Here is a 119879-nt window from a genome sequence, read left to right as displayed (position 1 = left end):
GAATCTTTATGTTAGCTGTGAAGAGTTCTGTTAATAAAAATCGCGTTAGTTGTAAAACTTATGAGATACAATTTTATATACACGGATTATTTTAATTTGAAATAAGTCTTAATCCTTAATTTTAAATGCGCGTGCGCAGTGCTCATCGCTCATGTAAACAGTTTGAATATTAAGTAGAACAATCTAAAGGACGTTTTATCTTTATAAATATCAAAAATCCAGACTTGATTTTAAGAATAAATCCTCTCTAATAGAAAACACTAAGATATGTAACCGTTCTAAAACGCAGTCAGAAAATATGATAGAGTGAAAGATCAATATTCTTATTCAAAATAAAAACGGTGAAAAGGCTCTAGTTAGGCCATCTCTGTTATACAAAGGCGATTTGTTCAGATTGGAAAGAGACAAATAGAGCTAATTTATTCCAAAGCTTATCGCGTAAAAAGCACAACGGGTAACTTTGAACAATTTCATGTTCGCGTACAACACGAACCATCTAAGTTGGACAGCCTGAAGGACGTGGTGACGTACTCCGTATTGAAACACTAAAAAGCAAAGATCATCAACTATGAATTTCACTATTTTGTTCTTTCCTATAAACTTGACCTGACTAATGTCTGACCGGCCAACTTAGATCGTGCGTAGTATAAAGTACAGCACAGCTGTGTTTCATAATCATTCGAACCCCAATCTTTAACTACATGAAGTTACTTCAAATCTTAAGTTCATAGGAAATTTAGTAAACTCAATTATATAATTACCAGCATATAATGAATGTACAAAATTTAAGCTCATTCGGTTGAACGAAAGTGAACTTACAATTAAACTAATTTGCAAGATAAGTTATTAGACGATACTGCTTATTACTCATGAGCTGGCTGAGGCTGAGGCTGTTGAAGAGTTCCACTGTACCCCTACTGACTCTAATACATTCGTATGTAAAGTTTTGCTTTACATTGGAAGAAGGTTAAAACCAACTTTATACTCTATTCCAACCATAAGAGGAGAAAAGCCAAATAAACAAGATTTTACAGCATATTGTACGAGAGCTCGATTAATCTATGATATTCACTATGGATTTGTGAAAAAATGACGTTTTGAACGTCGACGAATCTGTTATCGGAATTTCGGAAGTAAAATTTAAGTGGATATATATAGTTAAGTGTAATAGTATTGTATTAGAAATAAGTATATATTAATCAGTAACTCTTAGTAGTGCACAATATAGGTCAGTTATTAGCAAATCGCATGGAATACGTAAATCTAAGGTTTGTTTATCTTTATTCCTACTTCGATTGGAATGGGCTATAGATTTTGTTTGGCTTGAAGTGAAGTCAATAGAAGACTTGTCAAAATAATCCTATAACTCAACGAAACAGACAAAGACAGCAACACTTTTACCCTTGTCAAATTAATTTAAAGATTATTCCTAATTCTCAGTCACCACCGTTATGTCTGAGTTATATATTGTATATTTGGTAAGGCAATATATTTAAAAAGAAAAAGTTGAACATCTAAGCCAATACACGTAAAACTTATACGAGAAAATGCAGTGCGTTTCAGAGAAGGTTTTAGTAAGTCATACTTTTACATGCTAAAGCGTGGATTTCATATTCTTGTAATGTTACAGGAAAATGAGAAATTACGAATCCATTTAGGTAGAAAGGAGTTTACGTAACTCCGCAGCCTTGTAGCAACCCTTCTAATCTAATATCAAAGCTCTGGGTAATTATCGGTAACTTTTTTTGTAACTACAATTTGCATCTACCAACGCGGCAATATTATTAATAACTTTGATATCTACGTGGGTAGGATTTCTCCCGAAACGTTTAGGAAATTCATATTTCCATTGAATTCATATGCCTATAAATATGTAAGAATATATACTGCTGCTTCGGTTTTTGGTTTAAATTTCACATATAATGATAAACATCAACGAGAAATCCTATTAAGAATATTTTTTAAGAATATTGTTCAATGTTATTATAGATTTTGTGCCGATTCCGGAGAAAAGTAAATCAATCAATTTGGACAAAGATTAGCAACTATTTAGAAATTTCTATTTACATTTATAAAATTTCGATTTAATACACAGCCAATTTAAATATTTCAAAAAGGATACATACATATTTAAGTTCATAATGATCACATTTAAATATAGCCTTCGCATATGTACCGATCGCACCGCAGCTATCGGCCGATTCACTCATACGACGACCCGCAGGCCGCCGCGGAGAGCGGAGGCTCGCTATAAGGAGTCTCACTCCGCAGTAAATAAAGTGACAGAGCATTCGGCATGTTCATCTCGAGCGCCGCAGAGGAGAGCAGCCGGCGTCGGCTCAGAAGTGCGTGGTGAGCGGCGGGGGGGGCGGGGCGCGCTCGTAGAACAGCAGGTAGGCGGCGCAGCGGAGCACCTCCTGCAGCGACACCTCGTGCACCAGCGTGTCCGACGTGTACCACCAGCGCTTGCTCTCGAAGCCGTTCCCGCGCCGGTACGTGGCGAAGTGCCCCGAGCGCGGCCCGCCCACGTGCACCACCACCGCCACCAGCCGGTAGGCGGCGCGCTCGTCGCCCGGGGGGGCCGCCGCCGGCACGCCGAACGCGGCCAGGCCCGCCGCGGGGGCCTCGCGCGGGCGCGACGCGTAGGGCGCCATGCACAGCGTCTCGGGGAAGGCCACGTGCTCGGCGCGCTTGCTGGGCCCCCCGCCGCGCCACTCCACGCGCGCCACCTGCAGCACCAGGCACGCCGGCAGCTGCGGGCCGGCGGACGGTACCCCCGTGAGGATTTATGGACTGAGACGAGGTATTATTGATAAAACCAATGTCAGTTGTTACCTTCCCAAAAGTGACGGTTCGGATGTGTTTGGTTTGCGCGTGCTGCGGCACCGCCGAGCTCTCCTCGGGACAGCACTTGGAGCAGCGCAGACCCTTCACCAGCTCGGGGGCGGTGAAAGCGCGCAGCAGACCTGATACATGACAAAATCAAACTAGAATTTGTATCAAACATATTTGGGTGTAAGTTTTTGATAAAAACACAGTTTTCCTATGATGGAAGTAAAGATAAAAAAAAAATCTGAGCTGATTTAGTTCTTATATCTGCTTGAATTTTAATATTACTTTATAGATAAATAACAAATTAGGACTCAACCAATGAAATCATATCAATTGAAGCAAAAAAAAATTCTCCGGCTACTTTATAATATTTTTAGATATTATATTACTTACTAACTTTTAAAGTGAACTAATCTATTAAAATATAAAGCTAATGAAGGAAGCCTGATATCTTACCAGACAGACTGTACGTGCCGGAGAGGCCGGTGCTAGCGTTCGCCATCGACAACGTAATGCTGTCGAACTTGTCGTATCGCACGGGACTCTGGAATATTGACGCACAGTCAGTAGTGACAGGCCGCAAATACTACTCCCGAGTTACTATTGGGCAAAATCTTTCTCAAGCTATGGAGGGGGCTACGAAGTTTAATGTACGAGGCCTGAGGACCGACCGACCTTGGTGGAGCACACGGTGCAGTGCGTGCGCTGCGCCAGCGTGCCGCGCGTGGGCGGCGCGGGCGCGGGGCGCGCGGGGGCGGCGGCCCAGCGGCGCCCCACCGAGCTGAGGTGGCAGAACGAGCGCGACACGCCCTTCGACAGCCGCAGCGGGGACGGCGCCTCGTCTGCACACGCACACAGTCTGTACACGTACTGGCTAGCGAAGATGTTTAGTTCCCATGTGTGAAAATCTTTTCTTTTAAAAACCACATAGCCAGAAGCAGCAAGGTATCGGTGTGATGGTATGTTTGTTGCTCGGGTCCAAGTATGTACACTCATAATTATACATTATACAAACTTACATATCAATATGATTGCCTTAAACAATGTGATGGACATATTATTTCATACACACATATACTCTGTATAATATGCTATTGTACACCAATATTATACAACTATTGTATTAGACCACTATAGAAAAATACTTTTGAATCATAAGCACCTGGATCGACTAACTCCGGTTCTCCCGGCGGCGCGGCTGATGCGGGTCGAGCTGGTCGCGACATTCCATCGTCTCGCATCGACAGAGGAGCTGCGGGCGGGGAAGCGGGAGACGCCAACGCAGACCAGGCACGGCCACCGCCGAGGCCCAGAGCATCTGATAGACAGCCAGGCTGAAAAAATGAATTCCTATTCTTTAGCTTTGAAGCATAGTAAGTTACATTTCAAATGTCTCAATTAAATTTCACTGAAATATTTTCCTATTAAAATACAGTTGAAGTACAACTGAAAGACAACTTGAGTACTTTGTTCCTTGATTCTCTGCAAGGCAATAGAAATATGGTGAAAAAACTGAAGAAAAAGTACCATAAAAGAGTAGAGTAGTGTTCATTTATATTTTTATCACTGCCATATTATCTTTCTACCTATCTGCTATATAAATAGATAGATATTGTAGTATCAGTAGAGGTAATCAGTTTGGTTGAGGCAATTGTAGATTGATGACAAAAATACAAAATCTAAATCTTGTCAGATATGAATCACATCTTAGACTAAATGGAACCACCCCTGGTTGCATTATATTCCATCCTATCCAAATAATTTTGAAATCATTTTAAGTTAATAATATTTTTTTATAATAACTTTATCAATATCAAAAAGTGTAATGCCTCCATATAGAAACAAAATTTTGAATCAACATAAATATAATAAACACAATCAATAATTCTGGCTTGGAGTAGAACAATCAAAAGATGGAAGAATGTTCCTACTACTTACATAATATAAGTTAAATTTACCTTTTTAGACATAACTGTAGTTTCTTCCTCGATACAAGACAATAACACATGTAGTAATTCATGTGCATCCTGCTGATCAGCAGGCACAACCCAACCAGCTGCTCGCAGAGCTTGGAGAACACCCAGTGGACACACAGGTGTACCTCGAGCAGACTCATGTGTCCCATTTACAACTATGAATTAAATATAACCAGTTGTAGAATAAACTTTTCTAAATCCAGTCAATTAATCTGATTAGTTTTAAAATATATAATTATAAAACATAAATGGCAATATACATAATAGTTTATTTTAGTTGCAGCAGTTAAACAAAGTTTTAATGTAATTAAATTTACTAAAAGTAATGTAATTAAGGTTAGTTCAGGTACAAACCTTCGATGACGGTGTACAGAGTTGTGATCATACTATTATGTCCATTGGCCTTCGCGTACTTTTTAAGCCATTCAATAAAAGTGGGACAAGCCGCGAGAGCCTGAAGTAACGTATTGAGAAAGCATGTCCTTCCTAAATTCTGAAGCCCTGCTATCTGACCTCGACGCTTCCGAACTCGTGGAGCTCCTCCTGGACCCCATAATACGAAGGCTCCCACAACAACAGCCGCGGTAAGACCAGCGGCGACAAGAATTCTGTCACCACCATCCATTGTCACTAACTTAGTCCCTTACGAAAGTTTTTTAAACATTTTAAAAACTAGATAATTCTAGTTATTTATCTTCAAGGTTCTGTGTAAATTATACATTTTTTCCAAAACCGAAAATTGATAATTCCACTCGTGACATCTCATTTGACAATTAAGTTTGACAGCTGACAATATTGTTTATAAATTTTATACCACTTATCAACCGCAATCAATTTAGGAACATAACTAATAAATATTTTTCAATAGTTTCATACAAATTTCGTCTTTATTAAAAATAATTATATCATTTTTTTATAGCCTAGTTGTTATAGTACCGACCATATTTTTAGATACTGGACCGTTGTCTGCACTCTGTAATCGGCATAGAATGACAAAAGTCAAATCATAACAATAACATAAATCCTACTTTATGTGACATCACAATACAAACATGCTAATTTCGTGTATGATATGTATTATAAATAAATAATGGTCTAAATAGGACATCAAAGTGATTAGAATATTATCAGCACAGAGTGCGGACGCTGGTCGAAAACTTAACGTGAATGTGTACTTTAGAGTAACGTAAAACTTCTTGCAAAATAAAACAATGTTAATGTACTTACTTATTAAAAACAATTCAAAATGATACCGTCAAATACTATTTGTGTTTCACAAGAAGGACCAGCGAACGCTCTAGCTTTAAACAAAGACTGTAGTCAAGTTGTTATAGCCGGGAGAAATGGTAACCAAAAAAGCTATATTTTTATATAAGGTTTAGATAAGTTTTGTCAATAACAGCTCTAATTTATATTTATTTTGTTCGGCAGTATTCAAAGTGTTCTCCATCGGAGAAAATGAATTTTCGGAAGTATGCAACTTGAGAGTGGGAAAAAATTTAAATCTAAACTTTTCATCAATTGATGTTGCCTGGAGCACTATTGAAGGTAAGTATTTTTATATTCAGACATTTTAAAATATCTATTAATAAATTAAGTTGCACAGTAACTACATAAAAAAAAAAAGAATAATATTAAGAATTAATTCTTTGTTACTTGAATTAGCTCTAAAATAGTTGATGTACTTAATTTAACAATGAGGTGTTTGTATATTTATTTTACAGAAAATACTTTGGCCACAGCAGCTACAAATGGAGCCGTTGTTGTATGGAATCTTGGACGATCAGGACGCTCAAAACAAGAGCATGTGTTTTCTGACCATAAAAGAACAGTCAATAAGGTAATCTTTACAGATTTTAAAGTTAAAAATAGTTATTTGCAGACCAGTATAAATAACAGAATAATGTTCTGAAATTCTGTAAATAAACATGTGTAGCTGTAACTGTGTAATTGAGTCATTAAGATTGGAGATATTTCAAGAATCATAAAGACTTAAAGAAAAGAACTTAAGTGGAGAAAGACCTTTTATTAAAGAAATTACATTCAAGTATTTAATATAAATTATATTACATTTTTCCAAAATCAGCATAAGGTTATGGTTTTATAACACTTTGAATTTGATTTTCATGCTGAATCTATTATCCCAATATGACCTACATTGGATAATCCTAAACCAACCATTTTCAAGAGATAACTATCATTCTTAATGTTTCATCTAAACAGCCTATTATATGTTATGTATGTCTGTATGCATGGAGTAGACAAACAGATAATGTATCAAACGAATGCTTCTCTTTGGTGCATCAATTAGAATCCATGGTTAAAAATGCAATAGTAAATCTGGTTGCCTGTTACGGATATATGGTTAAAGCACTGATCCAGGTTCAATTAATTTTGCTATGCAGCTTGAATCCAAACGAAGGGTAGGCTTCTAGAAAAACTAGTGTTTGAATATACTAGTTGGGTTATGTAAAATATTTGATGTTTGGTTTTATGTCCCATGTCTTTATCAGGTAAGTTTTCATCTGACCGAGCCATCTCTCCTGATATCGGGATCTCAAGATGGGATGATGAAGTGCTTCGATCTTCGAATGAAGGAGGTCGCTAGGACATTCATAAGGTATTTTCTTCAAAATGTATTTATATTTATTTATATTACAATAAAATTGAAAGTACTTTTTTTATTATTAAAAATACATAGGCAGATTTGCAATTTACCACCTGATGGTTAACGGTCACCACTGCCCATAAACATTGGTACTGCAAGAGATATTAATCATTCCTGATACCATCAACGCACCACCAACATCGGGAACTGAGATGTCAGGTCCCTCGTGCCTGCAGTTCCACCGCCTCGCACACACCGATATGTAATGAGTGTCGGTGTGTGTGACGGCGAGTGACGCGAGCGCGTGGCCGACAGCAACACGGAGTCGATCCGCGACGTGCAGTTCAGCCCGCACGTGGCGCACGCGTTCGCGGCCGTGTCGGAGAACGGCACGGTGCAGCTGTGGGACGCGCGGCGCCACGAGCGCGCGCTGCACCAGTTCACGGCGCACTCGGGGCCCGTGTTCGCGTGCGACTGGCACCCCGACGTGCCCTGGCTGGCCACCGCCTCGCGCGACAAGACCATCAAGGTGCGCCGCCCGCCGCGGGTTTCATTCGGACATTTCATTGATCATGTAAAATACACACCATCGAGTGCTCTCGAAAGACCTCTTAGCCCATTCGTGACATTACCCCACGTACATTGCTTTTTTAAGTGATTTGGCAGTTGGGGCCTCCATCGTACTTAACGGGGCCCTAATGCACAGCTCCGCCGATAACATTACCAAAAAAAATTTACAGCGTAAACCTTTCGGGAGCCCCTTGAGAAAGGGGGCCCCGGGCACCTACCCTGTGTGCTCCCATGGTAAAGACGGTAAAGAGTAATAGCCCGTTTAACGTTTCTTACTTTAAAAAATTAAACTCCAGTATCTTACGTAAATAACTTGTTTATTTTTAAGAATATATCGAAATCGTAATTAGTTGCTTATTTCACCGCGCTGCTCCAAAGAGGGTTTCCTCGAGGAGAATGCAGGTTTCCTCATGATACTTCATAATAAACACAAATATTTGCGTTATTTTTAGTCTAAGAACTATTTCCATAACAGTACACCTCTAGACCGTTAAAGACATCCAGAGCGAGGCACACGTGTCGCCCATTGTAACGCAGTGGGCATCGTATCTATTGTGAGCCGCGCTGCAAGCGGGGCGGCCGATAGCGGCACGTGCGGCCGACGTGACTGTGACGCGATGTTTATCTCTTTAACAATACATTTTAATGCCAAATCAACTCGTCGAATTAATTAACTATATTAATAGATATTTTGAACACTTGTCGATTACAAATAGTTTTGTATGATTATTATTTACATTAAATGATATATTGAGTTATGGCAAACCGTCTCGTTGATCAATAGGCTACCTTGTACGACTGTAGATAACGCTGTCCAGGATTCTAATCACGGGTCTAGCCTAAAAAGCTATCTGGTTTGCCTTTCGAGAAATTCAAAGTAAAAAAAATATATCATTTGATCACATGGACTACAAGATTGGATGCATGGAGATTGACCTGTCTGGAGAAATGAAATAGTTCAAATTATTTATTAGGAGACTCCACTTCTGTTGCCCCAGTTCTTCTAGCCCTCTAAATCTGGCCCCGAGTGTACTTGTGCCTGCGCACAATCGCCTAGACTGTCGTGCTGTTTTTTTACCTGACAAGTTTATTTCAGATAATCAAAAGCGACCGAAATTTGGTCATTAGGACAATATTTATTATTTATCGAACACATTATAAACATCGATAACTTATCACTTGAATAGTTTTATATAAATTAAAATGAAATTTCAAGTATTCCATCTGCCGCTGTAGATTCCATCTAACGCGCAGAGTTACAATAAATATTCATATATTTATTTTCTAATGTGTCTAATCCCAAAAATATATAACTATATATATTTATTTGTGTTTTATTATTGATTGTCAAATAGGACTGTAGACTTGCCAGTCGTCTACCTTTATTAAAAAAGGATCAGAAATAAATGTGCCCCATGATGGTAAGCAGTCACCACCGCCCTTAAACATTGGCAGTATTAGAAATATTCACCATTGCCGCCAATGCGTATGCGTAGTTTGGTGGAAGAATATCTTATGAGTGGGTGCTACCTACCCAGAGGGGCTTGAACAAAGCCCAAGCACTAAGTAACACGCCTTTCACGAAAATCGCATCTTCTTATACAATATTAAACATACAACAATCACACAACCACCTTAACCTGTGTGGTGTATCTTCAGGTATACGTTGTATGTATATTAGTTTGGTAGTTTATTCAGTTAGCATTGCGAGGTTATTCAAATTGGCATAATTATTAAAAGATATTCAGATGTCAGACGCGAGCTAACAGTGTTGCCTTCACTCAGGTGTGGGATATTCACGCGCGACCCAACTTGGAGCACACGATATACACGATAGCGTCCGTGGGTCACGTCAAATGGAGACCGCAGAAGAAGTGAGTACGAACAGAAAAACTCATAACACATTAACAAATAATGAACGTTGACGAGTTAACTCTTTTACAAACATGATATTGCAATGATATATTTATTAAACAAACATATGTATTTCAATTTATATATCCTGCATGAAAATACAAAACAGTTCGCTGTCTTTTTCTCCTCTGTGTCTTCTCTTTTTTTTGTCAGCGGAACATGAGTTCTGGTTGTATTCATAAAAAAAACTTAGAAATAACAGAAGAAAAAAAATCGTTCATCTTATTAAATTCAGATACAAAACACGCTACCATTTGTACGTCGAGTTCCAATTTTCATGACGAGTCGTGCTCACTCGCGCCGCGCCCAGGTTCCAGGTGGCGTCGTGCGCGCTCGTGCTGGACTGCGCCGTGCACGTGTGGGACGTGCGCCGCCCGCACGTGCCGCTCGCCACCTTCGCCGAACACCGGGACGTCACCACCGCCATCGCGTGGCAGGCCTCGCCGCACGCCTTCCTCTCCACGAGCCGGGTGAGTGCCCGCCCGCGGCGCCGACGACTCCGGGAGCCTCCAGTGACGCGACCGTCTCGCCGCAGGACTGCAGCCTGTACCGGCACAAGTTCAGCGAGGCGGCGCACCCCGTGCTGTGGGCCAACCCGCAGGGCGTCTGCGTGTCGGCGCGCGGGGAGCTGGCGCACGCGCTGCCCGAGAGCCCGCTGCCCGCGCACACCAGCCTGCACCAGCCCGAGCGATACGTGCCCGGCCTCGGGTGAGCGCGAGCGAGCTATGTCGCCTTACATCGTTTTAATATCTCGCTCTGAGAAGTCTGAGATCTCGGAGAGGTCATTTCGCTCCTTTCGCCAAATTTAACGAGGACGAGCGGAAGCAAAACGATAAAACGCAAGGATCGCTCCGGGCGCAGGCGCAAGCAGCCGACGGCGGGATCGTTGACTCCGGCGGCGCAGGCGGCGCTCGAGCGGGCCTTCCCCGGGGGGGCGTCCTCGTCCCTCGCGCGCCACTTCCCGGTCTCCCCCGACGGCGCCGTCCTCGCCTGCGCCAAGCGGTACCGCATCAGGGGGGACCCGCCCCACGTGCTCGCCGAGCACAACGCCAAGGTCGCCCGCGAGCACCGCCGCTACATGGTACGTATGCGCGCCGGAGACGGGCCGCGCGCGCGGCCGCAGCGGCGCGACTGACGCAGTGGTGCGCAGGTGGCGCACGTGTGGGACGTGGTGCGCGCCGTGTACAGCGCCCGCGCGCCGCGCGCCGCGCCCGCGCCGCCGCCGCCGCGCGCGCCGCCCCCGCGCGCCGACCCGCCGCCGCCGCCCTACAGGTACCGCGCCCTCCGCGCCCGCCGCGCCCGCCGCGCTCGGACGCCGCCGGCGGGACGTCACGCTCCCGTGCTGTTTCAGTGCGGTGGAGGAGGAGCCGCTGGAGGAGGTCGAGGAGTGGGAGAACCGCTTCCACAAGAACAGCGGCGTGCTGGGCCTGCCCACGCACAGCATCTACATCCCGCCCGCCAAGTTCGCCAAGAGAGATGGCTCCGACGGTTAGCATGACCGATGCGGGCGCCCGCGCACGTGTAGCATATCCTATGCGCTCGAATGTACCGTTCGAGGTAGTCGTGCCCGGCTGCATTGTAACCGTGTAACTCGGTGCTGGCAGACAAGGGCGGCTGGGTGTCGGCCGCGTCTGCGCACTACGTGGACGTGGAGGCGGCCGACTGGACGCTGCCCGACGAGGCCTTCCCGCTGCGAGCGCCGCCCGCCACGCACGCGCCCCTGCCGGCGCACACGCACGCACACCTGCCGCACCACGAACACGACGGTGCCCACCTTTGTCCAATCGTCATACGAGTGATATCGATGACGCTCACTCGTTTAATATTTTAAACAAAAATTTTAGATGCTGCGACACTCAATTTATCAAATCAAGCCGGAGCGTCGTCGCCGGGTGGCTCGTCTGGCTCCGGTTCGGGATCCGGTTCCGGTTCGAGTTCCGCCCCGCCCCCCGCATCACCGACCTTGCAGCGATCGGACAGCCAAAATTACAGCAGTTCCGTTAGTATCGCTTGGATAAACTGGAGTAGTAAAATCGCTAGATCGTCGTCAACTTCCCAAACAAGCCAGATTCAATAGCAGCACAGGAAACAGTTGCAGCGTCAGAGTGAGAAATATTTTTATTGACACTAGTTGAAGCAGTCAGCGTTTTTATTCAAATCATTGCATGTGTGTTCCATATTAAAGTAAACATAGTTGAAATCTAGTTACATACTGCGCAATATTTATGTTGTTTTGTTAAGCAATAAAGCTACCCACTTTGCACGACGCAGGCGGAGGGTGAAGGCGGGGAGGAGGCGGGAGAGGGATCGCTGTGCGTGCGTGACGTCACCACGCGCGGAGCCCTACCCGCCGCACCGCTGCTGGCCGCCGCGCTCAAACTGCACGCCGACCTCGGTGACGTGCAGACGGCCGCCGTCGTGTGCCTCGCACTGCACGACCACAGGCACGTGCCCACTGCGGCGACAGCGACACGCTCACCTCGAATACCCGAGTGAAAGAAGTGCAAAATATTTTATTCGTTACAGAAATGATCTGTTCCCGTACATCGACGAGAGTCTGCAGGAGCAGTGGCTGCTCGGGTACATCGAGCTGCTGCAGCGGAACAAGCTGTGGAACGTGGCCACCGAGGTGATCCGCTGCGCGTGGCTGAGCAGCGTGTGGAGCATCTCGCAGCAGTCCACCACGGTGACGGCGTGCTGCGGGCGCTGTGGGCGTCGCACGCGCGCGCGGGCCCCCTGCGACGCGTGCGCGCGGGCCCCCCCCGACCTGTGCGCCGTGTGCCACCAGGCCGTGCGCGGCCTGTACGCGTGGTGCCAGGGCTGCGCGCACGGCGGACACCTGCGCCACATGCGCGCCTGGACCCAGCAGCACCATCTGTGCCCCGCGGGCTGCGGACACGCCTGCCAGTTCGGCTGAGCCGCCGCGCCCGTCTCGGGGCCGGTACACGATACGTAAAGATACGTTCTAAGCTAATATATGATTTGTTATGTCTTGTATTTTTATAAAAGAAATAAATGAAACGACCTGTTTACATTATGTACATATTTATTCAAATCTTATAAATAAGTCTAGTCACATAATACTGATATCGTTAACTTCGATAGTTCACGCAGAGATGTTCCATAAGAATCGCACTCGAAGCTCGTCTCGATTGCAAAATGTTCAAAACCGACTTATTTTGGAGACCAATTCTGACGCATCACTTTTTGACATTTCACGATCGAGCTCCACGTCGCGTTTGTTCTTACAATAGATAATTACCAACAAAATACTGACAATTGAAAATAAATCATGATATTATATATAAAGATTAATATATATTTTCTAAATTAACAACAACAAATTTCATAGTATTGTACTTTGAAAATTTACAAAAAATTACTTTTACATATATACTTTATAACGAAAAGTTAACAAATAAAAACTTGTATGATCTTCCAGAGACATAATTTACAAGGAATTGAACATCTACCAATATTTTTATTTTGGAATGAGTTTCGTCAGGCATATATATATATATATATATATACATTGAATTACATTAAATATTTGAAGCGATTACTATAGCACCTGAAAACTAATTAGTTCTATTCGGAAAAGTTAAGGCTCCATTTTTAATGGCAGTGACTATACACATTACTACATCAGTCTGAGATTTTAAGTAAGCTTGTTACAAATAAAATATATTTAAAGCAGCTTATAGACTTCAGCCTGCGGTGACGTCAGTTAAACAAAAGAAAATATACTATTTCATAATTTAATGTTAACTGAACTCATAAAGTAACTTCATAAATGGCTCAATGCATTAATTGAAAAATATAGCATAGACTTTATTTTCTAATTAGACTTTACACTTGTAAAACAAACAAACTAGACAAACAGTCACCACAGCCAGCGTAGCACCGACCATATCGTCTCAGTGAACGGATGTGTAGGGCCAGCATTAATTCTAATATAATGAGTAATGTGTCTGACAATACAGTCTGTTACTTGTTGAACAATATATGTTATAAGTGTATATATAATATTCAGTTATCGCCAATAAACTATTAAATTATTACTTTTAAATGTTTGAGCTATAAAGACGATACAATATTTCTTATGTATAAAAAAAATTGTTCCAAAAATAATAAGTGTACAACATTTCCAAAAAGTATTGTTACTAACACATATATGATTGAAATTTACTCAAAACATCAATTTTAATTTATAATAATTAAATCGTAACTTAAACAATAACATTTTATAATAACTCAGATGACTGAGGCACTGGAGTAAAAACTATTAAATAACAAAATCGCATCGTTTGCGTAGCAATAGCGTAAAAGGTAGGAATATATATTAAGACATTATAACCGTACAAATGTACAAAAATCTGATCGTGCGGAAGTAACGTTTAAAAAGAAAGCGTCGTATCGTGCGAGGGGCGGCGCTACACGAGCGCGCAGCAGGGCGCGGCGCAGCGGCGGCGCGGCGGCGCGTCGGGCGACGGCGCGGCGCCGCGCTTCTGCGCCGACATGGCGCGGATCAGCGACAGAAACGCCTGCGGACAAGGGCGGGGCGGCGTCAGAGCCTCCGTCGTGTCTGTCTGCCGGCAGCTTGCTTTTATTCATATTAGGCTTTCCTTACGCTCCGAGAGCGTAAACCCCGACTTAACTGTTATGGCTTGTTAGTTTCCGGTGACGGGAGCGGTGGAAACAGATAATTGACACACCTTGAATTGACGTGCAAGTATCAAATATAAAAGAAGTTGAGTGTAACAGTGTTTCATAAATAAACATATAATAATCGAGAACTGTTTGTAGTGTACAATATAGCAAATCGCGTGGGGTATGTTAATCTGTTTTAATCTGCCTTCGAAATAGGCTATAAGTACACGAAAAAAACTTTTACCGTTTTTAATAAATAGTACATTATTATCTGCGAATATATATCGGGCGAGTACATCAAAAATACAGAGTAGGCAAATGTTATTTCCGCCAAGGCTTATATCGGGCTTGCTTTTTTCTAAAAAAACTAGAATAATATAGAATATGAAAATAAATTTAATTTACATTTGAAAAATAAATCGAAAATGTTGTTGTTTTTTTTTATTTACACACTGCTGCTTTTTTATCTTTCTTAAATATTGTTCTAGTTCTAGGCTCGATTTGCCTTTGCCTGAACAAAGATGAATCAAAGTAATTACATTGGCGGGAAAATGATTGTCAGAACAAGAGCAAAATAATATATTAATTTAGTTAAATATTTTTACGAAGAGTTTTATGAATTTCCATTCAAGTATGTTTAATTTTTTAAATTGAGTAAATAATCAAAATTGTAATGAATCTTATTGGAAATAAAGAACAAAATGTAGAAACAGGGAAATAATACACAGACTCTTGCAAATCAGTATAATTTTTGCTTGTCTTTTCATTATAAATTATCTGTGGGAGTCTGATATACATCGCATACATACATTTTGGTATACCATACATCTAAGTAACCTATAGGACATCTAGCGACGAATTCTTTAAGTATCTTTAGGAATCTATTTAACACCGTCGAGTCTTTATTTTGAGAAATAGCTTCGTTTACACTCGTTGATTAGAACAAATACCAAATAAATCATATACTGTTTATCGTTATTTGAACTTTATTATAACAACTTAAGGTTCATATTACTGTACATAGAACCGATGAAATATTGCAATTCTAGATCAACTATAGCTAAGCCTGAACTGTATCGGTTTTAGTTTAGAAATAACCATATAGGATCTCTATAATTTAAAAGCCTTGGTTAAAATATACAAGTCTATCAAAGAATAGGACCACAAGTGTAAACTCAGCCATGTACTATACAATATACAAAACCATCAAACGCACGCCTAACAATTGTCTTTACATCTGTCTAAGTGAGGAATACATATTATGTGATTCATGAATAAATGTTCGATACGCGTTCGGTTGAAGGAGAATAAACTTTATTCAATTACATTAGAGTATGTTTTGGCAGTTTCAGCCTTCACAGACTGGACCTTCGGATGAATATTTTATTTATACACAATTATTATATGAGGGGTATGTTTTATATGAATATATATACATATATATTATAGACAGACAAGATTAAACAATTAATTTGTGTAATTTTAATTAAGCCAAATATCAGACAAAATGCGTACAATTCACGTACAAAATTTCTAATAGAAAATAAAATTAATTTTGTGTCCCGTCATTTTATAAATACAATAAATAATAATCTTGTTTTAATCTTAAAAATAACTACGAGTACTTCATCCTAATGTAAATCCAGCGAAAGTTTTTATTTCATTCACATTTACATTTAATTACTAACGATAAAATGATATCGCTAAAGTATTTCAGTTCATAATTTGGAACACAAAATTTTTAAAATTAAATTTAAACTAAATATTTATTATATAAAGAGTCGTAATACAAAACTATCACTCAACCGCACTGACGATTGTGCGAGCGATCGCAGCTCGAAATATTCAAAATGGCCGGCACGTCGGGCGCACGCACACACATACAACATTTACATCTATTATATAAGTAAGCGACGATTAAAGGATACCACAAATGCAAGAACATAATCAAAGGAAATAATAATATCATGGCTCCACTACACAATAAAACAATATTTTTAACGGATACCAATGCTAGAAGCAATGCTAGAAGCTATGTTGGCACTGTCGCCCGCACGAGCCCGCACTCTGCGTACGAACACGCGGTGTTCGTGTAATGAAGCCAAAATTCTAAATATATGAAGCAATAAATTATAATAAACCATCAATCCGTGAGCAGTGCATAAGCTATTTAGTGTTTAAAGAAATAATATGATTTATTGGTGATTTCGTTGGGTTCGTATATTCATTGAGAAAAGGTTTAAAACTTTTTGGCATATTTTTCTGGTACGAAAACTATATAGGTAAATTAAGTTAGTTTTTTTTTTCTACAAATCCTTTTAGATAAATATATTATAACTCTTTCGTTTCTTTAAACACTAAACTTCAATACGTGACAGCTTTACAAAACAAGTATAGCACTTAAACGTTAAGTATAATTGAATCGAAACATCTTCTGTGGGCTTAAAACGAACGAGTACCGTCCCCAGGACACTCTGGCGACCACAACATAACACTACTTTCATACAAAGTAGAAAATTACATGTAAATTGAGATTAATAATTCGAATCATTTTAAGGCCATTACATTGCGGCGAGATCTTTCAGAACTGTGAATATATCTATTGTTAAAATACAAAATGGACTCTTTATAGTCTGGTGTACCGTGTGAATAAAAAATCGAAGTCTATTCCGATATAGAACGACATCACCGTAAAGTAACATGCAAGCGCGATGTTATAACAAATATTGTATCGGATTCCGTTCATAACGGTCCCGGCACGGCTCCGAGAGGCATCATGAACCTCACCCGACGCGACCCTCCAGCACCAGGCGCGGTCGCCGCAGAGCACACCGTCAGGGCGCGCGGGGGGCGCAGCCCCGAGACTCCGCTCGGGCGCCGCCCTACAAAATGTTGCATTTGATTTTCCTGCGCTTCGTCCGCTTGACGTCACCGTTGGTCGCGCGACTGTCGTCCGACTTGCGCGAGCGGATCTCGCGCATCAGGTCAAAGAACACCTTGGGAACAAGACACGGGATCAGGCACCGACACGCACACGACACAGCCAGCGAGCCCACCGCCGCCTACCTTGTCGACGTTGTCGCGCGTCTTGGCGGAGGTCTCGACGTAGGGCACCTGCCACAGCTGCGCGCGCTCGCGGCACGCGTCCAGCGGCACGCGCCGCTTGTCGCCCAGGTCCGACTTGTTGCCCACCAGCAGGAACGGGATGTTCTCGTCGTTCTTCACCCGCAGGATCTGCTCCCTGCGAACCGTTTGCTGGCGACGTGAGCCCCGGAGGGGGGGACGAATACGGTATGCGATTCGCATGAAAAGTAGTCCCCTAACTTTTACTATACGACGATTCGACTGTGCCCATAGTTTCTAGCGAGTTAAAATTTATTTCTCAGGGGGTTAATATCCATAATAAAAATAAAGATGATCGAGTGTCATACAAATCGATCGATCTTGTACCTGAACTCCTGCGTGGCGTCGAAGCTCTCCGGTTCAGTGATCGAGAAGACACAGAGGAAACCCTCCCCGGAACGGAAATAATTGTCCCGTATGGCGGCGTAGTCCTCTTGTCCCGCTGTATCGAGGATGTCTATCTGCACCTCCTCGCCGTCTAGTACGACCTGTAATGTAATAATTTACTTGGAAATTAAACATTCATTTGCTAATTTATTTGCCTCGGTGATCTAGTAGCTTGATGGTAGGGCTTCGTGCTAGGCCTTCTAGACAGTCTGTCTCCTAGTCACCAAATATTCTACCACCAAAAGGAAAAGTGAACTAGTCTAACTATAGACAATGGGACAAGTGAACTAGTCTAACTATAGACAAAAAATATAAAATTATCCACAAAATAACTCACAAAAATCACTTATTGCCATAACTTATGGATGGACACGACTAGGAATGCACGAATGAAATCATTAGATATGTTCGTCATTAAAATTTTAAGTGTATGAATAAGTAACAAGCTTAAATACTTAAAAAAAATTACCGCAACAAATTCGCGACTATTTAAGACACTTCTCAAGGTCGAATAGACCGTTGAGATTTGTAAATATACTAAAATACTTATAGTACAAAATTACCTCCACCTAGTAAATGTTCCTTCTTAACTTACTTCGTCATAAAATTTCTGTATTTACCGTTGATATTAGACACATATTTTGTATACCTAGAATTCTTCTTGTAATCAAGCTCGTAGATCTACTTTTAATGAAGTATCACGAATAACTTACAATATGAAGCGTGAACAATGAAAAGTGTATCAAATTCCCGACGTCTCGAGGCCGAGTATGATTTACCGCTTGCAAATAATAATCTACAATATTCTCATATCGATTACAAATGTTACAATTTATATTTATACAAATACAAAGCTAATTTAAATAAGTTTCTTATGTCAATTGTTTTGTACATTGTACAAAATAAGTAGATACAAACCTTTGTACGCTCACGCACGTACGCACGATCACGCGTACAAAGGCATAATCAGCCGTATTTCTAAATTAATCATCAAACCAACAACCCCATAACCCGGACATATGTCCGAATTTTTGTTTAGAATATGTGACATATGAGCAGGAGGCTCACCTGAAGGAAAGTGACTACCACCGCCCATGTACATCTGTAACAGGTACAGGTGCATGGGCGGCCTTTAAGGATTAAATAGGGTATTTTTCTTGCAGGTTCCCATATCGTATCGGTGCGGAAAAACCGCCGGCTAATGTTGCTTCCTCTTTGTGGTTGTGCGAGGTAGGAAATGCCTTAAAAATTGCTGTTCTAGATTTTTGGGACGTCTACGTGGTGTGGATTAAACTTAAATAGATGTCCAATGTTGATTTCTCAAAAAGGGTGTGCAGTACTTATTAAAGCAACTTCAAAAAGAGAAATTACAAATGCGACGCTGACTCATACTTAGATAGATGGAACGAATGTGGTTTACTGGAGATAACACTTTAATTATAGCAGTACATAGTGAATAAAAATACCTCGTTGAAGATACATAGTATAATGCTTTAATCTCATATGTTACACACGTACTAATATATGGCACGTTACAACAGATATTGTAATATTTTGCACGTATATTCATACTTCACGCATCGTTCATCCAGTGGAGTTAAACTTTATACAGATATTATTATATGTCATTTGCGTAAACGTTTATGGCATAGCACTGTCAAGGAGGTGATAATTTCGGATATTTTTTACATCAAAAACTCTTTAAATGACCTTGGATAAAATAAGTTCTTTAAATACGTATGTTATTTGCGGTTAGCAATTATTTGTTTGTCCGTAAAATAAGTTTAATTATAAACCCTTAAAATACAGTCCACCTTTCATTTAACACCACATATCATTTGTCAAGGACTCATCCTAAAAAGGTTTAGAGCAACCACCATACTATACCACTAGATTGATTGATAGATGATAGTTGATATTTGACAGAATTTCACAAGCAGGCACTAAATTTTGTCCATCACCATCGACACGATAGACCGTAACGACAAACGAAGCACATAAAAACTGTACGCTGCTTGTCCTAGTTGGAATCAACAATCATCGCTAAAGGTCCATGTATCAACTAATGTATCAACTAGGTCATTAAGGGCGTACCTTTTTCCTGTAGCTATCAGCTTTAGTCGGCTCGTAGTCCTCTACGAACTCATCGTACATGAACTGCAGCGTAAGCGCCGACTTGCCCACGCCACCCGAGCCCACCATGATCACCTTGTGCAGCGTGGGCTGCGCCGCCGGCTTCTTCGACATCGCGGAGCCCAGCAATCGTGTGCACTGAAAAAACACAAAGATAAACATAAGAATATATAACAATAATTTATTATCGCAAACCTATTGTGTTTCTAAAAAGTTTATTGCGCGTTTTTTTGTATTGGCATTCTTACATCGGCATTTCTTTTATTTAGAGGAGTTGTCCTTGAAAAACTAGATAGTGAGACACGTAGATAGTCGTAATAAAGATACACCGCACATTCAAATCAAATATGATTACAGTTCCCAGCGGCTCTGGTACTGGTCGGCCCCGGGTACCGAAAGACAATGAAATGAACTTTCTATTAGTAATAAAGGTCAAATTTTCATTTAGTTAATTATCTCTATCTAAAAACCTCATTTTGTAATGTGACGCGGAAATTATTCGGCCACAGATCTCAATTAAAATCAATTATTGAACAATGATTGATTAACGCGGCTATTTCTTACTAATAAAAAGTACAAATCATTTTGGTATTACAAATGAATCGCTTTTAGCTTTATAATTATCTTGCCCCGTATACATTTCCGTAGTCGAAGTGAAACTTCTCAAATATAAAGCTCCTTTTTTCTCTCCGTCATCTTTCTTTTCGCTCGTGAAAAGAAATGTACCTAAACGTGACGTGTCTTTAATTTTTGTTTTCTCAATTCTCCGCCTACCTACCTACCTTCACTTCGAAATCAACGGACAATTTCCCACATACTTGATACTACTGACGTGCCAATTTAAAATAAACAACGTTAAAACATCATTAACTTAACATATTAAAACGATTCGTATTCGTAAGAACAAGTTATAACTATAAAGAGAGAATCTAACCATATTAGTAAAACGGCGTGATTAAATTAACAATACAGATGTAAGATCGTCTAATAAGGATGAGCGTGGGCGAGCCGTCGTCGGTACATTGTCATCTGTTACTAAGACAATACCTGTGCTCGCTATTATTAAAAGATCAAGCCCTTAGCCTAAGCTTATATGGCAGTATGGAATGCAGCATTCGTCATGATCGTACATTTATAGAAAAGTTTTTTTAGCTATCCTATACCTGGTGGTGAAGCTTTGCCCTGCCCTGACTAGACAAGTGTTAGCGAGTAACCCTAGTCTCCAGCGCGATGCTATGTCATAGGATGTCATCATAGATTATATCACATTATTATTACATATAATTAGTATAACCAAAACAATATATTTTACATTATTTTATATAAAATGATTAATTGTTTAATAATTTAATAAATTTTAATATTATTTGATGTGGCATAATATTTAAAACTGACACAAATAAGTTTTTTCCTTTTTTTTAAAGATTGATCTGTCATAAGAAATGAAATGATTGCGAGGGATTGAGAAATATATTTGTTGGAGAATTATTATCAAGAGTGAATTTATTTTGTCATCCTAATCTACAGAAATTACACAAGACTACGACGTACGATGTGCAAAGAGAGATTCCCTAAAAATATTTACATTTCGAATGAATCTTATCAATCAGAACTGAATCGATTACAAAGATTCCCAAAAAATACTCGACTTACAAGCAACGAAATTAAACTAAAGAAAACGTTATTTAATATAGTAGGGTTAAAATTAAATATATAGTACACAACTATACAGTATACTTATCTGATATACACATTTTCGTTAATTTATATTTTATTCTTATTACGTAGACAAATTCACTTTTTTCATGTGAACTGTTTCCAATAGTAAACGAGGATTGTGGGAAGTAATCCATGTAATAGTGAGGCTCATTATCAACCAGACGAACCCACTTCCCATGCTAATTCGCAGCACTACTGTGTCATCCGTGTACTACTTAAAGGCGCGTTGTATTTCAAACTCTATCGTGTACTGTTTAAAGTTGAAAATTACATATATAATTTTTAATTGATACAACAGTTAGCGTGTTTGTCATTCCATATGTTATCTGAATGTTCCGGGTGGCTGATTGTAATGATCGCATCGAAATCCACGTATAAATAAGTGAACAAAAGAATTAATGGATGAGGAGAGCATAGGCCTTTGTTTCATGGGAAATATATTAATTCATAGCACGTTTTTGCAAAACTACTTTTTGTTACCATTGTTTATATGTATATTTAATTTAAAACGTTTGCAACGTTTCAAAAATATATACAAATTGTCGCTTTAATAATTTCGGTTTTTAAATTCGGTATAATTAAACAAAAACAGTTACTTATTGTAAAATATGTGTTTTACAATAAATATTAGGCTTTTATCGAACTTCTGGAAAAAGGCCTGCTCTTATATCAAAGAGAAGATTTAAAACTTATATCAACACAGTCAATTAAAGTTCCCTCAGGACGGTATGCTTCACCGCCGAGCAAAAATTTAATTATGAGAAAAAAAGGCAAATGAAAACTCAGTGATTGCCCAGGTTTTAGTCTACAGCTTTGGACTTTGGAGCACCGCGGCAAATATATAAGTATCTTATGAACATTACGAAAGTCAGTAAGCTTCGGTCGTCTCTTATCGGCTTCGTTACTAATGGAACTATTACGGAAATTCTTTTACTGATAAGAAATACAAACCTAAAATATTTAAAAACAAGTATATTTTTCGATTTTAATTTTTAGCATTACGTATTCGGAGCGGTTAAATTTTAAGTATTTTTTTTTTTTTGCTTTAATTAATTGCAAAAAAAACCACATTGGAGGCTTTCCCTGTAAATAAGGTAATATGACACAGATTATAACCGTTTAATCTATGAAGGATATACTATTGATGAGGTCAACTATTTTGTTAGTGAAAAAAACTACAAAACACATATACCTAACATCAAACTAGTAAAACGAAATCTAATATACGTAGCTGCGCTTTAAATTTAGACGATTGACGTGACAAGCGTATATCATGTACTCGTAAAATATAATTAGCCAGTTCATGTTGTTCTCTTAAGCACGTTATTACAAAAAAAAAAATAAAGCATAATTATTATGTTTATAAAAACAAAGACAATCTATTTTAAAATCAGTCAAGGGTTTGACGGGCAAATTAACTTTTAATTGTAAAACAAAATATCTTCCTGTATAGTTGTTCACTATATACTGATATATTAATTATTACTACAGTGTCCTCCGGCACAGACCTCTAACAAAGCTTTCTAGATCAAAAACAATTAAACTTGACGTAGAAAATTTTACTACAAAACACGTGTACACTTAACACTTACGCGATGTACATATATAACAAATTTTATACCTGTATTATCCACGTTCTAATCGCGATTACTCATTGGAAAATCATAAAAAACCTCATGATTGCGATACCAACCTGAATACATGATGTTTTTATAATCTGTGTTCATAATAATTAATTACTAACGTCATAGAGTTAAACAGATTTGCAACCTTAGCAGTGTTCCCCGTTGATGTAATACACCGCTACAAGTAATGTTATCAAACAATGATACAACTAACGTACAAGTTACTCTTCAAGTTTTTATTTATTTGAATTTAAGAAAACATCTGGAATTACTTATTAAATAAATAGAGTACTTAGCTAATAGTACTTAATATTTAATTATAGCCATACTTATTTTGTAAAATCAGATATATAAGCTTCTTTTTGTAATATTTACATTTTGCGACAATAAATTATTATTATTATTGCGATTCAAGTTATTTTTATCAAAATAAATTTCTATACGTAATAAAATACTATATTTAAATTAATCTCAATTGAAAAACATATAGCGTCTAGTATATATTTGTAAGACAATTACAATTACAGAGATCGAAAAATACATTTTGATATAGTCGATAGTTTTATCAACTAATAGGATACTAATTTCCCTAGAAATATATGGATTCCGCAATACTATCTGCGTGTCCAAAGTCACGCAAACTCTTCGTAACTCGGTTGAGTCGATAAATACAATAACCTCAATTTGTAGTTAGCTAATAAAATTACCGCAAGAAGGACGGATGTTCGTTAGCGTAGTACTTTCGATTTTATGAATCCTGATTACGTTTGATTAATAGAATAATTAGTCACAGTTCAAAGCCTAGGTCACGTCGGTCTTCAAAAGCAGATTTGACTCATTCCCCATGACTCATACTTGTAAAAGATAATGGTTTTACATAATAATGGTGTACAATAATTATGTTCTCTGGCGATTTTTATTATTGTTATGTTGTTTTTCTTAAAGTATATTTTATAATTTAAATATTGGGCCAAAGCCGAAGAGGCAAAATAAATCGAATCATATTTTCTTACAAGTACATTTATTATCCTGATAACTGGAGTAGTGTATTAGAATAACTTCCTACCCTTTACGTTAAGGAGAGGAAGAGTCATTTGCCTAGAAATGTGACATATACTGTAACTAGCATATACCTACTAAGTTTAAAATTTTATTTAAAAAAATAGATGTATATTGTTGAATCCTCTTTTCAATTTTGATAAGACGATTTTAATCTGACATGTCGCTATTGACTGCCACTAAAACAATTACAGATACCTCATTTCATGCAGAATTTACAAGGTCAATTTAAATATGACAACTTTCAGCAAATATATTGAAGCCAATAGATTAACAGTACAAGGCTAAATTTAACATTGAATGACTCGAACGATTGAATTTTAAAACTAAATGACATTTTAAACAAACCGTAGTAGACAGTTTGATTGCAAAATGTTTATTTACTTTATTGATTTACTGATTTCAACACAAGATTATATCAATGATAAAAATCTTGGAGCTAATACTTGTTTGATTTTCAGGCAGGATATATTATACATATACAATTGTAGTTAACTAATATAACTTCGTATTTCAAATGTTGGAAAAGAGTAACTAATGAGTTTTCGCCGGTTATTTATTCTGAACCGGTGGCAGCTTTACTTTTAATACAATTGTGTAAAATAGTGATTCAAAAGTACTTGTAATAGCCTACCTAAAAAAAGGCTATGTCGATTTGATAAAAAACTGGTTTCAACCAACTTTTAAATATATATAATGAAAAAGTTGCACTAAAGAAAAATTTTATATAAAATCAGAATATTTAGGTGCCATTTATCCCTTCAACTCTATATGAAAGAAAGACAGATGTTCCAATTTAAATGTCATGGATTACTTCTCTTGCTTTCACCATGCTTATTCATAGAAAGTTAAATAACTAGTAAAATAACACATATGCAAAAATTTACATACATATTATTTAAGTTTTTAAATGTATGCAATATTATCAGTAAGAACCTCTAGCATACTAATTCTTTAAGTATTAGATTTCTAATCAATCAAATAGCATGACAGTCAATGCCTCAGCGACACGTAATAATAAAGAATTCAAGGAAAAAAAACATTAACACGGCAAATGCTTCACAGAGAATATATTTTCTAGATGGGTTGCTAAGAAATAGAAACTGAAGCCATTGCACTTCGATGTGAAGAAACTGTGTAACAATGTTATGAAAATTATTTTAATACTGTTTTACCCCAAAAATGTACTACAATTTTTTTTGTATAATATCTTAATCCCATTTTCAATAAAAAGTTGTTTAAGTTTAATTTGACATGCAGTTGTAGTTTGAGGTGATGAGAATGTTAATGATCCCTAAAAAAAATTACCAAATATTTAAAACTCAGTTAAATATATAAGAATTGTGTAAATTATTACTAGCTGAATCAACTTGATGTGGTTACTGGTGTTTTACAGAACTTAAAGGGATTGTCTAAAATGTAATAGGCTGATTAATAACCTTCAATAAAATATTTTCAATATAGTTCCTTATCAATAGTATAGTATAGAGTAAAATAAAATATTTGTACATAATCCACATAAAACAAAAATTAAAATTAATAGTTGCTTTTATGTAATGTTACAATAAATTGATGTAAATAAAAGCTAAAACAAGTAATAAACTGAGAAACACATTAAGTCATGACGAAGTGGAATACAATATTAAAGCTCTAGTTAATTTAAAATACTTGCTAGAATGTTTATTTTTATTGTAAATACAATTATTTTGTTACAATATAACACAGCTACAAAAAATAAAGATCTAGAGATACCAAAGTAATTATGATGTTCAATCAAGGCTCACTATAGCGTGACAAAACTATTATGTGAATTTACTTTCATTGAGCGTTGATATAAGAAAAAGTTTTAAGAAATGAAAAATAATTACAATTAAGCATTTTGTGATCTCACCTTATGTTCTTCCAAAAATTTTGATGATAGTTCATAAGTAATAGCAGAGAACATTACTAAGGAGTTACTGACTCCTGAGAGCAGGAGAAATATCCCTCAAGCATTTTCATTCTATGTTATCACTGAACTAATTTACCACCAGACAAAGATGAACAAGAGGCTCTTTTAGTACAGAATCTCAGCTTTTCAAATATGTCAACATACATGAACTGAGAAGTAGCAACTTTCCTCACAAACTTCGAGGGAAATTCGCGGAAAATCAATCACAGATGTGAGTCACAAGCCGCGGTGCTATCGTACTGTGACACTCATCGATCTAACTGTAACTGTGTAACCGTGGAATGTCTGCGGAACCGGGTCGTAAAGCGTGCAGTTACACGTGTGAATCGTAAGACAATGCGCGTGAAACTGTGGGAAAACGAGAGGCGTTGCCACTGTAGTAAACAATCACGTCACTGTAACTAAATATGGTTCAAATATTAAAGGTATTACGAGCATATTTTTGATACCTGCTGTGACTTACCCCTTTTGGAATAAGAATACAGGAATGTTTCTTTTTAACTTCAATAAATTTAACACGATTTAATCACACTTCGTTCGTCACAAATATTTCTTGTGAGCAGTTATGTCGTATATCTGTCAAAAATGATCAAGTCGGTGATCGGCATTTATTTGTAGCAACTAGCGACATCTTCAGGCCTACAAATGTTTGACGCACTTTGATAAGCTCATAATATAAGGCTTATTATACACGGTGGTACACATACGAATTAATGCAAAGACCACTTCATAGCGAAAGAGCACCACTTAATACATAAAATACGATAATGCTTTTACTAAAAATAGGGGAGAATTATCTTTGTCGAAAGGCAAATATACTCAAAGAGTGTCTCCACTCAATCATAAAGACGAAAACATATTCATAGATTAAAAATCCTTCCTTATAACACAATTTTAAAATATATCTATAAAGTAAATTAGCTTATCTTGTATAAACATAGATAACGTCATTTTAATTTGTATTTCAATTTTATCTTACCAATTAACAAATGACAATTATTGTCAAATGACAATGTGAAGTTGTCAAGTCTATATCATAATATTTTGTATTTTCAAAGTAATCCATCAAACTTAATTTCGTTACAAAGTAACAAATAATTTGCGATATATAAATGTAAATAATGTCTGGAAATAAGCAAGATGTCCTTTGGTCGCCTATTCACCACGATAAATTCATTGTATGGGGCCAGGATATAACCTTATACGAAGTAGCTCGGCTACAAGATATCGAAAAAAGGTCTACATGTACGTAATACTTCCCTTAACAGCGTTTGGAATTTTACCATCCCAAGCCTAAATAAATCCAATTCTATAATAATATATTTTTATTGACACAGACTACTAAATTTTAATAATATCACAAATTTTATTTGTTTAGTGGCATGATTCAAAATGTTTTCTTTTGCAACTTTTGATTATTTCAACTTCATATTTACTAAATTGATCGCAAAAGTAGGGATATGTATAATTTTCCTTTTTGAAAATAAAACATTCAAACTATTTTATACTTTATTAGATACTCAATTGTCATCCACACAAGGTGCAACGGTAGTTGCATCTCAGAGTGGTAGTGGTGTAAGATGCGTGGACATAAGTGCAATTGCAGACCATCCGGATCCATTACTAGCACTGGGTCACAACAGTGGCCGAGTCACATTAACCAGCCTCAAACAAACATATGATCCACTCGGTTTGGTAGGAAGGGAATTTGGTATGTTATAAATGAAATAATTTCTAAGATTATTTTTACACAATTAATAATTTAATGATAAATTTTTGTTTCATAATTAAAATTGGCTTATACTTTGTTTTAGTGGCAAAATATCCCAGACCGTGCATCTCTGTAGCCTGGAACTGCACCGAGAGCTCTCTGCTTGCAGTGGGCATGGAGAAGCACCGCAGTGACAACTGTATATTGTTATGGGACGTACAGTCAAGTGGCTTAGATGAGTATGATGGTATATATATATAGTATTATTAATTTTATTATGTTTCACACAAAGTATCGAAATGATATTTTTTAAAAATGAATTATTGTACTTCTTAATTGAAATGCATGTGTTTTAAGTAAGGTATTGTTCACTAAACCTAGTTAAAAAACATTGAGGTCTATAATCATAGATATATCTTTTCAGAAACTTAATAAGATAAATATTAATATTCTATCATGAAAAAGACAATTTGAAGTTTCATTTTGGATGCCTTCAGAGAGCTCGCCCACTCCTTCAGAGCCAGCGCGGCCACTATCCGGGGTCGGCAAGGGTGAGACGGCGCACAGTGTGGCATGGTGCGGATTCGCACCCAGGACCATCGTCGCCTCTATGAATCTGAAGCATATTAAAATATTCGACCTGAGAGGTTATTGTATTTCTGACTTAAACCAATTCCAAAATCGGAAGCAGTACGAAAGCCGTCACTATAAGACAGGCCGTGTGCGCAGAGAACGGCGACAAGGCGAGCGCCACCGCCAGCAGCCGGCTGAACCTGGGCGCCGTGTGCGAGGCGGGCGGCTGGCGGCTGGCCACGCGCGGGGACGCCGGCGCCTGCGTGTGGGACGCGCGCGCGCTGGCCGCGCCGCTGCTGACGCTGGCCATGCCGCGCGCGCCGCGCCGCCTGCTGTGGTGCCCCACCAGGTAGCCGACCCCCCCTGCCGCTGCCTCGCCGAACCGTGACACTACAGTGTCGTCATCTATTTCAGGCGCAACTTGCTGATATCTTTGCAACGCGACTCGAGCACTCTCCGGCTGCACGACATCCAGCAGGTGCACGACCATCAGTCGCAGGAGGCGTTCGACGGCGTCGTAAGTGTCGCGACCTCTCTTATATCGGTTCCTACCGCCCTACGCGACGACTCATCGGAACGGTCTGTCGCAGTCGGAGGAGGCGGAGACGGAGCCTTGCGGTCGCGGCGCGCTGGAGCGCGACGTGTCGGTGTGCGGAGCTCCGCTGGCCGCCTTCGCCTGCCACCCGACGCGCCGCGCTTGCCTACTGGTGCTCACCGCGGCCGGTCAGTGCGCCGCGGACCCCAGAACCTCTCTCCCTACCGAGGCCCGCGCTAACGGCGCTCTGTCCCGCAGGCGCGCTGTCGGAGTACACGGTGTCGGAGCGCGTGTCGCTGTCGTGGGGCGCCGGCGGGGCGCTGGCGTGGGCGGGCGGCGGGGCGCTGCGCCGCATGCACCCGGCCTTCTACTCGCAGGTGCGCGACGTGGCGCACGTCATGCGCGAGCGCGCCTCCACCGACTACGGACTCAAGGTCGGTAGATCGCGAATCGCATGATCTGAACACGTGATATCATGATATATTACGCAAGAAAATTTTACAGCCCGACCTGTGGCAGAACGCTGACTTGGCAGACGACGAAGCGCTCAGCGGGCTGTGGCACTTCCTGGCTCTCAGCAAGTCTCTCGTCGAGGACGGTACGCCCCCGCCGTTCGTCGTTCGACTTCCTCCTCGGTAGAGCGACCCGCCTGACGCGACGCTATCCGTTCGCAGGCTGCATCCGCAACAGCCCGTGGAAGCACCCGGGCGTGCGCGGCGTGCTGCGGTCGCCCGGCGAGGGCTACCGCTCGGAGGCCGCCGCCACGCTGCTGCCCGACCTGCCCAGCCGCAAGGTGACCACGTACCGCTCCGCCGAGCGCACGCGCGCGCTGCAGCTGTGCGGCTGGGGCTGGGGCTGGGACAGCGCGGGCGCCGGCGTGGAGCGCGCCGAGGCCGAGGGCACGCCGTGCCGCGCCGCCGCGCTGGCCGCCTTCCACCTGCGCCTGCGCGCCGCGCTCGACGTGCTGGCGCGCGCGCGGGCGCCGGCGCTGCGCGTGGCGGCGCTGGCGCTGGCGCCGTGCGCGGGCGCGGGCGCGGCCGACGAGCGCCTGTGGCGGGAGGCGCTGGCGGCGGCGGCCCCGGCGCTGCCCGACCCCTACCTGCGCGCGCTGCTGCACTTCCTGTCCGCCGCGCTGCCTCCCAGCGCGCCGCAGCCGCACCAGCCCGACTACTCTGCCGTCCTCGTGAGTATCTCTGTTACTGACTGCGCTTCCGTTACCTGCGTGTGGCAAATCGCCACTAGCGTCGCCGCCCTCGGCCGTCGTCGAGACCTCTTGTCTTCGACTCGCAAGGACCGCAACATGGCACTCGGCGTCTCAGTAGAATAAAGTGCGCGACGTGCTCGCAGAACGAGACCGAGATGCGGCTCGAGGACCGCGTGGCGTTCGCGTGCATCTACCTGCCGGACGGGCCGCTGCACGAGTACGTGTCGCGCACGTGGACGGAGCTGCGCGCGCGCGGCTCGCTGGCGGCGCTGCTGCTGTCGGGCGTGAGCGCGGACGGCATCGGCGCGCTGCAGCGCTGGCTGGAGCGCTCGGGCGACGTGCAGTCGGCGGCGCTGCTGGCGGCGCGCTGCGCGGGCGCCGAGCTGCTGCGCGACGAGCGCGTGCGCGGCTGGCTGGCGGCCTACCGCTCGCTGCTGGACGCGTGGCGCCTGTGGTGGCCGCGCTGCCTGCTGGACACGTGGGTGGCGGCGGCGGGCGGCGGCGGCGAGGGCGCGGGCGCGGGCGTGGCGTGCACGTACTGCGGCAAGCCCGTGGCCGCCGCCGCCACGGCGCGCCCGCGCCCCGCCTTCGCGCGCCTGCCGCCGCCCGCCGCCAAGATGAAGGTACGTGCGCTCGCGACTGACTGACTGACCCATATCGAGTCGTCTACCATTGACGCGCTCTTCGACTAATGTAATTGGGTATCATGAAGAGCTTTCGCGCATTAAATTCACCTTTTGCACTTAGTATTTTGTTACTGCTCAGTGAAATATTTAAGTCTCAGTCACTGCGCCCGTTTACCCGACGTCCGCTCGACGACTCTCGCTTGCTCCCTAGCAAATCTCGTCGTGCCCCAACTGCCGCAAGCCGCTGCCCCGCTGCGGGGTGTGCTCGCTGCACCTGGGCACGGGCGCGGCGGGCGGGCCGGCGCCGGCGCCCCCCGTGCCGCCCGCGCCCCCCGCCCCCGCGCCCGCCCCGGCGGCCGGCGCGGCTGCGGGCGCGCACTTCGGCGGCTGGTTCAGCTGGTGCGTGGCGTGCCGGCACGGCGGCCACGCGGCGCATTTGCTGCAGTGGTTCAGGTAACTCCAGGATCTGATATACCGAGAACCTCTTCACTCTAATGTCGTAAAAATATAAATACATATTCCCATTACAAGTAGAGTCTCAGTTAATCTTATTCGATATAAAGTTAGATCTTATTTCGCGTTTCAGCGAACATTCGGAGTGCCCGGTGAGCTCGTGCACGTGTCGCTGCAGCGCACTGGATCCCCCCGACCCTCCGGAGATGCCCTCCGCGCCCGCCGCTCCCCCCGGAAGCGTCGCAGTACCATCGGGAGGGGACTCATGACGACTATTGAATGTTCAAAGATAGGCGTTATATTTTATTTAAACGTGTGCATAAAGTGTAACAGCTATCTGCGACGACTCGGCTGCGTCGTTTCCGACAGATTCCATAGAATTTGTATAAACTTCTAAACTATTTCTTCTTGCCTCTTAAAATACATATATTTTGTTAACCATTAACAGGTTACAGTAACAGACACAAAACATTTATTCCTATTGACTAAGGACATTATCTTTGGGCTCCGATTATGAAACAAAATTAACTGCCTTAGGAATGTTCTTCGACATGTCACTTCCATTTATTAATTGTAGGTTATGTATGAAGTGCAATAACTATTGAAATGTGATGTATTTAATATCGATTGCTAATATTAATACTAAGCTCTTGAAACTTTGAACAGAGCAATGTTCTATATGTGTACAGCTGTAAGTGTAATTACAGGCACAAGATATTTTATTTATATACTAACAATATTGTACTTGTCTAAAAGATATATGTATATAAATATTATGACAAATGTGATATTAAACGAGGCACAGTCAAATAATAATATAATATTGTAATATAAATATTTTATTGGAATAAGCTTTTTGCGTTATTGATAAAATGATGTATAATTAGAGTTATTTCGTGCTAATCGATATTATTTTTATCGTGTTCATGTAAAGAAATGTGAATAGTGATTTCAGATATGTTCATTGTAGTCATAGCTTGGGGTTGGGGAAGCAACCCACTATTAAAATCATTCCCAAGGGGGGTAGATCGCTAATATTCCAATGCCATTGATACAATAATAATAAAATTGAAAAAAGATGATGTATTTACTTTTTTATTTAGATACTTATAAGGTAATATTAAACCATTAATATCCAATTTTTTTTTTAAATCTATTTCATACATAAAAATAGTTGTATTATCTTATTGAGACAATGTTTGGCCGGTCACCAAATTGACGGTACCCGCCGCTCAACAAAACGTCATGAGCACGCAAACCATTTCCAGATAATGTCCAAATAAGATATATGTAGGTGTAAGATTTTTATTAACTGGTAACCCTACGTCATTAACTAACGCTTCCTTGTCGATGTCATGAGAGTCACTAAAGATATTTCTTGTACTATATTTCGCTTTATAATATCTCTTTTAAATTGTTATCATCTAATATATTTTGTTGGGAGATCAATATATTATATGTTTTTGGTATTTCAAGTGTTAGTTATCTATTCTTTGTTCGATCAAAAAAAAAAGCTTATAGTTTTTAGTTGTTTTTAAACTTAGAACATTTTTTCATGTATATATTATTCTGCTATATCGACTGTCGGTGAACTATTATTTTTTAGTTCGATTAAAAATAATATATTTTCTATTTGCATTACCTTTCCATTCAATACGAAATTATTTATTATTAAAATTTAAAAATTTTGTTATCAATTAAAAAGTTTCAGAAGTGATTCATATGCATCGGTTTCTGCGTGGACAGAAACACATAATAACTTCACAACTGTTTGGCAAATCGAAATATATAGTATCAAATCAAAGTAATAAAAAATATACATAGATACTCACCTGTAGGTCGCAAGAGGGATCGAAATAAAAATGCTAATATATTTCCAAATATATATATAATATTATATACATTTATTAAATAATTATTTCATCTGTATTCCAATTTAACAATAAAACTCTCAAAGATACAACATTGTTTAAATCTGTTTATCGTACAGGGATCGGATCCCGCGACGTACGTTGCGCCCGCGCCGGCCGGCGCCAGGCAGCCGGCAGCCGGCGGCCGGCGGCCGGCGCCAGGCGGGCGCGCCGCCCACTGGCGCCGGCCGGCCGGCGAGTGGACAGCCTTTTACAAAAATATATCATTTCACCCGCCGCTCGGAAAGCCCTTACTGAACTTGACTGTGACGAAATTACAATTGCGCTACAAATTATCCTATCATGTAGAGTTATGCCGGCTGGTAGGTAGGAATCTTAGAGTACGCGAGTTTGCTTCTTTTTCGTTTCATCGAGGGCTGCATATTTACATCTGGCGTCACCGTGTACGTGTTACGTACCCGACGTATATTTATTATCTGTGACGTTAAACACTTACGAAAAAGGTCAGTAGCTATATATCGATTGTAATAACACATACGAGTGTCGCGAGGACGGCTCGTGTCTACGGACAGAGAGTCGATGACGAAGTTCGACACGTTTGCGGTATCGTCGTATAATATCCAGAAAACTACGATCTTAAGGAACGAGTACGTGACACAACATCGATTAGTTTCATCGAATAAAAATTCATCTATAGACAATATTCATTAAAATATCACGTTCGGTCAAGACGAGACGCTCTTTCATCGGAACGGACACAATTCATCACATTAACATCTTTCATTCGATCAGGCAATTCGTAAACTCTTTTTCATACAAAAATAACAATATTTACTGGGCTAATAAATACTCTAGTTTATAGACTTTGCTATAAAATCGCAACGATACAGGGACACAACGTTTCATTCGAAAGTAATATTATTTAACGCAGCGAGTTTCTACGAGGACGTTCAGTTAACGAGTACGATTACGATACAATTATATTTTTAACATTTTTCAAATCTGAAGTCTTTGGTATAGACATAGACAATAATACGAAGTTCGTGACGGAATGTCGATCGAAACAAATTACCGACAGATCGAGAACGGCGACTCGCCGGCGTGAAAGCTAGCCGTTGCGGTCGCACTCAAAAGCATATCCAAATATATAATAATATTATTTTGTACACTTACAATTTTTCTACGTTTTAAAGCTTTCAAATTAAGATTTGTCTTAATTTCACCACCTACACGCGCGTCCGTCTCACGGCGACCGATTCATTATGAATCACATCGAACGGACGATCTCTATGTAATATACATATAACACGTCAGCGAGGCGGCCTCCCCTCTCGCGGCGGAGCTCGGCCCCCCCGGGCCTCGACGAGGGCGCGGAATGTGCGGCGGAGACTCCCCGGGCGCTCACTTGCCCTCGTCCTGCTCCATCGGCTCCTCCGACACCGAGCGCGAGCTGCCCGAGCGGCTGCAACAGAGGCTCTCGTCAGTCAGCCGGCCGCGCGGAGCCCAGCGCGGGGCCCGGCGCGGCCGGCGCGGACACCCACCTGAGCGCCAGCGGCCGCGTCTGCGGCGGCAGCGGCGGGTGCACGGACAGCGTGGCCATGGCGGCCGCGGTGTCGGCGGCGTCGCGCTCGCTCTGCAGGCGGCCCGCGCGCGCCGCGCCCGCCTCCAGCGCCGACGCGCCGGCCAGCGCGCCGTAGCGCTTGACCTGCGGCCAGTGCGGCGCCTGCGCGGCGGCGGCGGCCCGCAGCGCGCGCTGCGCGTGCGGCGCCGGCGTGCGCGCCAGCTCGCTCAGCGGCGGCGCGGCCAGCCGGTCGCCCAGCAGCGCGCGCACGCACTCCTGCGCGCAGTCGCACATGGCCGCCAGGTCGTAGCCGCCCTCCAGCGACAGCACCACCTGCGGCCGGAGCGGAGCGGGTGAGCGGGGCGAGGTCGCGAGCGTTGCCGAGGCCGCCGGCGGGGGCGTACCTTTCCGTTGGCGAGGCTCATCAGGTCGCGCGTCATGTGCGCGAAGCAGGCGGCGGATACGTTGTAGCCACCCATGGGCGCAGGGTGTCCGCCGGCGGCGTCGAACCCGCACGACACGAGAACGATTTCCGGGTCGTACTCCTGATGAATTAAAATCAAGGTTCAAATCGACTTATGACTAAAATGGCGGTGGCGATACATATGCATATCCGAAATTTGAAATGAATTTGAATGCGAACCTTGGCGATGGGCATGACGATGGAGCGGAAGGCGGCGAGGTACTCGGCGTCGGCCAGCGGTGGGTGTCCGGGCCAGGCGATGTTGACGGTGTAACCGAGCCCGGCGCCCGCGCCGCACTCGCTGGCGGCCCCCGTGCCCGGGAAGAAGTTGCCGTCGTCGTGGCGATGCAGGCTGATATACAGCACGTGCGGGTCCTCGTAGAATATCTGCTGCGTGCCGTTACCGTGGTGCACGTCCTGCGACCGAGAGTGCGTCGTCGTTACAAAAACTCTACTCGAAGACGTGTCACACGTTTTCCGTTTCGTCCGATCACGAGTGAAGCGTGTGAAGTGAAGTACTCGGACGGCTAAGGCTTCCACGCACCCAGTCCACGATGAGTATCCTCTGCAGGCCGAGGCGCGTGTGGAGGATGCGCGCGGCGATGGCCACGTTGTTGAAGAAGCAGAAACCCATCGCCTGGTTCGGCTCCGCGTGGTGGCCCGGCGGCCGCACTATCGCGAAACTGCGGACAGGACACGCGATATAGAGCCGCGCCCCTCTCGCACGCCGGCGCCGCTGGCGCGGTGCGGTGCACACGTACCCGTTGCGCAGCTCGTTGCGCGCCGTGCGCACGGCCAGGTCCAGCAGCGCGCCGGCCGCCAGGCGCGCGGCGGGCGGCGTGTGCGTGTCGCTGAAGGCCGTGTCGGCGTCCACGCCCAGCCCGCCGCACGCCAGGCGCACGAGCGGCACGGCGCCCGCCTTGCCGCCCGCCGCGCCCGCGCGCCCCGCCCACGCCGCCACGTGCGCCTCCGTGTGCACGGCCTGCAGCTCCTCCAGCGTGGCCTTGCGCGCGCGCGTGCGCTCCGTGCGCGCCGCCAGCCCCGTCTCGTACAGGCGCGCCCACACCGACTGCAGCCGCCCGCCGTGCTCGGGGTGCGTGGGCGCGTGGGCGCCGCACGCGCACCTGCGGACGTGCTCGTTTAGTCTGCGTTCTGGGTGAAAGGGCTCGAGTGGCGGGGAAATGAGGTCGGAACCTGGGCAAAAAAAATAAAAGGATATACACATGAGAGAGTTACCCATGTTTGAGCATGAGCGCGTCGTAGGCGAGGCCCGTGGCGGGCGCGCGCGCGCCGACCAGCGGCGAGCTGAGCGCGCGGGCCAGCGGCGCGGCGCCCGGGGGCTCCGTCGCCGGACCCGCGCTCGACGAGCTCTCGGGTGCGGCTCGTCGAGCCGTCAGATCGATCACTTCTCCCTCCTCCTCGCGCAGCTGCGCCGTCGCGGCGTCGTGCGCGCGCGTCAGCACGGTCTTGCGAATCTGGTCGCGTAGGTAGTGGTGCGCCGAGGGCGGCTGCAGGGCGGGATCGCCGAGCGGCAGCGGCGCCGAGTGCGTGCGGCCGAGCGGGCGCTTGCTGAGCCGGGCGCCCAGAGCGGCCGCGCCGCAGTAGGCCTCCGCCTCGGACACGGGCGGGAGCGCCACGGTGACGGGCGGCGCGGGCGCGTGTCGCGGCGCGGCGAGGGCGTGCGGGCGGCCCAGCGAGATGTTGGGTAGCGAGGGCGACGAGAACAGGAGCTCGGGTGCGCGCGAGCCCTCCTCCTCCTCGCGGATGGGAGCCGCCACCGCGCCCGGCGGGGAGCCGCGGGGGGACGAGCCCTCGCAATCTGCGACGAGCGACCGACTTTATGATTGGCGTTTAACGAGATACGAGTAGTAAATAATAAAAGCGTATGATGTGCCCGAAAACATTCGGTCGTACGGGTCGGTGCATACCGCCGGAAGCCTGCGGGTACTCACTGCGGTGCTTGATGCGCGTCTTGAGCGGGCGCCGCGCGAGCGGCGAGGCGCGGCGCTCTATGACGCGCGCCTTAAGCCGCACCTTCAGCATGTTGGGCTCCGACGCTGCACACGCATGCGGTTAGAGCTCCACGCGCACACTCGCTCCGCGGCCGGCGGGATCGCATATTTCGCGCTCCGAGTTCATCGGAAGTTTTGTCTTTCGTTCATGGCGAATATTGAAATTGTCTCGCCGAGTGTAACTGCGATCCCACCGACTTTGAAGCTCATTAAATACTACACTTTTGTTAAGTTTAACCTTTGCATCGGTTCTACTGTAAGGTTGTTATTAATGACACTAAAGAAAAACCAAACGACATTCAATACATGCGACTCTTGTTCTCGATTAATTGAGTTTATTTTTAAATATATATTATATCTATTTATTAGTAATTATTCAAATAAAACTTGCAATTAAACTGTCTGCGTTGTTTAAATTCGAGTATTAGAACCACCGAAAAAGTACGAACATCACATCGTAGATACGTTACATTCACACACGTAACTACTTACCGGTTTTCCTCAATGGAAAGTCTGCGGGCGAGGGTTGAGGGGGAGCAGCGTTGAGCGTCAGGGGCAAGGGCGCTGCGAGTCTGTAAGGGTGAGCGGTGGCGGTAGCCCCCGTGGAAGTTATTGATTCTCCCGATGACGATTTTACGATACCCCTGGAAATTGAGACACATACATTAAAATTACTTTACGTTTATTTATTTAAAATTATACAACTAGAGACAACGATAAAATCCTACCAATTTCTATACGGTGAAGATGGAGGTATTGTTCCATTAGCATTTGCTGCGGCCTGTTTTTTCTTTAGAAACTCCTGAAAAAAACATAAAAATACCATAATATTCAGACTGGTCAGACTAACAAAATTAAGAACCCATTAAGATAATATCCCTGAATGTAACGAATGTAAACGATTCACCCGTCTCGCGTAGTACAGCACAAGTAAGAATGTATTGGTCTATCCGGCTAGCACTATTAGGTGCATGCAGTAGTAGGCGGTCCCAAGGTTTACCTGCAACTTCTGTTTGACTTGAGTGGACGCGTTGGCACTGTGCTCGTGCTTATCCTTCTTCCGCAGCAGCTCGACGCGGTCGCGCTCGTGCCGCTCGCGCGCCTCTCTCGCCTCGCGGGCCTCGCGCGCCTCCCGCAGCGCCGCCTCCTCCATTGCTTTCTGTTGCTCCCATAACTGTTACCACATTTACCTACTTTGAGACGCATCTTCTGATATCAACCGACCGCCGATATCTTGAGCGATACCACGACTAATGACTAATTCGCGTTTCGGTAGGTGTCTATTAATAAACACTTATAAAAAATATGATAAGCGAATTTATCAAGATCAAATATGTTTAATGTTCATATCAATTTTTATGATTGAATAAGTAAAAATAGACGCTGACATAGGTAGGTAGCGCGTTTACCGCCCAAGTGTCAACCACGCTTTGTGGTGCGTCATGGATGCCGAAGGAATAAGTTATCAAAACGACGCAAAATTGGACTCCATCCACATACCGAAAATATTTCCTATATTTATACCAATATTTCTTTGAATGTGAGTCATTGTACGGTTATGAAAATAGTTTCAGAAATTTCAGAAAATAATTTTTGGGCGACAATATCATTATTCAATTCAATTTATGCGATTTAAGTGCTGGAAGTGACGAGATAACAAGAAATAAAATTCCCCGATAAGTTTATTTTACAATACTAATAAAACGTCTCCACTTTATTAAGATACATAAATAACGCATGCATGTGATGTACCTTTGTACCCTGACGATAAAACACAGTCTTTCTCCTAAAGATTCGATAATTTGCATTGACTTCCTGTGTCTTTGAAACGGTGTCAACATGCCGAGCATTTTTTCCCAGCTGCTAATTGGGGTCACGCTAGGTTAATACAGTCAGTCGAGCGCATTATGAGTGATGTAATTGCAGAATACAGGCTAGGCCATTCACGACTATTTATAGAGAAGCCTGTGACAGCAACGGAGACGCCCATTCCGCGCCCTCGCGCCAACATCCACATCAAAATGCTTCGTATTGGAATGTAATTGTGTTATTTTTATTATCATGCCGTACTAATTACATAAATGCCTGATGTGTACCGTTAATTAGATCTGCACGATCGAGTCGACTTTCTAAAATGTTCAAATCATATATTTTTTGAGTTAATACCGCGTGAAACCAGTTTGGTCGAAATTTTGACTTTCTAAAATCGGACTATCGTAAGTAGCGGTAAAGGATGTGTTTCGAAATGGCACACGAGAACTTGGTTAATTTTATATTTATTCAAATTTATGAGCGAAACTAACTTTTCTAAAATTTCTAGATTTTCGCAGCTACAGAATGAAATAATCACCTTTACATGGTGCCTGATTTGCTGTTCGTGTTGCTCGGCTAACTGTTGTTGTTGTTGCTGGAAATGCTGCAACAAGATCTCCTGCTGGAGCTGTTGCTGTTTCTTCAACTGCAATATCAAAAGATAACATAAAACATCCTTTTTAATTCAATAAACGATGAAACCTAAAATTTTCTTGAAATTACGATTCCAATAGCAACTGGCTATTGCGAACAGTGCGACACAGGCATATCCATCGCATTACGTGTTGTTAGTTTATGTTCTCTTCCGCGGGTTGCGATGTTAGCGTTTAATTGCTTTCTACTTCCGGTGGTTGTCTAAGCGCTAAAGCGGTGATATATGGCGACATGAATGAAATGTTTGTTATAACAAGTACAGCGGCCAAGTGGATTATAGCCAATTCTCTATCTGCTACTTTCGCACGTAGATATTAAAACGTACTTAGGTCTATTATTGGGCACTCTTGTTACTGACAAATTGAAAATATAGTATCTTTAAAATTTTACCGAACTTACACAGGTAATATTAATTCCAAGCACTTAAAATTATATCAATCGATAAATTACAAAAAGTTAGATAGAAATATACCTATGTACACAAAACGGTTAACTTGGAAATAACATTAAAATTAACAAATAAAACAGCAACAACACAGAATTTAAAATATATATTATAAACAAAAACAGAGTGTCATATTCAATCAACAATAACAAATAATTAAAATAATATTAAAGAAATAGGCGTTTCCGATTCTTCAAGAACTGTCAATAGGAATTAAGATCAGTCTGGAACATTGGATGATGTCAATACAAGAATAATTCGAAAAAATACTTTTGATGCACATGTCTTGACGTAGCTTTTAATTGACCTTTCCCTATAAACTTTGACGAATGTTACTTTCAGTATAAATGTAGTTGGCGAGTCTAATCATAAATGTGCATTAATAGTTTATGGTTACGTGCCAACAAAGCATAATACAACCATTGTATCAAAATAACGAGACGAATTTTATTGTAACGTACAAATGAATGAATTTACTTAGTATTTTTGGTACACCTAATATTATTTTAATATTTTGCATAACCTACTGAAATGATCGATGTTTTTTTACAAAGTGCTATTTCATGTGCTCAGAGTTATTTATGTTAATTGAAGTAAAATGTATTATTATTTATCATACATTTGAGATATATAATGTATGTTAAGTTTATACTATAATGTTCCAGAGCAACATTCACAGTCATGACATACGCAGTCGTTGAATTTGACACGATCTCTTGTTCTGTACAATGTTATGAAAGGACTCACTTGCAACAGGAAATTATTTTCTAACGTTTGTTTCGCTCTCTCCGCTATATGGAGGTCTTTCTTTCTCGGGCTCTGATTCTGACAACGAGAGGAAATAAATGTTGAATATCACTCGCCGACTAGCAGGTACCTTTTGGAGTTCTAATAAGTTCAATATTATTGCCACACTTGGAAGAAAACATTAGTGACGTTACAAAGATGCATGTACTCTTCATTGGATCTATTTTCCGGTATTAAATTTGCGATATGGTTTTAATTACTTATTTCAATTTTACCGTTTCCGTTGAACTTTGAAATAATACAAAAATTGCTTTAGGGATTCATATTTGGAATATAAAACATAGTGCCGGGTCGGCGTCTAGGTATATTTCTGGAGTCGCCAACATTATTTTGGTTAGATGGAAAAAAGAAATGGCGGGCGTCGGAATGCGCGCGCGCCGGGAATAGCCTGCGCGGACGGATGTTTTGCGCGCGAGTGTGGGCGGGGTAAAAATATTGTCATACTTCACCCGCGCCCCTCGTGCCCGTCCTACCCCGAGCTGGCCGGCGGGCTCGGTGAGAACTGCGTTGTTATAATGCAGCGCTTTGACGTACAAATTCTGCCATTGAATCGTGTAAGCGGATAGTAAAGCGACCGCTTTGTTTTGACGCCTTGGTCGCAACTGCCGGCTCGGTCTGCTCGGTTCACGATCATTGTTGCATAATCATTGTCAGAACGCGACGTCATTTTTTTATCTCGTGGGAGTTACAAGGTTTCTTTGTTATTTTGGAAATATTCACTTTTTAGATCAAGTAATAATATTCAAATCTATACACACGTACTGAACGATGCCTTTGACTATTTTAATAAGAAGAATTAATCGTAATTATTTAATCATTCTGTAATAGTTTTATACAGGTAACAATTTTGATTAAATTCATAATCAATTTGTTTAATATTTGTTGTTTTATTCAAACCAAAAAAATATTATATCAACTTGTAATAGAAAACTTTTCGAACTAAAATCTATAGAGCAAACGTTTTAGTTCAGAACTTAACCGTCTCGAACGTGTTTTCCTACTTCCCTGACTATGAACTCGGAGACTGCTAGGCGACGCAGTTATTAGAGCCGCCTCCGCGTTTACTTGATATTATAACTAAGCCGGTTTACAGGTTTGAGGAAATCTTTTGTATATATATGCTTATTTAGCAGGTCGTTAGCTCGCATTTTTTTATTGTATGATTTCCTATTCGGATCTGATGACCATCATGGAATAAAAATCATTTTCTAATTTGTAGAACTGCTTGACTAAGATGAACTAAGATTGAGCTGAGGAAATAACGTGATTGACTTAATCGTATCCAGACCTAACTAGAAGAAAATAACCGTTATATCAAAACAAATGATAGTTTGTAGGTTTACATGTTTGAAATAAATTTGGATCCGTGCCCGGATATAAACGAAGATGAGCCGATTGTCCAATGTAACGTATTTCATTGAGTAGAACAAGGAGTTTTACATGTTCAAACATATGTACGGCGGTATTTTCGTACGACGGCCGGATATTCGATCCTATCAGCTTGTAACGATAATTGTGAATGTTTTCATATTCGCAATACCGTCCAGCGTTATATTTACGGAGGCCGGATCAACACGCATTCTAAATTTATCTCCGGATTACACGGACGCATGTAAATATAGTGTGCAGATGGACGGAACGCTCCACGTTTTATATACGTGTGTTCGTTTTACTTTATTTATAACGCGCTCGGGAATTTTTATAAATATCGCGTCCGTTTTTAAAAGAGAGATGGACGAAGCGTGCTTCTGTAACGTGAAAAGGTCAGGGGAAATATTGTAGGTGAGGCCGGCAGTGTACACCTAACCTATACATATAGACTAGGATACGAGGAGACGTGAAGAATTAATTAAAACTCTAAAAGTGATATTCCTTCTTAAAACCCATTGACAAAGATCATAAGGTTTCACTTTTATTAAAGTTTCGACAGTACTTCCACGTGGTCCAACGCTTGTGTACGAAAGGTTATTATACAATTAGTGAGTTTATGGTTAGCACACCTTGAGAATGAAAAGATCGCCTCCTGGCTATTTCTTTTCATATTAAATATATATAAATAATAAAATTGACAAAAAAAAAAAGAAAAAAAAGACCCGCTGAGTTTCTTTCACCGGTTCTTCGCAGGTCAGGGTATTTTCTTTTCCGAACCGGTGGTAGTGTTTAATTTGACAATAAATAGGTAAGTGTAATGCTTCTATATTGAATAAAGGAATTTGAGTTTGAGTGGTGTATGAAGGAATATAGTATGCGGAAATAGTATAAAAGTATTTTAGCGTCAGTTTTGATATCGTCTGTAATGAATTTCAAATAATATCAGCCATAACATCCATGTAAATATTTATTTATTTTTGATTTACATACAGTATTTTAGTATGTAATAAGCGGACACGTTTAATGTTACCAAAGGATTGCATGCGGTTGAATTGAGGTAAAATCCGAATTCCTTGTAGGTTTTAGTTTCCTTAATTTGTGTTTATAATTCATCTCGGACCTAGTGAAGGAAAACATCGCAAGAAATATGTCGAAAGAAATTCTGGCACATGTCCCGCAGTGGAACAGTGTCGAAATTAGTTATGAATTCCGTTATAATTTCCTTGTCAGGAAAGAAAATTTCACCAAGCAGTAGAACATTAACTTAATGTTACTTAATTTTTTACAAATCGAAAGCCTATATAATATAGAGATTTCGTATGTATGGTTTACGGTTATTCGCACTGTTTATATCGTTGGTATTATAAATTACATTACGCGCTGTTTTTAGTAAATGATCGGTTTCTAAGAAAAATTTCATCGAGTTAAACAGGAGGCGTTCATTTTCATTGTAAATATTTTGCAGCACCCTCGCTACCGATTAAAGTCTTGCGATGTTTGCGAAGTACAAAATAAACAAAAGATTCTTTCTTATTAAGTTACTCGGCTCCATTAGGCAATATAATGTAAAGTGCTTACGTCATCAATTATAAACGAATTCAATCTTTCCGTCGTACTTTACCCGGATCTAGTCGTAGAGTATTTTATTTAACAATTTAGTTCGCAACTTTTAACTAATCATTGAAATATCATCGTATTGCAACAGGTTTAAATGGATAATTACTGCAATAAATAAAACATTCAACGATGTTGAGTTGTACATATTTGTAAAATTTCCTTTAAAGGTTTTTTTTTCTCGGGGAAATACAGACGATAGATTCTTAAACACTTCCTCGAAGTTGTTCACGTAAGCCTTCAATCGCTATTATTGCAATAACTTGAGGAAAAATAAACTTCGCTACCTTTGATGTTAACAGTAATTTAAAGTCATCGTCTATTTTTATCATTTTTACTTGAACTACACTATACGATACATATTCCAGGTGTTCTCAAATCGATCCTTGCAGAAATACTCATAATAAAGTGCAATATTTATTTAGACTGGTGTATTGGTACTGATTGTATGTAAATCAAACAATTCCCGTAATTATTATTATTAGATCCAATGCAAAAGCAAATCTTTGAACCGAATTGTAGTTTCTTATTAGAGACTCCAAGATTTCACCTCGTCGTAGAATTTGCATAGAAGTTGTAGGTGGTGTTCACCTGCATGATCTGGTGATGGAAGCTGGTGTCGGCGGGGAGGCGTGGCACGTGGGGAGGCGACGGCGTGTGGTGGGGGGAGCCCTCCGCACCGCTAGCACTCTCGTGCGCCATCTCTGCGTAAAGAATAAAATCGTTATTGTTTTTTATCAACATCGAGATAATTGTCTCAAATGTTACAAAATCGATAACTTGACTTTTCGTACAATATACTTGTTTGAAAACTTGTTTTACTTAATGTTGACACCTGTTACAAATCCTCAAATAATGTAAGGTAATTATTTGTATTGTTAAAGTATTCTTACCTAAATTGAACGCTACAAGGCGGTCTCTAGGCAAATTGAATTAATATAGTTAGTGGTTTGTTTTATGTTGTGTCTTATATTCATTGATATACCTTTTTTATTTGGTTTGTTCCAACTCGTTGTTAGAGTCAACTCTGACGCCCTCATGTCAGATATGGGATATTATTTTAACGAAAACAAAACAATCTCCACGAAGCGGATTAGACAGAGATAGGTAAAGGTCCAATGGTTGTGCTCAATAAACTCGTTGCTCGCTCCGTCTCGACGAGTTTGACCTCACAGTAAATGTGACCTACATCAGCGAGGGTTGCGGGGAAGCGGGCAGGGGTGATGCTATTTTTAGGCGTCTAAATTTAGAAGGGCCCCGGACCCGGACCGTGTCCTTCACGATTGTTTTGGTTGTAATGTAAATACTTAAACATCTAATGAAATCATATATTGCATACACACGGACCGTGTTATACTTGACATATAAATATTAAATTACAAGAAAAACGTCGAAAAACACACAATAGCAAATAGTCTTATTAACACCTTTGTACATTAAGCCGATACAATCTCTGAATGTTTAATTTATGGACATAGTTTTATTATGATATTAATGTTTCGTTTAAAATGTAAAATATTTATTTACATTCGAACTATCTCTATTCCACATCGCGTTATCACGAACGTGTTGCAATTTATGCGTATTAAATTTTGTATGAGTATGTATTTGTAAACAAGTTGCAATAAACAATGATTATCAAAAATACAACTACGGGATCAAGGGAAGAGAAAGGGTCAGTTACGTACAATTTTAAGGCTATGGCCAACCCTGTACGAATAAGGATTGTTAAAGAGCAGTCTACGAGGTCAAAGTACTAGTTACTAAGTATGATTCTCAAGAGAATCTAGCTAAATCAGCAATATGGTAAAGAAGTCTGTACGCAAATATATATATGCACTTTCTACATCCTCAATCATATAATCCGTTGGAACACGGGAGTGACTCTCAAGCTCTGATCTGCTAATGAGAATATTTACGCCCTACCTAGGAACTCAAAACTTCGTTATCTGCCTTTTATGGATGACTGTTTTAATATGAAGCAAGTGATCGGAATAATTTTATACATATTCCGAATTGATTCAAATATATTGAATTGAATTGCATAATTTTTCAAAACTACTATGTCTACGTTTGTACTACGTAACGTCTACGATATGACTTCTACGAACCGGGAGAGCGAATGTTTCACGTAGCGCGCCTACGACATCTACGATTCTCTAAACGATTTTAAAAACATATTTTTCGTAAAGTTAATGACTTACCTTTAATTCAAATACTCTATAACAATTGTAAGTAACGTAATATAATAAAGATATACATACTACATACATTTACATACAAAACACATATAATTTAATATACGGTAAATGAACTTGGTTGAAGATCAAGTGACGCGTTCATTATCGCTTTTTTGAAACATTAGACACATTCACAGCACACCGCTTTAATCAATGACACCTTTTTATCTAAAACGATCTGCAGTGCATTAATATTCATTATGAATAAATATAAAAAATACATAACTATAACTTCCTACTACGGACATAGAATAAAAATCATGTATAATGGGAAAAAAACATGGAAAACGCGCTTGCATGCGTATGTGTGGTAAGAATTAACGATTAATAGGCTATTAAGTATAACTCATTATTTACCTTGTAAAAATAATGACTCGACGGAAAGTTAATCACACGTTTTCTACTAGCCATAACCCGCGACTTCGTTCGTTCATCACGTATCCATTTATTTAGAAGAACCAACAAAACATTCACAAAAAAAAAACGAATACATAAAATTAATTAAATTTAAATTATATGTTGTCTAATTTAAAGGTTACCTCGGCGTATGCTATATTATTTTATATGCTAATTTCTTTATACGGTTACCTCAATGACAAATGATATTACCTATACTATGAATACAAATATAACGTGTACTATAAATACGGTCACTCTCCGATTTAAAACTACATATATCTTTGAGAACATGACGTCGTCAACTTAAGTCGTTCATAATATGCGTATTGCAAGCTGTAATATTATAATATAAATTTATTTCAACAAAGACTTTGACTCGAACAAACTATCAAATTGTTATCATAGTCGTTTCTATACCTGTTTAAGTTTATGTTAAGTTACACGTGTCCAGACATTAGCACGTACTAATGTTGAAATTATTATAAACTATGTTAATATATGCGAGATGGCTGTGCTTTAATAACTTATCATGATTTATTCTAATAATAGTATCGAGAGCGATCGTTTTATCTTTGTTTAATATTTACTATCGTGCGAATATAAGTTAAGATAGCGACCTATTTTCCTGATACAAACTACTTACATAGTAACCACATATCGCATGTATACATATACCTAATAAGTATTATGTACCTTTGTTGGACAAGACATATCGATTGTGACTAAACCGATTAATTGTGTATATCGATTAAACGCTAAATGATATAATTGCTTGTCGATTATCATTTTATAATTACAATGTGTATTTTCAACGATAATTTTCTTATATTTAGTGTACAAATGTAAACATCCTATGTTGTTAATATTCGAACGAAAATTGGCTTAAATAATATCGTCTGTATATAGTCAAACGAGTGCCAATGGGAATCGTTGTTTATGTTTGATGACTGTTCACAAAACATCTCGGAATTACCGAAATAAGATCACACGTAGGTATAATAAAGAGTCCGTAACAAAGCTAAACGATAAATACTAAAATAACAAAACACAAAGCCTCACCCCCTTGTCCCGCGCCGCCCGCGGGAATAAAAATAGAAAGCGAACGCGACAAGTGAAGGACGCGCCCCGCCCGCAATATAGCCGTCTCACTCGCACATGTTTACCACTGGAGTGTGCGAGAGTAACAAAAAACAATACACGGCTAAATTATGAAATTCTATTTTTAGAGTACGCACGCGAACAACCAAACGTGCCTCAAGATCGTTCTGTTTGGCGGAAATCGGCATATTTTGCGGACTTACATCTCCATACTAGTTTAGAAGCCCATTAAATAAAAAAATGTGTGGGCATGTGTTTGTAGTTTAATTACATCGGAGCGTGTGTTACGTTATGTGTAACACTTCACTCGTAGCCGATTCTCACGCTAATGGGTTAGCGCTTAAATTGCTCGGATACGAAATTTTATCTATCCAAACGAAAAACCTACGAAAGTATTTACTAGGTAATTGTATGTATGAGTATGAGTTAAAAAAATTTGTTCTACGTTGATCAAGTTGAAGGTCGTTTTTTTATCGTAAATGATAAATTAGTGAACTAGAAACCTGTTTAAAATTCGCCATAAAACATTGAGTAAAATCTGGAAAAATATAAACCTGAGAGCCATTCAGAGAAAACAAAAAATATATCACATATATCGGGCCAAACTCAGAATACAACTATATTCCAAGTTTACACTGTGTATCAAGGAATGCTTAGATTCACACAGTAATATTACAAAAAATATATTCTCGAGCTATTTTTTAAAAATAATATATGACAATAAGTTGTTCTAATTAAAAATAATATTTTGGACATAGTTTATAATTCACTGATTGACTTTAAAGGGCGTATTTTAGTTGGTTTTAATTTATATTTAAAAGAGAAACCTAAAAATGGAAAAGCGAAACCGCCCAATCCCTCCACATCCCGAAACACCACCGGCTATAAGCGTCTCTTCCACGAGGCGGTCGCTTCTATTTCCAATCGGCTAAATGTAGCCGCCGGAAACGTTACTGGAGTTTCCATTTCGTACTTAAACCGCGAATATTTATTTTTTCAATAACATTTCAACTTATAAATCATTCTAACAGGAAGTAACTCCATTAAAATTTTTGGGCATTTTGGTTTTTTTTCAAATGAACATCCTCTTTGAGGTTTCACTTCACCTCTCTTGTGCTGGGAATGCAGTCCTAGAAGATGAGATAAGATGTAGGATAAACAGGAGCCTCGCACAGCCGCTACTTTCAATAAATAAATTAAAATTACCAAAATATTAATATAAGATTTTCCGAGCATTAAATTTGTACAAGAACGTTGATATCAACTATCCAAATACCTAAAGCTTAGAGTCGTCATTTCGATAATTAGCGTCTCACGTACTAGTGTCGTGGTCACAGATTCGCCAAGCTATGCTCGGCACTTCCGGCTGCACTATTTATTACTTGATACAAAATAATTTATATAATAAAGATATTAAACTCTTCTAAATCACTTCTTTTTCGGCATCATTTAAACATTTTCATACTTTATCATACGTTTTTACGAGGATGAAAAACGAGTTATTCATTTGTAAATAAAACTTATTATCGGTACTAACTTTTCATATTTATTTTATCAAAGATACAAAGCTATGAGATCGATTACAGCCCGATCACTCATGTTTTAGCATCGTACACTTCCCGTTACGGGGTCTGGCTATTCTCTGAGCTATGCTAAGAGTATATGCTTTCCAAATTCTGCCAACTACGGTTATATCTGTAGGAGCTATTGTTTGTTATAATTACGTTAAAAATATCGTACAAACGAGGGGACTCGAAACAGGCTAATGGTCAGATGCAAGCAATAACTCACGACATCTAGTTTGGAGTGAACTGCGCAGGAGTGAATCACGGCTATAATTAGACATCTATAATTAGCTCGCCATACAAAGACTATGGCCGCTACAAGGATTCCGGTACCATTGACTCACATGTGAGCACTCTTTGTCTCCGGTACGTTTAGTTTTATTTTATTAACCTAAATTCGATGCTATCCCTCTCGAAAACGAAACATTGACGTTATCTTTCTAAGAGTAAAAATAACAAAACGCAGTGAATTGTTTATAGTTACAACATTGACTCGTGTTACGAATACAATTAATTACTTTTAATAGCAAAGCATAGATAAGATATTGTTTTATTTATAGTCTCCTTAAACTTGAATTTCAGCTTGAGTATTATGATAATCACCATCTAAACATTTAGCGAATCACACACTTAACATCAGTATATATTTATTACATAATTATAAGTAAACATGTAAACCGTACGCATTTATTTATTATGAAAGGAATAATGCTTATTTCGTTTTAAAGTAGTGCACGAGTAATATTAGGAGAATTAAATTAAAAAAAAATACGTTTATATGATACGTCACAACTTCAAGCTTTAACCTGTCTGATTCATGGTCTTCGTTGAAAATTGCAATGTTCATATATGTGTCGTCGAGTACATCCCCCTTGTCAGTTTTTGTGGACCTGCTTCTCAACCTGCTACTAGTGGCTCAGACGAGATCTCCCCCGCTTTGAGTCTATTCTATTAACAGATACGCCGCATTCCTTCTGTCATATTTTTAGCTTACAACTAATTCTGGATACTAATAAACTGTCGCATCACACGCGTTTTTTTTTCGTTCCGATATAAATTGTTGATTTAAGACTTTGTAGTATTATAGCCGACAAGTGTTACAATATCTTGACGCGCTACAATAACACGTACAAGAGCAATTCCATTGTACAAATATGCTGTTTTTTACCTTAACTAAGCCTTCCTTTGGATTATTACGTATATAAATTAAGTAAACAGGATACCGGAAAACTACGAATGATCAAATCGCTGAACTATTATTTAAATTTGCATGAGAATCGAAATGGACAAAGTCAAACAGATCGGGCAAATTAAGAGTGAGAATAGTAAAGCTATCCATTAACAGATTAGCGCAACCTGTTCTTTGCGTAGGTTAGGTAGCGTTTACACTCGTCGTACATATGCCGAGGGGTTCATGGGTTATTTTTGACCAACAAAGGCTGAAACAAGTTGCCGGCTTATACACTAAAAATAACCGGTTCGATACTTTCCCACTCGCGGGCTATTCTCGGCGGTGGTTATACAAGGAGCTATTTTAGGTCCCTTTTTGTTTAGTTGTTGCACGATTCGATCCCAAATGGTTTTAGCTTGATTGAGTACAGAATAACGTGTGAACGTTTGTAATTTTTATGACTGATGGCAACTGATTGAAGTGATTGTGATTGAAATTATTTATGATTTTAATAATTTATTATTTTTGATTACATCATAAGTAACACATTATTTTTAAGATACGCGTAAATTACTATTGTTTCATAGATGTGATGACCCTGCTGTTCTCTTATCCTCATTGTATTGTTTTTTTTAAATGAGTAATTAGGCATATGATTAAGTTATTGGTCAACAACAATAAGGCGGTAATGTTTTCTAAATTTACTCAAGGCTGGAGTGGTCTCGTCTGCTCCGCGTGACTGCGCCTCTAAATATAGCGCGACTATTGACAGTCCCTCTCGCTGGAGTGCGAGGGCGTGCAAACAAACAATCAGCTAATTTTAAGGATCAATTTAAGTTATTGATCAGTAAAACTTGTTGGATTTAAGGAGATGAATAGATTTCCTTTTATAATGAAATGTTGTTATATTCTGTTCAAGGGAACGATGTCACCATCTAACATTAATAGTAGTTGGATCAAGTGAAGGGAAACCTAAGAGCAATAATGGTAGGCAATCCATTTGGTAGTATTAATGTTTAAAACGCGTTATTATGCGCTTGTATGCCGTTGGTAACTAAAGATCGATCTGAGCATATCAATAAATATTTTATACACTGTTCATTAGATACAGTATCTAGTGACATTTTAAATTTATGCCGTCAATATATATATACATATTATTTATATATAGTGTCTCGTTCGAAACGAATTAAAAAAACAGCCCCTACAATTATTTCATTTCAATTACCAATTTAAAGTAATGACAATTTATTTACTAGATAAATAAAGCAAATAGTACAATGCACAAAGAAAACAGATGTAAATGCCAGAACAAAGAGAAAACTAAATACAAATTACAGAATCATAATCACAACCAAAAAAAACACTCATTGAGGACAAAGACGTATACAGAATGTGTGGTACATTAAACTTACGCTACAATCTTTAGTAAAGATATTGTTCATTTCAAAGCGAGACCTTCGACAGAATCACTTGAAAAAGGAACCGTTATAGTTTCAACAGTAAGTCTTGATTAATTTCCTGCTGTTCGTACAACATAATATTTTTTAGAAAATGTTGAAAATTACACAAGTTGTGATAAATTAGAAACGTAAATTCCAATAATAGTTAAGTAGTATGACGTTTAAAATGATTCAACAACTGGTGACGATTTTCGGACATTAAATTATAATCAGCGTCAAGTGCGAGAGGGACCTTGGATACGCATTACGGCTTATCTGTTTGAGGAAACGTTCATTCCTAAAATAGAAATAGGAATCGTTCATGACTGGCCATAATTGTATTATTACAGATAAACGCAAAGTCAAACGTAATGATAACAGTTGAAACAAATTAAATATTAATATGTTTTAATTAGCTACGTACGAGTTTTGTAATAAAACAAAACACATGACAACGATAAAATACGAACGGGCTAAGTACAAGTGCATGACCGAATAGAAAGCTAATGATAACACCTGACAAAGAATTAAATCATTTTATTGAAATAAATTAAAAGAGGCTAATTCTGACCAAAATTTCTTAGAAAATTTTAAAAGTATTTTAGGAACATTTTGCTGTAACCGTGTTCTACACTACAATACTCCATATGGACATATTGCAAATATATGCATCATTTGAAATTGGCCCGAAAAACATTGCACACCTAAAAAGGAACGTTTTCGGAAAATAGTATTTCTCTTTCACAGTATTGCTTTCTCTGCGTGTGCTGTGTTTACAAAACGACGGCGTGGCTTTGTGTATGATAAGATCATCACCGAATATTGTTCTTGGCGATTATATTTAGTGTCGCACGTGGTTGAAATTGTTTCTCTGTTTCTATAGCACGACAGTTTGAATGATATTTCGTTTCGTTTCCTCTTGTTGAATACTTGTTATTTACAAGATTTCTGCTTGATTTTGGATATTACCAACAAAACTAGTATTTTGCATCAATTTTAAAAATTTTAAATAAACGTGTTAGAATTGTACACGAGGAAGCATGAATTTTTTTATATAACTATTTCTAATATAAATCTGTTGTCGTTAAAAATAATAAAAAATGTAATAATTTTAATTATATCTATCTATTAGCTGTCGTTTAGGCTTCAAGCAAAAAATAAAATAAATTGCATGACATATTACCATAAAACACAAAAAATATCATAAATGTTCGTCCAAATTGTGAAGAAGGTCAACACCGGGGACCGATCGGTCCAATAATACATGTTTATAGTATACAAACGCAGAGACGCACTAGTTTATTGTTGACGTATTATTAATTCGTCATCTTATCAAAAAAACATTTGGCCTCAGAGCAGTATTACAATATTGTTCTATTTATAAACTATTTTAACTTCTGTAACATCATTTAAACTAGCACCGATGCATTTGTTTAAGAAATAACTTAGTACCTCACTTGAAAATTGTTTAGTACTGATTTATGGTATATGGTATATTCGCTTAGTGTTAGGGCTTTGTGCAGGCCCGTCTACGTAGGTGTCTACGTCATAGTTTTGTTGTGTTCAATTTTTTAAGGGTGAGTAAGCCAGTGTAAAATAGCCATTTGATCGAAAGAGAACCGAATGCAAAATTCGTTACGATTAAGTTCCCAATATAAATTGAGTGGTTATTCGTTACACTGATGTTCTTTGATATTTTATAAGTGTCCTATGTTAGGTGTTTTTATGAATCCTCTACTTCTTATTGCATATTATTATGTCGACTTAAGTCATTAGAATGTATATTATTGTGTATGCGAGCGTGTTTCACAATTAGTCTGTCCGTGGGAGTGATAGTTATAGTGCGACCAGTATGTCACGAGTTCTATTTCTGTTTCTCATAAAACCAATTCAATTTCCGCGTACACGTTTTCATGGCGCTATTTTAGTACGGTCGTCATGTAACAAAAACATTATACTGTAAAATTAAGAGTAGTATTCAAATAAATAGCAATCGCAAATAAACTGTAGCTTATTACTTTAACATTAACATACCTGCATATATTTTTATCATAAACAGCACTAGCTTTTTTCGTTGGGATATAATTACATAATTTGAAACGGATAGAAACATTACTTTTAGAAAACAGGTTTCACAAATATTTATACTTAGTTCTTATATGATGTGTAATGTATTAGAATATTGAATAAATTAATACTTTTTTTGTACTCAAAGACGAAACAGAAAGCTTTCATTCATAATTCGAATAAGTGCGCACCGCGAGAGCACCTCGGTCCGCAGCCGCGCCACTGATAAAACTTCCGGCGAGGTTGTCGCCCTTCCGGCTCGCTTATCGGTCAGCTGGGGTGACTTTTCCTTATCACATCATTATGGAGTCCTGTGGGAATCATTACGCTAGTCTTTAAGCTAAGATCACATATCTATGAAATATTAAAGATACAAGTAAGACTAAGAGTGAGGACAACACGATCAGTGACGATAAACCACCACGCAGGTGATTGTCACAATGAGAAAATGTTCGTCAATTCAACTGTAAAATAAACGAATGAAAATGTATTTTTGCATTAATTTAAATGAATTTCAATAATCAATATTCAATTCTTTGCTAATTGGGTTTCACTTGCCAAGAACGCACAGACTAATTTGCCAATGTCGTATAGAAATAATCACCAATTACTATTTGAAAGACTTACTACTATCAAATATCAAGACTAAGCAATACTGATTTATAATTTTTATAATATTAAACGGACGGTAACTTGACTTAAACAAATAAAAAATGGGTTATCGGATAAGACAAATATTTATGGTATCTTAAGAACGTTACTTGTACCCAAAAAACTTTATATTTAACAAAACTAATGGAAGGGAGCAAGTGAGGTAAAAGCGTTTGCGCCGGTACTTTTCCAAGCTTTTGATGTAAAGTGCGCGTCTCAATTATAACGCTAAGGAAGGTTTCCACGATACTCAAAAACAACTTTAATGAAATGATGAATGCTTGCATGCTTTTCTATTAAAAAAATCTTCCAGCTTAGATTGAAATATAATTACGAAAGATAAATAAAATGAGTGTTCAAATCTAATCTTGCATATCCGTCGGTGTCGTTTATAATGAGTATTATAATATTACTAGCTGTGATTGCGGCTTTACTTGCGCGAAATTTATTAAACTACCTATAGCACACAAACCATCACTGCGCATTTTGCCCCCTTGAGGGATGAAATAAACAAGTCTATATCTGATATGAGAATCTTACCCGGGACTATCTATTTCCATACTACATTTCATTTAAACCGGTTCCGGGGTTGAGATGTAACAGACAGAGTTACTTTCGCATTCACAATATTAGTATAGATTTATTCATAATTATGTCTTACCGTTGTATGTTCGCTAAACGTTTAATGACATTCGCTAATAAATACTTATTTCCGTCATTAATTTTACTATCTATATCCTTGTTTTTTTAATTGTATCTTCACAGACTTTTGTGTCCGTGCCAATTTTCGAGTTTATTTTTTTTTTAATGTTTCGCTTCGTCACTTGCTAATTTAAATTCTAATACATTACATAGTATCTACATTTTATTCTTATTCTATTTTTTTTTCTTATAATTATTTTTTTACCTTTGTAGTTGCGGTCCGCGTGCCGAGTATTGGGATCTTAAGCAACGCAACCTCTGTTCCAGTCAGGTTTTTCGAAAGCAAATCTCCGTTCATTGATCGTATTTTAATGTTTATTATTCATTTTTTAAAACGTTATAAAAAGTATTAATTCTTTAATTTTCTGTTAATTTAAATTTTACATATTGTTAGTTGATACTATTTTTAAAATTCACGTGAGTAGGCATCGTAACTACTATAGTATTCAAAGAGGCAGGAAAATGAGTGAATAAATTGTCCAATAAATAAGTATTAATAACTCAAGCCAAGTTTAACGCTTACGACAAGTTTATTTAAAGGCTATGTTTATGATTTTATATTATAATGACGTTTCGTGTGTGATAACTTTATAAATCAAATAGCCGTTTTCCTCTCCGAAAATAACTTTTATCTTAAGCAACAATATTCGCCATAAACAATATACATTAATTATCCTGTAAGTAATGTACATTAGCGTAAAAATAACATTATTAACGAAAATGGAACGTCATTTCAAACTAATCGTTATATTATATTATTGAGTTGGGTAGTTCGTATCTTAGGAACTACTAGTATGATTTTTTTGCAGTATACAGCCTCCTTATTCATAGCTAACTCATCCTACAATACACAGGAGCAGTGACCACTATTGCTAATATGCTGACAAGATTCTAGTTTATACTAAATCCGGCCAACAGAGGCGCCTAATTGATTCACCTGTGTTTAACATAACTACACAGACACACCATTTATAAAATCTAGTGTGTTACTTGTTCGCTATATCCAGTCAATATATATTGCCATATAACATATAAGCATGTACCTATACCAAAGTGTGTTTTAAAAAATGTTAGTTTAATAAAATACATAGTAATTTGAGTCCGAGTGGAGCTCGGCGCCGCCGCCCGTCGACAGCCGATCAATTAGTTGGAACGATTTCCACTATCGTCGTGACGGACGCGGGGACAATAATTAATGCCTCTATCGGCTACTCGCTACTACATACTACACACCATGACACTGCTGAAGGACCGAATTACCTAAATTTTTTGTCAATTTAGAACGTGACGCTTTATTCACCACCTAGATGAAAAACCAGCTTCGCTCGGGTGAAATAAATAAAACTAAACAAATACGTTTTATCCTTTACTTTTCAAATAACATAAAACTTTTTCATAAACATCAAATATCAAACATCTGTATTAAATATAAAACTTCTAATAACAAGGTGAAATTTTATTTTTCCTTTTTTTTCCAATTAACATAATGTTCCAAAGTAGTTCGCCCGTTTCAAACTGTCATGTCAATGAATTTCATATCGATTATACGAATTCTGCGGATATAATATGTCGTCGACTAAAAATCATAATTTTTTAACGATCTATAATTGTTGATAGTTTTCGATCGGGTCTATCGTAGACCAGCACGAAATTAGTATACTTAGATATAAATTTAAAAAATTATGTCACGAATACGATAAATATTGGCAGCCTACTAACTCCATTCTCTTATCAATATATAACACATACTAAATAGCACGAATCAAAACATTCGCGATTAAATAAAATTACTGATGTCATTAGAGTGATCAAGTCATTCGGAATGCGATGCGGAAGGAAATACCTCTATAAATATTGAATTGAGTTAAATGAACGCTTGTGATTTTTTGGTTCTATAAAAGAGAAATGTACATGATATAAAATAATTATATAATAAAAAAGCAGATGATGATGAATCGGCCGTACGTATGTGCGTCGCTCTCGTGGCGATTACTCAAGAACTATTCTGGCGTCACCTTGCACAGCACTCGTTGCGACACGCCGCACGCCGCGCGCGCACGCCGCGACACGCTGCATTATTACACGCCGTAAATAATAATAAACTTCACACGATAAATTAATTATAAACTATTTCTTTGATGTGCTGTAGCTTTAATAAATTCATCTCATTTGATGAAGCGATTGTTTTGATATTATTTAATTAAATAATTAATTGTGTACCAACAGCTATATATTTACATTTCAGTGCGGCGGGAAACACTTTAGTGATGTTACGCGATGACAGCGCAGTTTTGTATATGAGTCGTAACAATTCGTTTCGTCTTAAAACTTATTGCGTTCGTTTAGCGAGTCGGTAGGTAGGTCTCCACCTACAATAATTAGGTAAATCCCTCATAATATTTGTATTTTGCGATCTCATAACAATGTCAATAAAGTGATACTAATAGGTGAAGTAAAGTAAAGATAATCTTAAATCTGTCAAGACATGCGCTACGCCTCACGCGCCGCCTTGGCCGCAATGCAGCAGACGGGGGGTCGCCTGCGCCCGCGCATCTTCGCGCATGTCTCATGAAAGTTGATGTATTTTGGTTTATTTACTTAACCTAAAGCATACAAGATAAAGATATTTATTCATTTTCGAAATCAACGACAACAAGTTCATTTTGAAACGATGATTATCAAAGTGACAAAAAAATTTACTGCTTAGAAAGTACACCAGATTGCGATTACTCTTACTAAGGAGATTTTTTTAATACAGAAATCAGTAACAACGACAAAGTCTAACGAACTAACTGGTTTACTTAGTACTTCCAAGAATTGATCAGGATGTCTTTTAGTATTTATGTTGCAATTAATATAATTCTAGTAATCCGCGGCGAAGTATTTAAAGCGACATCAATAATACGGCGTGCTGATGTCAGCTGCTGCAGTGAACCGGTACATCGCGTTAACACGGAGCGCAATCAATCTGCGCGGGCGCGGGGGACGTTGGCAAACGTGTGGACACAAAACATCCATGCGATATGATTGATACAATTTATTCAATGATAAGTATTAGAAAGGCGAACAATATGTATATACCTTTTTTTTTTTAATTTATTTTGCTCTAAGAGTATTTAAAAATAAAAGTTTAATTTCACGATTTGTTTGATAAATATCCATCGGCTAATTTTAGCTACAATAAAAAGTGAGTGCAATATAGTTATCCCTAGGAGTGAAATTGTCGTACAATAAAATGGACGCAAGTATGTAACGCTAACAGTCGGGTTACAAGATGGGCCACGACCAGCACGAGATGAGCTGGCGAAGCGCCAATTAGGTGGCTGCGGTCATCTCGCGAGATCTCTGAAATTGACCTCCACGCTGACTCACCGTTAGATAATTAAGATCTCTTTAATTTGACCGGGAGATTCGTTTATGAGAGCGTGTCTCTATCGTTTTATATTGGTGACGCATGAATAGGAAAGCTGATAACAGAATACTCTCTCTAATAGCTTGCTTACTTACTTTCATTATAAATAATAATTAAGCAAGTAGATTATTTGTTTCATCCTTTTCCATTCTCATCCGATTCATATTGTATATGCTAAAGTAGCTTTATCTGTGTGTTACCTCTTCAGTACTAAATCATTGACCCGATACTGAAAGTAATGAAAATGAACATAGATGTTTTTAAATATCAGATCTATGACCAAAACAAAGACGCGATCGGAGCTCGGGGAACATCTAGTGGTTCATTATCTGCCAATTTCGTTTAGAAGAATGTCTCTCGTGATATCAAAGATTTGAGAGTATGGTATTATGAAAATTTCCCTCACATCGAGTCTGGCTGGTATCCAATCAGGTGCGAAGCGTTGCGTTTGGCCATAATGCCTGGCTAAATATAGCCGGCCGGGCTGTCCGTTTATAGACTAACGAGAATAGCCGGCATGGAACTGTTATAGCTGTTCCTATATGGCGCAGTCCGTAGACGAGCTAATTCTGTTCGGAGTAAATGTGTCGTGGTTGCTTTGTGCACGCCGGACATGTAGCTGAGATACTTGTCACTCGTACGATTGATTTGTTTCATAGTAACAGCCAGTGAATGCCTCGCTGTTCGGCAGATGCTTACTCTCTGAGGTAGATTTTGAGATAATTCCACCAATGGACGATGCTGCAATGCGGGCTTGTTACAAATTAAACATATCATGTTCATCATCATCTGACACGTGCACATTTACTCAAGAAGATTTCCTTTAAAGCAGATTTTTAAAGAATTATAAATACAATTAAAGCACATTAGAATGAATAGTATATATAAATATAAATATTGGACAACATCACATACATTACTCTGATCCCAATGTAAGTAGCTTAAGCATTTGTCTTATGGAAATCAGAAGTAAGGAAGGTACCACAGACACCCAGGCCCAAGACAACATAGAAAACTAATTAACTTTTTCTACATCGATTCGGCCGGGAATCGAACCCGGGACCTCGGAGCTGAGTTCGATGTATTTCATATTTAGTAGTGATTACATTTACCTAAAAGCAAAAGCAGAACTTATTAAATAAATCTCGGAACACACAACATATATTTTTTATAAGCGAACACGAAATCATTATGATTGAACGTGATACAACGCTTTGTTGAATTCGTAACTTAAAGACCTCGCGCGATGAAATCACCGACCGAAAACATTACTCTTATCGCCGTTTAATGATCATAAAATGTATAATATAATAAGTTAATAAATTAACTAAAGATACGATAAGTTGGATATAATTATATTCATTTATTTTCTTTGCTACAATTATAATATTTTAATCTGAGGTAATATAGAAAAAAAAAAAAAAACTGGAATCGATTTGACTTCGAGAAATTCAGACGGCCACGCCGGTCGTTTTTATAATAAGTATAACAAAATGCCAAAGTAAATAAAATATATTAACCTCGCAGACCGAAAACAAAAAAAAATAATATATAAATAAATATATCGTATTCACCACAAATGAAACAAAATTAATTACAAATATAAAATTGAGTAAAGAGTTCATAAATAGCGGTTTCATTACCGCTTTATTATTATGAAATAATAAAAAAAAAAACATATATTTCATTTTAATAATGTTTCACGGATTTCGTAATTACATAAAAAATAAAATAAAAAGATTTCTAAAATAAAACAAAATTAACTGAATTAATAAACAACCTTTAATTAATAAACATACGTGCGCCGAGGAGATTGAGAGATTTCACGGCCGAACCAATGAACCGAATTATATGAAATTTGAAATGAAGCAAGCTTAAACAACAAGGATTAACATAGGCCACTTTTTTGCCTAGAATCTGACTAGGTAAATTAAATACAAGCAATACAGTTGACAGACATTTCACATATTTTATATAAAATACTAAATCTTTTCCACAAACCGCTCGTTCTTCTGGTTCAAGTTTTATATACCTATATCGGTTTATTGTTACGTAGCGTCCATTTTGATTTCATATATACTTATATATAATAGATACATTTGTATTATGTATTTATACATATGGTTCATTACGAAACGTCGTTTTGTGGAGGCGGCACTTTCGCGGTGAAAGCTGGTGAAACTATAACAGAGGCATAATATTGTTTGAGATCATTTAACGTCTTCCACATTTCTTCGGATTGCTTTTATATGGCAACAGTGAGCTTACGAATTCATCAATTATAGACAGTTTTAGTTTGACTCCTTACCAACATAAAGAGTGCCTAACTACGAACGGAAGTTTTCTGCTTTTCCTAGAAGTTTTGTAATCGTTTATTTATATATTTTGTCCATATCCTCGCGACAACAGACGACCATTTCACATACAAAAATAACAAAAGAACCGTTAAAAAAGAGAAACATTTGTTTAAAGATCAATGATATATAATAATACATTTTGAGCAGGCAACAGTTTGTTATCTACTTAGTGAGTTCAAAGAATCAATTGGGGATAATTTGTTAATGATTTAAAAAGCAATTTCAGCGTATAAACAGCACCAGTATCGTTCAATCAGCTGAGAATTATTCGCAGCAGATGTTGCGCTACGTCACTTCCGCCGGCCGCACGCCCGCCCTTTAACACTCAAATCCAATGATCACTTTTAGGCTTACAATGTACTTTGTATCTGATTCGAAGAAAAAATGGATATACATATATATATTAAAGGAATTATGCATTAACATACATAGAAAAATATAAACATCCAATTTGTGAATCTCCCCCTTTTTTAAGTCAGTTAAAAATGTGACAGATTCATAAATTTACAAAATAATATATAAAAAAGTAAACACGTATTACGTTACACTTATTATCCATGAAAATTGTCTGTACGTTAATTTATTATGAATTGAAATATAATATCGTTGAGGAGCATTATAATATAACGAAAATAATATATTTGTACCAAATATAGAGATAAAGCAAAATACTTTTTTTCTTTTTCTTTTTTCAAGAAAAATACACTTTACTGCACCTCGTTCGATAAAAAATATTCCAATCAGTCAGTAATAAACACGTATCCTTTCGAATATTTCGAGCGACGAACAACACTGAACTAAATCGTATATAGATACTTGTTGTCTTTATTTTAAATGAAACACATTAAATAAGTCCAACTGAAGTACTATAGCTGTAGGGAACTACGCTATTTCCGCTTAGAGCCGTCTGAAGAGTGCCGACTCACCTGTTGCGTAGGAAACCCGCCCTAGACCTTCAGCGTGGGCGCGCCTCGGTTGCGGTAGGTCGCTGTATCAATACCGTTTGCTGTTTTCGCTTCGTTTTAATTATTTTTAAATAAATAAACGTGAATATTCATTTAAAACAAAATGCTTAGCAGATCTCGATCGGTTGCTTACAAATATACTCGTGACGAGGTGAAAGGTTGTTTAACATTTCGTAAGTATCATATGAGAAGCAATTGATTTGTTCCTTATTACGTTGCAAATTTTCTTCCCAATTCTTAACATGTGTCCATACATATATGTATGTATAATCGCACGTGAAGAGGAGCGATAATAATCGCAGTAAAAGTTTATATGGAGGAGTGCAGAAAGCTAAAATTTATTTAAAATGTGTTACAAATACATTAAAATAGTTAAAATAACACATTAATTGTTCACGATCACACTAACGATGACAAACACAATAAACTGTAGTCGAACATGAGAAGGCGTTATTTGACATTTCGAATTTTAATAGCTATACCGCCCAGGTTTCGTAAAGCAAATCCTCATATCTCCAGTTTTGTATTTTTTAAATAACTCAAAACATGAAACATAGAACAAAAAGGTAATATCAGTTTAGTTTTCTATAAATTAGAATTAGCAATTAATTACGGTCGAATTTCGACCACAGTAAATAAAAATGTACGGCTGAGTTATTTTTGTGTTTCCATAATATATAATAAATAAAACATCATCACACACAACAACAGAAAAGACACGTAGGTATTTTACGAATTTCGAACGATAAATTTTGGTACATTTGTAGGTAGGTACATTTGTAAAAATATTTTCGTGTAACTATTTTCGAAAGGCGAAAGTACGAATAATGCTACATGTAAATAAGTATGATAATAATTTGTCTTAGGAAAATAACGTCACGAAGTAAATTATAGAACTATTTTTATACACGAAAATCGTATTATTACGTAATTTGTGTTTGTTAGGAAATTAAGATTCATATGGAAACGTTCTTACGTATACATTAATAATAATACACTGTTTTTGCATCGCGACAAATCAAGTTAGACTAAAAAAAATATTCGGTACAGAACATGTTATTAATAATTGTCCTATACTACCTTATTAATAATAAATTCAAAGCATGCTTTCTTTTTAAACAAACGCACACATACATATATAAAAACACATTTTAATGGAGTTGATGATTTTTAGGTAGAATATAAATGTTTTCAACCGGAAAGTTGTTAGCGGCGAGGTCGCAGACCTAAATTATTTTTAAGGGGGCCACCATACGAACGTTTTTAATTTTTTTTTCTTTACACTTATACAAAATAATAAATGTATCTTTCTTGTGTATTATGTGCACAATTAATTACTTTTATCATTCTATAATTATATATATTATAATTGTTTATAGTCGTGTTTATGAATGTATAATCGATTATTTTTTCGAATGTAGAAATCGACTTCGCGAAACGCGCATATGCGGTCAGCCTTAAATGCCAGTTTTTCGAAATCGCGATTACGTAATTTTTCGAAAAGTATCATTGACATTTTGGTTTCAATCTTTTCGCAGACTTGGATTGCACAACATTAATAAAAGTTAGTGTTGCAATATAAATAAATTACTAATTTAAATCGAACTAGATTTATTTAAATATCGAACGATAGATAATATTATCATTGTAATGAAACGGAAATCGACTCGACTCCAAATTGACAGTCGGGGCTAATCAACGCAAACGCAGAGCATACCTTCAAATAGCACTTTAAATACGAATATGATTCGTGTATTATGTTCTTGGAAAAGTTTAATTTAGAATATTATGAAATAAAAACAATAATTAGCTAATAAGTTTTTATAAACAACTTGGCGGAAATAAGCACATTATTTACGTCAAATCTTGATTTAGGATTCAAGGTTTGTATTTTATTTTAAATAAAATAAATCACATTTATTAAACAATTCAATGTGTTTATAACAATGTTATCAAACAATTTAACATTTTCATTGAAACTTTTTTTCTTAAGTTACGGAAAAAAAGTGACAATAAATTCCTTCAAAATATGTTATATATAAAACCTAGTAGTTTTGTTGCCTTTGTTGAAATATCTATTAATTCTACCCTAAATATATTTACTAATATAATATAAGCTTTATATAATATATCTGCTTGACAATATTAACCATTTAATTAACATTGACTTGTCAATTATAATCTTCGGATCATAAATCGTAACATCAGTTTAACTCAAAGAATAAGACGTATCCTAACGAGAGCCTAATCTACCTTCACTTGTAGCTATCTTATACAAATAGAAGAGAATAGAGTACTAGCTAAAAACATAGAGAGAACTCTACGTCGAACGAAGTAAACTTTGATTTTGTAGAGCTAGCATAGAGTCGGTTTTCTTTTGTAACGAAGACATTTTTCAAATTGAAATAATCTTTATGGAAGGAGGACTTTACAAGCACGTTACTAGACAGACAGCCATACTTTGTGTTGCTCAGTTTTAGTTGATTGGAGAGTTAGCCAGTGTAATAAGAAACATAATATCGTATAATCAATTCCACGGCAGGACTAATTTGATATATAATTAAGACGATATCAATGATGGAAATTTTTGTAATATTTATTATGAATTCTTGAAGACTTTTGAAGCAAAATCGTATATAAGTAAAGCGGAACACTGTTTGTCGTACATAATAAAGCAGAACTATTAGGTAATCATGGAATATGTAAATCTATTTTTTTTTGTGACCACTAGCGATCAGTGGCGCTATTACGGTTAGCGCATAGCAACTGTTGCTATCGAATATTTGTTGCGGACTGATAACTGTTGCAGTCGATAAATCAGTATTATGGAGTATTATACAACTGCATATATCCATAATACAGATTTAAATTAAATTTATTTGATTTGATAACAATCCGCAACAAATATTTGATAACAAGAGTTGCTATGCTCTAACCGTAATAGCGCCACAGGTTTCCAGTTCGCTCATCCCCCTTCCTGTTGTAAATAAAATTAAAATATATTTAACGAGCGTCGATAATGATGCAATATATAATCAAATGCAACTAATTAATAGATCGAGAGAGCTGTAAAAGGCAGTAATGAATGTCTAAGGTCATATCGACTGATACTGGATGTTAAACGTAAACACAATTAGATGAGGTTGAAGCCAGTCGTCTCCAGTTAGGCGAGGAGTTACCGCTTTATGTGTGGTAACATATGATAGCTATTTATCTAACATATAACGTTATGTAAAATATAATATCGTAAGTAAATTCTAAATAGTGATACTTTATATTTAATTGGTAATAATATTGATTTATGATTATAATCTTTAATAAAATAAGAAGTTTTTATTACAATCTAAATCAGAGAAACTCAGTCAATAAGATACGAGATATTATATATTAAATTTCCACATAGAAGGATAAAATTACAAAAAATATGACAAATGCACTACCTATTAATAAATATTTTAAATTCAAAACGAAGGATAATTTTGCAATCCAAAAACGATTAAACTTATAAATGGGAAAGAATATTGACAATGAACTACGAGTTATCATAAATAAAATTTCCATATATATGTATATAAGAATAAAACTAAGTATGACAACTGTTGTTTACAAATATGTATTTAAATTTGAAAACGAAGAATCATTTTCGAATCCAAAAAACGATTTAACTTAAAATTTTATATAATTCTGACGGTGAATTACGACATATTATAAATTAAATTTCCATATGTAAATATTATATTGTTGTTGTTAACAAACATATATTCATTTATAAACTATAGGTTTTACTACTTACGTGTACAGCCATACGAAAATACTTGGTATTGTCCAGTGTACCTTCAGGCACAAGGGACTTGCTAATAGGTAGTTGTGACCATTTATCATCAGGACACTTTCATGCCCAACTGATTTCATAAAAAATAAGTTAAGGGATTAGTTAAACAATGCTTGGTCTTCTTCTGTCAAATGTCAAAGTAATGATGTCAGAGAGAGAAGAAAGTTGAACTAAACACCCGCTTTATAACATTTATATATACTTTTCCTTATACCTATCAAATGTAATCCTTATAATTTAAGTCACATGGGATTAGCGAGTGGTAGCCGGTGGTACAATCCGGACCGTTTCAGTATACGAACTTAGTGGCCTCACGATTACCGCCTCCGCCCACTACAATTGCTTCTAACCTTTGCTCTATAAATGTAACGACCTCTACTTCTATTGAATCAGGTGTTTCAGTTAACAATGCATGAAAGGTCAGGCTCGGATATCTCAGAACGAGAGAAACGAGAACATGATACAAGAAACTGTGGAGGGCGCTTTGAAGAAAGTTATTTAGTCAAGTTTTATGTTTAAAAGGCATTACATCATATAACAAGCAAACATTAATACTAACAATGATCAACACATACAATGTACAAATTTAAATATAGCTAAAATAAAACTGAGCACACAAATGTGTTTTATAAGGATCCGCCCCAATTCTGAACGGACATAACTAAACAGATACACTTATAGTTTCATATACTTATTTATAAAATAGTTTAAAAAGAAAATTCCATCAAACAACGTTTTCGAATAACTTCATCGATATACCTATGCAGTTACTCTACGCACGCGGAGTTAGCTCTCAGGAGGCGCATATTTCCAATCGAGTTGACACAAAATTATTTCTCATAAATTTCAAATTCGCATTGAAAAGAATGAAAATCTTTAGCAGCTATGCTAAGAAGGGATACTTACTATGTTATATATGTTTAGATTTATAAATTGTAAATGATAGTGACGTATTTATAACTTAATTACCCTTTACTTCATGAAAGTGCGACCAGCGTTTCTCAAAGTATCGATTGATATTAGACAATAAACGGAGAGTGTTTACATAATATCTCATTGCGCCGTGAAAGTCATCATTGTCTATTCCTTTCAAATATAAACTGTTTCATATTCGATTAAATCATAATTTAATGTATTTTAGAATAATCTAATCGGAGGACAGGTATCCCAACAGTGAAACATTATCTGACTTTTAGTTTTCTTGTCAACTTTCGTTCATATAGTATTTATTTATTTAATTGAATTAGGTGATGTCATTATGCTTTATTGGCCTTTATTAGTTGATACCTAGATAACATAAATTATACATAATATACGTATATAACGGACACAGTTTCTATCCAGTAGACAGCAGTGTTTCAGTGTATAACACGAATGAAATAATAACAAATTAGTACAAATTGTAATAAATGTGGTTCAGTTTTATTAAAATAAAAGTCTAACTAAATACAACATGCTTATTGGCTGTCGATTGCGTCATTCGCTGTCATCAACCAATTAAAATACAGGATTGAAGCACAATTAGTCGCCATTGATAAGCGCATCAAAAACTTGAGGATAATCATACTTCATACTAAATTGTAGAAAGTATGTTAAGGAGGTAATTTTCGTGTGAACAGAGATAAAATATTACATCTAAGTACATAAATTTTCAGGCGGTTTTCATGGTCGATAAACTGAAACCCGAAAAATAATAAAACCAATATTAATTTACGACAATTGCGACGAAAATAACAATAACGTCCCGTAAGAGCGCATGGTATTGCGTAAGGAGAGCAATACTACGTGCGACACCATAAAATTAACGATGCCATTGGTTGCATCGTTAGACTCTACCATTCGTCAGAACGTCACGCCGTAACCGTCAGTGCAGCGAGTATATTTAGCGCCGTAGCTCGCTGCCGACTAGACATCATAAATTTTCATAACGATTCCTCCGCCCCCGTTACCTAATTCGGTAATTAATAATAAACAATGAATTATCGTCAATTCGATCTATAAATATTCAGGGAACTACTTGTGTATATTAAGAGTCAATTTCGGTTACTATGAATATATTACGGACCGACGTCTATTGAATTTTTACATTTTCTTTCAAACGTTTATTCATTATTTGCAAGTTCTACGTAGCGAACCAATTTTACGATACATATGTTTACGAGTTCTAAAAATAAACATTCTTTTTATAAAGTAAATTAAAACAAACAGCAAGCGAATGACAGAGCAGGGCAAAAAAAAATTGCACCAGAATTTGAAATATGTCAAATATAACAAATTCAAAATTATATACAATGTTAAATAAAATATATATACGATTTTAAATTGGAAAATATGTAAAATGTATATTCAGTACAGTCAATTAATACGAATGTAGCCGAATAATGAAATATTAAACAAAGGAAAAGTCTTTAAAAATGGATACATACATTCCTAAGGCCTTAGACTGCCCTGCTACGTTAGATCAAATGGAACCAGTTCGCAATATTAATGGTATTTTGAAGTAATTGCACGTCGACGATCAAATATATTACATTTGTTACTTTGAAGTAAAATACTAAGGACAAACAAGAATAATAACGGTAAAAAGATATTACTTGCTTCATTTTTGTTTACACACTTAGACTACTGACATTCTATCTGGATATCCAATATCGTCTCACTAGGAGATATGTCTTGTCCACCGGTGTGACTTCTTACTTAGGATGTAATCTCAAGCAAGCATATGTACTCACAGTTGGCACCGATGCTTTACAATAGCAGGGAGCCAACGACTAAATTTACAATTTGAGAGAAATCCCTTATAGACTCTAGGATCCGTCGTCACTTCACACTGGGTCCTTTTTTTCTCAGTAGAACTGTACCATGCCCCCAATGAAAATATAATATATTGTTTAGTGTATGACGTTAGTAGACTAATTGATCTTGCTAATTTTATCCTCGGTGTATAAAATTAAAAGTTCAGAACAATTTGTACTGTAAAAACTATTTTCATTAAATAATTATGTATGTTACAGTCTGTGTTCAGACTGTTTACTATTTAATGTTGTCTTGGTCAAAACAAATTGAGTTAAAGACACCGATAAGAACAAAATCAATATATCGTTAAAAAAAATATTTTAAGTCGACAACATATGTATCTGCAAATAAATTTTTAATGCTCGAAATGGAAACTTATCCACAATAAATTATAGATCAACGTTTATGAATAAATTATGCATATGTTGTATGAAAAGTAAAGGATAAAAGGTATTTGTTTAATTTTATTTAATTTACCTGAGCGAAGCCGGGTTTTTTATCTAGTTTATATGTAAATACATCACACATTTGGACAATCATCAAAAAGCATTCAAAATAATAGTTTGTTTTATTCATTCTAAAGCCATATTCAGTCACAATTCAAACTTAACACTGAAATGCAAATCAGTCGCTATTTATATCAAATATCATAAGTAATATTATATATTTAATTTAAATTCATGAGATAATTCTAGGGAAAAGTTATACTAGCTGTCCAAGACCAACTCAAACTCACACTCAAGTTCCTTTATATATATATTGATATGGAAGCATTACACTTACTTATGGAGAGTCAAATTAAACACTAGCTAGCACCTAGGTATGCTAAATTTTAAGTTAATCGGAGCAATTTTTTCGAAGATCTTACGATGAATGGTATTTCACTTATCATATTTATGAAATAGCTATCAGCTTTAGTCGGCTTAATCCAGATATTTATGAGTGATTTAGTATTTGAATTATCAATTGAATACACGTGCCGTTGTAACGGTTGTCAGGAGAGTATTTGAAATTAGGAAATTTCATATCTTACGCGCTACATTATATGTAGTCACGTGTGCATTACATATAATATATATGTATACTTAACCAAAATTACTTACGTATTCTATATCCTAATCTGTCCCTCTGATAACGTGTATACAGAATTTCATGGTAATCGGTCGAGTAATTGAAACGTAAAAGCATCACAAAGAAGCAGACTCTCTTTTGCATTAATATTAGTTTTGATTTTAATAAGGCCACAAAATTAAAAAAAAGAAAAAACAACGATCGTATGTTATAAGTTAAAACGAAAGTATGACAAAATAAATATATATTATAAAACCGCATTGAGTCTGAGTCACGAATTATCGGAGCAAGTTTTTAAAGAAAGGACAAAACCGAGTAAATTGGTTCAGAGTGACGTGGCCGAGCATTGTAACTTTTTTTGGTAATCGCCATTTAAAATCCTGTATAACTAGTGGAGACTTTCGAACTTGTTAAACTTTTACACGGCTATGTGCAGCCACTGGCCGCCTCGCCAGCGGTCAATTTCGTTTAATATTACGTTCGAACAAAATATACAAGAGTCATTACCGTTTGTCGTGTAATAATTGTTGATGTTTTTGGTTGCTGCTCTGAATCGTAGGTTGGTATCGTGATAACATCACTGACGTTTTAAATAAAGAAAAACAGTAAAAAAATCTGATTAAACATAATTATGCTTTTTGACTTGATAATTAAAGCTAATGCATCGTCGCATGCATTTGTGGCACCACTTAAGCTTGTACAATTATTTTTATGAACCTCTTTTACATTTGTATCAATGAATAAATTCAAGAAATATTTATTTATCATAATCGAGAGCACGACACAATTTGTACATATTACATTTTCAGATCATATTTGCTAACCTTTTTTTCACTTCTATCATTAGAACAAATAACTTTGAAAATAAGTAGTATTATATAATATCTTACGGCAAATACAAGTCTCTCGGTATATTTTTTAATTTTTTTAGGTCATAACTGTAATTTACTTTTTTTTAATATTTTTTTTAACCTTTCACTCTCGCGGCTGTCTCGAGTCGACATTTCACGGCGTAAAATGTCAGACAAATTGTTTCTTATAGTGAAGCATTTAATTCGGTCGTATAATATCTTAGGACTTAATATAGTTTTAGGATGGTCCACACAGGACGACATATGCAAATAAGCTTTAAATTACATTATTTACTTTTCATTGTGACAAGATTTTCAACATATAGACACAATTTATATCAACGTAATCAAGGCTAGTTAAGATTTAAAACATGAGATGACAATAGCATCAAATTGACCGTTACTGATAGATAACAAACAGTCCAGACTTCCGACTGCGCAGACGCGGAAACGTTGGAAGCAATTTCGCGCCCCACTGACTTGTTAATTTGCGAAACTGTTTTTCAAGTATGTTCTATAAAACAACGAAAATTAAAAATTACTCAGATCATATTCGACTTATTATTAAGCAAATTGTCATAAACAGCGCAAAATTAATTTCTAATGTCGATCAAACCTGTTATCAGACCGTTTTCGGACGCGACGTTTAATCAACGGCGTGCGAGATAACCAACAGAAACCTACTGTATTGACACACACCCTATTAGTTTAAGCCGCATATTTAAACCGTATTACGAAACCAACTATTAGATAGATACGATAGTCAGTTGGTATTACTTCAAATCAAATTCATTTCAACATGGACCTGCCAAATGCGCAGGAGATATGTTATGCACAAGTGTGTGGGCAAACATAATTGTACTCTATTCCTTTGAATCCGATGGGACAATCCGTCTCGAACGAAGATACGGCGTAGAGCCGGCTTGACGTGCCTTCTGAGACTCGTCCATCAAACAAAAAGGTTTATTACAGTAAACAATACTTCGACAATAACTTTTTCCTTTGTAGTGCATTGCATATACAACACATTATATTTATAAAAAAAATCGATACGCAAAATGTATCGAGTGTGAGTCACAGCCCGGCGAGCCCTAAGAAACCTTGACTTCTATCGGTAACTATGAACATCAAGGTCTGACTCGGTTCCTTGTATTTTTTACTAATCTCGGAAGTGAAGTGAACATAAATAGATGTTGGTATTGAAAAAGCTATTTTGTTGTTAAAGTGGTTTTTTTTTAGCATTAGCAGCCCGTAAATGTCCCACTGCTGGGATAAAGGCCTCCTCTCCCTTTGAGGAGAAGGTTTTGAAACATATTCCACCACGCTGCTCCAATACGGATTGGCGGAATACACATGTGGCAGGATTTCGTTGAAATTAGACACATGCAGGTTTCCTCACGATGTTTTCCTTCACCGCCGAACACGAGATGAATTATAAACACAAATTAAGCACATGAAATTTTAGTGGTGCCTGCCTGGGTTTGAACCCGAAATCATCGGTTAAGATGCACGCGTTCTAGCCACTGGGCCATCTCGGCTCTGTCTTGTTAAAGTGGAAATGTTAATAATTCGTTTTTGAATTCATTGCACAAATAATAAATTGCACAGGATAAACGACACTATATTAAACGTGCTCAGCGAGTTTATCAATAACAATAATCCGTTCCGGGCAAAAGTGAAAATTAAGAAATAAGTATTTGTAGAAGTACTAACTGTACCTACGTACACGACTAATGAATTAATATTATTTAAATAACTAAATGGTAAAAATAAAGAATTAAAACGCCTAGTAAAATAAATAATTTCAAATAATTCATTCGGACTTCAGCGAACCAAATCAAACACTTTATCCTGTACTAAGAGAGATAACGCATTTCACCGAATCATATCGAACAAATAAAACAAAATAACTAAAGCGCAGGTTCAAGGCAGTGTTTCCACGAGTCCGATCTATATTAATAAAATGATTAACACCGTTGTACGATACACATTGACGCCAATGCGGTTAATGATACATACGGGACAGTCAACGATGACCGTTACCGTGCAGTTTCAACATGTTGTGAATGAATATTAAATGAAAAACGTGACTAATGCAACTATGTCGATACTCAAACAACAACACGTAAACAACAGCATATTAATCAATATATCATTAGTTATAATATTAAACGTGTAGATTATAAACGACCCAACGGACGAAATATCAAACTACCAAATAAACAAACTGAAAGTGACGCAGCTATCAATCAATCTCACAGCCGATATAACGTTATCTTCTTCGAGCAAAGAGAACAATATTTAAAAAAAAAACGTGTCCTTCATTACCCAATACGTTATACGAAGATGGGTCGCTGTCTAGACAAACTTCTGTATTTATTTCGGTGGCTGCGCGTGCGTCATTCGAGTGACGTAACGAGGAAAAAATACCACCACAATTGTCACATCGAGTTGAATGCAACCCAAACATTTGTCTTATATCCGAGATGTATCTCGCTTGATGGAACGACGGACGTCGGGCGTCGATACGATTGTGTAATACGGCCAACAATAACATAGGAAATATACAGGGCTAATAAAAGATTTCAGTACCGTTTTAGCATATACAGACACACACACACACATATCACAATCACAATTATATCACAATCGAAATGTACTTTATTCAGGTAGCGTCTTACAAACACTACTGAAACTCATTTTTAATTTCATATAAACTTCGAACCCGTTCGAAATCTACATTCTACCAAAAACCGGCAAGAAACTCTGTAGTATTTTTTTTACTAATTAAATAAAATAAATATCAAAACAAATCAGTTACATAGATATTAAATACGAATAAATTATTTTCACGCTTTTTTATCGTTTATTTAATATTTTATTGCGCTATACACCTAGCGATATTTATTACTGTTTCTCTTGCACGATATTTGAATTTATTAATTGGTGACGCTGAGAGTACTTGTCTGCGGAATTTAGTATTATATTAGCGAATATATTATTCGCTATGGAAGGATGTATTTATGTTGCGGAAACGTAAACATGGTGTTACAAGTCAAGCAGACTTGTCGTCTTTATACAAACGTTTTGTTGTCACGGTTTCTGTCAAAATAATTAAAACTAATGTAGATATATGCATGATATTATTAATTTTAAGCGTATTATAAATTTGTTACTAAGGAAGAAACTGATATCCGACATAAAAGTCGGTCTACTTTTGATGTTAGTGATCTTCAAATAATGTATTATATTTGTTGCTATTACTAGATCTACATTACTTACATCAATATTATGTTCGTTAGAGTTATTTTTTTACACATTGTATAACTATAATTTATTAGAATAATTTAATTAATAATATGTCGATTGACTATTTTTAGAATATGTTGTAATGTAATATTTTAATTTTTCACGATTAATACTGGCCGGGAAGAAAAAGAATCTCAAGAAATCGAACGCGGCGGCAGTGTTTTGTTATAATGCTAATTATTTTAAAAATAATTAGAATTATAGACGAGATTTGGATAATACGGGATGTATTGTGAAACACGGATTAATGGACAAAATAAATGTGAAAATAGTGTTAATAAATGAATCTGGAACAATATCGTTGTTTAAACTTGCGACCATCCTAAGATGTTACTATTGCAAAAAAAAATATTATTAATGCCAAGAATTCCTCGAGTTCTGAAACAGCTCGTTTTTGAACAATAGAATTAGTTTCTATATCTGAAGGATGACCCCAAAACAATATACCTACCATAAACCAAATATATTATTGTCTCATTTTCCTAAGTTTGACAATTTCGATATTAAACAAAATTGAACAATACTAAGACACATATAATACAATAACGTTGCCAATCTGTATCGCATTCCACATGCAGACCATTTCTCTCTAATTCTCTCCTCTTAACGACGTTACATCATCTCTAGAATCATTGTCGTGGGCTCGCAACTCACAACGCAAACTCTCGCTAAATTTAACATAACAATAATTGTTATTGCGGCTTACACTTGTTGACAAAAGCCTACGTCACCATTTAACTTGTACGATTGTCTCGGTAATATAAGAGTAATATTTCAAAGCTGGAGAGATTATATGGATGTTCCCTTACTATTCGAAACTATTCCAGATTTGGTGTATTAATTCGCGCCTGATTTTTCGAGGTTATATTTAGAGGATATATCAGTTCACGACATGAATCTCAAGAGTGGAGCAGTCACTATGAACCAATATTACAAATTGTAAACAAATAGTCATCGTGTCGATGAAACTGAGCTGAGACAAATAGACAACTTTGACATTGATACACGATATCAGCGATCGAGATCTTAAATAATATGGTAATAATTATGGATTCGTGAAAACGGTACGTTCCAAATGACCGACGTTTAAAACGTCATTTAGTAGTAAGAACGTAACGTAAATTATCATCGGAACTTTGGAAGTAAATTGAACTGAAAAATACAAATCGTTTGATAAAGTGTTGTATTATAAATAAAGATCTATTAATCAAGAACTGTTTATAGTGTACTATACAGTAGACCTATTAGTAGATCGCCAGGAATATGTAATTTTTTATCTCATTCATCGATATTTGAATAATTAAAACCAAGTGGCACAGCTAGTATATATATATATATTTCTTCCTGACTTCATAATTTGTCATTCGGGTGAAGACAAAGCATAGTATAACTATAAAACCTCTATTCATCGAATGCAAGTAAGGGGGTAAGTCTGCTATGGTGTTAATCCTGTTTGGAAAGTGTGCCAATGAGTGGTTGTGCTCGAGAACGATCCGTCATCGAGTTCCGGCAAGGGGTCAGTGGCCCGCCGGTCAGCGCCGGCTCGTCTCTGGCACGTTCAGGACTGGTTCTGACGGACTTGAGCCCAGTCTTGGACTAGACCTCACTGATTAGGAATGTCATCCTCAGATATAAATCTTGCATTTATTTTGAAATTCCTATTTCCTTATTACTTAGCGCTTTAACAATAATGTAACTTGTCAAGATATTTTAGACAAACAAAATAATCATTTACGAAGTTTGACTCATTCAGAAAAAGATCTTCAAACACAAATCAAATCTTGATGCTAACGTAAATTCGTAGTCATCGAAATTAAAAAATATATTTAAAAAACGTTAGGTTAAATTGTTCAAAAGTAATTTCATCGTCAACTTATCTTTAAACTTGAAAACAGACGATGTCAATAGTTATTTTTAGGAAAACAATCCCAGCGACCACGTGCGTCTCTTTCACCGGTTCATTGGTGTGGAAAATATAATATGTACAATAAAGGCACAATCGTAATACCGGCAATAGAGCATGTATTAGTTATCTACAGATAACAAAGTGTTTACGATAATATCATGATTGAATAAACATGACGATGACGCTTCTCGTATAACACGCGGGCTGTCCTCGTACTGGGATGTTAATTTATAAACTATCCTCTATATAAAAAATATAGGATCCACAGAGCAGATGATCTACGGCTCTCACAGAATAGTAATCTGAATGATGATTAGTCAGTCATAATGCTACGATAGCTGGAAAATTATAAACCAATAGTTAAAGACCGAAAAAGGTTGTGGAAACAGATAATCAGGTCGATACTCCATACCAAGCAAATACAAATAAATTTACTGATGGTGATTAGAAAAAGTAATATTTGTTTCCCCTAAGTTATCTTGAATATGTTAAACTTTGCAGACATATGTAATTTCGGACATACAAGGATATGTTAACGAGCATTTGAAGGGTGGAACGGCTTTGGACATCAAGGTGAAAACAATTTTACCGACTGAGTCTTGATTTGATTTTTACTTGACTGAGCCATTGTGTTGGGTGAAGGTGAGCAGAGGTGTGCTAGTGTGCCTTTCAAAGATAAAAAATTGATGGGATAAAGAAGGTTATATATTCTAGTATCATACTAATAACTAATACGTAATAGGTACGTATTACTAGTAAAGTAACGCAGTAGGACGCCCGCTTGTACTTCGATAGCCCATTCTCCAATTGAATGTTCATTACTGTGTCAACAAAAGTAGTCTCTGATTTTACTTTCCAATTAACGGACAGGCTTCGAGCTCAAGTTGAGCACAGATGAGTAATACCGTAGTCCTGTTCTGTACAACATTCGAAAGTTAACGAAGGAATAGCTCGTAGAATATTAAATAAATCATGTAGAATATTAAATGCATACGTATATTTACAATATAGCTAGACGTCCAAATTGACGTTTACAGAGGATAATCTCGGAACTACAGATCGGATTTATGCGCAATTTTCCCGTAGCACTTTAGCCAACAAACCAAAGGAGAGCAGTATCCATGACCATCTACTATGGCGAAATAGAATCGTATTTAGTTAACACTACTTACATTTGCTCGTTGAGTGACACTAATTAAATAATAACGGTAAATAAGACAAGCGTCAATATTATTTATTAAAATGGGATTTTCGGGAATAGAGCAACACGATTTTGCTTTTGGATTATCGAGAGAGACCGAGTTTTGCCACTACACATTAAAATCTCATGACTTATCCACTTATATAGAACTCCGTGATAATTATTTGTATTTAATGTACGAAAATATACAGTGAAAAAACCAAAACAATTGCTTTTTTTCAACTGAGAACTCTCACGTGTAGAAATTCAAAAACACGTAAATGATTTTCTCTTCAGGATGTCTAACATAAATTCATCTTCAAAAATGTATTTCTATACCATAATTCCCTCCAAAAAAATATTATTAGTTTGTATTAGGAGGGGTGCACAATAACTCAATGGATCAGGATCAAACCTGCCACTCTAATAGCGCTACGAAGCCTGTATACATTTAAGATATCGAAACTTCAAAACAACCAAAACGAAAAATGATATCTCTGGTCTTATCGAGTGCAGTGAATGGAGCTTGGAATCGTCGATCGTCCAATGTAAGTCCGATACGAGAACCACGCGACGACCACGAAGTTAAACGAAACAAATCACATTATCAACGATATTATTTATTATGTATTATACAATACGTTTTTAAGCTTTTATTGTACGCATGTTCGAGATCATTCCACATTAAGATTCAAATCGACACGAATGTGTGTGTAGTCTTGAATGTGTGCGCTTATCAGCCTTGAAACTCATGTGGTATACATACTTCCATTATTAGAAGTTAAATAAAATTTAAAAGTGTAATATAACTATTTATAAAATGTCGTACGAGAACGAATGATAGCTCATAGTAATTATAAATGATAAACTAATAGGGCTTAGTTATAACACAACCAGAGTGTCTGATAATGAGTTACAAAACTTGAATCTTCACTTTCCAGATGTCATATAAACGATTATTATATAATACTAATGTATATATTATATTATATTGTGGGTATATTTTATTTTAGACTAGCATTCTGACACTAGAAACAACTGAACCGAAGAATCAATTAAACTTTGTCACTGATAAAAAGCCACAATACTGTTGATAGCAACGGCGATAAACCCTGTGTTATTCTAAAATATCCAATAGATGGAAGGCGATCACGTGACGTCAGTGTTTACATAAACAACATCCCAGTAATGAAGAAAACGAAGCGATGTTTGTATAATTCTAAAAGTAAATCATGACAACAGACATAAAGTAATTCGCGGCGATATCGAGTGAAGAAAATGATAAGACCGAACGCGGATACGACACGCACACATACGTAAATACTTTATAAAAGTAAATGAGAACTCACACATATTTATGTGATAAAAATAGCAACACCGATAGCGCAAACACACCAACACACGCCCACACGTTGTACGTGAACTGTAATAAAAACATACATAGACACATCGAGTGCGCTATGAATAAGACACAAATTGAAATGGAACTATACGAGTTGTTTATATAAACGCCGGGCCACTGAGCCAATTCCTAGGGATAGCACCGGAACACAAAATCGCAATCCCGAGACAGCGAATAGGAAATACTTTGCGAAAAAAAACCAGATCTAAAACACGATAGTGACCCGCGATCTGTTCGTAACTAGAGCCACACTCGTCTAATCGAACGAGTACCGGTTCCGTCTGGTTCCAATAATAGGTTGGTAAGGAACGAAGAATGTATAAGGATTGCGGACTCACCTAAATTTATGACATACATGGCCTGGGAGCGCTCGAGCCGCTGCGCGTGCTCCACGGCCTGGTATAGTCCGGAATCCACTTTAAACACTTTGAAAAACTGTATCACAAACGGTATCCACTGCGCTGAACGCAAGCATCTTATGTCGGCAGTAGAACGGCCGCTAGCGACGAGCGGCGACGGCAAAAACTGACGTGACAGAAACACCGAACACGACAAGCTGGCTCGGATCGCAAGCGGACACTGAGTCGGCCGCACGGAGAGCGGCGCGGGCGATGCGGTCGAGGCGAACCATGCTCCTCATTCACGCGCCTACCGCGCACGCGCAGCGCTGCCGGCTTCTGTCATCCGCTGGCCGTGTCCGCTGACGCGCGTTACTTTTCGTTAAAACGTCGAAAATCTTGGCAATAAACATACGACAACGCGTGCCAGCGTCGAATGCAGCTTTCCGAGAATCCCGATCTTACGCGAGAGTGGCACGAATCAAGCGATGACAACATTACCGGCAAATTGAAGGTTCATTTCAGACGAGTTCACGACCCTCCAATTGTTTAGATATTTAGGAAATTAATCAATAAAGTTCATTCAAATAAATTAAGTGAGCAACGAACATATTAACCTATACACGTTCGACGTTTCTCATTAAATTACAAAGTAATTTATGCAAATGTTGAAAATGCAATCCATTATATTGTATATTGTCTAAAATATTCTGACGCAATTAGTCACACGTGTGTGCGTGACGATTCTCATGAATATATCAATGGAAAAAACACAGCGAACAGGCTAAACCTGCTAAACATTTAATCTGTCCCGTGCAAATTATATCATAATTTACTTTCAAAATAAATTGCGTCTGTGCATTATGAAAGTCTATAACGTTCTAAACCACTAATAGTTGAAGCAATAAGCATCATCGAACCGTATTACGAGATAAATAATTAGATAGACATTTGGGTACGTCGCAACAGGAAATAATCTGGAATTACGATCATGCCCCATTGACCGAATTTCCGCCACGGCGCCTAATCTCAGAGACTAACCAACTCAGCATGATATGTGTTATTGTGGACTAGTATTCCCTCTCACTCCCTCCTCCTCGACTCTCAAAAGCATCAGCTCGGTACCATCAGGAACGGCACGCAACACGAATACACGGAGCACCTACAGTTTCACTTTTCGAGGATACGTGCCTCGTCGTATAATACAGCCAACTTGCGAACTTCGAGCAACAGTTGTAAATTTCTCGGCATAAAATCGAAAAACTTTTACCAGCCCGACCCTTATAAGCCATTAGATAAAGGAAGTTTAGCATTTACTATATATCGATACAAAGTATTCGCATACTATTCGTACTTCCTAAACGAAAAGTTTAAGAATACGAATCGACGTAAGTGCCCCTTTTTCTTGATACAAAAGACGCCGTTCGATATCTAGAAGATACAATAAATGGAATAGGTTATAGAAATATCATGACTCAGTTAAATGATTTGGCGAAGAACATTTACCCGACAAGCAATTAAACCGCTTTCCTGATTTCCTAATGTATTAGAGTTTAATAGTCAAGTGTCAATGACGTATCTCACGTTGGAAATAAATACAAGCTGGAGTTGTTTGTCATAGCGAAGTAGTAGTCGGCGCGTTACGAAATTATCTTTTCAGCGTCAAAGTCGAGGCCACGCCGTGTCAACGTGACATTCGGGCGAGATTTTAAGAACGTTAATATGCACGAATAGAAAAATAATTTCGTATTTAAGACCAATTTAAAAAGAGGCCAACTACCGTTTGATCGAATTGGAAATGGATTATTATTTTTATTAGATAAAAAAATATCATGAAAATTATTACCTCCATCAAAATTGCAATAAATTAACGATTACTGTATATATATCTGATATCTGTATTCATAGTTAATTAAAATAAAAACCTGCAATTAAAATATTAGGTGTCGCGTTACAAGTTTTTTGTTTTGCGTCTGTGACGTAATTGATTTTAGTATAGTGTGAAAAACAATGAAGTCATAATAACATTAGCATCGTGACACTTCGACACTTATTTTAAATCTACCGAGATCCAGTTAAAGAAGTTAAACAGGAATAATATCAGTTGAGATACGACTGCAATGTACACAAAAAACTTATTATAATTTCAAATTATTAATAAATAAACCTAACAACGTAATTTTTTTGTTTAGCTTAATTCTTTATAAGTTAAAACATTTCAAGGTTCTTTCATCTTAATAAAAAAGTACGTAATACACTTTTTATACTTATTCTAAGTCTTGATGAATTATTTGAATCAACTTTTAATTGTTAAATAGCGAATTATATGCTAATTTTTTTGCACAAAGTCATTGCAAAGATAAAATGGTAGTAATTAGAGAAACGATTATAACGATATTTAATAGTTAGGCGGACGAGCAAAGTGGTAGAATATCTGATTAGTGGGTTGGACATACTGCCAGACCGGCTCGCACAAAACGCTACCACTAAGTAAGGCCTATGCTAGTAACAAAAATTAAAAAAAAGAAAAATAAATACGATAGTTCTACTACAATATACTATTCCAATATAAACGATTCATTAAATTCAATATGTAAATTTTTGAGTGAGCTATTTATTGACCTCATATATGTATTACACTATATGTATATCTAATCAAAATTACAAAACAATTTTACACCATACGTTATTTTAATTACGTCGTCTTATGAAATAATCGCACCAACCTCTGAACGATTATAGATTGATTTTCATTGTTATTCAGTATTCAATCCCCAGAGACCAAGGCTAGCCTTTAATATACACATACATATATTCAAGATTTATACATATTCGTATTTAATATTGCTCACTTACAACTAATACATAAATTATTGTATAAATTGCATGGCGGCTGGACACGCTGGTCTTTAAGACCTCTTTTTAGTTATAAAGTATAACTGCGACAGAACTATTGTGATGACGATTCACGAGTTAAAGTTGCAAGGCCGATGTCGTTGGCTAATTTAAGAACAAAAATTTCTCATAGGTACTCAACTCGAATGATATTGCAAACAGTCGCACGTTCGCTTTTCGCGATTGAACGTAGGTCGAGGCGCCATTGAGATATCGCCGACGTTCTGTTTATCTCATCACTAATTTTATAACCTGTGTAATACACCTGTGCGCACTGCCTGTGCACTATATACTCTGCGCAGTTGAGTCTCTGTTGGAGATATTGGTGAAGAGGACATCATCATAAGATGCCGTAGATATGTCTGGTTTTATACACCAACTTATCAGCTATTTTACCCCTGCGCATAAGTTATTGTGAACATGTAGTACAGTGAAAGGTAATAACAGGCACGAGAAACATTTAACTTTGATGTAGACAGGGTTGGTAGCGCACTAGCTCTGAAGGTTTCAATTTCTTACAGGTACTCTGACCGAATGTCAATGGTTCACCTGATAACTCGTCAGGAAAAACAGTAACTCGTCTGTCTTCAAACAATAACATTAGACATTTTTTTTTTTATGTTCATGATCGAATGGAAAACTCGTGCGGACAAAGCAACAGACTTTGTCAATGGCTCGTCAATCGTGAGAGCTACGATATGCTGTGAGTATATATAGAGCCAGGTATAATAATGATTAAGACATAAATGCTCGCGAATTACGCAAGACAAAGAGAAAAAACAATCCTTGGCGTCGTAATATCCGGTAAGTAGCTGGTGCTTACCCAAGTAGGCCTTTTAATGAATTTTAAATAATTTAATAACACACTTCAAACAATACGTATTTAAAGGTTTTAAAACTATTTTTTTTTTTCGTTTGCAACATTTCAGCTGTATAATTAATTAACATAATGTCCGTAAATATTTAAATCAATTAAGTTTTAAAACATCGTAACTCCGTTCAGGAGTATAAAAGGCCTTTGTTCAGCAGTAGAATATTCAAGACTATTACTTTGACCTTCGGCTTGTTTTCCATGTTTCGAAAATAAAAAGGGGCGTCACTTTCGAAACATTCAAAGAATAACTAAAATAACTTTACTCAGAAATCATAATATTTAGGACATAAATATTATTATGTACACATGGGTTAGTAAGTAAACATTAATTTCGTCTAGAAATTATAATTAAATAATGTATTTCTAATTATAATTGCAAATACAGTAGTTCGATTTAACCGTACCTAAACAGATTTTCATCGCTTACAATATTGTTTCAAAGCAAGCAAATAAATATAACAACAGATTAGCAGATAAATCAGAGCACATTAAAAAAAAAAAGAATTATATACATCCAGTATATAGAAATTCTGTTTTTTTTTTTTAATAATCTACAACTATCATCAGATATATAAAGGCGATGAAACAGCAGGTCTCGAAGGCGCCTCGAAGTCACGGCGTTACTCATTCCATTGATATAAACATTAATAAGACGCGATGATGTTTACTTATACTATCAACTGACTCAACACCTTGGCTGGACGCCTCGAGCCTCAGGGAGTGAGATCAATTTATATTTAAGACTTTTTTTCACAAATATCATATCGGCACAGACGTCTCGACCTTCAGTGCAATCTTTTCTATTATTTTATTTACATTGTTTATTCGTTTCTTCATATAAAATCATTTGGATTATATTCGTAAACTTATTATGCCATATATCGAGGAAACGACGATAATGACGATAGTTTTGAATCAATATCGAGTTTGGAAGGAGTTCAAATCAATATGATGAGTTTTCATATAAGTACAGATGTTGGTATATTTTGTGTTTGAGATTAATTGATTTCGACATCGTTTTACCGGTCATAGTATTGTACCTCGTATGTATATTTTTATTTTCACTTCGACGTAACTCGCAGCTAAATAGAACTGCAGCTCATGAACTCTATACAGATTAATCGACCGTCGTGACAATTGGTATAAATTTGATCATGGAGAACATATTATCGCAAGTTTTATCAGATAAAAAGCTAACAAAAAGCTAATCAAAAATAAACCATGTCAGTTTTACCTTTCCGATATTATAATTCAATTGGTCATTTGGTACCTCAGACAACCTCTACCTTAGAAAAATAGAGACATTGACATTGTATGTGTTCTCAATTGTAAAGCCGACATTATGGTAAAATGACTTAACTCGAATAAAAATATTACGCAAAAAATTATCTTCATAGATTAGATAATTTATACGATACATTATAGGCAATGTGTCAGCAATAACACGAAGACGTCACCTCGCAGGCGCCGGTGCAGACGCGAGGTTTACGCATCGTGATCATATACGCCACCGTCTGACACCGGCGCCGCGCCGCTCGCAGCTCGACCGAAATAGCCCACAATTCAACACACTATTAAATAATTGAAAACTTAATCGATAACACACAACCTTGACGTGTTCTAGCAGTTTTTAATACTCGGGCCTCTCTATGGGAAAAATATATTTTATTCTTTTCTAATTATTTAAGTTAGTTATAATAGTTTAACATCTTAAGAACTATGGGGACAAGACTGTTTTAGCTGTGCGCTGTAAATATTCTAATAAAAAAAAACATATTTACGTTCAAACTAATACTTAATAATGTTCTCACATATATTTATATTTTTGATTGTAATTTTAAAACTTAAAATTGATGTCATCCGTTCTGAATTATTAACTATCTTTTCTATTGCATATATTAACCATATTTGGTTTTAATCTGATTTGTATCATATCAATGAAATCAATAAATTGAAATCGTTTAAATTAGCGTATTAAAAAAAGAAAACATTTACAACAGTTATAATAGTGAAAAAAAAATTAAATCATTTCAGAAACAGTAGTACATTACGCATTGTCTATTTTCAAAGAAGCTGACACAGTCGTGAGTCACTTCACTGGGAAATCCAACTTCCGAGGTACCACGGCAGACTGTCACCGCTAGTTTGAAACTTCGTGCGTCAAACGTGTCCCAAATATCCTCTCTGCGTTTTCTGCGGTTAGTTTTCTTAGTTATACTCTTTAAAAACACTCTAAATCATTTGAATTCACAGCGACAGGTGTTGTGCGAAACGGCAGACGATTGCTTAATATTTTTGTACTTGTATATTTTAAAAGACCGAGATATTAATTGATTTGAGATGACATGAATGATGAATGAACGATGACGAATGAAACATAACCGATCATAACTGATTTAAACTGAATCAATTATAATTCCTCTCAGGGAGTGCGATTTTTTTTTTGCAAGAGAATATCATTCGGGGCTCCTTGTGTCGGATTTATTTCTACCACATATATCTGTTTCTGTACACAGACAGTCAAAGACAAAACAAGTCAGCAACTAATCCCCTGTTTGTCAACCGATTTTCATAAAAGTATTATCAATACAAAAAAAAATGGAAATGAGAGTATAAAACAATTGTTAGAAATAATAAAAAACTTTCAATAATTATTATGGTTTTCAATAAATTCCACCACCGGGCGAGCCCTAGGACTCACTAATCCGGAGTGGCGCATCATTGTTGACTAAGTCCTAACATTCTCCTTAAACACGAGAAACCTACCCACCAGTTACACGTCGGCAATTTCTTACTAATTTTAAACATGTTATTGATGAAGTTATTCATAACTATTTACGGGCAGTGCACATAAAAATTAAACCCAGTAATCAGTAAGAATTCTCTTATACTAAACGATGTTGTCTGCGGTAAGTTTCGAATATATTCTTACAGATTAACTCAGTGACTGTAAAGAATTTTATTAATGTCGAAATGCTAAAAAATACATAAATAAATTACATCTACATCAAGGAAAGCGATACCAAACGAGAGTCATATTTTAGAAACGACTTTTATTTTATATTGCTAATACATACTTGAGTAACACTTAACAAACATGTATACTATCTGCCCGTCTCGACATTGTGTGGCTAATTTTTTTTTTTTTTCGAACCCGATGGCAATGCCATCATCCGGTCCATTTTAAACAAACAAACACAAAATTCTCAATAAAATGAGGGTAAACATTAAGAAATTCAATGACATGCAGACGTATAAAAGAGCTATATATAACATATATATATATATATATACTATGAAGTAGATATATAAGTACATAATAACTAGCAAATATTGAGATAAATTGCAGTGTAGTCGAATTTAATGTGCATAAATACACTCAGATATATTTTCCCGCTCTCCGTCCAAAGGAACAAGCCCCAAGAGAGCGGGCAAAGGATCCGCAGCTGTACGTGCTTTCCGAACCACATTTTTCATTTATAAAGAAGTTTAATTATTACAATGCCGCAGTCAGTGTGTTATGGGACAATTTGGACTTTCTAAGCCTATTTCTTCCTTATGTTGAGAATACGCACTCCAACATCTCCTGCCCAGAATAATCTTCGAGATGGACTTAGCCGAAACACGCGGAAAACATAATTATTGTATAATATTCATTTAATTTCCTTATTTAAAAATGTTGATTGTATTGCTTGAATAAAAGTGCAATGTAATTTTAACATGTTTGAAAACCATCAATACCATACAATAGTTTCATACGACCATGGATTACATATTGTATGCTGATCCGTCATTGTTTTTTCCTATTATAAAAACAATTTTCTATCAAAAAAACCACACTCAATTTTGATTACCAGACAGACAAATTTTAATACACATTTTGAAAATATAGATTTAGTATTTGCAACAAAAGATATATTACTATATTTAATGGCATACGTGTTATGATATACGAATAGATTGTTATATTTTGTTGTCCGGTTTTGATAGAAATATTTTTATTATCATTTTGAGACACCTTTTAAATCAACCTTAATGTATCCTCAACGTCGTTACCCTAATGCTTTTTTTATGCAATAGATTTTTTTAGTAACTTTTACAATCAAAACAAGGTCGAAAATGAAACGCAATTTAAAAAAAAAATACCCGCATCCTGTTTAATATGTAATTTATTTTGAAATTTGCATTTTACGATAACTTTTTAATATGTCGCTGGTATTTTGTACAGGACATTAACGCGACACAGGAAGTATTCAAAGATTAAATTCAGGATATTATTCTTCTATTTTATGTCATAGGTAGGATTATTGTCAAAACGGGCCGCCTGATGGTGTGTGGTCACCACCGCCATATCTCTAATGCGACAGAAATCTTGGGAACTAAAATGTCAGGTCCTTTGTGCCTATAGTTAAGCTTTCTCACTCACCCTTCACACCGGAGCACGACAATACTGTGTATTGTTGTTTGGGGGTAGAATATATGATAAGATATGTTATACTGGATCGCTGACCCTTCAACACGGAACACAACAATCATAGGTGTCACTACTTGGCGGTAGAATATGAATATGATGAATATATGAATGGGTCAAATGTCACCACGTAAATCCACTACTTCATTTCCAAATTCATTCATCTTCGGTTAGTAGAATATAATGACCAACGCAGGATACTTCACGAAGAATATTTTCCTATATATATGTATATATAAAATGTTCTAGACATATATATATATATATATATGTATACATCTATAGGGAGTGATAACACTGTGTGAACTTCACACGTACGAATTCGGAAGGAGCAGCTAGTAATTATGTATACTACTAAATAAGAAGACTACGAATGAAAGTTATAATTCAAAATTGGTAATCTCCGCCAATAATAACCATATAATTTGCCAGGTGTATGCCAGGGCTTATTAGAAAAATCTAACAATATATCCTAGTATAAGAAGCAGCAAGGGACCTAGACACCTAGTTTACATATAACAAACTGTGGCATTTATATTGCGGTTCTTCTCGGTCGAATCGAACCGGTAGTAGCTTTACATTGAATTCAACACTGTAACATGACGACAAAAGTGCTTTAATGAGTTTCCTTGAATAAAGAATATTTTGATTTTGATTAATTTTTTTTGGAATTTACAACTATCGAATTAATTTAGAACTATTTTCGTGTTCTGTTGACCTTTGAATTCCAAAATCGAATTCCGACAGGTTCTCCTTCAAATTATAAAATAAAAAAAACCGGTGACACGACGTGTATGTATGATCTCAATCGTTTGAAGTTAATATTTTGGTCAACATTTAAAAAATCAAAACACAACGAGAATTACAATCATATATTTATTTGGCCCACTTTATATTCATAATAATTAACGAAAGATAAAAAGTGTATTATACAAAAATAAATCATTTGAAAATGTTTATTAAAATTTTGAAACTATTTTTACATTTAAGATTATTGAATTGAATACATCATTACAATTCAAAGTCATAACCTTTCATCAATATAGCGCTATACTTACTTTTAGACTATCTAAAATTTACTGGTCGGAATGAAACTCGGCGTGATTATGTTTTCACCTCAACAATATTTCATTTGAATTGTCTGAAGTGTTTTAATAATAATTTACTTGGTGGTAGGACTTTGTACAAGCCCGTCTGGGTCGGTACCACCCACTCGTCAGATATTCTACCGCCAATCTGCAGTACTCAAAAATGTTGTGTTCCGGTTTAAAGGGTGAGTTAATACATGCACTAGAGATATAACATCTTAGTTTCCAAGGTTCCAATGCGCCACGCATTGAATGTATGGAAAGGTTAATATTTTTTACAGGGACATTGTCTATGGGCGGTGATGACCATATTTACCGTCAGGTGGCCTGTTTAAAAATAAATACTGGCTATCTGTATCGCGCCTCCACTTATATATATCTCAATTTGCAATTTTTCACAAATACATATACGATACGTGTCAGCTCTCAGTCAGCATGATTATTTCCGAAATCTTCAACCAACATCGTCGTAGTTCAGCCAATTCAAACGAAACCACAATGAATTATACAATTGTATCTTTAAAAAAATATATAAAAATGTTCTCGCCGAATCTCCATCGCCGGTTCTTCTCGAGTGATGTTACTTTCCGAACTGGTAGATTTTGGGTTCTATGTTGAATAAAGATTTTTGAATTTTTGCCCGCCCATTTGTGATACTCGTATCAAAATCTGATCGATAGCTACTGAGTTTATCGCGTTCAAACAGACATATATAGAATTAATTATATAATATGATAACGAGAACAAAACACACCTACACATAGCACAATGTTGGCTGTCGCCGTGAATATTTGAAGACAATACGAGCAGCACAACAGTTAAGACGATAGTTAACAGACGATAAGTAAGAAGTTTTCAATGTTAATACACACATCACACGAATGTGTTGTTTCAAGTGCGGCCGGCGGTCGTATTGAATGAGAAACGCTTACATGTAAGGTCCCAACTCCCTTGTCACTAGTTGACTTTGCCTACATTATCGTAATAATAATAAAATTTCCAATACTAGCTAAAAATATTCGTCCTAATGTGGAGTATTCATTTTATAAAAACATTACGAAGTTTTGTATTCAAGATAACCGATCCATATATCAGACATTAGCCTTGCAACCGTATACAATTTTTAACTTAAAGCATTTTTTAATAATCGTGTACAAGTTAATTTGAATACATAGCAATGAAACAATAAATAAATTAAATGTATCAAATTAACCACACCCAAGGAATCGAAATCAATACATACTTTAATGCAAGCAATTTTGAATCGCCATTATAAAAGATTTAATTAAAGGTGAATCTACTACCGATTCGGAATGTAGATTCTACTAGCAAAATAACTCAGGCGTAATCTCTTTAAAAACTTTTCGCAATTCACATTACGTCATAATCTAATACATAACTCACTTGTTTGAGTTTTATTAATATAAGATTAATCTCTATCACATTGCAAAGAAACAAATATAAATTCGTATAAACAACCGTCCAACTATTAGCAGCATGACATTGAATGTCGATACCTGTACTTGAAATAAAAACAAAACTACTTCGGAATATCAATCACGCAAAACATGCGATACAGTATACGCATAGCAGAAACGTCACGGCGGAGCGACGGTGACGTCACACGTCACTCGTTAGGAGGAAAACTTTTTAACTTTCAAGCTGTGGTCGAACACGCAACAAAATTCCCGTAAACGGAGATGATTATCACATCATAACGTGACAGTACCAGAAATAATTGCGTGAGAACAGCCGCGGCTATGTTATTATCGATTGCGAAACTATTGGGTTATTATTTGTTTTAAGATGTTTACTTTTTCCAAAACTAAATCTGTAATACTTTAAAAAGCAATAAATATTTGTTTTAAACTTCCGCAATTGTTTTATATAAGATTAGACGAAAGTACCATATTTATCGATTGTTTCAATTTCAATCATGTTTATCAACTGAACTTCGTTTACAAATAAAATACTTTCATGCATTAAAATATTTGATTAAATTTTAGTACTATACTAGGTACTCTCGTCGAATTACTAAAGAACGAGTTGATACTATCAGTGATGTGATATAATTCCTATATATTAATGACATAAAACGTGACAAAAGGAAACAAGTGGAAGTTTAGTAAACATCATGTAAGAAAACAATATCATACGTAAACAAGCCTCTAAATATTTACCTGTAGCAGCGACGGTTGTGGGATTGACTGACATTGTCCTTAAGTTTTGCAAGAAATTCAATTACACTATTAAAATTCACTTGATTCCACACAACCAATATAAACAATTATACTGTTAGAATTTAAGGTAAACTTTTCCAAGGTAATTAGAATTCATATCGCACAAAATATAATAATTAAATTACATTATGAAATTAATAAGTACCGGTAAAGCAATATGTTTTAATTATTAAAAGCCTGCAACAGCTACATTTGTGTATCCGCAGAACATAACATTCATAAAAGAACGGACGCATTGAGACATGCGCTTTCTCCGGCGGTCGGACACCGACTGTCGCGTCGGCCGGGTCCGCGCTGGGTGGTGGGGGAAGGAAACACAGCCTCCAACCAACAATAATTATGTAAGTACGAGGGTTGTTGCTATTTTTAGAATTAAGGCGTATACGTAACCAGTTGAAGTACGACGTACAATGTTTTACCATCGGCATCGGCTTATAATAGTAAACTTTGAGTGCATGTATTCGCAACGTTTCTATTTGTGGAGCTCTTGGTGCTGTCTCGCTAGTTTCGCAACAAGCTAATCCAATGTTTGCTTGGAAGTCGAGCGCGATCGGATCTTAGCACCGGCACTTAGCGGTTTCTGCTAGCAATTAAACTTCACAAAGCTTTTAATGAGTGCGTGAACATAATAGTAAAATATGGACGCCGGTTTCATAAGCGTTAAAACTATTTCGTAACCGAAAACCGAGAATATCGGTTCCAGAGTCGCACCAAAATAGAATTGCATTTCAGAGTACATTAATTCATTGTGATGTACAAAGAAATAATTACTTAGAAGTAATTTAACTTTGCGCCTTAACATTTCACAGAAAAAGATTAAATCAAAAGTCTGATAAGGAGAAAGGTATAAATAAAATGTAATATAGGTTGTCTAAGTTCACGCTTATGTACGTTAGGTACCTCCCTCCCACGTGCAAGCCACCCACCACCACGAGCACCAGCCGCGTTTAATTAACTGCTCTATATAACCGCACCGTAACAATAAACTTGTCGAATCGACAATGAACATTGGTTGCGTCAATTTACAGGTAGAACAACTAACTATAAAAAATCCAGACTAGGTAAGTAAGATTCAACTTCGAAAATGGCTACAAATCGGATTACGGTCGTCTTCCTCGGGAATTCTCTTATTTTGCTTTTACCCATTAAGCCAGACTTGTAAAGGCAGTTTGAGGGTTAAAGTTACAATAGTATATTATCTTCAGCCCTTTTGTAGCAAGACTGCGCGCAAAATTTTATAATATGGTATTTTTTTGTTAAATTAAAACATCGTTTTTTCCTTAATGTGTCATGTGTAACTTAAATGTAACGATAACAAACTATTTTTTGTTATTAGTAAACGGGAATACCCAAATTACGGTCTTTTTAATCTAAATTTACCATTTATTACTTAAAATTGTTTACTATTTACAAAGATCGCAAGCTGTGATAGTAGAGTTTAGTAGGTTACAACAAAGATCAAATAATGATTATCTTAATTAAAAAACAAAACATAAAGAATTGCAAATTATAATTCGCAGCTCAAATAAATCAAGACATGATTGTTGATGTAACATTTGGAATAATTAAGATGTTTTGATTCGACGGCACACCTTCAAGCCTAACACGTACTATACGTGTTAGGCTTGTAAATTGTAAATATGAATTAAGAATTTAAGAAAATCATCATTTTTCCTAATGGAACTCACGCTACACCTTTTGACAAGGTACAAAACGGACGCCTGGAAGGAAACGCAATCAAGCAAAAGAGCGATAAACGCCTGCACGCTGGAACAATTGCTGGGAACACGCAGTACAATTTCCTAGAAGCCTGCCAGCCACCCGCCACCCTCAGCCAGGCTCGACAACGTGGGCGTGTGTTGACAAACTGTGTTGCTGAGTCTATTTCTAGACAGAGCCACGCCCATGTTCAGGAGACGGGGAGAGGGGCGTTCCTCCCTGGCCGGGGCCTCTCCCGGCTTCCTATAAGCGCCCTTGACCTTCCGTATCCAAACAACCGTAGTCACAACACGCTGAGACACCCCGGTAATTTGTTCCTTTAATGGTTTTTGTCAATCTATTGTAACTTCAAATTCCATCGTCTGACTTACCTACAACAAAATTATAAATTTGTTCAATATTCTGGCCGGTGTTCACTGCTCTAATCGTCAAAGAACTATGCATGGTTTCACTGTAGGTACTAAAAAGATACGTGCTACACGTAAAGGCGTGTGATAATAGTAAGAGCTACAACTCTTTAGAGTTGTAACTTATCTTATCAAAGTGCAAAGCGATATTAGGTTGTAATTTTAAGAAAATTGACCATAAATTTTGTTCGTCGTGATATTCTTAATGCAATGGGCAATTATTAATCTAATTAAAATTTTACTGTATATTTTATAGCTCACTAATCCCATGAGTAATAAACCTAATTTTTATAACGACATTTCATCGATGATGATGTGCAATTTCAGCTAAATGCTTTAAAAATTAATCAATTTTTGGATTCGATGACATCAGTCATTATCGTGATCAACATTAGTAATATGAACGCGAATTACATACCGCTGTATTTACCCGACTAGTTGTAAACACTGTTAAATGTGACGCGTTATTTATAAAAATATTATTATAATATATAAATTAAATGTAATATCAAAAATATAAAAGCAAGTCACGTTGATAGAGAATTGTCGCAGTCAAGCAAAATTATTTGTGCATTAATTTTCTTCGTGTAACGAGCAATGATCAAAGAAATCTCAACATAATTTCAAAAGACATTTTGAACGACACTCGACTCGATGGAGTGAGAGGAGAATTGTCACCGTCGACCCTATGTACAGAGAAGTCATATAATTTTTGGAACATCTTTCTGAACTATATACTTATTTAATACATTGGTAATATTATATACAATATTCTCTTCTTTTGAGGAGTTCGGAAGTTTTTTTTTATATAATCGGTCTGGAAAATACGGCACTGCAAGAAATTTTAACCATCGCTATCATCGCCAATGCGTCACCGACTTTGGGAACTAGGCTGTTACGTTCTTTGTTCCTGCTGCTTCACTCATCCTTAAGACCGGAACACAACAATACCAAGTGTTACTGTTTGGCGGTAGAATATGTGATGAGGGTGGTTTCCATCCAGATGCACTTGCCCGAAACCCTACCACTAAGAAGATACTGTACCGCGTATTCCATTGTGTCAGATTGTGTCAGATTATAAACACAAAGCACAATAAAATTGTCTTAACTTGTCTAAGTCCCTAGTGTACTAGCTTCTGAATTAATATATCTGCAGGTAGCAATCCATTTTAAATATCAGGTTCGATTACTCAACCAAAAACTTCAATCTATCAATGATAAAAGACATCTAAGTAGGTAAATGAATATGTACAAACATATAATATACATATTCGATATCTTGAGAAAGTAAATTCTATAGCTGCGTAAGTTCCCTTGTTGACATGCTCATTTTTATTCAGCGCTCTCCATTATTATTCATGATAATCGAATATCAAACGCACCGGCTTAATCTTAAAACTAAATACCCGATAGCATCTTTGAGCGAAATTATATTATTAATTTTGCTTTTTTTTTAAATAATTATATCCTATTTCATAATAATATTAATTAATAATTATTTTTAGAACTAAATGATTGAATACAGTAGCTACTGTTTTTTTTGTCGGTTTATTGGTAAAATCTACACTCCACATTGCAAACTGGTAGTAGTTTTCAATCTTGTAAAATTAAAATTCAATGGTGCCTCTAACTACCTATTGTAAAAGAATATTGTTATTATTGATTTGGCTTTAACAGTCGTGCCCAATTCGCATTTATATTATTTAGATAATTTGTTATCATATCATGTATGATGTAAGCTCGAATAGAGGTATTTCCAGAAATATAACTATTGAAATAAATTTATACATTTTTGTTACGACACAGATAGGCGGTTGTCATCAGGTACCACAAAAGCGTGAGTATTTTATGTTAAATATATTGCTTGGCAGTAGAATATATGATGATAGAATATATATGAGTTGTGCCTACCTAGAAGGGCTAGCGCAGTCATCACGTACATCCACCAGATTCATCCATCTACGTTTACTAAGGAAATAGTTGGACGAGTTTAAAAAGCCAGTGGTGATTGAGCCCGAAATCAGCTGAATGTGACCGTGTCATTCATACTATGTATGTTGATTTAATTAATGCAATGATAAGATATGGTTCATGTGTAGCTCAATCAGTACTAGTAATACATTGCTATTAATAAATATTTTCACATTTCGATCTATTAAACTAAGCAACACGTTTTATATTATTTTATTCTTAACTCACGCGAACATAAGTTTATGTTATTTCAAAATACAATCGTTACACTAACTTATTGAGTGTCAAAAATTTACTATCTGTTCGGAAGGAAACACATAAGACCTAAAAAAAACCGCCAAAAGAAATTTAGCAGAATTATCCTTTTTAGCATCAAGTTTTGTTTAAAATTACAAATTCAAATTCAATGAAATATATTGACAGTTTATTTTATATATATATAATCTACTAGGAAGAGAGCCGAGCAAATGGGCCACCTTTGCCTTGCCTTCACCCAAATTCACTGGCACTATAACAAAAAACCATTGCTAACACCACCAATGTGCCGACAACCACGGGATCAAATGTTATATCTGTAACTGTTATGACACTGGCTTATCCCCATTGCACCTATAATCGGCATATATACATATATACATCCTATTGATATAATATATCCAGCTTTATTTAAAATCGATTAACTTGCAATAAGACAATGAACAAACAGATCTACTTCGAAGCCACCCCAACATTTCTGTTAATCGTGGCCGAAGAGTTATACATGCTTATGAATTAGTATAGACGACAGATTACAGATTGGACTACCCCCAAGATAACAGCTTATCTTATTACCTAATAATAAATAGTTCATAAAATGATAAGCGATAAGACAAATCCATCTCAACTGTTATCAGTCTCTCTATTAAATACAATAAAATTGATTTCAAAATGCCATTTTTACTCAAATTCATAATTAATATCACAGATTATCCAAGCTCTCGGCCAATGATATCGCATCTATTCGATGTCAAATGTTATTTGTTTGGCGTTTGTCCGCTTGTGTTTGGTATACATGTGCTTTAAATAACGCAATAGCAACTTCGCATAATCTCCCGCTAATTACACTTCTCATTGTTTCCTCCAAATCTTCAAGAACGAAAACGATAATTAACAATCAGTTAATATAAATCCATTGATAATATACAAGTTTACTCGTATATCAGCATCATATATATATGTATATGTGTATCTTCGTTCTGTGCGTTCACGCATCGTTCAACAGATTAAATTGAAACTTTGTACAGTAAACAATTGTTGTTGACTTGCTTGAAAGTTTCTGATATAAACAATCAACCTACAATAGGTGGCACGGGTCGTATCATATAAATGATTACAACTTAATAATTATGGCATCGCCATGCCTGCTGGCTTTTAGCTAATTTATATATAAAAGCGATCAACGACATTACATATTACGAGATGTCGATCGACGTACAACAACATCCATTTAAAAAAGAAAACATGTTTAAAGATTTAAACTTAATGCACATCTACTCGTATAAAGGAAAACTAATATATATGCTTTATAACATTAAATAAATGCAACAGTTATTAGCGATAATACTTTTGATACAAAATTAAATTCAAACAAACATTGATTCAAACGAGTATTGAGTAAATAATAACAATCGAAAAATAAACGATCGTCGTATAACGATACAAACACGATCATAGTATTATAAATAGATTTCAAAACCGATGACGTTGCGTCGTTAGATGTTCACGAGATGAAAACAAAAAATGACGCATTGTGTATTGTGATTTAATTGTGGAAGGTAACCGACAACATTACGAGGAAACAAATGACCATTACATATATTAATTATAAAACTATTATCATATTTTTTTTCCTATATTACATCAGACGGGCGCAGTTAGCACAGATTTAAACAAATTTCTAAGATATACTTTATCTTTTGGTTTATATTTCCTAATTCGATTTTACTTTTTATTTATTATTTGACAAATTGATTATCCCAATCAAGAAAGAGATATACATTTAGAATATAGCCTCGGCATCCTACGTGTGCAGTTTATTAATAAAGAAAATGATAAGATGTAGATATAATATATCATATAGTACTCCAAAATAGCTTTCCAGCTGAGATTTTTTTTAGAATTATTTTTTAGTTCTGGAGAATGTAGGGGACATTCATACAAACAAAATTTTACCTCTTAATAATAGTAGTGTAAATGAGGAAGAGCGGGGCCTCCCCGCACAGGTTGACTCTTAAATCTTACCAATTATATCGTTACCTACATAAGTAAACGAAGTATTTAAATAATTAAAACGGACGTTTGAATGTTGAAAGACACTAGTGATATTATTTTCAAGATGCTTTAAGCAACTTAACAATCACATTTCACATAGAATTTTAGAAATATCATTTTTATATATATATTTTATGCTATCGGTGGCAAACGAACAGGAGGCTCACTTGATGAAAAGCTACTACCACCGCACATGGATATCAGCGACACCGGGAAACTTGCTGGTGCGTTACCGGCCTTTGATAAATGTGTAGATTGTCTTCTTGAAGGTTCCCGAGTCGTACCGGTTCGGAAGAACCGCCGGAGAGTGATGGTGCGAGGCAGCAAATGATTTAAAAATCACGCTGTTGTGTTATTACGGACATCTAGGTGATGCGGGTGAAACTTCGAATTCTGCCGCGATGTCCGAAAGTGAAATTCAGCAGCCAAAAAATGCGTTAGAAGATGTACAATGATTCAACATCTCTAGGTAAAGCCAGAGGATCAAGCAGATCGGAAAAGGCTTGTACGTCGATAATTTGAGTCAAATGAATAAATACCCTTTCGACACTACGAGTTTGAGCTCCTACACTTTCAAGGTCATACAAATAATCAAAATCATACTTACCCTTTATCATAAGTGAATGTATCAGATATAATTCAAATTGGCACAATTCTAACGAGTACGTCATATTTTAGCTAAATGATAAAATTATTTTATCGCAGTCGTAATCATTCGATAGGACTTCATAACACTCATACGTATTCGATCAGTTTAGATAAGATCATATCGACGTAATGTTTTATCTGGTGTGGAAAAATACATTAATGAGTACCTACGACTACATACATTCAGTGTACATGAAAGAAAGCGTGAGGAGCGTAGGGGGGGGCGCCCTCGTCTGATTATACATCATAACAAGGTATTCTCCGCACTTTTACTCATGCGATATAATATTTTACAACATCGAATATAAATAATAATACAAAATTTGGAAAATCTTAATATAATCAAAAGATATAAAGAAGTGTTTTTTAAAAATTGCGAGTAATGGTATTTACTACCAATTAGTGGCTTTGGCACAAGGAATATAACATCTTAGTTCCCAAGTTTGGAGGCGCATTGGCGATGTAAGGAATGGTTAATATATTTTATATATCAATGTCTATGGGTGGTGGCTACCTCTTACCACGAAGAGGATCAGTTGCCAGTCTGCCTAAATGTTACCTGCTTACTTATATAAAATAGCGGTTAAGAAATACTTACATAAACTTTAATTCGAAATCATTTATCGATTTATCGACTCGACCGATTATAACGAAATAAATTCTGAATGGTAATTGAAAATCAAAATATTACCCTGGACAAAACATCCAACATTCAAGAAAGCAAGAAGAAAAAAAAGTAGTTTTAGTTTAGGCAACTATCAATACCTAGAATTATAACTTAAAAAAAAAACAATTATTATGTATTCACAGACAGACACTTTTATTTATATGTATACATTATTACATGGGTTTTTCCAAATAATAAACCTCTCACTTGCATGATTACTTATATAGATTGTAATAATAGTCGTATTTTCCATCGACGGTTAACCGAAGTATAAACGTAGAGCTATCGTCCAATTACAAAATGGTCATCATATCGATATCGTGTGATAGGCGTATCAGTTTATGGTCCATTTTGAATCTGGTATGAATAATTATGCCAAATCATTAATATTTGACCGAAAAATCTTAATATTTTATGTTATTAATGTTTACTTGTTTACAGACATGTGTTACAAGTAACGTCAGACGACCCTCCGCCCCACATATACTCTGACGAAGACGCGGGCGGAAACGGGTGTATAACGTATTAAGCGGATTTTCTTGCGGCTACGCAAATACATTTTATAGTTGATTTGTCAAATCTTAGCCTCGTGCTGGTGACGTGAAAATTAAATCCTCGAAAAAAAAAAGAAAACCATTCCAGATTTAAATTTATTACATTGAATTTATAGCCAATGGTTCCATGGATGCGCAACTGTTGACTGTCAAATCGTCCTCAGCACTGTTGCTATGACACTCATAGCTCCATTCGGAATTATCCGCTCTAGATTACCAATTTTATCAAACGTAATAATTTTCAATACTATCACAAAGATAAACGAAAGTCATCAATAAAGCAGCTAATTAAATGGCGCTCAATTGCATATTATAATAATAGTGAGGGGGTGAAGTGGGTGAAGGTGTAACAAAAATACTTTCTCATTTATAATATTAGTTAGATAACGCGTGTTGTGGAAGGGATTGACGGTGAGTTATAAGTTCGCCTTTGTTCATGACCAATAACAAAACGGGCTTTCAGAGTAACAGTTATATGTGTATATGTATATCACCGTATAACAAAACTATTTTTTTACCAGTTATGATCCTAGTAACCCATCGATTACTTTCTGAGGCCACTGTAGTGCTTTTTACGTTTCTAAGTGACTAAAATTAATGACCGCGGACGTCCAGTCGATCTATAAACCCGTTACATATTAACACTACGAAGTTACACAATATTAAATATGACTGAGCCGAGATATTGGTTAGAAAACAAGAAATTTAACCGAATACAGATTCAAATGCGAATCAGCACTACTTTTCATGTGCTTTAATAACATCTGACTGCTTTGTTAGTTCAGTGGCTCGAAAAGACCGGAGAGCCCGAGTTCCCGTGTTCGAACCTCAGGTCGGGCAAGTTATCAGATTATTGAAGTTTAAACTTTGTGCACCTGCATGCCTCGGAAAGTACGTAAAGCCGTTTATCCTGAGCGTCAACTCTTTCCGGTTCATCGATTATGATAGAAAGAGAATAGAGACCTGTGTGTGCGCACATTTGCTCACTATACTATGTCCTGAGTAGTGGATAAATCACCCATGAGATTGAAACCAATATATTATGTCATATATAAATTTTCCACAGGTGCCACGAACGTGCATTGAAGCAACGTGGTACAATAAGCTAACACCTTTTCCTCAAATCGAAAAGGTACCTTAGCCCAGTAACGAGACGTTGACAAGCAATTACTTTAGGTTTTTTTTTATTTATATTAATATTAAATTAAATACAAACGTGCTCTATCTACCTAAGCAAAGTTTATAGGTGATAAATGTTTCGGACACGTGGAAAGATGACAAGGTCAAGGGGGCGTCGAACCGGGTGGGAGGGTGAGAGGGTGTGAGGGGGGCGCGGGCGCAGTAGGGCTACCGCTATTTATACGTAATCGATATCGCCGCGCGGCCGTGGCCTTGCCGGCATCGATCCGCGGGACGAGCCCCCGGCTCACAGCCCTAGATTTCAGGATACGAGTCATAATATTTGCGTTATAAGGCGATTTCACGATACGCATATTATTCTCAGACATATGTATATTAATTTATGATACTTAGTTCTTATGTGTTTCAACTTATTTGTATTGTAATGATAACTCCGACTGATCGACCTAACTGATTGCTCTTTTTAATGAAAACATTTGCAACGAAGTCAATACGCAACGAAGTCTTGTCATAAACAATATTGATATCAAATATATAAAGATTTTATTTTAATGTGAGATAAATTACCATTCCCGGCTTAGAGCGGATACATATATGGCTTTATCCAATATTATTATATTACATTGTAAGACATAGTACATACTATAATTCTAATATACTTAATACGATATTCTATAATGAGCCAAGCAATCTCTCCCCGCATCTATATAACGTACCAGTAATCGTTCATATGCTTATTCAACCCACAATTATTATAACATACTATATGTGTAAGCTCAGAACCTTCTCCTCAAAAGGGAGAGGATACTTTTGTCCAGCAGTGGGATGTTAACAGACTGTTAGTTCAGTTTCCTTTACTATATGTGTAAAACAATCTAAAACTCTACTTATAAATTATTACTGATTGATTTAACTCTCTCAATAATCATTTAAAATAAGCATTATAAGTGAGTACAAATTTCAAACTTGAATCATAAACAAAAACTGACCTTGTATTCGCTAAAATTATATTTAAAATATCGTAAAATCTGCGTTATATGTCTGACGAAAGCCTGCGACACGTTTTGTAACATTTGTTTATGCGCAGCATAGCATCACGGTGCATTAAGCTCTGTGACGCTCATTTTCACTTAACATATAAGGATAAGAGGTATTCAAACTGATTCTGAGTTCAATTTTAGATCATAGAGTCGCAACTCTTTTAAAATATTAAGTCATTCTAATGTACAAATGAACAAACTTATTTATATACTTGAGAGATATCTATGTACTATCAAATTAAGTGCTTCATTTGCGCCAAATATAAAAAAAATTACTTAAATACAAATGGTAACTTTACTTTTAATTCAAAACGGTAACATGACGATTCGAATGTGCTTTTACGAGCCTTCTTGAATAATGAACATTTTGATTTTTTGGTTGCAAAAAATGTCTACACTATTTTATGTTTACGAATTATAATAAAAGTATTGTATTCTACTTGCATCGATCAACTTCTACGTATATTCGCCATCCGACTTTAGCGAAATTATCTGTGCCTTTTAAGCATACATCCCCTACGGAGGCGATACCGCCCCCATGGCCTTCCATGAGGCGGTGGAGGATCCGGAGAAAAATAAATAAATATTTTATTTTCTTCATAAATATGCCTATATTTTATCTAGGTATGCGAATTATCTTAACGTTATCATTTTAATAAGCATTACGTACAACTATGTATATCTTATTTGTTTTAGTGTAGAATAAAAAGATTAACGGTGACGAAGTACGAAGGACGAAGAAGTGCAAAGGCGGTTCACTAGCAGTACTTATATTATTTTATTTATCGTCACTATTTCGTTCCAAACAATGATATAAACTTCTGCATAAATCGTTCCATCGCGTTATTAAAGCAATCAATAGGATTAGAAGCGATTCGTTTAATGGCGGTTTATTTGATGAGCTTTGTAACGACGATGTTAAAGATTACAATCGCTTGCTCACTACGAGTAGTACAGAAGTACGTCAGCTCTGTGAAGCTATTTGCCTGATTCGTTCATCCTATCCATTTGACTTGACTTTCTTGAGGACAGAGACGATAAATTTGCGCGAAAATCTGATTACGTCAAAACTTACATCGCTTATTTGGCAGACCTTTTTGAAATATTTAATCAAGTTGTTTTAACACAAGGTGACAAGTTTGATTTAATTAAAACATAAAGCAACGTTGCTGTTTTTGCGAAAAAACTTCTTATATTCAAAAGTTTCTCAGGTGCCAGCCATAAAAAGTGGCCTTTGTTCTTTTTTAGAGTTCAAGCTTGCTTCCATACCAAATTTCATCTTATTCGGTCACGAAAGACAGTCAGGCAGAGTTAGTTTAATACTGCCTCTTCCAATTGAAGTAGGAAAAAAGATAAAAAAAATCCTTAGATTTACGTATTTCATGCGACTTGCTAATAAATGAGCTATATGGTGCACTATTAAGAGTTTATGATTAATATATCTTTATTTATAATACAACACTATTACACTTAACTACTTACTTAAAGTGGAAGTAATTTTACTCCCAAAATACCGATAACAGATTCGTCGACGTTCAAAACGCAATTTTTTCGCAAATCCATAGATTAATTAAACTCTCATATATAACATATCGCCTCATTTTGCTGTCAAATGTTGTTTATTTGGCTTTTTTCTGTTAGGTTATGTAATAAAGTATAAATATGGGATCGAAGTCAAAGGCTCGTTAACTCAAAAACGATCGGTTACTGATTACGATTCTTCATATAAATTTGGCATCAATCGAGTAAAATATAATCAGGATAATCAAGAGTTTTTAATCGAATTCCGTTAGATGTGAAGTGGACGATTGAGCGCGGATCAGTGTAGCTAATTTACTGTCAAAGAGGAACATAATTCACATCACAGAACGTGAATTGCGATTGGTAATACGACATTAACAATTATTTAACGCTGAACCAACCCATCGATTACCTGTCTTTATAATGAACATTTTAATAAACAATAATAATAATAAATTGTCGTTTTATTGGTTTCTGCTTTAATGCTTTATATAATGTATTAACTCCAACAAACGAGTTGGCTCTACTGATCACCAATTTCTAAGAACGCGTAAAATTAACCGAAAAATTTAGGTTCAAATTGAAGTGACACTTGCTTCATTTGTATTTACATTTCAATGAGGAAGTACGTCGTGCGGTAATTCTCATGTGTCGAATGATAAACTGTCACACGTGTATTCAATATCTTACATTAAAGCAGTGTATTGGAATAAGTTCTGATCATTCTTTTCACAAGGAGAAGCCTTACATTTTGGACATTTCTCTTAAATCACTTTTATTGTTTTCTGTTTCTTTAAATTTACTTTAATTTTATCTGAATATATATTGAAATAATAGCAAAATTATTCTCATACAGGGTTGGTCATTTTCAACAACTGAATGGATGAAACTTTGTCACTGGCTTCACAGACACAATTGTCTCGGAGAGAAAACTGCATACAAATATTATAATTTGTTCAAGTACACCAATACATAAAAAAATAATGAATGTGTACTTATTTTATTACACACTTTTTAAACCCCCATAGAATGATTTATATACTGCTTGACTATAATTCTTTAAATTGATTAAATAAAAAAAGCAAAAATGACAAAAAATAATAATATGTATTTTGAATTATTTAAATAACTTTATTTTATTTTATTGAAAAACTTTAACCTTAACTAAAATAAATGAATATACAAAGAGTGTTAAAGGTTATAAACATTGTTTTTAATTATCTCATATGATCAATAACAGTGTCTAATGCAACATAGGACTTAAAATATTTATCAAAAATATTCAAAACATTATATTAATAATACTTTAATACTACTATTTTAATACTTTTGTACCATTTTTTAAAAAGTATTAATAAATATAAAAAAAACACCAATGCAAGTGTTATTTTGTTTCAATGATTTCTTAGAAATAAATTAATATTACTACTCACCTTCAAGTGAAGATGGTTGCTCGGGGTCATCGGCCATATCTTGATGGAAACTATTCTGAAACATAAAGGGAACTATCAGAGATATTTCAAGTAGAAGGAAAAGGGTATTTGAAAATAAAATACTAACACCAAGCTTATAATATTATTTTTTCAGCATGATATCTATAAAATGACAACATAGTCATGTAATATTAAGCTTAGAGATATGTATTGTGTTTCATCTTTTGATGTTAAACATAACATCACTAAATTGAATAGAGATAATTTGGTATGATAATACATTCTAATAATCAAATAAATATATTATTGTAATACACGCTGTATTATGTAAATAAACTAATTTAAGGTGGAATTACACGTATTATTATTCCAGAGTGGAAAGAAACAGTGCGAAGGTCAACATTGTGTTTTGATAGTAACAACATACTTGTTTTTTGGAAAAGCGGGAAATCGTGATAGAAATTAAAGTCAATGTATGGCATTTAACAACAATTGTAGTTATAAACTATGTAAGAGATATATTCATCCTCCAAATATTTAATTTTACTCAGATAATTATTAGTAAAATGAATAATAACCCGTTCCGAACCAGCTGAAGTTCCTAGAACTTGAGACAAGTTTGACAACAAACGACACAGAACTAAAGTATTCCCCACAAAAACAGCGACATTATAGTTTATTTAACAAATTAACACATCACAAATCAGTTAAAGAATATTTAAAGGAATTTTCTTTCAAAACAACTTGAAAGTTGAAATTGTGTTTTGACCAAGTTTTTGACGTCTACTTATGTCGAAAAATTCGTTTTCTACTCTTTGTACACAATGGTCTACAATGACCCATTTCTTTAATTTCTGATTGGCTTTAAAATTCCAACATGAATCTTATTTGTAAGAAGCCAATTAAAATTGCAGAAGTAAATTAATAGATACAAACAAATAAAAAGTATGAAAAATGTAACCAATTAAATTTATCTTTTTAATTATATTTTCAACTTTATGTCTGGAATTAAAGTTAAAGCATTAATTTTTAGAAATATAGTAAATTAAAATAGATTTATTAAATTCAAGCATTTTGATTCCATTAAATTAAGTGTTTATTATGACAATTATTTAACATGCATTTTGCTAATGTACTACTATCTTATTAAATTGTCAAGAGATATGAGTCAAGAGCAATAAAAATCAAAAATAAGATATTTGACGTTTCTCTTAGAGACTTGACGTGATGACTATATAGGATTTGACATTTCGAGTCGAAAACAATACCGTTTGTGTGGTGAGATTATGAGTAATTTCAATCAAGTCTAAAATCTAAACGATACTAAAACATAGTTCAAGATGTTTTCAGCGCTTTTTGGTAAGCGTAGATCTTCTCCTGTAGAAGATGAAACACCTCCTATACCTGGCCCAAAGCCTGACGACGGATTTGTAATAGTCGATCCATCGTCGCCTCGAGGAGGTGGTTTATATCCTAGCGTGAGTGGAATTCCTTATCCTCAGCGGCCCGCGCCAACACCACCAGTGAGAACGAAGCCGATTGCAGACCAAAGTTTCCATTATTTACAAGGTGTTCCTTTTTCACTGTCTCGCGAGTTACAAATGTCGACAAACAAGGACACATTTGCAGCGGAAATTGGTGATCTATTGGCATTTTTAACAAATAGAATGAATATGAAGAATTACGACTACGACTTTACTGCAGAAAAAAGTGTGCTTAAAGAATGTTAAGTTTAATAAATACTTGAACATTTAGTTATTATAATGAAAATGTATAATATCGAATCTATTTATCTAAAAGTGATTATCGTTTATTGTAAGGTATTGTAAAATTAATTTTATATGCATAGAGAAGTTTTAATAAATATTAGAACATTTACAAGGAGATAGGAATTTATTCTATAAAACATAATTCTAAAATACATCAATCATATAAATATTTCTTTTCAATTAAAATTATCTATGATATGTTTTAATTTTATATATATTTTTAAATCCTGTGTTAGGCATTTTATAAGGTGTTCAAATAATGTGCCATTTTACTATTATATCTTTGGACAGTATCACATTGACTAAACTATAAACATGTATGTTGTAATTAGTTATTAGAATATTTTATTGTTACAATTATTAAAATTCTTATCCCTGATATAGTTTTACAATAATAACATTAAAGGAGAATTGTACAAAAAATTGAGTATATATTTACAAAATTTCCAAATATCATTAGAAACGGTGTGATTTGAAGAAAAAAAATATTAAATCTTGCTAGATACTATTTTACATAAAAGTCAATGTTTGATTATAAAATGATCTTTAAATGTTTTATATATAAGTTAATCCATTGCCGTTCATATTATACACATTGCTATCTGATAGAATTCAATATTTTTACATTAATTGTTGGCACTTGTATGGAGTAAAAAAAGGTTTAAAAAAATATTTAAAGTATTTGAATATATGGAACATAATAGCAAATATAGATCTTTTTATAATTGTCAGTGTACTTGTGATTAAAATATTTATGACATGAATCTCGTTAATTATCTACTTGGTTACAGGGAAAACATTCAACATGACTTGAAGCACTATAACAGCTGTTTTCTCTTTATTTGTTGTCCAATTTGAAGAAATCCAATACAAACAACCATTAAGAAGTTAAAAAACTATGCTTCTGATTTTTAAACATATACAGTTACAAATAGACAACTTGTGCATTTTAAGAGGAAGTCAGCACAATTGTTAATATGATTATTGAATGTAGTTATTTGATCTGCACATTGAGATGATCTTGTATGATTTGCATGATTTTTGGTTTTAGGCAAGGTTTAAAACATATACAGATACTAGTATGTATTAGCTATTATTAATATTTTTAAAAGCTACTACATAAATTGAAGGAATATTGCTTTTTCTCCTGCTAATGGTGTAATGTATTAATCGCTTTCAACAATTACTTAAATTTAGTAATATTTTTTTCAGTACATTCAAAATATTGATATTTTTTAATTTGTCCAAATGTGTGTGCTGTGTCTCATTTACTCATAAAGTTTTGTAAATGAATATAAATAATTATAGTGTCTCCATTGCTATTGATAGTTAAAAAATAAAATAATAAACTAGTTTTTTTTTTTATTTCTGTAACATAAAATAAACTATAAATCAAAATGTCTTTAAATTATATATTTACCTTGCAGATCCCTCACTTGATACAAAAATAACATTTACAACAATCTAAAAAATTACCTTAAATAGAAAATTAAATTAAACAATTACACATTTATATAATCTAAGATAAGAGGCAAGTATTCAGTATTCAAAAAACACTTTTAGCCCTATTAAGTGTGCAATTTATGTACTATCAGACGAATAAATAGACCACAACATCACTGAAGTACATTAGCACATTTATTTGATTAATTTAACGGAAAATTTATAAATATAATATCTTACACAGTAAACAAATTCTTAAACATTTAAAGCAAATATATATTTTTTTTATATAAAAAGTAGAAATTTGATAACCATGACAGTACAATGATAGAAGGGTTGTAACATTCATTAGTATACATTAAAAAGTTTAGATAATTGCAGCCAGACCGCATATAAATGCAACAATAATGAAAAATGGTAGCCATGTCTTCATAAATGCACCAAAGCTGAAAAAATACAAAATAATGATAAGTTCATTTATTGTTATTGTAAACATTAATATTAATAGTAGTCTTTAAAGGAATAGGCTTAATCAAATGTCACTTACCTTACGTATTTTGAGTATGGTATCATGTAGAGAGCAAGCTTAACCATATTCCAGTTCTTGCAACCATTGTAGTTCATGATATTTAGAGCTGTAGCTACATGTGAGTGGCAGTTATCATAGAATATTATGTGCTGAAAAATAAATTATTATTATAGAAATCAAATTAATATGGATTACTATCTTTATTTTTTTTTTAATATTTATATTATGTTAAAGAAATAACATATCATGCCATATTTTTCTATCAAATAACATTTTTCAATAAAGAATATTAGTCAAATGTTTTATAAAGTGTAATAAACAGTATGATAAAGACTAACCATTCTTTTTTTGTATATTTCTGATGATTCTGCAACTGCTGCATCCCAGCCAGCCTGTCCATTATTTGCTCTCTGTGGTGATAGCTGCCAGTACTTAGTGGGGTTCCCAAAAGCCATAAGATCTTCTGACACAAAATATGGACCAGCAAAGTCTCGTATCACTCCATTTGACATGCAAATACCCATGTGTCCAAGAAAAGGAAATATCCATCTGTATAAGAGATACTTAATTTTATTATAAACAAGTTCCTTAGGTGATTCACTGTCTTTAAAGGCATTTCTTGCGTATAAATGGTCTAAGGCATTAAATTTACCAGTTACCGTTCTTAAAATAAATTAATTTAAAAAAAAACTTGCGTTAAAACTGGTATAGGCGTCCAAACAATGCAGTATGGGTATCGCGCCCGGGCATGATCAATGGGATCCATAAGTACTGCTTGCTCACGATCACTCAAGTCAATAGGACTACCAGGACTTTGATCACTATTCATTGTTAATAAAAAAACTCAAGCAATTAAAAAATCCATAGCTTAAAATCAATAATATGTTCTTGATTAAGCAATATTCGATACAAATTATAATTTCAGTAAAATTTAAAGAGAAACAATTCGAATATTTCAATAGCTTCCAATTAATGTTTTAATGTTTTTATAGTGACAATTGACAATTCATACATTATCTAAATAAATTGTGTACTGTCACTGTAATAAATTAAAATTTTCATTTTTCAATTTCGTGAATGACTTTGACTTTGACGAATGGAAACTAAATTATTTTGTGTAAACGAAATAATGAGTGCGTTCCATTTAAGCGATTATATTTATAACAACCAAAATATGTTCGGGGATAAAAATAACATTAAAACTATTTTATATTAACCGACAAACGTATTTATTTTCGTTCACACTGAGCTCACAATCAGAACAACCCGTCTGAAGAGGTAGTTCGAAGGAGAGGGAGAGGGCTGAGAAATTTTTAAAAGTTTCTTACTCTTTCTCCCTATGTCTTCTATTATTAACGATTGAATACAACTAATTTTTTAACTTATTTTTTTGTTATTGTTTTTAATTCACAGAGGATTTAAATTAAAAAAAAAATCTTGACCTCTACCTCTAACTTTGTTAATTTATTTAATTTGTCCTTATATTCAATATATAAAATATAGTGAAAACAACTTCGATCCAAGAGAGTGTTCTGCGACACCTTTCGTATCACGTAATCACTCTAAGGCTTAGAATCTAAGCTTATTATTTTCGAACTCGTGATTTGTAACGTTTACGTAAGCGGTTGAATTTTTGATTGTTACGCTTTTGTTGAATGGGAGAAGCCGCGGTTGTGAGCGTGATTATGAGTACTTAACGAAATAAGCCCTTTTCGGTCTCATATGTATCACACTTTTAGTTAAAATATTTATCTGCAAAGGATAAAATAATATAATTAAGTAAATAATCAAAGTTTAAAGTACATCGCAAAAGCACTACCAAATTTTGAGTTGAAATGGCTTTAACTAGATCATTCACTCTTCAAACCTGAACATAAAAATACTAATTACAGCCTTTCGGTGGTAAAACACTCGATTATACCTAGTCAGACGAGCTTGCACAAAGCCAGATAAAAAAGTTTTATTTTTATCATGTTATCCTGTTCCGGAAGAACTTTTTTCTATTATAATCGTTTGGTCCGTTGTAGTTTTTAAAGACCTAATATCAGAATCCATTATTATTTTTTTTACTTCTATAAAATATTATCATGTTTTTAAGGATGCGATGAGTATTGCCTTTTGCCACAAAATATTACTGGCGTTGGCAGCCCTGTATAGGTTGTCAAAAGTTTCATATCTGTCAGTTGTTGTTGATTAGTATTGTTGACGAAAAATGCTTGGCGCCAAGGCGCCCTAAAATTGCTGTAGACATTGTTTTATTTTGATATACATTAATATAAACACAAAATGCCTGCATTTTTAAAGTACATTGATATGGAAAACTTCAAGTCCTATCGGGGGCATCACCGCATAGGGCCTCTGAAGTCTTTCACCGCCGTCGTGGGTCCGAATGGATCAGGTAATATTAACCAGTTATAGTAATTTTTTTTAGAATCATTTAAAATAGGTATTATGCTAACTTCGTCAAAATGTTTTAGGTAAATCAAACTTTATGGATGCCGTAAGTTTTGTAATGGGTGAAAAAACTTCTCTTCTTCGTGTAAAGCGGCTCAGTGATTTAATTCATGGTGCCTCAATTAACAAACCTGTCTCCAGAAGGTAAATATTCAATTTATACACTTCGTCACATTTAAATTGCTTTATAGTTCGTTAAAACTTTCATTCATTACATACTGTTTTAGACTGAAATCAATGAACTAAACAGTTTGTTAAAAAGCAAATTTACGATAAAAAATTATGTTCTTTCAGCGCATCTGTGACAGCAACATTTATATTAGAGGATATGACAGAGAAGCACTTTCAAAGATCTGTTATAGGACAATCGTCTGACCATAAGATTGATGGACAGGTAATAAAATTCAAATACTTTCAGACCATGGTAACTCTTATATGTAGTATGTTTACAAAGTAATTATATTATTTCAGAATTTTTAAGTAGATATTGTGAATTATTTTACTCACCTTTAGCATTCCTGAGTTTATTACAGTAAGTTATTAAGAAAGTTGTTCAGTTTGTTTTATTGGTCCTCTCGAAATATGAATTTATTGACCAAATTCTTGTGTATAAATTATTATTATCTTGTTTTTAACTATAAATATTGTGATATATTTGTTGAATATCAATAAATATTCTAATTCTCATTAAATCTATAAAAGTTATAACAAGAAGTAAAATGTTTTTGTTTGTATGTACTCTTGTACTATGGAACTAATGACCCAATTCTAAAGAAATTATCACTGGTAGAATTTCTGCTCATATATTCTGAATAGTATCACAAATACAGTTTATTTTTGTCTTTTACAGTCAGTGGCAGTAAGCCAATACTTGTCAGAGCTGGAAAAGCTCGGCATCAATGTGAAAGCGAAGAACTTCCTTGTATTCCAAGGGGCTGTGGAAAGTATTGCTATGAAAAACCCCAAAGAGAGAACTGCACTTTTTGAGGAGATAAGTGGGTCAGTGAGAAATAATTTTAAACTTTGTGATATATTTTTATAAAAGTGAAAAGTTTAAAAATTTAAGTTAATGTGAAAAGTATAAAAGTTTTTTATACAATTCTCTGCAGGTCTGGAGTTTTAAAAGAGCAATATGAAGCATGCCGTGCTGAAGTGAATCGTGCTGATGAGGAAGCTCAGTTTTCTTATCAAAAGAAGAAGGGTGTAGCAGCAGAACGGAAGGAAGCCAAGTTTGAAAAGGAGGAAGCTGAGAAATACACAAGATTGAAGGAAGAGTTGGTAAGGTTTTGCTTGGAAACTATTAAAAAATAATTTCAATAAAGTTTGTTACTTAATTTGTATGACTGAGACACATAGTTTTCTTCCCAAAAAGACAATTATTGTGGAATAAGAAGTTGCTGTACCCATCAATCAAAAGAAATAATTATTGATATGAAATGTAACGAAAAATAATCTATCCTAATTTACTGACGAAATGATCTCTCTTTTTTTCTTCAGCAACAACAAAAAGTCGAACTTCAATTATTTCATCTGTATCACAATGAGAAAGACATCCAAGCGGCTGAGGAAGAGTTGCAACATAAGCAGACGGAGCTGACCAAGGTGGAGAAGAAACGGCAGAAGGCGGAGGATGCTCTAAAGGAGAAGAAAAAAGAATCTGGAACTGTGCAACGGGAGCTTGCTAAGATTGAACAAGACATACGAGAAGTGGTAAGTTAATTGTCATTGCACTTGAGTACCACATTTCTCTAAATATCTATTGTGGTTGTTACTGCTTTATTGGTGTGATGGAGATTTGTAAGGTCTGGAAGGACTGACAGGAAATTCACCATATTATTAATATTCCTAGTCTGGTTGACAGCTTTTGCACTCTAGGGCTTCACCAAGCAATTTCAATGGCAAGCAGCTCTTAAAAATTTGATAAATTGAATTTAAGCAATTGCAGGAATAATTTTATTTTATTAATAATATGTATATTAACACATAACAAATAACCTCCGAAAAGACCTTAATTTTTTTTTTACAAATATTCAATGTTAACTAGTCGAATATTGCTAGAAAATATGATAATGTCATAATATTAATTGTGTTTGATGTACACAGGAAGCGGAGGTCTCCAAGAAGCGTCCGACCTTCATCAAGGCGAAGGAGCGCGTGACGCACACGCAGAAGAAGCTGGAGAGCGCCGTCAAGACGCTGGAGCAGGCCCGGAAGGCGCACGAGGCGCACCAGGCGGACATCAGGTCAGCACCCACTGCGATATGACTATACATAGATTTCTCGTGTTTATAATGCACATTAATAAACACAAACAAAAGTAGTATCGGATACTATAAACAATATTTTTCGGCTCATTTACCTTAGTTTTGTTTTGCTATGAGAGTGTAACTGGAATAATATGTATGCAGTAAGCTGGAGGAGGAGCTGCGGCAGGTGGAGGAGCAGAAGGCGACTTGGGAGGCATCCATTCTCGGTACCAGCGCCTCGCGAGCAGACGTGCATCTCGAGGAAGCGCAGGTTTCGACGTTTTGTCGACTGCCATGGTCTTTTTACTCATTTCTCTTCAAAAAATTAGTCTGTATGATTCATACGTATAATTCTTTCGCAGATTCGAGAATACGAGGAGCTGAAGATGGAGGCGTCCCGCCAGGCGGCGCGCTACCTGCAGGAGCTGGACTCCGTCAACCGAGAGCAGAAAGCGGACCAGGACCGGCTGGACAACGAGATGCGGCGCAAGGGGGAGGTCGAGAACAAGCATCGACAGAAGGTGAGCCCGACGGGACGCGGCGCGACCGAGGCCGAGGCCGACGCTGACGCGACCTCCGTTGCAGGGGCACGAGCGCAACGAGGCCACGAAGCGCGTGGAGAAGCTGAACGAGCACATCAAGAGCTCGGAGCAGGCGCTGGAGGAGCAGCGGCGCCTGCGGGCCGAGCTGCAGGCCGACGTGGGCTCGTGCCGCGGGCGCGCCGCGGCGCTGCAGGCGGCGCTGGAGGACGTGGCGGCGCAGCTGGGCGACGCGCGCGTGGACAAGCACGAGGAGGCGCGCCGCCGCAAGAAGCAGGAGATCGTCGAGAGCTTCAAGCGCGAGATCCCCGGCGTGTACGACCGCATGATCAACATGTGCCAGCCCACGCACAAGCGCTACAACGTGGCCATCACCAAGGTGCTCGGCAAGTACATGGAGGCCATCGTCGTCGACACCGAGAAGACGGCGCGCCGCTGCATCCAGGTGCTCAAGGAGCGCATGCTGGAGCCCGAGACCTTCCTGCCGCTCGACTACATCCAGGCGAAGCCGCTGCGCGAGCGGTTGAGGTGCGGGCATCGTGCGATATGTTTTGAATTTTGGACAACTCGATGTTGACACTTCATTGACTATGATATGCGAGTTGGAGCGACGCACTTAATTGGTCCATTGGTCCGCAGAGACATCAAAGAACCCAAGAACGTGAAGCTGCTGTTCGACGTGCTGCGTTTCGAGCCGGCCGCCATACACCGCGCGGTGCTGTTCGTCACCAACAACGCGCTGGTCTGCGAGACCCCCGAGGACGCCTCGCGAGTGGCCTACGACCTCGATCGCACCAAAAACAGCAGATACGACGTCAGTCACGACTCATTCGGCATCAGCTTGTGATGTTCCTAAATGTTTACCTTCACCCCCTTTTACTCCTTTATAATTGATAAAGGAGTAAAAGGGGTTATTGTATAGTTATCAAAAAGTATATGTTTATTTTAATCTTAATATAAATGTATACTGTTTCATTATATCATAAGGTGTAATGTAAGGTATGATACTCGGTAGGCCCTCGCTCTGGACGGCACGTTCTACCAGAAGTCCGGCATCATCTCCGGCGGCTCGCTGGACCTCGCACGTAAAGCCAAGCGTTGGGACGAGAAGCACCTCTCACAGCTGAAAGCCAAGAAGGTCGGTCTTGTTGTAGTATTGTTTATATATTTCCTACTTATATTAATGACAAAAGTATGGCTACTTAAGCTGATAATAAACTCTAATGATCATAGTCTAATATAGACTGTTTTATCCCATGGAGGGAAAATATACAAATATTATTTTTGGTAGAATTATAGATTCAGCACATTATTAGAGAGCTATCTTTTCTCGTGTCTGAATGACTCGGATGGAAGTTATTAAATACAAAATTGATGCAAACAGGAGAAGCTGACGGAGGAGCTACGCGAGTCCATGAAGAAGTCCCGCAAGGAGTCCGAGCTGACGACGGTGGACTCGCAGATACGCGGCCTGGAGTCCCGCCTCAAGTACGCGCTCACCGACCGCGACGCCACGGTACGCGCACGCCGCCCTGACAGTTGTTGTTATATTCTGTACACATTTTGATTCTGTAGGATATTTGATACATGTATCATAGTTACATATTAACTTCACACAATAAATATCGTAAGGGTTGTAGATGCCTTTAGACGAATAAAATATTGTTGCTGCAACCAACACGAAGCCAAATTTGTTACAACATTGCAACAAATTAAAGATTAATTAACTATTAAAAATTATATTGTATTGTGATGTCGACAGTCCGCTCGGACTCTAAACAGTAGCGTTCCTGAAACACGACGAACGCTCCACGGTAATAGTGTCGCCGTGTAAGTGAAACCGAAACATTTAATTTGTGAAAATGTTGCAGCTAAAACAAATAAGCACTCTCGACGCGGAGCTCGCGGAGCTGGAGCGCAAGATTGAGATGTTTGGGGTGAGTTCATTGTTCGTTTATAACTATTATTCGCTTGTAACTGGATACAGTACAGTGCCAAAATGAAAACTTTTATTATTAATAAAAGTTTTAGTAATATTTTTTTTCAATTGTTTTCAAATAATTGAAAAATAATGTAATTTTGATATATACATATAATAAATATTAATTATATACTCCGGTGCAGCCTCAAGTCGAGGAGATCGAGCGCACGATCTGCGCGCGCGACGCCAAGATACAGGAGATCAAGGAGAACATGAACAACGTCGAGGACGTCGTCTTCAGAGGGTTCTGCCGGGACATCGGCGTCGCCAACATACGGTATGTCTGCTGACATCTCGTACCTTTTAAACGGGAACGAGCACACTCGCCGGAAGCCATCAGAATAGCCACAATTATCGTTCATCTTTCGAACGGTTCATTGAGATCAAAATATACAAATGCGTTACCGAGCGAACACGCTGAAGCCTCTCTTTTCCTCTCTTATCGTCTCCTACCTATCGCAGGCAGTACGAGGAGCGCGAGCTGCGCGCGCAGCAGGAACGCGCCAAGCGCCGCATGGAGTTCGAGGCGCAGATAGACCGCATCGCTTCCAACCTGGAGTTCGAGCGCTCGCGGGACACGCAGAGTGAGTACGCCCCCCACCCGCGCCCTCCCCTCACACACATCGAACACACTACAGCGAGCCTTGCGTGCGCAGAGAACGTGACGCGGTGGGAGCGCACGGCGCAGGACGGCGAGGACGAGCTGGAGGCCAGTCGTCAGGCCGAGGCCAAGCAGCGCCAGGACATCGACCGCGAGCTGCGCCGCGCCGACGCGCTCAAGGCCGACCGCACCGCCGCGCGCGCGCAGCAGGAGCGCGCCGACGACGCCGTCAGCGCCGTGAGCAGCCGCCCCCCACCGGCTCGCCCCGCCCCCGCGCCCCGCACTGACCCGCCCTCTGCCCGCAGGCCCGCAAGGAGGTGGCCAGCATCCAGAAGGACATCGCCAGCGTGCAGAAGCAGATCGCGAGCATCGAGGCGCGCATCGAGAGTCGCCGCAGCGAGCGACACAACATCCTGCGCCAGTGCAAGGTGACCCCGACCGCCGCTATCTGTTTGGAGGCGAGCGGTGAACCTTCCATCGTATCGTAGCAAAATATTTTTAATCGTATCATATTCGTATTCAGATCGACGACATAATGATTCCACTGCTGGAGGGCAGCCTGGATGACACGGCGGAGGGCGAGTCGGAGCAGTCGAGCGCCTCCAGCGCACAGTTGCACCTCCGAGACTCCAGGTTGCTTTCGATCTTTCTATGACAATTGTATGCTATATTCGACGGTACTGTAAACAGAAACTCAATTAATATTGTAGCGTATGTTTGTTTTTTAATTTCGTTAAAGTATTCATAAACTTAGTTCTAACCAAGATTCTACTTGTTCCAACTTAAATTTGGCCAATTGAGTTAAAAAAAAAAGCAGACTCTGGATTTAACTCTCCTGTTTGTCAAATGTAATCAGAATCGATTTAGTATTTGTATTGAAGCACCAGTAACAGTGTCTCGTGTCAGGCTGCGCGTGGACTACCGCTCGCTGGGCGAGGCGCTGCGAGAGCTGGAGGAGCCGGACGAGATCAAGCGGAAGGCAGACAAGCTGCAGAAGAGCATCAACTCGCTGCAGAATACCGTCGACAAGATACAGGCGCCCAATATGAGGGTACAGTTAGCTTTACATACTAACAGTATTTTTTATATAAAAGCGGTTGGTCGAATGGGCCTCCCCATGGCAGTAGCAAGTGGTAATCACCTATGGGTGGTATAGACATGGAGACAGCAAGGAATATTAACCGTTCCTTACATCGCCAATGCTCCATAACCTTAGGAAATAAAAAGTTATGTTCCTTGTGCCAATAGTTACACGGTTAATTCAATTTTAAAATCGAAACAACAATTTTTATTGTTGTTTAACGGTAGAAAATGTGATGAGTGATAAGTATCAGAGTGGTAGCAGAGCGTAGTAGATACGTACAAAACCCAAAACTACAACCATAAGTTGCTCACTAACAACCAAAAAATGTCCCATCCATTTAACATTTACTATCCTCTTTAGGAGCATTTTAGAGGGCTTAGAGGTTATTCTATCGTAATTATCTAGTTTCTAACGATGTTCTAACGATATTATAATTTCAGGCAATGCAAAAATTGAATGAGGTGCGGGAGAAGGTGAACGCAACGAACGAAGCCTTCGTCGCGGCGAGGAAGCGCGCGCACAAAGCTAAGCTGGCATTCGAAAAGGTCGAACCGAGTTCATCGATATAATTACCATTAACTTTTTAATGTATTGTTCGTGAATTAAGTATATGTATATAATGAATTTTATTTGTATACTTTATTTATTGTATTTTTTTTTCAATTGGACCTTATCTCTTGGACCTCTGTTCCATGTGACTTTATACATTCAGATAATCTGTTATTTAGCAATGTTACATATTATATGCATTAAGAGTGTACCGAAAAATAGATTAATAAATAATATTATTGTCTAATGTCTAATTTTTCAGGTGAAAAAAGAACGTCACGACAAGTTTATGATGTGCTTCGAGCACGTCGCTAATGAAATCGACGCCATTTACAAGGTACGGAAAATAAAATAAAAACTTGTTGTCATGTCAGTATATTATATATTCTAAATGTGCAATCCCTCGGCAGGCGCTGGCCATGAACCAGTCCGCGCAGGCGTTCCTGGGCCCCGAGAACCCCGAGGAGCCGTACCTGGACGGCGTCAACTACAACTGCGTGGCGCCCGGCAAGCGCTTCCAGCCCATGTCCAACCTCTCTGGAGGGGAGAAGACCGTGGCCGCGCTCGCGCTGCTCTTCGCGATCCACAGGTATGTCTGCCGAACTGGCTAGCAGTCCTAGGACGATCTAAAGTGTCACTAAAATATTAGATCCAGACGTTGCCACTGTCTTCATGTTCTTAGCCTTTTCTTTTACATGATCATTCTTATTATCTAATGACGATGACGATGTTGTTTAGTTTTATATGCACCCTTTGAAGTTCAAACAGTTTTATATGAACAAAAGTATCCAGAGCAAAATAAAAGCATATGATTAATGTAGTAAAAATTATAATTTTAGGCAATGCAATAATTTAATGAGGCGCAGGAAACTTGCAACTTGCAACAATTTAATTTTAATATTACGAACTATCGTTACTATTATCAGTGCCTACTGTATGAATTTACCCTAATTATCAAAGGCTGAAATCTGATTAAACACTTATGATTCAGCTTCCAACCGGCGCCGTTCTTCCTGTTGGACGAGATTGACGCGGCGCTGGACAACACGAACATCGGCAAGGTCGCGTCTTTCATCCGCTCCAAGAAAGGCTCGCTGCAGACAATCGTCATCTCGCTCAAGGAGGAGTTCTACGGCTGCGCAGACGCACTTGTAGGCATTTGCTCGGAGGTAATGATTGTATTATACGCAAAGCTTATATCTGAGAGTAAGTCAAGAATCATGCCCATAATAAAAATTAATACAATTACCGAGATTCATTCTAATTCTAAAATCGATTAAAATATTCTACAAGTGTCGGTAGCAGTAAGTATCAAGTTATTTATCTGTGTACATATATGTAATGCACGTTTCTTTTTGCTTGCAGCCGGCCGACTGCCTCGTCAGTGACGTCATCACACTCAGTCTTGAAAGTTATAATGACTAGATTTAATTTGCTGTTATTCCATAGTTATAAGTTATTGTATTATGACATTACTCGGCCAATATCTCTTTATGTATATGATTAATTAAAAATAATAAAATTCAACTTGAAACAAACTTTTTCATTTCTCGTCATCAAATAAAAATACAATTATCAATATCGAGCTCTTTATTTACAATAAAATATCTATCTTACAATATTAACTACATTTATTTAACGTAACACTCAAGTAATAGCACATTATGCGGATTATCGTGACAGTTAAGTAAATAACATACATTTAGTGTTGCATATCGATAGTCCACTATCGATAGACTATCGATAGTTAAGGTGTAAGCGATACTATCGATAGTCTATCGATAGTATTGTCACGTGTCTATACCATCGATAGTTTCCCATGAGCAATACTATTGATACTATCGACAGTTTTGCAAAATCCGTTACTTTTAACCTAAACTATCATAGTATCGATAGTTTTGTGCTATCGATAGCCAGTAATTTCCGATAGTATTGCTTTCTCAAGATAAGTAATTTAGTAGGCCAACTATAGTGCATATTTAGATAAATGAAATTATATTATTAGAATAAAGGCATTTTATGCGGAATAAGGAATAATGAAAATTTTAATGTGAAAAATGTTGTTTGATTTATGAATAAACATTATAAATAATCATAACATTAAAAAATCTTTTAGGAGGTTGGTGGCATTACAATGAAACTTTTGTAGTAATCTTGAGTCTAGCGATTAGAATACATTACGAATACATTACTTACATTAAAAAACCAATACTATCAAAAAATCGCTGGCTATCGATAGTCCAAAACTATCAATACTATCGATAGTAGCAATAGTATTGCTTAGCGATACTATCGATAGTATTGCCACTATCGATAGTATTACTCACGGAGAGCTATCGATACTATCGATAGTATTGATCAAAACGATACTATCGATAGTACTATCGATATCCTGAATAGTTTTCGAGGTCAACTATCGATAGTCAAACTATCGATAGTTCTGCAACGCTGGTACATTTACATCGAGTTTCTAAAACGGTAATGAGACAATACTGCACGCTCATTGGTCGCCTACATTGATATCGGCTACCACGACCAATCAAAAATCAGATTAAAGAAAAATATGTAATTTGGATACCGTTTCTGAAGTTTAATCTGATAATAATGGAGGCAGTGTCTACCGCCTCAACAGATGTTTGAAAATGTGTGTATACTCTATTCCAATCGTAAGAGGACAAAAGACATAAACAATA

The 119879-nt window shown here is 37.0% G+C and overlaps 8 protein-coding genes across 19 annotated transcripts; 4 read left to right on the top strand and 4 right to left on the bottom strand.

The window, feature by feature from the left end:
* Positions 1–1215: 1215 nt before the first annotated feature.
* Positions 1216–5588, bottom strand: LOC125068129 (ubiquitin carboxyl-terminal hydrolase 30 homolog). The gene is made up of 7 exons (XM_047677147.1): positions 5163–5588; positions 4791–4963; positions 3995–4166; positions 3508–3674; positions 3289–3376; positions 2836–2966; positions 1216–2753 (listed from the first exon to the last, which is right to left on the bottom strand). The coding sequence occupies exons 1-7, from the start codon at positions 5431–5433 to the stop codon at positions 2340–2342; spliced, it is 1416 nt and encodes a 471-aa protein (XP_047533103.1). The 5' UTR covers positions 5434–5588; the 3' UTR covers positions 1216–2339.
* Positions 5589–5843: 255 nt separating this feature from the next.
* LOC125068498 (GATOR complex protein WDR24) lies at positions 5844–12932 on the top strand. The gene is made up of 15 exons (XM_047677671.1): positions 5844–6154; positions 6240–6356; positions 6533–6648; positions 7322–7428; positions 7732–7945; positions 9772–9860; positions 10211–10370; positions 10436–10608; positions 10762–10981; positions 11051–11172; positions 11252–11388; positions 11505–11666; positions 11745–11899; positions 12172–12344; positions 12427–12932. Exons 1-15 carry the CDS (start codon positions 6055–6057, stop codon positions 12815–12817), a joined length of 2436 nt encoding a protein of 811 aa, XP_047533627.1. The 5' UTR covers positions 5844–6054; the 3' UTR covers positions 12818–12932.
* LOC125068499 (ras-related protein Ral-a) lies at positions 12929–27165 on the bottom strand. 4 transcript variants are annotated; one of them, XM_047677673.1, is made up of 5 exons: positions 26488–26903; positions 20155–20331; positions 18001–18161; positions 17617–17791; positions 12929–14444 (listed from the first exon to the last, which is right to left on the bottom strand). In XM_047677673.1, the coding sequence occupies exons 1-5, from the start codon at positions 26539–26541 to the stop codon at positions 14334–14336; spliced, it is 678 nt and encodes a 225-aa protein (XP_047533629.1). In that variant the 5' UTR covers positions 26542–26903; the 3' UTR covers positions 12929–14333. The 4 variants fall into 4 exon arrangements, with proteins under 4 accessions (XP_047533629.1, XP_047533631.1, XP_047533630.1 ...); XM_047677675.1 differs by lacking the exons at positions 12929–14444; positions 26488–26903 and adding exons at positions 15281–17546; positions 26997–27165; XM_047677674.1 differs by lacking the exons at positions 12929–14444; positions 26488–26903 and adding exons at positions 15281–17546; positions 27011–27164.
* Positions 27166–27567: 402 nt separating this feature from the next.
* LOC125068034 (GATOR complex protein MIOS-B) lies at positions 27568–33086 on the top strand. The gene is made up of 13 exons (XM_047677003.1): positions 27568–27792; positions 28064–28258; positions 28362–28505; positions 28756–28905; positions 28988–29180; positions 29246–29348; positions 29422–29554; positions 29625–29800; positions 29871–29964; positions 30041–30549; positions 30714–31193; positions 31408–31649; positions 31783–33086. The coding sequence occupies exons 1-13, from the start codon at positions 27669–27671 to the stop codon at positions 31916–31918; spliced, it is 2679 nt and encodes an 892-aa protein (XP_047532959.1). The 5' UTR covers positions 27568–27668; the 3' UTR covers positions 31919–33086.
* Positions 33087–34771: 1685 nt separating this feature from the next.
* LOC125068033 (histone deacetylase 7) lies at positions 34772–104762 on the bottom strand. Of its 8 annotated transcripts, none has more exons than XM_047676997.1 (16): positions 104570–104756; positions 103992–104046; positions 44851–44963; positions 41215–41292; positions 39907–40014; positions 38557–38715; positions 38285–38358; positions 38049–38200; positions 37497–37601; positions 36781–37363; positions 36306–36668; positions 36089–36227; positions 35725–35961; positions 35486–35626; positions 35062–35414; positions 34772–34982 (listed from the first exon to the last, which is right to left on the bottom strand). In XM_047676997.1, exons 2-16 carry the CDS (start codon positions 104026–104028, stop codon positions 34922–34924), a joined length of 2703 nt encoding a protein of 900 aa, XP_047532953.1. In that variant the 5' UTR covers positions 104029–104046; positions 104570–104756; the 3' UTR covers positions 34772–34921. The 8 variants fall into 8 exon arrangements, with proteins under 8 accessions (XP_047532953.1, XP_047532950.1, XP_047532956.1 ...); XM_047676994.1 differs by having other exon boundaries at positions 38557–38730; positions 104570–104755; XM_047677000.1 differs by lacking the exon at positions 41215–41292 and having other exon boundaries at positions 104570–104762.
* A 569-nt stretch (positions 104763–105331) lies between these two features.
* Positions 105332–105721, top strand: LOC125068380. The gene has a single exon (XM_047677478.1). The coding sequence runs from the start codon at positions 105332–105334 to the stop codon at positions 105719–105721; it is 390 nt and encodes a 129-aa protein (XP_047533434.1).
* Positions 105722–107165: 1444 nt separating this feature from the next.
* Positions 107166–108774, bottom strand: LOC125068035 (transmembrane protein 222). Its single transcript, XM_047677004.1, has 4 exons — positions 108428–108774; positions 108071–108281; positions 107751–107881; positions 107166–107649 (listed from the first exon to the last, which is right to left on the bottom strand). The coding sequence occupies exons 1-4, from the start codon at positions 108559–108561 to the stop codon at positions 107571–107573; spliced, it is 555 nt and encodes a 184-aa protein (XP_047532960.1). The 5' UTR covers positions 108562–108774; the 3' UTR covers positions 107166–107570.
* Positions 108775–109929: 1155 nt separating this feature from the next.
* On the top strand, positions 109930–118714 carry LOC125068032 (structural maintenance of chromosomes protein 1A). Of its 2 annotated transcripts, none has more exons than XM_047676993.1 (25): positions 109930–110130; positions 110210–110330; positions 110481–110580; positions 111037–111185; positions 111296–111464; positions 111684–111896; positions 112290–112429; positions 112595–112703; positions 112795–112953; positions 113018–113499; positions 113611–113785; positions 113987–114109; positions 114356–114487; positions 114843–114908; positions 115096–115229; positions 115415–115424; positions 115764–115790; positions 115859–115981; positions 116077–116186; positions 116460–116604; positions 117078–117182; positions 117449–117523; positions 117597–117775; positions 118178–118355; positions 118552–118714. In XM_047676993.1, the coding sequence occupies exons 1-25, from the start codon at positions 110019–110021 to the stop codon at positions 118609–118611; spliced, it is 3396 nt and encodes a 1131-aa protein (XP_047532949.1). In that variant the 5' UTR covers positions 109930–110018; the 3' UTR covers positions 118612–118714. The 2 variants fall into 2 exon arrangements, with proteins under 2 accessions (XP_047532949.1, XP_047532948.1); XM_047676992.1 differs by having other exon boundaries at positions 115415–115536; positions 115609–115790.
* The last annotated feature ends 1165 nt before the right edge of the window (positions 118715–119879 follow it).

Source organism: Vanessa atalanta, chromosome 13, assembly GCF_905147765.1.
Source record: "Vanessa atalanta chromosome 13, ilVanAtal1.2, whole genome shotgun sequence".
Taxonomy (NCBI): domain Eukaryota; kingdom Metazoa; phylum Arthropoda; class Insecta; order Lepidoptera; family Nymphalidae; genus Vanessa; species Vanessa atalanta.
This window is presented reverse-complemented; position numbering and strand designations above follow the sequence as displayed.

Bases quoted from the DNA above. Each gene is read 5' to 3' on its own strand.
- LOC125068129 (XM_047677147.1), bottom strand. From the start codon at position 5,433: ATGGATGGTGGTGACAGAATTCTTGTCGCCGCTGGTCTTACCGCGGCT. The intron at 4,964-5,162 runs GTTTGTACCTGA...TTTAATTCATAG, and splicing joins TCTGTACACCGTCATCGAAG to TTGTAAATGGGACACATGAG. The intron at 4,167-4,790 runs GTAAATTTAACT...TCATTTTTTCAG, and splicing joins CTACAGTTATGTCTAAAAAG to CCTGGCTGTCTATCAGATGC.
- LOC125068498 (XM_047677671.1), top strand. From the start codon at position 6,055: ATGATACCGTCAAATACTATTTGTGTTTCACAAGAAGGACCAGCGAAC. The intron at 6,155-6,239 runs GTAACCAAAAAA...TTTGTTCGGCAG, and splicing joins TGTTATAGCCGGGAGAAATG to TATTCAAAGTGTTCTCCATC. The intron at 6,649-7,321 runs GTAATCTTTACA...TGTCTTTATCAG, and splicing joins ATAAAAGAACAGTCAATAAG to GTAAGTTTTCATCTGACCGA.
- LOC125068499 (XM_047677672.1), bottom strand. From the start codon at position 26,541: ATGTTCTCTGCTATTACTTATGAACTATCATCAAAATTTTTGGAAGAA. The intron at 20,332-26,487 runs GTGAGATCACAA...GTGTTTTTTCAG, and splicing joins AATTTTTGGAAGAACATAAG to TGCACACGATTGCTGGGCTC. The intron at 17,792-18,000 runs GTACAAGATCGA...AACGGTTCGCAG, and splicing joins GACGCCACGCAGGAGTTCAG to GGAGCAGATCCTGCGGGTGA.
- LOC125068034 (XM_047677003.1), top strand. From the start codon at position 27,669: ATGTCTGGAAATAAGCAAGATGTCCTTTGGTCGCCTATTCACCACGAT. The intron at 28,506-28,755 runs GTATATATATAT...GGATGCCTTCAG, and splicing joins TGGCTTAGATGAGTATGATG to AGAGCTCGCCCACTCCTTCA. The intron at 29,181-29,245 runs GTAGCCGACCCC...CATCTATTTCAG, and splicing joins CTGCTGTGGTGCCCCACCAG to GCGCAACTTGCTGATATCTT.
- LOC125068033 (XM_047676994.1), bottom strand. From the start codon at position 104,028: ATGGCCGATGACCCCGAGCAACCATCTTCACTTGAAG. The intron at 38,359-38,556 runs GTAAACCTTGGG...TGTTTTTTTCAG, and splicing joins AAGTCAAACAGAAGTTGCAG to GAGTTTCTAAAGAAAAAACA. The intron at 34,983-35,061 runs GTGGGTGTCCGC...CCTCTGTTGCAG, and splicing joins ACGCGGCCGCTGGCGCTCAG to CCGCTCGGGCAGCTCGCGCT.
- LOC125068380 (XM_047677478.1), top strand. From the start codon at position 105,332: ATGTTTTCAGCGCTTTTTGGTAAGCGTAGATCTTCTCCTGTAGAAGAT.
- LOC125068035 (XM_047677004.1), bottom strand. From the start codon at position 108,561: ATGAATAGTGATCAAAGTCCTGGTAGTCCTATTGACTTGAGTGATCGT. The intron at 107,882-108,070 runs GTTAGTCTTTAT...TTTATTTTTCAG, and splicing joins AAATATACAAAAAAAGAATG to CACATAATATTCTATGATAA. The intron at 107,650-107,750 runs GTAAGTGACATT...GTATTTTTTCAG, and splicing joins CCATACTCAAAATACGTAAG to CTTTGGTGCATTTATGAAGA.
- LOC125068032 (XM_047676992.1), top strand. From the start codon at position 110,019: ATGCCTGCATTTTTAAAGTACATTGATATGGAAAACTTCAAGTCCTAT. The intron at 115,230-115,414 runs GTATGTCTGCTG...TACCTATCGCAG, and splicing joins ATCGGCGTCGCCAACATACG to GCAGTACGAGGAGCGCGAGC. The intron at 118,356-118,551 runs GTAATGATTGTA...TTTTGCTTGCAG, and splicing joins TTGTAGGCATTTGCTCGGAG to CCGGCCGACTGCCTCGTCAG.